The 144,179-nt window shown below is 42.1% G+C and overlaps 5 protein-coding genes and 1 long non-coding RNA gene across 6 annotated transcripts; 2 read left to right on the plus strand and 4 right to left on the minus strand.

Moving 5' to 3' along the window:
- Positions 1–16,420: 16,420 nt before the first annotated feature.
- dusp6 (dual specificity phosphatase 6) lies at positions 16,421–21,460 on the minus strand. Its single transcript, XM_041038169.1, has 3 exons — positions 20,419–21,460; positions 19,576–20,010; positions 16,421–18,182 (listed from the first exon to the last, which is right to left on the minus strand). The coding sequence occupies exons 1-3, from the start codon at positions 20,819–20,821 to the stop codon at positions 17,869–17,871; spliced, it is 1,152 nt and encodes a 383-aa protein (XP_040894103.1). The 5' UTR covers positions 20,822–21,460; the 3' UTR covers positions 16,421–17,868.
- A 23,625-nt stretch (positions 21,461–45,085) lies between these two features.
- Positions 45,086–46,590, minus strand: LOC121181938. Its single transcript, XR_005894086.1, has 3 exons — positions 46,534–46,590; positions 46,347–46,432; positions 45,086–45,174 (listed from the first exon to the last, which is right to left on the minus strand). It is a non-coding gene; the product is annotated as an uncharacterized LOC121181938 (long non-coding RNA).
- A 1,577-nt stretch (positions 46,591–48,167) lies between these two features.
- poc1b (POC1 centriolar protein B) lies at positions 48,168–88,886 on the minus strand. Its single transcript, XM_041038267.1, has 12 exons — positions 88,608–88,886; positions 87,883–87,967; positions 87,480–87,651; positions 87,068–87,247; positions 86,731–86,838; positions 86,052–86,167; positions 85,467–85,600; positions 85,244–85,312; positions 84,947–85,099; positions 84,532–84,609; positions 49,874–50,173; positions 48,168–48,926 (listed from the first exon to the last, which is right to left on the minus strand). Exons 1-12 carry the CDS (start codon positions 88,629–88,631, stop codon positions 48,768–48,770), a joined length of 1,578 nt encoding a protein of 525 aa, XP_040894201.1. The 5' UTR covers positions 88,632–88,886; the 3' UTR covers positions 48,168–48,767.
- Positions 88,887–89,298: 412 nt separating this feature from the next.
- Positions 89,299–96,209, plus strand: cep41 (centrosomal protein 41). Its single transcript, XM_041038269.1, has 11 exons — positions 89,299–89,371; positions 89,701–89,764; positions 89,895–89,942; positions 91,574–91,635; positions 91,986–92,055; positions 92,258–92,402; positions 93,262–93,425; positions 93,524–93,591; positions 93,712–93,826; positions 94,143–94,355; positions 94,651–96,209. Exons 1-11 carry the CDS (start codon positions 89,339–89,341, stop codon positions 94,776–94,778), a joined length of 1,110 nt encoding a protein of 369 aa, XP_040894203.1. The 5' UTR covers positions 89,299–89,338; the 3' UTR covers positions 94,779–96,209.
- Positions 96,210–96,753: 544 nt separating this feature from the next.
- On the minus strand, positions 96,754–101,257 carry cpa5 (carboxypeptidase A5). The gene is made up of 11 exons (XM_041038268.1): positions 100,947–101,257; positions 99,990–100,071; positions 99,645–99,779; positions 99,408–99,512; positions 99,056–99,157; positions 98,850–98,951; positions 98,640–98,750; positions 98,366–98,456; positions 97,807–98,006; positions 97,611–97,695; positions 96,754–97,106 (listed from the first exon to the last, which is right to left on the minus strand). The coding sequence occupies exons 1-11, from the start codon at positions 101,009–101,011 to the stop codon at positions 96,919–96,921; spliced, it is 1,266 nt and encodes a 421-aa protein (XP_040894202.1). The 5' UTR covers positions 101,012–101,257; the 3' UTR covers positions 96,754–96,918.
- A 4,178-nt stretch (positions 101,258–105,435) lies between these two features.
- On the plus strand, positions 105,436–120,355 carry tes (testis derived transcript (3 LIM domains)). Its single transcript, XM_041038782.1, has 7 exons — positions 105,436–105,628; positions 110,272–110,357; positions 112,078–112,570; positions 113,399–114,127; positions 115,555–115,770; positions 115,961–116,119; positions 116,880–120,355. Exons 1-7 carry the CDS (start codon positions 105,602–105,604, stop codon positions 117,069–117,071), a joined length of 1,902 nt encoding a protein of 633 aa, XP_040894716.1. The 5' UTR covers positions 105,436–105,601; the 3' UTR covers positions 117,072–120,355.
- Positions 120,356–144,179: the final 23,824 nt, after the last annotated feature.

Consider the following 144,179-nt stretch of genomic DNA (forward strand, 5'->3'; position numbering starts at 1 on the left):
ACGTAAAACTTGTGCCTGCAGTAGTTGATGGTTTGGGCCTAGAAAAAACAGTGAGAGTACTCACAAGTATAAATGTCCAAAAAACACTTTGCTCTGAGCTCCTGTCCATGTGGGTGTTCTGCTCATGTAAATGAAGATTTGAAGGTGTACTGCCGGTGTGCTCCTCGGTGCGTGCATGCCTGAGTATCTGTGATTATATGTCCGCAATTTGTGTATGTGTGTGTGTGTGTGTGTGTAATTTAGTCAGTAAATGTTAGTCATTAGTGTTGGCCTCCAGGAACAGACAAGGAAGGAAGTAATGCAGCAACCAGCCTTCTAGGGTTTCATGGTAATCACCAGCGCAATTATGAGCAAGTATGAACACGCACAGGCTCACACACATTTACACACCCAGCCAGCACCAAGCTGGATTATGGTTTACTTCATTGTCTGTTGTCATGACAGTGCCTTTCCTTCTGTGTTTGCAATTTTCCTCCCACAGTGTCACTAGAGGATATGTTTCATTGAGAAAACTATATACAGAACCTACCTGTGGGTGGAGGGGTGGGGGCCTGACTTTCACCAATAAGGAGACTCGATCAGCGGCGGTGAATGTTGCAGACAAACACATGATGTCTGAGCCTGTGCTCTTTCCTGGTGTAACAGATGGCTCAACCCACTTACTTCCCTTCTCCTGGATATTTATTATAGTGTCATATGGCTACTATGCGCCTGTTACGATGTCTGACTCCATATTCTCCGTTTGCTATTAACCAGATGTTTGTTAGATTGGATGGTTGGATGGACGAATAATCAGAGCGAGCTAAATGAGCACTGACCGGCTCTGTTATCGATCGTCGAATCCAACTCTAAGAAAGCAAATATTCCCCAAATTCCCCAAAATGTTGATCTAATTTAGTTAAAAAGACAAAGTTATGCTGAAAGAAAATAAACTGCAAAACATTTTACGGTGGATAGACTTCAAAACAGCTGCCTTGCTGCGCTAAGCCGGACAAATGAAAGCTAAAATAATTTGTTAAAAGTCCGCTCATGAGATATTGCACTTTAAAACTCGATGAGTTAAGTCTGTGAAAAAAAAAAGTTATTAACCTGAGACATACACTGACCAGCCATGATGGGTTTCTCTCTCTCTCTCTCTCTCTCTCTCTCTCTCTCTCTCTCTCTTTTTTTTTTTTACAAACTTTGATGAGTGAAGTCAGAGGAATTCATGATTGTAAGTTCTGAAATGGGTCTAAAAATGATCATTAGGAAGTTTAAGTTGATTTGCAATAAATAAAACTTTCTACTGACATTTGGTCAACAATTAAAAGTTTTGTAAATTTCACTAAATTGCAGTATGATGTTTTAGGCACCAGTGTAGGCCCAAATCATGTGATTATTAATAGCTTATTAATGACCCAAAAATCATTTGTGAAGGTTTAACATAAATAAAGAGATAAACGTAGTTAGTAATGCAAGCGTAGTTATCCCTCAGCACAGGGAAGCAGAAATTCAGTGCATTCATTTCCCTCAACATGTTTCTCCATGGTGGTTTTTTTTGCATAGTGTAGCAGTAGTTTTCTAAACCTGCTCAAATCCGTCTTTACTTGGAGGATTAATATGTCTGGATTCCGACAGAAGAGGTGAGCCATCGACACAAAGAGGATATTGATTTCAGGACGCTTCCTCTTCTTACCTTTCACCTAAGTGTCAATCTGACACACGGAGGCCCACAGGCTCAGCGTCAGACTTCACCCCAGTTACAAAGGAAGACGACAGGTCAGAGGTTGTAGAGTTTCTTTTCTGCTGAAACCTTGGAGCCGACGTGTCTGGCTGATGTAGATTCAGTACAGGAATTTCTTAAGTAAATGCAGGTCTGACAGGAGGAAATGTGCATGTGAAATTCTAGTAAGTGCTGAATTTCTTTATCTGATCTTGAGTTTGGAGTCACGTATCATATTTTTCCACAATACAATATGTGCATCCATCGTCTCTGACTGAAATTCATCATCCAGTATCAGCTCAAATATTTTCTCTGTGAAGGTGTTTTTTTCCCTCAACTAACAATTTGGACCTCAGTTACATTCCTGTCCCGTAAACACTGCCGGTTTTGGTTTTTTTAACAACAACAACACTGTTTTGGAGGCGTTGTGTTTCTGTGCAAATGTTCAACAGCCAATTTTGGTGAGAAATTAAACCACAATTTGTCTTGGAGAAGCTGATAAAGTATATGTTACTCATGAATATTCCACTTGTCCATAGTAAATCCCACTTTACATGTAGCCAGGTAGGTATTTCATTCAAGGTCCTTTGATGAGGTTTATCCACTAAATATGTGAATATATACTGAAAAAAAAATCTTCTTGTTTACTTTACATAAACTTTACTTTCTCAGTTCTATTGCTGATTTATATTTTCATTAACACATTTGTTTGTTTTATTTTCTTCTAAAGTCCTTTTTTCTCATATTGCAGATAAAGCATGAGGTCAAAGCCAAGGAGGAAACGGAGGTAGGAGGAAGCAGGCTGGAGAAATGAGTATGAAGATCATCCTTCAACTAAACAACTGGTGTTTAAAGTCTAGCTGCAATTAATATAAACTCTGTTCTCTAGTGAATTATTTGATCTAACGCCTTCATGTTCTGCCTCGTAACTTCATTCCACACTTCTAAAAAGTCATTTGTTTTTCTTCATCTCTAAACAGAATGAAAGCTAAATTTCTGAGGTCCTAAGTGCAGCAGTCATGTCTTCAAATATTTACACTGAGACTCACATGATAGAAGATACATTTGCTTTGTGAACAAAGCTGCTCATCAAATACATTTGAACAGTATTTAAATCAGTAAACACGTTCAGAAAAGCAAAAGTCGCTCCAGTGGAAAACCAGAAACCATGTTGAATGATCCTACAGTATTCATGGACCAGAAAAGAAAGTTATTAGGCAACATCTACCATTTGGTTTTGTGGACAGTCAGATTAATGCAAAAATTAAATATATTTAAAGATAAATTTGGTTCTGATTCACTGAGCAGCTACTTATCTGCTTTTTTTCTTGGTTACACAAATAATCCTAGTTCCAAGCTCTTTAGTGAAGCCTCACAGGTGATGCTTTAATTAGAATTTAATATTGGCCTCTCGGTCAATTAAATTATTTATTTACCACGTCATTTCAAGTGTGTTTGTTTATTTATTTATTAAATGAAGAAGACTACAAAGCAGTAAGTAATGGAGAAAGGATTAAAACAAAATAATCCAAAATGCTGTAATGAAACCTGTAGTTGAACACCTGCCAGGAAATGAAACTCTAATCAAAAAAAAGTTTGATGAGGCAGAATGTAAGACTTTCCTTTCCTTAACTTTCATTTAATGGGATTAACTAGGTGGACGTATCCTTTAAAGTCTCCTGTGATGATGAACATCCACCCCCCTGATGAGTCCCTGATCCAGACATTGAATGTCTGACCAGCTCCAGATGTTCTATTGTGCATCTGACCCTGACCTCTGACCTCTCTACCTCAGGAATCAATAATCAGACATTATGAAATGAGGCGACGAGTAAAGTCGAGTGTTGAGCTCCTCTGGAGGGGCACAGCCAGGGAAAACATTACATTAGACACACTAAAATATTTACAAGCCTCTGTCGGCTCCTGAGCCTCCAGCCTTCATCAAGTGCCAGGGCTCTGCCATCCGGTGTGGCCCCTGCTGTTTGTTAATGGACTTCCTCCTCTACTCCAACAGGAGGATGGCTGCTGTGTTTATGTGCCCAAGGCCTTTTTTCAAGAGTGAGTACAGGAGGGTTTGGGAGGAATAACACATTTAGAGGTGTTTTATTAAAGGCTGGATTAGGAAAACAAGGAAAGAAATGGCTCTTTGATTCATTAAATCACAATTTTCCAAACATTCTGTGGAAGTTGTGCAGAAAGACAAATTTGTGCAGTAAAGGAATGAATGGACATAAACAAGGAAATACGTGGATTACATAAATAAATGGGCATTTATTTATACAGTGTGAAGGCAGTATGTAAACTCAGTTAATGCCATGTAAGGGATTAATATCTTTGCCTTTTTTTATTTTTAGACATAGACAGAAGGAAGAAAACTCGGTGTGCTTCACTAGCTGCTAAAACTCTCAAGTTTTTCTTTAGGTGTGAAGATCTCAGAGGCAAACAGGGATTTGGTTGTTTCTCTAAACAATTTAACTTTTCCTAATGAGAAAGATATACTGTGTGTGTATGCAGTGGTCGTCAGACACATAACCAGATACACCTGATTATTACTGATGTCACTGATTACAGTTCAGTTTTAATTCACTTCAAAATCTTATGTTCTTGCAAGGGAATTTTGGTCTGCTGCAAGAACACGTGTAACAAATCATTTTAATAAACCACACTGAACAAAACGTGTTGGGGGAAAAAAAAGGACGATGGAATCACTGAGATGAAGGCGGTGTAGCCTGAGATATTTGGGGTAATAACCATTATCCATTTTCATGGAGAGGACTCTGTTTCTCATTTATTTTCAGGCCCTTACAGAGGAGCAGTAGCCAGCAGCTCTGTATAGAGCAATAAAAGCCTGCACATCAGTTATTTGGAATATAGCTGACCTATCTGCGGCTCAAAAAACTCTCTGAAAAATGGCAAGCCACTAACAGCTTCCATTCACCTCACTCCTTCTATTCACAGGCAGCAAGCGAGGGCCCATTCAGACCAAGGACAGGCTCTGTTTGTCTGTACCCTGGTGTCTTTTTTTCCATTTTAAGCCTCTGCTGGCTAATGGTTGATGTGTATGATGTGTATTTATTTATCTCGTCCGCCATTGGTCTGACAACAGAGACACAAAATGATTCAAAGGGGATGGACAAAGAGAGAACACAGAGGTGTCTATTTTTACCTTTTTCCTCTGAATGAGGATAATATTAAACATGAGAGATATTGATGGGGATGGAGAGAATGCGAATAGAAACAAGGTCAGTAGAAGTTCAAGAACAGGTCTGTCGTGTCATTTCACATGTGGAAAAACTGGGAAACTATTGCTGGATTTGTCTTCATCGCATAGGGACAAAAGTCAATGTGCTCTTTGGCAAGGCACCCAAGCTTCATGAACAGTTTGTTACATGTCATCAGTCTGTGGTATTCAGGAGTCATCACTGATCACATGACCAAATCTGCTTTTTGTTGTTGCCTCTGCTCTTCAACCAAGCGTAGTGGCGTTTTCTTCATCTGGTGATTTCCTACATTTACCTGAAATCTTTGTGACCATCCCTGAATAAACACATTCATTTCATACAGGATGTGTAACTGTGTGAGCAAAATGCAGTTGCTTTTGGATCCTGAAGATCAGATCTGATCTGACACCAAATCTTTTTACAGAGATGAAGCTTCCCAAAGGCCCCTCAAAACTCAAAGTCTGCACTTTTATCTGCATAAGCTTGATTAATAGCCTGACTTAGACAAATGAAAGCAAGAAAGACTGAAGAATAACCAATCTATCAAAATCTTAAGCAAACTTCATAGTACATAGCCAAACTACTGTGACTGCTTATGTTTCTTGCCCCCCACACACACACATTTTTAGCTATTGTAACTCGCCGCCAGATTTCAGCAGTTGCTTTGTTGACTTATTACAGATGGAAACAATGGCTACAACAACCACAATAAGACCAGAGTTGTGATGAACCAGAAATATCCGGTCCACCATATGATGATAGGGGCACATGTACAGTAGCATCATGTATGAGTTACATATCATGTCTATTTTTGGTAGATGTCAACAATCCTGTGAAGTATTCTGTTTATCACCCAATAGTTTGTGAAGTGTGCTGGGATCCCGAAGTGATGAAGTGCCATTTCCTCCCACTGCCTCCCTTATTAGCTCTCTTTCCCCTGCTCTGTCGCTGAAGTGGCACAGTTGTGTCAGCAGTATTACTCATACCTGAGCTGGATGCACTGGGCAAGCAGGACTGGATCTGCCTTAATCACCCACTTCCACTTCCTGTTCCTCGACTTGCCAACAACTTGCCGTGGGTGGACACTGATGACGGGAAACAACACAGCCGAACCAGTGAGAAACAGGAGGGAGTACTTCACCAGGATATTATTATAGTTTCACTAATAAAGGGGTAGAAGACTGGGAGGAAAAGTGCGGATGTCTGAAATCACTGTGCCTTAAGAACACACACGTTAAGAGGAAGGCAGATTTACCGATTCACATAAAAACATTTTTTTTGCCCTCTTCAATGAATATTTTCAGGGAAGGGAGATTCAAAAAGGACAAGTCAGGATCCTGCAAGCTGTCCAAAGCTCACAACTAGAAATTTCTGTTAAATAAAAGGCAACGTGTTGATTAGACAATGACGTTTCTGTCAATATACAAACAAGAAGTTTGGCACTGTAACTAAATTAATTAAGTCATGTGATGATGGTGAAATCTGTGCAAAAACCAATAGTAAAAAAACAACAACACATGCTTGTGAGGGTTATGTGCCGGATGATTTCTTATGTGTATTTGAAAAATACACTTAACACCGTGTGTTTTTAAGTGTAAAGCCCCTGAGTTTCTAATTAGATAAGAAGATCAATGCCACTCTCTTCACTAAGTATGAAACCAAACCCAAAAGGTGATTAGCCTAGCTTAGCATAACAACTATACGCAGGGGAAAAGGGCTGGTTTTTCAGAACAGAAATACAAACATGACAATATTTTAATTTCAATAAATGAATTGCTTTAACCATTTCTTGATGAGCAACAGTTTGTCCATCCAGCAAGCACTTCTGTCCAAGGTCTCTGGAAATAGTGCTGGTTGCCCAGCAACAAGACTGCACCCACCTATTGTTCATCAAGAAATACTGCTTCACGTAACTCAACATTAAACTATATATATATATATATATATATATATATATATATATATATATATATATATATATATATATATATATATATATATATTTTAAAACTAGGCAGTCTTGGAGACTCTGATTTGTGGAGGACATTATGAGCTATACAAAAGGTAAAACTTTCAGGGACAGCTGAAAATGGACTATGACCTTTAAAAAAATATTTATAGAGAGAAATATTTTAAAAATCTGAGTTTTGTTAATATTTTTCATCCCCCACGAGACCATGCAAGCTTTCATTTGGAGCCTAAACATTAAGAACATCCAAACTTCAAAAGAGGCCATGTGAAAGTGAAGAACAAAACATCTTAAATCTATTAAATACAAGTGGATTATTTGTTGACATATTCATGCATCACACTCAGACTGACACTAGACAGGTGTTGAACACAACTGACACTATGCTGAAAGTGTAAACGAGTAATGGAGGCCAACAGACAACACAGAGGGTAAAAAAAAAAAGAAAAATCAGCATCAGATAAGTGGGCCTGATGGCAGGTCTGTCTGTGTGGGCGGGATGTGATGTTTGTTCGTGTTGTTTCTCTCATTTTGTCATTTTTAAAACAGCTTTTAAATGATAATGACTATTTATACTCTTGAGCTGGCTGCGTGGGCTCGGTGGAGACAGCGCCGATGATTCACCGTGGTTAGAGATCACCTTTTGTCAACCGCCGCTCCTCTTTCCTGTGGCTCTCCCTCTATCTCTCTGTTTATCTCTCTCTCTTTATATCTCACTCTCTCCATGTCTTTTCTCCTGCAGAGCATTAATAGAAAGATCACTGTAGTCACTTCAGGTAGAGGCTGCGTGGGCAGAAGGACACGTTGACTCAAGGTGTATGAAGGAGCCAAAGATAGTTTTTGAAGGAAAGGTTTCATAAGTCTCCAGTCTGAGTCACGATGATTTCAAAAGGAAACAGGTTATGCTGCAGCGTTGGCGTTTTCAGCCAGATACAAGGTCCACGGCCTGGCCACTCAGATCACTGTGCTTCTTTAGTTTTTCCTCTGTGACAAAAAGCTTCACATACTCTGAAACACATTTTTAGACTCCAGAGTCTAATAAAGTGAGGCTGATCAAAGATTTAACACTGTTTTACATGAAAAATAAAGCATTTGTATCTTAGAGTTGTGTGTGTATTCACCTGATAAATCTCAGTTCATTATTCATTCCTCTTTCAAGTTTGTATCTGCACCGAGTCTTGAGAAAAAAAAATATGTGGCTCTTTTAGCCACTAAATCTTCCACTTTCTCCACCAGCTAGTTGCCAACTTTGCCTGCCTGTTGTGTGGAGCTGGGCAGGTCGTGTGCAGTGGCTTTATCAGTGCTGTTTGATGGAAACTTCATTATTTGATAAATGACCGTTTGGTCTTCTTGGTCCAAATGTGACAGTACATTCAGCACAGGAGGTTTGTTTGTTTCTGAATAAGAGCTTGTGTCTTCTGGATTCACAGAACTAAAACCAACAACCCGCTCCTCTAACCATCCAGGCTGGTTCTGCCCAGATGACTATGATGGTAAAAGCCTATTATGGTATAAAGCATGAAAATTGGATGTTTTCCTGATCGCTTTGCCTCAATCTGGGACAGCTCACAGTAGCACGTGCGGCACTTGACAGTCAGCTGTATCAGCACCCTGCAAATCCATCTGATTCGCATGTGGATGACAGTGGGCGATGGCTGATGAGGGGGCTGCAGGGACAGGAAGGTGGGTGTTATGAAGACACGGAAGTCTATCCGCCAACAAATTAAGAGGCAATTCCAGTAATCAAACAATTCGTCGCTGGCAGCAAAGCCAGTTTTATTGGGGAGCAGTGGGGATCTAAGAAAATTGAGGGCACATCTGCAATGCTGTTAGGAAAAGAAGACAAACCCAGCAATCTGAGCACCAGAACTATTTTTGTCACAAGCTTCACAGCTTGTCAGGAGATGGTTTTGATTCCTGCTGATTTTGGCGGCAGCTGCCGGTGCTTTGCACCTGGGAGAAATTGGTAATTTTTCACCTCAAGAACCATTTTTATGCGTTCAGTAACAGAAGCTTTAATACTGGCCCCAAAATAGGAACTTTTGTGGTAAAATTTGATTCTGCGTTCTCCACACCACATGCAGGCCAGGCAGCTGCTAAATATGGCTTTATTGTCTTCAGCTGGGTAGATACTGGCTGACATGTGCATCTTGGATGTCAGTGTTCCTGTTGATTGTTAGTTTTCATTGTCAAAGTACAAGATCTGCCTTTGTTCCAGTCTAATTCGAAGAGTAAAACAGCCTAAACTGCACAGCCACTCACAGAAACATGAAAACTGAAGTTGTAAGGTTCCATCTTATAGCTTCAAGAGATACAGCTTTACTTTGAGTGAACATGTTTCATAGAAAAACAAAAAACAAAAAAACAAACAAACCACAAATTAATTAAACTTTGTTAAATATTTTGCTGAAAACCAGCCAGAGCAAAGCCTTGGTAGATTTGTGATCACACTGGAAAACACAGCTTTTCTGTGGAAGATGTGTGGGCTGAATTGGCTATGATGGAGAATACTGTACTATACTGTATACATACACACACACACACACACACACAAAGAGAAAGAGAAAGACCAAAACAAGGCTCTTCATTCTAACTTTTCCCCCTACTCCAGACATTCTTTCCCAGCATTCCAGAGGGCGTTGGTGGGGTCAAAGGTCCCAACGACACAAGTGATGATTTTAACAGTGGGGAAGTCTGATAATGAAACCCACACACACGTTTGTGCTCCTGTACTTGTGAGGATCCTAAGTGATGTGAAGCTTTCAAAAGCACCTGAACCTGAACCAGGTTATGCATTATGCAGTATGCATCAGTTGTGTTGATGCCAAAAAAAAAACAAAAACAAGACATAGGCAAATTATTCATGTTGGTCTTTGGTGTCCTCCCATTCTATTCTTGGTGCAGAGAAATGAAAGCTGCGATGCATGTAAAGTCAATGCAAAGACACAAAAGGACATGGACAGTCGCACGTATGCCCCAGATAAATAGAAGTGAAAATGTGACAAAACAGTGCGACTTGAAAAGGTTTCAACTTGAGCAAAAAACAAAACAAAAGAAAAAAAAGAAGCAAAAACGTGGAGAAGACTTGGAAGTGTGAACATGGCAAGTGGACAAACTTTATCTGCTAAAGAAGAGGGAAAGAAACTGGTGACAAAACATGTTTCCAGCCTAAATAACTGGAAAAGAATGTAGCTTTTGTTTTTAAAATTCCTAATGTAGATGCACACAGGTTGAAACCAGTCATTTTTTTTTTACCATCTCATAAAATCAAAGTTTACCATTTAAACTTCTTCTCATGCGAGACATATAAAGAGTATGTCTTGAATACGTGTACAGTTTAGAGACACTGAGGAAGATACAGGAAGTGAGGACATCAGCTGTCAGTCATTGGAGTGCGTGGCTGTAGAGGATCTGTCCACGTAGGAGGCTTGGAGTATAGGAGAGGTGATGATAGCTGAGTGTGACAGCAGCCCTATCTGACAGGCCAGGATACTGCAACAGGCTCGACGTGCTGACGATACGAAGGGAAGTGTGCATTTGCATGAGTGTTGAGACTATAAAGACAACAAATGCGTCTCCTGCTATCTCATGGTTGACCTGTGGACCACCATCTGGTGTGAAGCATCATTGAACAAACAGGAAGCTCCACTGAGCACGCAGATATTTGCTCAGAGAAGCATGTTCAACTGATATACTGTATATGATTTAGCTGTATTTCAGTTTTTGTTTTAGTGTTTGTAACAGTTCTGAAGAAATGGCTACATGAGACTGGATCCAAACAACATGGCATGTGGAAGCGTGGTCAAAAACAAGCCTAAAATCTGCAGCGGTCACATAAGGCAATCTGGGCAAACATATGTGAAAGGAGGAAATAACAGGCAGACAATGTGTCGTACACAAGTTGGCAGCAGGTAAACAGGTCTTAATAAGGAAAACATCTGTCAGCCTGTTAGAGAGAGCAGAGAACAAGTTGAGCCTCTGAAGCACAAAAGCAACATGAACAAACTGACAGAGTGTGGACTGAGGTCTTATATGCTGCTCAGGGTGATTGGCAAATGAAGAACAGCTGAGGCAGGTTGCAGGGGAGATTAGGTCACCTACATGAGCGGAAAACTACTAGTGTTAATAATAATCAGGTTCATACATTTGTTCCTAATCTTTTTTCAGGCCACATCTATTCAGCCATATTTTAATCCTCAGTTTACAACAATCACAATCTGATTTTAAAACAAGGTGATTTTTTTTAATTCATTTCATGCAGGTGGTTTTGCATGTTTTAAGCCCATTTAATATTCTGTGTACTGTACATCACAGCTAATTATGCAAGTCATCGTGCTGTATTTTAGAAACACTTCTTTTTTCTACTGTTCCAATCAGCCATTGGTTTCCATGAATTTGTGAACATATGAAAATTTAGGGCACACCAGTATGGTTCATTTGTATTTTGCACAAGAACTTTGCGAAGAAGTATGAATGGTGAAACTGCACATATTTAATACGCAAATCAGTATCTCTACATGTAGTAATCTCTGTATTGTGAATTGAACTATTTTAGTATCAGCTGACTCTGTTGCTACACACCTACCTATGTTTGAGTGGTTGTCAAATCCCACTCGTGAACGGACCAGCTCCTCTCACACACATAAAGCCAAAAAAAGCACCATGTTTCTTAAAGGAAGTGGTTTCACACGCATACACTCTCTCTCTCTCTCTCTCTCTCTCTCTCTCTCTCTCTCACACACACACACACACACACACATTCAAATCTTAACTTTAGCCTTTACACCTTTGAACACACAAACAGGATCACTGTCAAGGTTAACAACATTTGGGCTGAGGCCAAACCTCATTATCATGACCATTCATGAGAAGCTGATAGGACTGTGTGTGTGGTGTGTTTCTGTGTGTTTCTGTGTGTGTGTCTGTGTGTGTGTCTGTGTCTGCGTGTGCACACATGTGCGTGTTCAAATCCGGCAACAGGAAGTGTTTTGGGGTTTTTGTTGTTTTTTTGTGAGCTGGTCCATGTGTTGCTTCCGACGAGATTTTGGTAACAGCCTGTGCCCTGAGCTGGATTAATAATCTGGTCAGACAGAGAGAGGGAGAGAAAGAGAGAGAGAGAGTAGAAAAGTGTGTGTGTGATGGTGTAAGTGATGAGATTGCGAGGATTGGCAGTGGAAATGATAGCACGGCTGGCATGCAAGAGGGAGTGTGTGTGCATTTGTGTGTGAGAGAGCGTTTGCTCCATTTTATGTCTATGTGTTTTCAGAATGAGCTCGTAGGCAGAGTGTGTGAGTGTGTGAGTGCGTGTCTGCCTTTGCAGTTTTGGAACTTGTAACACGATCTGTGAGGGCAACAGGAAATTACTGGAGTGGATGAGAGGGAAGCAGTGTGACATGAGACAGGTGGGTGGGGGGAGGTGCTGGGGGAGCTGATGGAGGGAACGATGGAGGAGGAGGGAGCGATGAAGGGGGTGGAGGCTGCTGTCAACACGCTGTCGCTTGAGGGTAAGAGGGACAGGAACCGTTAGCAGAGGATTAGCAAGCTCGCCAAGTTTAGCCCTGCAACCTCTTGCCTTTATTTTCATGGCCAAAAAGCCAGTGGGAACTGGGGCAGCGGTGCTCCACATCGAGCCCACAGCCGGATGTCATGTCCATATTCAATCACATAATGGATGTGGCATTCTCAACACTTCAGGATGTTACTTTACAATATGTGTGAGGAGAAACAAGCGCAAGTTTTGATGCTTCGTAACAAAAAGTGACAGAAGTTGATAGACTGGGTCTTTGATCTGAACCAGCACCTCAACAATTACTTGTCCAGGTGCTGATCTCAGACTTTTGAAAGTTACTTTTTGGCCTGTGCTTTGTTTTGGAAGAAAAACTCCCCACGCACTGGCAACCTAGCTGCTCCAGCTGGAGGATGGCGTTATTAGCTAGCACCTGGAGTCGTGAGCCACTACAAAAACTTAACAATCTCATTCTCCAGCCAAAAAACACAGTTGGGCTGTTATTGTTCCACTATTCCACGTGGTAATATCAAGGTCTCTCTTGTAATTGGTTGTTTTATTGTACTCCACCGTGGAAAAACTAGGTGTGTAGGCAGAGAAAAGTTCCATCAGTGTTGCCGCGTCTCCTACTGGTGACAATAGAGGTCAAAGTTAAATTTACACTGATGACGCAGCATGGCGTTATCAGCACAAGTCTTGTAACTCAGAGAAGTAATGCATCACTTATTAATCATTTCAGATGTACAGGATACATTTCACTTACCAGTTCACTGGAGCTGCGATTAACTGCTTTGCATGACTTTTCTATCTGCCATCTCTTCAGGTCAAGACCTCGCTGATATTCAGGGTCTCTGTGATTTCGTTTGTTAGATATAGTTATAATATTTAACTAGCTAAACGCATTTCATTCACTCATGCAGGTGACCTAGTCTCTCCAGCAGCCAGTCTCACCTGTTCTCCATTTGCCAATCAACCTCCCCTCAATCCACACTCTGTCAGGTCATCTGTGTTGCATTTGGGCATTCATCTTAATGAGCCCATGATTCCAATAAAAAATGAAGAATCATCCAGTAAAAACACTGAACCTAGTTTAACTCTTTCCACAGCACGATGCAAATAACATGTGCAAGTGCACATTCTTGGCAGATTATCTTGTGACCTGAATGAGGTATTTCTATTGTGTAACTCACTAAAATGACTGCTGAGTTTTGGCGTGTGATAAGTCTAAAACCGGACTTCCTGAATCATATCACCTGTACGTGTAGCAACACATCAAATCAGTGCGGACACTTGTGTTTTTTAACGCAGCGCTATTTCTAGTCTGAACGCCTGCTCGCCCTCCTCACTGCTGTACATTTAACTCCAGGACTATCAGTCATCTGACCACATGCCTGCATGCCGACCCCCCTGACAGCCCTCGCCGTGACCCAGCCATACGTGTTTCGAGGTCCCTGTATGGCCTGCCCTGTCACAGCAGCCGTGGCGTGGTGATGAAGGTGCTGATGGGGTCTGCCAAGCACATCTACATACCTGTCTAAAATTAGCGCTGGTAGTTTCCTGTGCCCTTTAATCCCTGGCTTTAAAGCCACGAAAGGCCAAGTGGTAGACAGGAAGAACAGCCATGAGAGCCCCCGGCACGCTCAGCATGCCACACATACCCCCGGCCCTATCTGTCAATCATAGTCCTTCAGTGACATCACAGCAGCCCCATACTAAGAATAAGAGCTTCCCAGGCTCGACTATAGTTGGGCTTAGGTTTGATGGATGATATCCGGGTGGCTGAAGAGACCTGTCCCTTCACCTGCAGGCTCACAGTTTTGATCCCCTGCAGCAGACAGAGAGTCCAAATCTGTCACAATGTCCTTGAGCAAGACATTGGATTTCACGCTACTCTGAGGGCTCCACTCCTGTCTGAACACTTGTGCTCTTACCTCTCAAATAGTCTTATCACACACAGTGAACATTCAGCCTTGACCTGATTACAGTAATGTTCTTATCTTAGGGTACGTAGAGACCTCAGGTATCACATTTTGGTCAACTCATGTCCTCACTCTCTAACTTTAACCCCATCGAAGTTACCAAACTTTGACTGTTCATTGATCTTGATCTGAATCTTAACCACAGCAGAACTATCAACCATTTTTAGCTACATAGCAACGTAGCTCTAGGAATTGCAGCGTTATATATAAACAACTATGGTGTGGATGGATTATTTGGAAATTAGTTAATTTGGTTGGTGAAACAGTGACTCTGTGATACAATGTTTGAATATTTCTTCTAAAACTCAGATGGACTGGATTTTGGATTCCCACATTCATTAGGGATGGGTAGGAATGTTATCACTCGCTGCCTGTACAGTATATCTGCATTAATCCGGTGATAAACTGGTGACTCTTCCTTCCGTTCAGTACGTCCAGTAGACCCCATGACCAAAAAAAAGTGTCTAACAGGAGGGGGGAAAAAAATGAATGATGACGCTACTGAATATCAGTATAACATCCCACAGAAATTTGCCTGCAGTACTACTGGGCTTGAATTAATACAATGAACACCACTGTATACAGCACAAATCACTGATACACAGCACTGTATACACTGAATACGTGTACACATAAACTCTGGTGGGTTCATTAAGAACCATCTAAGTTGGACTACAGGAGTCATATTGTTATGAAATGATTACCCAGGAAACGGGAAGGTATCACCTGAACTGGAAAGTGGGCACAGGGGAGAGTGCTGGCACCTACTGAAATGTAGGAGTCTTTTTATAAATCATTTACGTCAGGACATGAGTGTGCAGGTTTAGCCCTTTGTTACATAGCCAATGATTCACTCGTTTTGTTCATGCCAGATTGTATTTCCAGTCTAAACCTAAAAAAAAACATGTTGGTTTTTGGTTCCATTTTTTTTTTTACTAATTGTTTATCTACCACATCTTATTGATAATTAATAATATACGTAAATAATGTCAGACTTCAGCTTCCTGCCTCCACTGCATCTAATTTCCTTTCGAGATATGGACACACTGAGGTAAATATATAAACGTGATGAAAAGATAAAGAGAAAAGTGCTGTTCACTTATATTTAACTGTCTGTTTTTGATATCGTGAGGTATCACTCAACTTCCGTTTGAGGACTTTGCACCATGACAAGCACATTGCATGCTGCACACATCAAGAGTACAGCAGACAAAAGGAGCTGCATGTGATTCAGCCTTTGAAAATCCCTTATTATAACCAACTGACTCCCTGTGTCTACTTACTTGGATGTACAGAGATCAGAGCTTTGCTTGGTCCTTTCTCTACACTCCAGAGAATTAACACACTTCCGTTACACAAACTGTCTGCCTTTGCCGTTAATCAGCATGTGTGGGAATGCTGGTGCAGGGCAGCATATATCTCTGCTGAGCTGTGAAGCAGGTTGCCGCTTGCATGAGAACACAACGCTCCTCCTCCCTCACCTGCGCTGTGAGGATCATCTTCTCCCGAGCCTCCAGGTCTTAACAGGTACATGTTGTGATGCTATCAAGTAACACCAAATCTAGGTACTTTCTGCTCCCTTTGATGGGTTCATACAGAGGCCCCACCTTCAGGAAGTGCCCGGGGGGGAGTGTTTGTGTGAACCCAAAGCCCTCGCGGTGGAGCAGCACCTGGAAAAACCAGTCTGGCTGTTTACAGCGTCACTTTGTGCTTGTTGAGTAGCATGTTGAAGTTCGTGAATGATTGTCGCGGAGAACAGTGAGCACGATGCTTTGTTACACAAGCCTCATGTGACAGGACATGCTGATTCTGAACTGGAAAGTAAAGTGGGAGATGTGTCGAGTGCTGCGGTTAATGAATAGCGAGAGCTTTGTGAACTGCCTCATGATTCACGGCAACTGTTTTTGTTGTCGTGACTCGGCCTGCTGGTTAACTCTCAACTATAATGCGTGTGAGGAGACACTTACATAAACGTGTTACTGTGGACACAGACAAAACACCAGCAAGTGTGTTAATGGAAAAAAACGCATGAGAAGCAGAAAGTGTAGACAAAATAGCAATTTATTAATAACTTATCTTTTCTTTACATTCGTAAGAGAGGAGTGTGGAGAGGGGGTGGCAGAGGTCGCCAAGATGGCTTCCTCCGGAAAGAGGCCTTCTCTCTGGAGGGGGCAACACAACCCTCCGAAGCTCTGGATTCTTTTTTCTCTCATCTTGACAAATAAAAACTGCATTTCACAGAGTTTTCCCTGAAGAGGCGAGGCAAGCAAAAGCCTCCTGCTTTGTCCACACGTCAGAGACTTTTAACCCTTGTGCACAGATCAGGATTACTCACATTAACCTTCAGAGATCCAGACAACACAGCTCGCCATTCTGACTACTTCAGCTATCTTTCATGTGCTGCCAAATTAAAAACTGCTGCTATTTAAATTTGCCTAAGGTTTGGTTTCATTTTTGTGTGAAATTTAAAAAAAAATCTCTGGGATGCTGTGGAGTTGAGAAAATTGGTGAATTTCTCTGAAGGCTAATGCATTGAAAACCTTCTGAGTACAAAAGTAAGGCAAACAACCAAGGTGACTTTGATTTGTGAGAGGGTGGGTGCAAAAACAAGGCCGGTCGGCTGAATCCGCACGTAAAGCGATTATCAAATATATTACACATGTACACATTTTTCCACAATTCTTGGAAAGCCTACTTGATTTTTGGCATAATAAACTTAAACATACTGATCAATATGCAGTTTGTTTGCTTACATAAAAGTAGAATATGAAACAAAGAGAATCTTCAGTACCCACTTGTTGCAAAGGGTATATACTAGAGCAAGGCTTTTACTGTATTGTATTTATATTAAGATATATACACAATGTATAAATGTTTGAAAAGACTCCACAAATGTAAAATCGAGTCCAGTATATAGTGTGCCATCTAAAGCTGGGGTGCTTCAGCCCCACACAGGCAAGTCTTCACAGAAGACAAAGGAGACAACGCACCCGGGATCTTGGGGGAACCAGTGCTGGACCCCAAAACAAACGTAAAAAAAAAGACTTTCATTTTCAGATCTGTCCGGTTTGAACAATCATGTATCTTTGGCACACCAGCCTAGGAACTTTGAAGCATAACGTACAGCTGTCCGACAAATCACTTTAAGTTTCCTCAGACACGATGACAAAAGAGATAAAAGACCTCAGGAGTCCAACAGCGATATAGGATTGTAGAAAGTATCTGCACTCTTTAAATGACTCTCTTCCTCTTTTCTGTCTCTGTCTCTTTTACTGTCTCTCCTCATTTAGTCAACAGCAGCTGCGTCTTGGCCAGACAGCTTTGGCCCTCCAGTAACCACGCTCAGCAGCTGTCGCCTCAAACCAGCTGTATCAATAACGTCAAGAGCCCAGTCGCACAGCAGACGACAGAAAAAAGAGAAACTTTTTGCAGCTTTTCCAACAGGAGGCCCACATAACCTCCAGCAAGGAGAGGGGTGGTGACACCGGCCCTCACGTGGACTCCAGGGGGTCCAGCTGGAAGACGTTGTGGTTGGTCGGGGTGGTGAAGTAGAGCTGCTGGCTCGGTGCGGCCATGCGGTTGTCGCACGGGCTTTTCAGGCCCAGTGTGCGCTCAAAGTCCAGGAGCTGGCCCATGAAGTTGAAGTTGGGTGAGATGTTGGACTTTTTCATCTTGACAATGTCGTAGGCGTCGTTCATGGACAGGTTGAGCTTCTGCATCAGGTAAGCCACCGTCACTGTCACTGAGCGGCTGATGCCGGCCAGGCAGTGGACCAGGACGCCACACTTCTGGCCTCGAGCTTCATCTGGTAGAAAGAAGAAAGGGGTTGAGCGTTATTAACACGAGATGTAGAGCAACACATCGTTTAAAAAACACATGCCTTGGAGCAGCAACTAAGCCTTATTTATCGATTCTTTAAAGACTCGTTGATTTTATGAACTGCATGAGGGGCATTATTTGCACTTTCAGACGTGCAAGTGATGAAAAGTGCTGCCTGTTTTTACAGAGAGAACAAAACTTGTGATAAACATCTGTGACATTTAAGTCAAGCTGTGTTGGAAGTTGGAGCAGGTCCAGGGAGGGAGAGCAGCGGAAGTTATTATCCTGACTATCTCTCAGGCGTGTCAGTCAACAAACAGGGGCTGCAGCAGTAGTGCACATAAACAGAGCCGACATTCTTTCGTTTTTTTGGCCTAGAGTAACCGGCTGGGAAATTGACTATTACGGTCTATTAAACCATTCTTCCGCTCGCTAGGGTTACTCCGACAATGGTGCCATTTGGGCGTGTAAACGCAGGAGTCATGAGGGCACCCTGTCAAGGCGAACAGGATGTCAACAGGGCCTGTAAATGGCTCCTTTTGTACTGTGGAGGGAGGAAAGAGGGGGGGCAGTGCCATGTCCTAGATTACTTTCAATGCCACTTCCTTCCTGTTGCGCTCGAATTACCGCCCTCCCCTCGTTCACTCTCCCCATTCTCCTGTTTCAACATCGCCCTTTGTGCTGCAATTACACAAGCCCCAGGACAAGAGATAGGCCAGGATGTCTTCCATTGAAGTCAAATCATTTGTACACAGTGCATTTTAGCCTGTGCGCCATTAGAGGCAGACTTGTATTCCTCTGCCTCTACACAATGGCCTTAATCTGCCCGCTCTGTGTGTCCCTGCCTGATTGATTGATAAGACCACAGCCAGAGACACCTCATCTAATCTCAATTGCACAATAAGAACCTAAGAACTTCCTGGCATTGATAATACATATCATATTAATGAGATTATGTCCCCGACTATCTGGTCCCGCTCCTTCACTTTGTCTGAATATATTCAAAACAATCACAAAAATGTCTTCAAGTGAGGAATTAAAGTGAATAGTGCTGCAATGATTAGTCACATAATCAGCTGACAAGCTGGTTCCTTCTTCTGAAATGTGAGGGTTTGCTTCCTTTTACACTTTTTTAGGTCATAATAAACTAATATATTTGAGTTTTGGACTGTTTGACATCTGAAGAGTCACCTGAGTAGTGGTATTTTATAGATAAATACTATAATTAGCAGATCAATCATAAATGGAAATAATTATTTGCAGCTCTAAAACAGAATTAGTATGTAAAAAAAAACAAGGGTGTGGGGGGGGGGGGGGGGGGGGGGCAGTTTGCAGCCAGAGAAGCTGCAGGGTGTCTTCAGCTCTGCAGGATTACTTACCGATGAAGCTGATGGCCTCGGGGAAGAACTGGGAGAGATTCTGGCTCCAGTGATCCGAGATGGGGATCTGCTTGTACTTAAACTCCCCTGCGTTCTCAAAGAGGTTGGGCAGGTTGGGAGTAACGTTGAGGATGTACTTGATGCCGTACTCCTCCAGCACGTCCAGGTTGGTGGAGTCCTTGGCGCAACCCAGGTAGAGGTGCGGCAGGATCTCCACCGGGAAGGAGGGCTGCGGGTTGGACAGCGGGCTGCCATCGGAGTCCGTGGCGCTGCTTGGGTCCCGGTCTATGTCTGACTCAATGTCTGAGGAGTCGGAGCTGATCCGCAGCCCGCCGAGGCCCAGCACCTGGGCCGTAGGGGAGCTGCTGTTGGGGGAGCCGTCCAGGTTGGTTTCGCACAGAGCGGGGTGCTCCGCCTGAAATTTACTGAAGCCACCTGGAAAATACAACACAAATCCATTGAATACTAAGCCGCTACATGTGCACAGGTGTGTGTCTCACGGCAAAACTATTCATCTTAACTTGAAGTTTAGATTCATTTAGATGCATAATTCTTTTTTAATTCCTGAAAAATGTCTGCAAATAAAGCCAGTTTGCTTTGACTGCAGTTTCAAGTGGATGCGATTTTCGTAGGAACAAAATAAATTCCCAGGCAAACTGAAGCTACTATTTTTAGATCGTAAGCACTGAAGGCGCAGCTCAGATAATAACAAAATAAAGATTTCACATTAAACAGGCGACCAACCAAAGCGCCGCCTTCAGTCTCTGCGCAAAAAAAAAATGTGCTGGTGTGAATGAACAGCAGCGGCCGCGGGGCCCTTAAATGTGAATGAACCGCACTCACCCTCCAGATAATAGGCCTTGTAGCCTTCGTCCTTCATCCTCCTCAGCAGTAAACCCAACACCGAGCCCCCGTCCACATTCTCGTTCCACTCCCGGCTGTACTCGTCGTACAGCACGATGGTGTCCGTCTTGCACCGCCGCACGAACCTCTCGCGGTCCTCTCCGTCCGAGAGCAGCGACCGCACGGGCAGGTTGCCCTTCTTGAGCCGGCGGAGCATGAGGCTCGGTATGGCCACGTTGATGGCCGTCTCGACATGCGACGACTCGTAGAGCTCCTGGGCCCGGCAGTCCATCACAAGCAGCCCGTCCCTGCGCGTCTCCAGCTGCTCCCGGAGCCAGCCTACCGTCTTGCTAATCGCCATTACCGAGTCGAGCTGGACGACGGGCTTGAGCTTGTCAAGCATTTATAAGCAGGAGTAAAAATGTCTTTGAGAAAGCGGGGAGCTTCCTGGCTGCAGCGGCAAGGAGGCAAGCGAGCGAATAATCTGTACGGGATTTCTTTTTCAGTCCGCTCCGCTGCTCGGTGGGCCCTCGGCAACACAAGCAACTGAGGGCAAAGGTGTAAAAAAATAAAAAATAAAAGAGAAAAGAAGGAAAAAAAATACAAAATCAGACAAATAAATTCTCACTCCAAATGTCTTTCAGCGTCCGGATCACTAAACACACCGGTCCCCTTCACAGATTTCCCGACTGCGGGTTGCCTACACTGGCGTTCATTCATGCATCTGGTCGGAGAGAGTCTGTGTTATTTATCAATGAGTCACAACGGCCCTGCGACGAGGCTGACGCTTCCTCTGCTCTTATATAACTCCACGGCTCCAAGCGAGTGCTCTTCCACCTCTTATCTTCCTTTTGTAGATTCAGAGTGGAAAGGCAGGGTAACGGGAAAGGGGGGGTCTCTGGACGTGAACCATGCGGGATATGTCCGACTGTTTCTGCCAGTGGATGCCGCCTGTTCCCCCTCTGTCTGCGGTGTGAATCGACGCTCTGCAGGCTCTGGCTCAATGCGCTCTCTGCGGCGCCAGGCTGCTGAATGGCTACAAACAGGAGGCGTTTCATTGGATACATTATGTCTGCCGGCCAATCAGAGCAGCCCCAGCGGCGGTCGCCTTGGAAACGGGGGCCGGATGGAGCGGCCCGTGTTGATGAATTGTTAATGAGTTTGTCATTCACAAAAACGGAGAGGAATTTCCGCTCCGGATCAAGTGAGTGCAAACAAACAGAAGAACTGCAGGGAGAAGGAAGGAAGAGAGGGAGGGAGAGTGTAGAGGGGGGGGGGGGGGAGAGGGGGGGAAGAGTATCAAATAAGAGTGCTGGGGGAATAAGACCATAATAACACAAGCACATAATACTGATTTTGACACAAGCATGAAAATAAAATACCATACTTTATCAGTCACTGGAGAAGGATGCATAAAGGCCACCGTCATTTTTTGTGACATTTGTGTGCTTTTAATGACATAACTTTAGGATTTTTTTTTTCATCTGCCTGCAGACACCTTATGATGGAAAAAAAAAAACTATTGTTGGCCTCCATCCAGGGAGGGCAGAGGTCAGCAACAACAACTGGTGCAAGATCTACAAATCTTATGGTCAAACGATGACTGAAAATGTCCTTCTGTACAGTGCAGACTTTCAAGTGTTTCTGAGAACCTTTTCAGTCAAAAGCAGCTGAAATAAACGCAGCAGAATAATACTGCTCTGTGACATTGTGAGCACACAACAGAGCTGGAGCTATTTCTGTCTGTGCAGCCTTCACTAGACTGAGGAGGCTCGTTTGTGAGGGTGGTCGTGCATCAATATGTCTCCATCACTTTCCCTCTCTCTGGCTCTTTCTCACTAACTAGACTCACTGGGCCAACCAGGATTACTTTGATATCCCTATAGGATTAATACTGCTCTATAAAAAAATAAATCCAGAATTTTCACTTTAACAGTGTTTTCATTTCCCCAAGTGAAACACGCTGTTGCTGTAATATTCCTACGCACACGCACATTAACACATTCACTCTGGAGTCGAAGCGGTGGGATTGTTTTACATCATTCAGCCGGATCTCCAGCATCGCCACGTCCTTCACGCCCTTTTAACGCCGGCAGACACGGAGCTTCGGCCCATACTGGGTCATCAGAGGCGCTGATTGCTTCCCATCGGCCCGTTAATGACCTCCACACCCAAAAACCTAATGCGTTTGCGCAGTAAACAAAAGCCGCATTTCCACCGCTTGCGTTTTTATCGCCGCCTGCGCCTGGCAGCAGACTGTAAACGCACACAAAGGCTTTTTAATTGATGACCTGATGATTTAATATCGCTTGGCCAGACTCAGAAGCTCTAATTAACTTCACACTATAAGGACAACGGAACACCTTCATCAGGTCAGAGGAGATGGTGTCCTGTGGAGTTACAGCTAAATCACAGGTGTCACTAAGACATAAGTCCTGCAACAAACTGTGATCACAACGCATCCATACAAACGAGTTTTAAATGAGTTTACCAAATGAGTCTATTTGTTTTCTTAGCAAAATCTGTAATGTATAGAAATTACATCTGTGTGGAAAAAGAGAAAAGGTCAATGTTTAACCCTGAAACGTGCAAGAAAAGTAAGAACATTTGGAGGTTTGCTTCAGAGAGCATGTTGGAACCTTGTTTGTGAAGTGAATAAAAACATGCAATTTAAGATTAGTCAACTTTAAGATATTAGCTCTCCTGAGGACTCATGTGCCGTTTGTGTAGACATGACACAAAAGCTCATACTGTGCAGACCAAACAGTGAAACGTGGAGATTCTAATTTCATATAATCTTCCTGTAAACAACATTCATGCATCCTGTGTCACACATTAGACACCAACAGCTCTGTAACAAGATAGTATCTGTGTGCGAGAGGAGTTTATCACGATGACAACATCCTCTGAAACACGCCGTGCAGATTCATCATTGCAGGTTTTGACTCTTAGTCCACAGGAAAGTCTAGAGCAGTCCCTTGTGCTGTTAAAGGACATGTCCACAGTGTTGACTGTAACTGGGTGGGACATGGTTTAATCTCACTCCACATCAGTTGGATGATGGTTCTACGCCACTGTAACACTGTGTACATCAGGTTTTTGTGTTGTGGTGAATGACACAGAATCCATACAAACGTGTTCACAAAATCTCTTATCATTTGTTTTGCAAGTAAAACATGAATCTACAGAGTAACTGCTTCTGTCTTTTAAATGTATTTGGAACAAAAAGTAGATTTCTTCCACTGACATGTTCAGGAAAATTAGAAAGTACTTTGTTCAGGGTCTGAAAATGCAGCTTCTCCTCAATTTACACCAAATCCACAACACATCAAACCATCAGTCACATCCCAAATTACTATCACAAATTAATAGATTAATTTTCAATTAATTTCCAAGCCAGAAAACCATAAAACTATAAATACAGTTAAGGCAACGATGGGCTATAAAACTTTCTACTTAACCAGCAGATACGTGACAACCTTTAAACCAAACAAGTCATTTAACAGAACACAGTTAAAGGGTTGAACAGCAGTAGTAATTATAGTTTTTCAACAAATATGTGCTTGGATTTCTTTCTGTCTCTCTCAAACAAACACACACACACACACACACACGCGACAAGCAGACAACTCCCACATTCAGACTCACACCCCGCAGCAGTCTATTCACTCACTACCTGCATGTCTGTATGTGTGTGTCTTGTATCCCTGTCAGTGTCTCTGCACTGAGTTAGCATATGAAGTGTGGAGCGGCCCTGGCGTTAACATTGGCCCTTTGGCCCTTGCGGCAGATCCGCCACCCCCCCCCCCCCCCCCCCCCCACCACCACCACCACCTCCCCTCAGCGTGACAAAGGTCCCTCTGAAAGGAGCCAAGCTGTTTCTATTCACCTTCAAATGAATTCTGCTCTCTTTCACCAGCAAACGCCCCCCACCTCCCTCACCCCCACCACCACCACCTCCTCCTCCTCCCTGCTGCTCACCCCATTCTTCTGCTTCTGCCTCTTTTTTTTTTGCCCTTGGCCCCATCCTTCCCTTCCTCTCTCTCCCCTTTTCTGCTTCATTTTCACCTCTCTTTGTCCCTGTCATAAAATCTACAGTCAGTCTCTGTACATTCACCACATTAAATGTCAGAAACCCAGATTTTTACCAAACTTTTCAGACCTGCTCTGATCAGCCTGTCCAAGGGGTCAAGTGTGATGATGTCCAAATGTGACAAATCTTCATGCTGGAATGCCAAAATGGAAATCTCTCCTCACCTTTGGTTGCCAAACAACAAATTTGTGCATCACAGACAAAGGCTCAGTGAAATCTGACCATGGCTAACAAAGGTAAACAGCAGTTCCTGCACTCCTGCAATGACTTTATTTTATGTTGTGAACACATTTATTGTATTCTGCACCTGGAAAACCCCTGACTTCCTATCCCTCGTTGCTCCTCACCGTGCCTGTCCTTTCTCCCTGACTGTATTTCGTGTCCACTTTGTTGTGTTGCTGTTCTTTTCTGTGTTCCAGTGATTTCTTCTTTCTGGAAAGATTCACCTTTTCATTTTTCAGGCCCTGTCTCTCCCCCTCTCTCCCTCCATTTTACATTACAATCAGTTCACATTTCCACATTGACTGACTTAATGATTGAAGACGAGTGAGTAGAATGGGTGTCAATCACCAGATGACCAAAAACACAGAGTTTAAAGGTCAGTGACACTTCTCCATTAAGTCTGGATAATACCTGCTGATGAAGTCTGCAACTGTGGCTTCACTGAACCAAATAAATTGAGGGTTAAGTTTCAGTTCTTGTATGATTCTCTGTTCTCTATCTCTGCTCTATTTAAAACTACACAGAAAGTCTGTCAGATATGTTTAAATTGTCTCTAACATTACATTACCTGTCTGACTCTAACAGAAACACCTGTTCGCTATGGCAGTGTCCAACTTGAAGATCACAAAGCCAGGTCAGTGCAGTTTCATTGTCTCTACCTCCATCTTTTCCAATATGCCCCACCACCACCACCACCACCACCCCAACCCTGCCCCTCTGAACCTCCACCCTCTCTTCTCATTCAGCAGCTAATCTTGTCCTCCTCCTTGTTTCTCTGCCACCGGCTGCTCGTCTCAGACTGGGAAATCCTTTGTCCTCAAACAAAGACTCACCACATGTACTAATCAGGTCTGGAGCTGGAGCTGTCTGTGTGTGTGTGTGTGTGTGTATGTATGTGTGTGTGTGTAGATGTATGTCCATGACACATACTGAGGAAGTGAGTATAGCTTATCACGGAATTTATTGTGTGAGAACGGCAGAGAGACAGACAGACGCAGACAATGAGAGAGTGTCTGTTGCAATATACTAAAGTTAAGACATGATGCACAGGAAGTCTGTTTGTGCTTGAAAGAGGAACAGGGTATTTAACACGAGCAGTGAAGCACAAAATGACTACGCTCACAAAAGAAAACCAAAAGCAAACAATCACATCTTAAAACTTGGAATCAAGTTATGAGAACCTAACAACATCACAATGTTCTTTTGCGTTCCATTTACACCTGGTAATATAATAATAATGCATCCCTATGCTGTAAAATGTCTCACTCAGTATATACGTAGGTCACAAACCAATCAGAAATGTTCACATATGCTTTGTGTTTAGGTTGAACAATAAAAAAAAAAAACTTGGCTGACATGTTGTTGCTGATTCTCAAATATGAACATGTATCAGCCTCAAACGTCCAGTGTTAGTGACACTCCAATCCAGATACAAATCTCATTTTGGTCTGTTTGTGTCACAATCAAAATGGTGGCAAGATGAGAAGAAGCCGCCTCCAACAATTATTCAGCAACAAGTTGGTAGTTTTTCACTGTTTGCATGTAAACAAAGCCGTAAACTGTACTGAAACTTAAACTGTACTAAGTCCTCATGTTGAAAACTTTCTTTGCCAACACACTTTTTTGTTTTCAACGCGCAAAACAACAAAGTTGTTGCTTTTTTGCTTTGTGTTTTCAGTGAAGTGTGTGAGGGTGAAAGTGTGCATCAGCAATCAGGAGCTGAGCCTCTGCAAAGGCTGATCTCTAGAGGTGTTCACTGGTGTGTGACGCAGCGCAAAGCAAAAGTGACGCAAAACACAGACCAAAGGCAACGCAGTGAAAATGTGAAAGCCAAACAATATGAAGTCAAAAAAACAGAGAGGCTGTGCAGCAAGAAGACTCGGAGGGTGTTAGCGATGGAGAGGGATTCTTTCGAAGGCTCTCGGCTGAAGTTTGAGATTAGCAGAGACAACTCAGGTGGAGCTGCCGGGGCTCCTGCACACAGATAACAAGCACATGCTTCCTTCCCTTATCTCACTGATTGTATCTGTACGGGGGCAGGGATGCTCACCAGAGCAGCACATACACAGACACACAAACCCACAGGTGGACAGCACGCGATGACTACGACAGCTCATTCTGTACATGCTGTTCTCTTGGGAACAACTGTCCTCAGGTTTTTAGTGCTGCAGGATCAATGGCTGTGGGTTTTTTGAGCCTGACAGTTTCAGAAAGTTGTGGTTTGATGCTGCTTTTGTACACACTGTTTTTTATGCTAATGAACATCTGACCTCCATCTAATGCTAAGGTCTTTTACAGGATGGCTCCAGATGTTTCTCTTTTCATTTAAATCTGAATGAATTGTCTTAATAATAAACTCAGGATGAGGCTGGGTATGGACATGCATAACAAGTACTCTTCTACAGTTAATTGGTAAACTACTAATTATTCCTTAAGTTCCTTTTGCACGTTGTGTTTCATTTCCACCACATCTTAAGCACTATGACAGGACTGTCACACTTTCAACACGTAAACAACGTTTTCACCAGGAAGTGTTAGACACGGCGGAAGTTTCAGGAGCAGCTTTTTGCGCACATGAGACGTAAAAAAAGGTGGAGATTCAGAGTTTTTCAGCCCGCGTTCGAAATCTCGTCTGTGCTGCTTGGCCAGCTGCCGTCTCCAACACCCATTCACACACTATTCACATTCAAATCAGAGAGCGTTACATTTTCACCTGGGGGGCTGAGGAGCTCACAGGGTGACACACACACACATACAGACAGACACAAACACATAAGCAGAAGTGCAAAACAACAAGACAAGTAGGTGCACGTTTCCTGTGTTGTGCAAACTTGTCTAATTCTTACACACTCATATATGCACACACACTTTTTCCTCCGCTGCAGTCTGTTTTTGTGACCACACACAGCTGTCCTCTGAATGATTTGCACAACATGTTCTCAGTATTCAAATAACTTCAAGATATCATGATATTTATTATTGTGTTAAACTGCTGAGCGTGTTTTTATCCAAAATCAAGTTTCTTCTTTTAATATGTTGGTTATAACACAGGGACATTTTTGTGAACTGCTTTGACAGACATGTATACAAACTGAAAAGTACACACACACACACACACACACACACACATACACACACATTGATTTCCAGAGGAGTTCCCTCCAGCTATTCCGTGACAACCCCAGACACACACCCTGGTCTGAGCTCAGTGAAGACAATGGCGTCTCCAGTGTTATCAACACCTCCATCACTCTGTCTCTGCTCTGCATCGCCTCACTGCTGTCCTGCTTCAGTGTGTGTGTGTGTGTGTGTGTGTGTGTGTGTGTGTGTGTGTGTGTGTGTGTGTGTGTGTGAGACCCACAGAGAGGATTTCCCCTTCACTGGGTGTCCACTTCCCTCTGCCTTTGGCCCATTTCTGTCACTCATACAGATACAAAACAGGCAAACTGCTCCTGCCCTCCCTCACTCTGAAGCTTTCTACAGCACTTGTCATGTCATTTTCCATCTCATCTCACAGTGGGCTGATTTTCTGGTGTGGCCTCTGTGAGGAAGTGACAGCAGGCCTATCATATCACTAATCAGTATCTCAGCAGCTTTAAATGTTTTGCAGAGGATGCTGGTTTGCAACATCAGCAACAGCGGCATTACACTTTCTCATCAGCCTTTGACTATGTTCACTGCAGAAATAAACTCTTCAAACAGGTGTAACTGTTTGCTACACATCACACCGTCAGTGCTCTGGTTTTGTAGCATCTATCAGAAATGCGATTTAAAACACAATGAAAAAAGCATTCCTAAATACATTTTGACTTCATATCTGAGTTGTGGTATTTCTGGAGGTGAGGTAATATTTCTTTTTAATCTGTTCCACTGTGTTTACAACACAATACCGCACATACTCCAAGTTCATGTCAATTTCATCCCACTACATTGGCTGTTGTCCAGAAAAGCAAACAACTCCGTTGTTGCCCACATCCAGCTTATTTTGGTAACACAAGAGTATCCACTGTTGCGGTCAGTGAGTTTAATTGTAAAATAGCAAAGGAAAAATGATGTTTATAATGTGAATAATGATCATTCTGATTTACATAACATCATTAGTGCGTCTGTAACCTTTGAGGAGTGAAACTGCCAAAACATCTCCACTCTGTGTTGGTACAAACTGGTGGGTGTCAGGTGGGAGGGGTCCAAAAATGAATATTAAAATAAATGTAATAATCCATCCCAGAGGCTTCATCAGTGTTGGTGATATTTTTTTGTTTGTTTTTTACTGTTCACTATGATTTTGTTTATATATAATTTTGAGGGCTTCATTACCAAAATCAATCACCGTCACCTGGGCAAAAACTGAGGTGGTTAATATGGATCTGTTGGGACACCCCTTACCACTGCACCCAGTAATCATGATTTACATCAGCAGGACAGCTGGGTGCAGTTTTAAGCTATGGTGTCTTTGCCTTGCCACCACCACTCTGTGCAATGTTGTGTTTTCCATGAGCAAATGATGGAAAAGTCAGGGTGTTTTGTTGCTGGTTCAAGTGGACAGAAAGTCCTGTTTACCTGCACTTTTGACTTCTGTGGTCTAGTGAAAACAGGAAGCGTCCGACTGAAGGACGTCCTTCGAGAGCAGGTCCGCAAACAAACAGACCCGCTGGAAACAGACGAGTACACGCATGAGGAAAACAGGAAACAAAGCTGGGGGGTGGCGGGGTGGGGTGGAGAGAGTTTCACAATGTTGAGCTGTGAAAGTGTGTGTGTGTCGTACTGTATGTGTGTGGTAGTAGTGTGTGTGCTTTTGGTGGTGTTTTGGTCCATTCACTTTTGTGAATCAGAATGAGAGGGCACAGTCAGAGGAAGAGGGAAAAGTTCAGCAGAGAGCGACACTGTAAGACAATAAGAGAGACAGAGCGAGAGAGAAACTACTGAATGGAATTGAGTAACAGTTTGTCCAAAAAAGGTCATCTCTCCTGCATGGATCCACTTTGTTGCTCTTAGCAAAACATCACTGACATTCCTCTTCGGGCCACGAGTTAGAGCACGTGCTTCAATTTCTAAACAGCCGTAAAGACATATATAGACGTCAGCCAATGGTCTCAATGTACAGGCAACCATCAAAACAACTGGACATGTACACACTCTGGCTGAGTCTAGTTTCACACTCTCTCTCATACAGTACGTATGTATATATATATGCATCATATACATACAAAACAATGGCTCTAATACAGACTGGATTTCAGTGTCATTGAGGATTCAAACATTTAGGGAGAGCCAGGCCATTATTTGAAACAGGAACAGGAAGCCTCTGTGTTTTCTGATCTAGTCCCATTTTAATTTGAAGTTAATTCAAACTCAGCACACGTTCCAGCTGATAAATTCTGGATAATTTACATTCGCGCAACTGCATTCACATCGCTACAACATCATCATATCCTGCTCACCAATCTGTTGCTCTCGGTCTCTGTTCGTATTTGAAATACAATCCTCACTCACTAATTAATTGTTGCTGGTTCCACATTAAAAGCCTTCTAGCGGCTCAAAGAGAAGAGTTTCTCCCTTTCCTGGGAGGCTTTTAATGTGAAACATGTGCAGGAAGTGTTAGGTTTCATTGAGAGTATAGTCAACCAAATGTATTTGTTTTTGCCACTGTTATTTGCACTTGACTGCATTTTTTTTGACAATTTATGGTAAAGGCAGTTAGTATGAGCAATGGACACTGTATACACTGTACACAACTTGCTTCTGCTAATGTTTATCTAAAACTGCACAAGTCTTTTCACAATTGAACGCTTCCTAACCTAATCAAGACACATTGGCCAATAGCTGCCACTGAAACAACAACTGGAAATCTGCAGATTCTGACGCATTACAGCCAAACAACAGGGGTGTGTCCACTCTCAAGTCCTCAGCGAACACAAAGGGTCATTGTGTCACTGTGCGGCATAAACAAGGCGGACGGAGTAACACTCAGCATCATCCGACCTCAACCACAACGTGATGCAACTGAATCGGTCTCATCCCTTCCTGAGAAACATCCAGGAAAAAATTACACACAGGAACATAGCAGTTAAATGGCACGCTGGCAGCGGTAGGCAACAGGCACCGAGACATCCTCCAAGTGTTTTTCTCAATTATTGCACATCATTTTATGAACTTGTTTTTAAAAGTAGTCTCAGTAACATGACACTGAGCACATTTTAAAAGAGCTAACATTTAGGCCATTTCTAGACCAGCAACTCAGGTACTCTACCCACCTCTAGCTTAAACCAGTGATCTATAAGTAACTGTCCATTAGGACAAATAGGTGCCTGTATTGAGACAGAACAAAAGACAACAAACTGATAACGGCTGATGAGGTCTGAGCTTGCTGCATTCCGGCGCCGCACGGCCTCCCCTAAGCCTCCGCATAACATCCCAGTCATCTCCCCCTCCCACAAAAAAACAGCAACCACACGTCAGGAAATGAGTCGAGACGTACAAGTTCAGGCAAGACCCCTCGCTCCTCCACAGCTGTTTCAGTCACACACATTCACACACAGGTATCCTCGCATGGTCTGGAGCTTCCCATGCAATACGGCTCAAGTATGGGTGGAATGCGGTAAACACTGGGAAAGGAAGGAGGCCCTGAAGCAGCATGACCCCCCCTACCCCACCCCACCCCAAACAGAGCCGAAGATGATGGGATGGCGAACAGGATGAGGGCCATTATGTGGTTGTTTGTTGCTGATTTGCTGGATGTTGTGTGACCTTAAGTGAGGAGGACCCTTTAATTAGGCTGCTGTTGCAGTTATTACTATGAGCATCTGGTTGGTGGGACAAACCAGAGGAGGAAATACTGCATGAGGACTGAGTGCAAATATGAATCTGGAAGAAAGATTACATGTCCTCCAGCTGCATTCATGTCGTATTAACCTGTCCCAAAACATAAACAGTGACCGTTAATTAGCATGCAGAGAGCCATACCCTCAACCCCAACCAACACCTTCAGGATGAATTAGTACACAGACATTGAGCCAGACCTTATCACCCAACATTAGTCTTGACCTCACTAATGCTCTTATGGCTGAATGGCAGCAAATCCCTGAAGGCAGGTCCCAAAATCTGATAGACAGTCTGAAACCAGACTGAGTGATAGCTGAACATTAATGCAAAAGTTTTGGATCACGATCGGGGGGTTACATGTGGGTGTAATACTCAGCTGTCCACATACTTTTGGCCAAGTTTCAATTTGTGTGCCTGTCAGCCACGGGTGTGTGGTGTCAAATCAACACACGGAAGAGCAGTGTTTGTTGCAGTATGGCTTGTGCAGGATCACCACCATACGTACAGTCTTTGGATTTAGCATCCAAGGACAAAATAGGGGCATTGCATTTTGTACAGACTGTGGAAAAAATACAGCTCTAAGTTTATGTACGTATCTGTTGAAAACACATGCAGGTCACTGTTTTTATCTTGGGCTCATGCCACTGCTGCTCTTCCTGTATTGTGCTTGTGTTGATAATAAGACATTACTGAATAGTAAAATCAAAGTTTCTCCTCACGCAGTCTTTAATTAATCTTCTTGACAGACTCAGTTAACTAAACATCCCAATCAGAACCTTTGTGAGCGGGTCTAACAGGTGTGTGGTGATTACGGTCAGCACTTTAATAGCTGTTACTCCTTTCTAAGAAATGTGAATTTATCACACAGTGTAGCAGACGCAGGCTAATGAAGATACATAGCTATTTAGCTACATAATCTAACACATTCAGCAGGACTGCAGTCCTGTTATTGTCCCAACCAATTTATTTTCCTGACATTGCTGCTGTATATTTATCTCCTTTGATTCCTTCTTAAATGTCAGTGATAAATTGTGAAGAAGGAAAGGACTCGGAGGAGGGACTTCTGTGTTGGGGAAATCGTTTACTCTTGTCTTGTCAATTATTTTCCTGTCTGACACATTATTGTTTTTTTAACCAGGAAATTGTTTTAGCATAAACAACACATAAACTCCTTCAGCAAAAATCATTAACAAGTACATAGACAGACTTAAGATACGACAAACAGGGCATGTTTGAATGTTAGGCTGTGTTTATTGTTCAGAGAATGAGAACTCTAGTTATTGTCTGTTGTGCTGTTTCTGCAGACATACTGTAATTGTAAGCTATGAAAACACCCCTTCTTCTGAATATATTCAGCAACTGCCTCCTACATTACAGAAATCTTACCTGAAAAGTAGAGATTTAGCTTAAAAACAAAAAAATTTTGGCTCTAAAACTTCTAGCATAACCATTGTTACCTCCTATCGGTTACAGGGACTTATAACTTGACTCAGACTTTAAATCACAGCCAGTTTTGACTTCAAGAGAATCTCTGGTATGTACGCATGTCTGATGTATATTTGGCCTACTCAGAGTTCCTCTCCCAGCTCCAAGCCTTGCATGCCTTTCACATCTCATGTTCGGCAAACTCTAAGGCGCACTTACCCTCCAGTGTGCCCTTGACACAGCTCTCTGGAGGGTTTTAGGTGCTCTGCAAATGTTAGCAAAAGGTAGGGGGTCTGGTCTAAACAGCAAAACAAGAATGGACTCTGCTTGACTTGACCCCACTACCCTCCCCCCGTGGACCACCCAGTCTGTTACAAACACACACACACACACACACACACACACAGTATATTGTTCAGATGTCTGGAGTCGGTCCAGGAGAACAGGCCTCGATCCACTCCATCCCCTTTGGAACAATTAGCACAAGGGGTGACCTTTGACTGAGTGAGCAGCAGGGAAGAAATGAGCTTCGAGGAACTCCGGAGAACACAAAGCCAGGAGTCTTACACGCTTCTGAAGATAAACAATAACTAGTGTTTTGAAGTGAGTGGTTAATTTGCTTCAGCTAAGAGGATGTGGTCTCTGTTAAACTGCTCCAAAGCTGAGATCAAAGACAAAAGGTAATCCAACATTTTTAGTCCGAGCCACTGAACTTTGGAACAACCTACCTGAGGTCTCATTAGACATGATTTTGAGTCCTGTCAGTTGAATCATAACCTGATCTGCAGAGTCTGTTGGTTTAGAAATTGTTGTATTGTAACTTTGTTTGTTGGGAGTTTGTATATTGTCTTTAACTTTTATTGTGGTAATGTGCACATTAGTAGAACCAGCAGCAGGAATTTTCACTACACTTCAGCTGACTTCACTTCATCATGCATTATTTCTACACTGAGTTACAAAACCTTGAATATGAATATTATTGCATTGATTGGTGATAGTTTTTAAGGATTTGAGGAAATTTGAATATTATATTGGTCTCGATTCATTTTTGTCTACTGATACTGTGTGTCATGTAACATGACTCAGTATCCTGTAGGTATAATAAAGAGTAGATCATGCTCTTGTTGATATATTCAGCTTTTCAAAATCTTCAAATACAAGACTGAAAACAATGTTGATCTGACATTTGATTTGAGTTGAAATGATTAAGCATTTTTAACTTTGAACAACAAGATTAATAAATTGAATAAATTGTGTTTCTCTGAGCCACGTGTTGCTCTGACAGAAAATTCAAGACCATAGATTTAAAGTTACAGATTGGTTGGTCTGACTGCACCGTCCATTGCAATGAAAAGCCCATCGAGAAGGTTTAGACTTAATCCTTGGCTGTAAAACTGTCAGTTTCAACTGACGTTTTACAGCTAATGTTAACATGGTGGAATTGCCTAAAATGAAATTCCTGGGGTTATTTGTGCAGAAACAGGCCTGTTGGCTACAGACACAGTGTAGTAACCAGAGGGTCAGAATGGCCATTGCAATCCTAGGATATCCTGCTGTAAACTATTCTAAACTGCACTAAACTAACAAATAAAGTGCTCTCAAGTTCCAACGGTCTTAAGTCACCTGACCCACACATAACCCTTATTGGTTGCACTATTATCCCTTGAGGTCTGCAGTACATGGTGCCTGTTAACGATGTGTCGGGTTTAAATCCACTGACAGCAGATTTTATTTCAGTGCTTTGCCTGTGACACACAACGACGGTGAGCAGACGGCCACTCTACACTGGGTTGACAGCCGTTAGCCAAATGCCCGAAATGCAATGATTACCACTGTCACTGTTCTGCAACCTGGGCCACCAACTGTCACCACACTGAGCCACATCCCACACATAAGACTGGGTTGGCACGTGCGCACACATACACACATAAATATGTGCCCTCCCCCCCAATTATGTACATTTAGCTCATAGTGCACTCAGACATTCCTTCCACTCCATAAACAGCCCTCCTTATAGTCATTCATACGTCATATGCATCAATCCAAGGACACATGTGTAATCTCCTCCCTCCACACATCTTCCAACACACATATACTGCAGTTCCCACTGCGGCTGAAAAGCCAAACACCCCTAATCCTTGGCAGTAGCACACCATGCCCACCCCCTCCCCTGCACTGGTGATATCGGGGATTTGAACCTGGCCAGAGTTGGAAACACTGGAATACCAAGTCTTGCCAACCCCCAACCCCACCCCCCACTGTCTTGCCTCTCTATCCCCTTCCCACATCCCTGTCCGACCTCACTCCTGGCATAGCCAGCACTCCCTGGCTCCTTCAATCCCATCAGCCCTGCACAGGCCCAGGGCCAGCTGCCCGCAGGTCTCGTGCGTGGCTGCGGCGTCTTAAAGGATCTCCCTGCCGCTAATGCCACTTAGGCACAAAGCGCTTCACCCGAGGAAGGCTCAGTGCTGACGGTGCCTCCCTGAAGATCAAACGTCACCGTCCCACGGCCGGCTGCTTGCCGGCTGGCCCTTTGTCCGCTCAGCATACTACAGTAAGCTTCCATGACAGGAGGGGTGGGGGTTACTGTACCACAGCCAGAGATTACAGTATGGGGCATAGGAGGCTGCCAGAAGAAGAGAAAGCAAAGCAAAACTGAAGGTTGATGGGATGTGATGCTGAGGAGATCAGAAGTCCAGCTGTCCATGTTTTATTTACTGTTATATGTTGGCCAATGTAAAAATCTAAGTTAAAGTCAAAAGAAATGAAATGTTAACGGATTACGATTTCAACTTTATTTCTCTGAGGGGAAAAAGGAGGGCGTACAAAGGACTTCCCTGTTCAATTTAGAGCAGAGTAAACTGAATTTTGTCTCCAGAGATGTAATCTACTGTACCTTAACAATGTAGAGCAGAATTTTACCTTTTGGAGACACAATAGCTTGTTACAAGGTAATAGGGCTAAGCCAGGTGCAAGCTGTGGGTGTGTATGCATGTGTTTATATAAGTGACGTAACTTTCAAGATAAAGTTTCCGGATTGGCTGGGTACTCACAGTACCTACAGCTCATCCAAGCCGTTGTGTGGTCACTGCCATGTGCTTATCATTATTATTTTATCTGTATGGGTACTTGATGTGAACAAACAGTTCTGCAACTTGCTTCAAAAGCGCTGAATCTTTAGTGTTTATGTGAAAAATTCACTTCCTGCCTTCCTGGCGTCCGATCATGACTTAGCCACAACACAGGACTCTTTCCCATTTCCCTTCTCTGTTCAGGAAGACCGGCTGCGAGGTCAGGAGGTCACAGCCTGTTTAGCAAAGAGGGACAGTCCACAGTGAGACATAGCCAGGCACTGCTAGTATGACAGGACCAAAGGCTCCTGATAGTACAAGTGTTCATTAGATCAAACACGGGGAGGAAACTGGGTCTATACACTTGGTTCACCAAACTAATCTTTGATGTTTTACCTGCATACACAATAACTATCTTCAAGTTGTATGTTTTTGCTCAGCATGAGTCAGAGTGGATTGAAAATGTTTTGTATGACAATACTAAATGGAGAAAATCTCAATGAAAATTGTGCCTTCCTGCTCTCTCATTAACTATAGAGAAGACAGATGTTTGTGTTATGCAAAAAGTTACTAAGGACCAAGTTTGTTTCTAGAAAACCAGGATAATCTAGAAACATCAGTGAGTTAAGTACGGATAATACAGCCATAGGAAAATAAGATATCCTGGTGATAAAATCTCCATGTGGATGACCTGTAAAAGTTAAGGGAGAACACGGTTGTCCTGGGAATCACAGAGGAAGAGACCTAATCAAATCAATCACTTCACCAAAGAGGGATTCCCCTCCTTTAGTCACGGTATTGATGGCTTTCCAAACGAGTGGAATCCGCTTTCGCAGTATCAGTCGCTGATTGATCTCTGGTCCGGTGGGACCTCTTTGATGTAGAGAACAAAGGGTTCCTATTGGGTTGCACAGGTCAGGATTGATGATGCGTGAAATCAAGGCCTCAGAGGGAGAAAACAGGGGAAGACACTCATCTTCCCATGGGAAGATCACTACTTCTCCAAAACATGCCTTTACGTAAAAGATCCTTGAAAAACCATCAAATGAAAGTGAACTTCAAAGCAGTACTCAAGATCCAGGGTTTACTGCTGTTGGCAAAGCAAGGACCAGGGTGGATGGGTCCTTTCTCGCATTTAAGTTACCTGACATGGGCTGTTCACATCTCGAGCCAGTAAAAATTGACATTTATCTATACAGGAAGCAGATAGGAGCCATTTCTGACAGCTCAGGCTGTCTCATCTGAGGCCTTTGGCTGTTCCTCTCGCTTTCTCTTGTCTGTCATCTCCTTCCTCTCTTCCCTCCCCTCCTTTTCTCCAGTCGGGGGGATAGACGTGCTGACAGATGGACCTAGTACATCCGGACACAGGAGTGGGGAGGGTAGAAGGAGTACAGCGAGGAGGGTGGACCTAGAGGGCAGGAAGCCAGAGGAGAGGGAACAACAACAGTGGTTGCCAGATACAAAGTGTTTCTCCTCACGGGTGAAGAAGAGACTTCTGATTCCAGGAATGAAGGAATGATTAAGGGATGGAAGGAGGACAGGACTGAGGGAGTGGAGGAGGGCTTGAGTTCGCCAACACCTGGTGGGGATTATAGGGAGGAGGATGGGGTGGTAATTGGGGGAATCTGTTGTGTTCTGGAGGAAAGAAGGTTTTTTTCCCTCTCTCTTTCGTTGCTAGATCAGAGGCTTTGAGTGGATGATGAGGAAGTAGGGCTTTTCCAAAACAGTTGTGGTGAAACGTTATTGTTTTAAGGATTCAATTTTAAGCTGTCATTAAAGCGCAAGGCTGAAATTATTCCATATTTTCTCGTCAACAAAACAAGAAATGTGTCAGTCTGTCTCAATACTTTCTGACTTCCCTACCCTGTCTGTGGCACGCAGATCCAAGCCCACTGACTCCTACCACAGATGTAAATCTTTAAAAACAGCTCACAAATACATAGTTCCCTTAAAAAAAAAGAAAGACAGAAAAAGCTCAGTAATTTTCCAGAACAGCTGGTCACTGTAGTTTTTAACATGTTACACAAACAGGAGTAAATAGAGAAGATCTTTGAGGGTCGTAGGAGGGCTGCAGCCAATCCAAGTCGAGTGGAGTCGCCAATTAACTTGCATGTCTGTGGACTGGGTAAGGAAACCTAAATACCTGGAGGAAACCCACGCAGGCAAGGGGAGAACATGCAAACCCCACACAGAAAGGCCCCGGCCAGCTGGCAGGTTCAAAGCCAGAACCTTGTTGAAGTGAGGCCACAGGGCTTACCACTGGCATTAAAGGATCACGTCAGCCGGTGCAACTGTGCAGCTTATCAATGTGCTTTCTATAGCTTTTAGACAAAAATGCAGCTCTATTGCACAGAGGAATTAAATATATCAGGGGCTGAATAGAGAGACATTTTAATTTCCAATTTTAGACTAGTTAAAGGATCAGTTCAACCAAAATCCAAATTTAAGTATTTGGCTATCCTGACCTCAAAGTAGTTGCCTATTATCATTCAGCATAGTGGAGCATATCTATCTATTCGATTCTGATGTGATTCTGGTGATGCCTTCTTTAAAAATTAAGTTCTTCCTTTCAGATTTGGTTTAAACAGTCCAGTGTCCAGTTTGAGCAAAATCAGGGACTCTGACAGGAGCTTGATGTGGGGAGACGATGAGGTTACTTAGGTGGGAGAGACTTTTCAGGTTACAGCAGAAGACTGGGAGTGACTCTGCCGTCCTGACATTCAGTGGAAAGGTCAACAAACCATTAGGGAGACGGGAAGAGGAAGTTGTGTCTGTGACACCAAAGCCTCGCGTATTAAAATCTTTCCCTTGAGCATGAAACGCTGCCATTTTGCATCAAGCTAAAGCAGAAGGAAGGAAGATTTAAGTGAGCTGTGTCATTGTGTTTGTGACTTAAAGTTTGTGTCAGAAAAAGTGGTACTTCCCTCAAACAGACCAGTGTGTTTTTCCCTGTGTGTTTTGGGTGGAAGGCAGCGGCCTCACAAACATGAACGTCCGTGACTGAGCGATGATGAAATTACACCTCTGGTCGGCCGGCAGAGAGTTGGACTTTCCCTGCTGTCCATTGCTCTTTCAAAATGAATTGGCACAAACAGTTTCTAATACATCGTCAGGGATTGTTTACAGGCAGCGTTGCTAACTTAGCGACTTTGTCGCTAGAATTACTGACTTTGCAGATACCTTCAGGGACTTTTTATAAAAAAAGCCCCTAGCAACAAATCTAGCGACTTTTTAGACAGACCTTTTCATAGAAGACACTACCCGCGCGCACAAGGTCGGACTTTCTCTCTGCAGGCACACCTCTCTTTGTGTCTCATCCAACTGACTGCACGGCAGGTGACACAGCAGAGGGTATGCTGTAAATCCAATAAGTGAAGGTAAAGACGATGGAAGGAAAAGAGAGGGTGAAAGAAACAAGGGATCAGGACCAGGATCAGTCTGATGGCAAGAGACTCTGCCGTCAGGTACTGGGAAGTGGGCTAAGTCAAGTCAGGTGCATTCTGGGAACTGACCCAGAGGCCCAACAGTGCTGAATAGAAGACATAGTGTGGTGTGGAAAGTAAAAGAATGGAAGTGACATTGAGAAAAAAGTAATCAGTTCCTGTGTCCTATAAAAAACTATTATTTTGTATTCAAAGGACTATAAGTTTACTCACTTATATTCCTATTCTTAACTAGATTGGCACTCAGTGGAGCACATACCTCCGCCAAGGCCAAACAAACTAAAAGGATGAATTACTTATTTGTCATAAAACACAGAAAGTATAACGGTGTAGATTCAGTATTTTCTTACACCAGATCTGGATTACTATCAGGATCTGCACCAAAATAAACAAACTCATGGATTGCAACACCAGATATATGTTTGATTTTTGTACACAAAGATGCACAAATTATTTCCTTGGAAATCTTGGAAAATGTCCTGTCTCTTTCAATGTTAAGGAAATTGATAAAAAAAAAAAAAAAAATAAATCCTGGATTTGCCCCTTCAACCAGCTCCACACCCAATTTTATGGGTCCTTCCCTGACCCAGGCCCCACGCCCCCACCAAGTGTGGCACAAATCAGTCAAGTACTCTTTTGCTTAATCCTACTGACAAATAAACAAATAAACTAACAAACCTACAAAAAGTCAGGGATGACAGAGGTGCTCCCGTTAGATTTTGATTCCTCCGATTCACAATAAAACACATCAGTCACTGCATATTAATTAGCATTTTAAAATAATCTTATCTGATGGAAGGATTTACCTGCTTGTTAAAGTTGTTTTGAAAATAAACATTGTGCTTAAATTTTTACTGTAAATCATTTTGTAGTTATTTTTTATCACTTTTTCTAATTAGGATTTGCATCACATTTTAGGAGAATCCTGTTTCAAACTAATTAGACTTTACTTTCAAATAAGACGATTCTTTGAAACTAAAATATTTTAAAAGTCCTCATTTACTGGATAATTAATTTTGGAACACATAAAACATGAAACATTTATTAGGATGAATATGTTTTTCTTTTTTTTTTCATTCTCCTTGTGAGACCAACCTGGGTGAAACAGTGTTCGCCACAGACCCTGCAGCTCCTGCACTATGTATGAATGAAACATATCTGATTTTCTGCACATGTTGCACTTACTGATTGAAGTAACTCTGATTCCACATCATGTGGGTAATGCCAAGGAGTGTGCAGAGACAAACTTAACCTGCTGTGACCGGGATGTATGATCTCCTGCCATCCTCACCTCTGAGGAGGACCGCTCAGGGACAGGCTGTGAGAGCAGGCTTAGAGAAAAACTATTAACCAGAAGAGGATCCTTGAGACTGGAGCCAAACACATGACTGAACAGACACATGGAGGCCTGGAGAGAGAGGGAGGAAGGGACAGGAGAAAGCAAATAAGAGACAGAGGGACAGAGATGATCCAAGTGACACAGTTACTCACATGAGGAGGGAGTGTATCACGCTTTCAGGATCTGTCAGGCCGTCTGTCAATCACACAGCTGAAGACCGAGGTCTGTTGTTGAGCTCCAGATACAAGCTTCAACAGATTTTAGATTCGAGTTTTAGATCGGACTAGTTTATGGTATCATCAGCCAGTTTGAAATGTTGGCCTGTATAGTTCATTAAAACTATGGTCCATTTCAGACTAACAAAGAAATCTGCATTCTCTTCTGAGCCTGGCACAGCACTTACATGCACCAGCATGCATTGTGTTTCACATTAACAATGGGAAGCCAAAGAACACGTTTACCTGACTGGTTAAGCTTTTTATCACATCCACCAAATGAAAGACAGTGAATCATTAGTTTAGAGCTGCATTTAATGATTATTTCCATTATTAATTCACCTTCATTTTATTTATTTTTCATTAACTGATTAATCATTTAGTTTATAAAATGTCAGGAAATAGAGAAAAATGCTCATCACAATGTCCTAGAACCCAAGGTGACACCTTCATGTTTTTTTTTGTCTGACCAACCGTCCCAAACCCACAGACATTTAAATTACAATGATATGATGCTGCGAACAACATAAAATTATGTCAGTGTGATCATCTATATTTATACAGGCTGTGAGCAATGATGCGTATTGTATAATTTGAAAGTCAAAGTAACATTTAACAAACAAAAGATAAAATAATCATTTGCCTTGTAAGAGTGAGCTGTTTGAGTGTGTTTGTGAAAAGGGTGACTATCCGGTGATCATGCACCAGGACATTTTCCTTTTCCTCATACTTAACCAACTAAAACGACACAACACAGAGGCTGAAAATGCTGGCGAAAACAGAAAAAGGTGTGTTTTCAATGTCATTTTCATTCGTGTTAGTAGAGGACAGAAGAAGGAAAAATAGCAAATGAATCTCACCTCAGCCAGATTCTTCATGTAGTTCCTCTGCCATCCACGGATGTCAGAAGGAGACATCATGGTGGAAGTAAACTAGCTGGTACAGTTGGCTGCAGAAAACATTGGCAGAAAATATGGACATATCATCCCAAAGAGCAACACTGAGAAGCAACTCTGAAGATTGACAGCGTCTATTTATGGTAAAAAAAAAAAAAAAAAAAAAAAATGAGTAAAGACTTTGTTGCTTCTAGTTTTACATCAGATCTTGTTGCACTACATGAACAGTACTGGCAAAACTACTGTGAAAACAAATGTGTCAAAGCCAAATAATAGTAAGCTGGACAAACCGTAAACTAAAGGAAACCATTTCTAACAAAGTGGATAATACGATCAAGAAAGTAAAGAAAGGATTTAGTGCATGAAGCAGCCGTGATGAGTATTATGTTGATTGTATGTGTGTGTGTGTGTGTGTGTGTGTGTGTGTGTGTGTGTGTGTGTGTGTGTGTGTGTGTGTGTGTAGAGTCAATAGGATATGCCAGTCAGAGCTGCCACCCACAACCCAGATGGCACTTCCCCGTAAATCTGTGTTCCTCACAATCCACAGGGGCCAAAACACTTTTGACTTTACGGTCTTTGTTTAAGAAATAACTGAAGCAGTATAGACCATACAAAATGTTACCTTTACATCTTAAAGTATTATTTTATTTATTATGTATGTGAATGTACAGGTGGTAAAAATGGACTAGACTCTTGACAATAACAAGATCCTCTGACTTTCCATAAAATAAATACACACTGGAGGCCATGAGGAGGAGTCCCACTCACCGAACAGGTTGTGGACAGCCACGCAGGAAGGATGTCTGATCCACTAGAGTGATCTTTGACCTATATGGACCTGGACCAGTAACACACCAGGATGCCAGGAAGTCCACCGCTTCCTTATCTGAGGAAAGGAGACAGTCTGTTCCCACGTTTGGTTCCTTGTTCCAGAGAAAAAGGAACCAGATAAAACAACTGAAAATGGAGCCATATCGGAAGCCCGGCAGCATTTATGGGAAGGGAGTTGGAGGGATTTGGGTTTTTTTGTTCCGTTTTGTTTTAATTTTTGTGGGAGGAAGTAAAAAAAAAAAAAAAAAACTACAGTGAGACTCAGCCCAGTCTTAGCGAACCTGTAAGAAAAATGCAAGCGTTTCTGAATGCTGATCCTTAACATGACATGGCGTTGGAACATTTTTCTTCCAGAGCTGTGGTAATACTGTCTTTAATGTTACATAACCAAACCCTTAAAATGCATATGCCTGATAAATATTCAAGGTGTACAGCTGTTTATGTCCCTCCTGACTCTGATTTATTCTTTTTTTTTCCACTGTTGTATTATTTTTCAGGTCTTTGCTTCATGTTGTAGCACAAACTGTCGGCTGACAGGGCAGCAAAAAGCATACAGATACCGTCTCATGGTCCGTGGACATGTTACGTAAATGTCTTAACCAAAAGTATGCAAGTAGGAAAAGCAGGAAAAGACACCCAGTGCTTAACATAGTTACTTAGTTTTTCCTAGAAAAAGACCGTAGCAGCTGGACTTTGGTTATAAGTGCTCTTTTGTCGCCTTCTGTGGCTTATTGGATGGCAAGACAGTTATGAACATTAGCTGCTTATATGTCATAGAAGTGGAACTATTAATGGTACAGTACACTGTGTGTCCAGGATACAGGAAGTTTGATGAGAAACAAATAACATTTTATTGGCCCACAGAGGAAGGGAAAAGGGTGAACCTGTTGTCAGAGGCCTTGTGTACATGCATCCCTCTGTTTCCTGCGAGTGAAAGAGAGGAACAGGAAGGCCCAACGAGTGAGAGAGAGCGATAGAAAATCAACTCGGGGATCAAATGACAACAAACAGATCATGCAGGAGCGGAGGTCCCTTTGAACCTTCCCCCGTGCGGAAGTCAGCTTTTTTTTCCTGTGCTCGCTCTTTCTTTCTCCTCACTTTTTTTTCTTTTTATCCCCCTCCCACCGGAGATAAGCTTTCAACACACTAAGCCCTGTAAAAACAGGTCACGGGTTTTTAAGCCGAGACCAGTCTGCAAAGATGTCCCAGCATGCTACGTTGCATCAGAGTACTGCTGCTCAGGACTGTGTGTCCACAAATAATTGCTTCCTCTATTTGTTTGTCCTCTGTTTGTCCTCACTGTGCATTTTTGTTGCAGCAACTGCAGTGTGAGACATGAAGCTCAAAAAGTTGACCAATAAAGAGCCTGACATGATGCTTGCGAATCCAGAGGATCACAAGTAGCTGTGATTGTTTGAGGCAGCATACTTTCAGCAGGCCACTATCAGTCTTCAGAATAATAAGTGATATAAGACATTTAATTATTTACTCCTAAATAATTTACTAATCTTGTTTTCATAATATCCAATATGCAGATTTTACAGTGAGTTAGTTTTATATTTATAGGAGAGGCAGTCTGCTTAAACAACTGTAAGTTTCCAGGGTGCAGTTTACCAGTAACCGTGAAGGCAAAATTTAAATGATTTGTGGGAAATGTTAAATGTTAATCACACAATGGATGCAAGTTATAAAACATTGTTTTAATAGTTACACATATTTGTCTCCTGGTGGAAAAAAAGGGGGATTTACTAAAATCAGCGGTAAGAATTTTAACTGCCAATCATCTAAAAATGAAAACCTGTTTTTTTTTTTTTTTTTGTTTGTTTGTTTGTTTGTTGTTTTATGAGCGAGGGAGCGGAAGTAGGTTGTTAAAGCCCTCTGGCAAACAGGCGGCCAAGAAAAAGTCAAGCAGACATGAAAAACAAACAGAGGAGCCACTAGTTGAACAGTGTGCAGGTTTCACTGTTTACCTGTCCCCTTCTGCACCTATTTGAACAGGTGTCAATGTGCGTGTGTGTGTGTGAAAAGGTGAGCACATTAGATAAACTACAATCAATTACTGTTAAGGCCAGAGTGAGACTCACTGTAACTCAATAGGCGTGGGTGCAGAGTCCTCCTCCCCTGCTGCCTGTCTTCCTTCCCTCTCTTCTTCTTTCTCTTCACACTCTCTTCTCCTTTGTCCCTGGTCTCCGTTTATCGCTTCATCCCCTGAGGGGGGTTAAGGAGGAATTTCAGAAAAGATAATCCTCCTGTTTTTCAGAGATAGCCAAGAAATCTGTCTATTCAATTGGGAGCTAAAGATAATGTTTACCTTCCGCCTCGCGCCTGCTATGACTTCACTTTATCATGTGGGGTAAAATGATGGTATACGCAGAAAGGTCATGGCCTCTTATTAGCATCTGAAAGAGGAGAGAAAGATTTTTTATTTAGAAGTAGCCAGAAGCCAGAATTTTCTTCTTGTTAGGTGGAAAAACCTCAGAAAAAGCATCTGGACACCCAGGGGACACTGACACTTTCCACTGACATCCAGACTAGTAAAATTCTTGAAGAATTACCAACTCTTTAAGTGAACAGCGACTCATCTGACCTATTAAACTGCAGGGAAACTTTTAAAGCTGCCCTAAACATTACTAAACAGGCAGGTTCACCCTAATCACGGCTCAACATTTTTTCCTGTGGACAGTCTCATTTACTTTTCTTTGATAGAAAGAGATTCCACTTAAAACAGTTGATAGTGTGATCTGTAGACTATTCAGAGTAACAGGGAGATTGTTTCTCTGAGATTGTTAATGTCATATTTCAGTGCTGTGAGCACCATGAACAAAACTCCAAGCAGCTCTGTGGTGTTGACATGAAGGCTCGTATCTCAAATCCCGGACAAATAAAACCAACGGGAAAGTGATTTTTTGTAATTTGGGTGAACTGTCCTTTTAAATGAACAAATAAATCTAAATGAGATTAAAACTTTCCTGCTCATCTTTGTTTGTATTTTTCATGAACATACATCGTATCAGCAGCAAAGGCCGACAGATAACTGATATCTGATAAAAGCTAAAAATGGTACTTGGACAAATCGATATATATCTAACGCTAACAAACATCAGAACATTGCTTCCACAAATACGTCCACTGTCAATAAACCCAAGGACAAACACATAAATACAAACACACACACACACAGTTCAGCAGTAAACTGTGACCATGCGTTCGCCCGGTGGCAAGTCAACAACCCCGGCTGTAAGATCTCCTTCCTCAATATCAACAGGAAACCCCTCCTCCAGGAAGCTCTTAACAGGTTATGGGATCATGTTCACAACGCACTAAAGAGGCACACACACACACACACACACACACACACACACACACACACACACACACGCACAAAAGGGTTAACACCACACTCGTGTGTGCACTGTAAAACAAGGCCTGTGTGCACTTAACGAGATCGAATTGGAAGTGAAGGGGGAAATTGGTTGTTAACTGTTTGCATGTGACTCTCTCTCTCTCCTGCTTTGGTACACAAAAGGTTTTGCAACTGGGTTTGTTTGTGTGTTCTTGTGTTTCCACTCACATAGAAACAGTAATAAGAGTTGAGGCCATCAGGGGACATTTCTGCAAGGTGAAGTCATTCTGGCCGATCCTCACTTCTTCCAGTCGCTTTGGGATTAAGCATCAGGTTCAGAGTTACAAGACCAAACCAAATATAATCTTTATGGCGCAATGCACTTCAGGTCTCCTCTCGAGATCCCCTTACTTACTCGCTTGTTCAGGAACTCTCGATCGTATCACACTGTTCCTCAGCAGATGAAGTTTGCTCAGTTGTCCTGGAACAGTAGACCTTCAAACATTCCATTCTTCTGAGCACTCCGAGGACTTCTCAGCCGTTCAGTTCATTCTTGACCTTAAAAACAGCAGCTGGGAAAACAATCTCAGTAAGTGGACCTTGAGTTAAGTTCAGTTCCAACATTTATCTTCCCTTTGATTGACATGATTGACATTTTTGAGACTTCTGTCTTCAAATGTTTCCTAGACAGCATTAGGGAAAAACAGTGTTATCCAAATTAGTGAATCCAAGGATATTGTGAAAATTTACACAGAGACCAAAAAGTGACCCAAAAATGTAAAATAAATCACCAACAGCTGCCTTTAACTGTTTAAAGTCTGGGTGCTCTGATAGCTTCGGGGTGAAGGCACAAGCCACCATTACCTATTGTCTCTTCAATGGGTTTACATTTATAACTAAAGTTATCAAAAGATTATAAAACATAACAACAACAACACAACAATTTAGATTTCTTGTCTAGTGATAATCAGTGTGAGGATGAACCACCTTATGTAACTGGAAGAGAGGACAAGATGCAGGAGGAGGAAAACCAGTAAAACCAGAGAGGAAGCGAAGGATGTGGTGGGGAGAGCAAACAGCAGCCAGCGGAGAGCTCCCCCTTTGTGTGGCTTTTTTACTGCTTCCTCCCAACCCGGCCGCATCGCTCACCACACCTCCGCCGCTGGAAAAACATAAACAGCTAAGGTCTCCACGCTGGGCGAAACCGAGCCAAAACATCTCACAGTCACTGGTGGGGACAAGAGGCACTGTGACACGTATCATATGAACAAGCTTTACCCTAAGATGAGAGAGTCATGACTGTGTGGAAACCACCTGCCACAGTTGAAAAGTTAATAAAAATACTCAGCTTAAACTGAAAGTTAATGAATACAACAGTATATAAAAGAATTTACAAAAGCTTTAGATGGTAAATTACAGTGTGAGACAATGATAGTAAGAAAAATCTGACTTACTCAGATTTATGAGATACTAACTCCGGACAATGACTGTCTTTTAATTCTGACTGTTTCTGCAGTATATCTACCATAATACTATAATATCATAACAATAATGATAGTAGTAATAGTTTATGATACTCTCATAACTTCAAAGTATTGTCTCAATTGTTTCACTTAGAAAGTTTACATTTTGACTCATATTTTTCACTTATTAAATAAGAAAAATGCCAGTTTTTATGTTTATCATTCCAAACTTTTCACATTATTTTAGGTTTTCCTGGCTGCATTTGGATTCCATATTGTGACCAATCTAAATTTGATCTTTTTTAAGTGGTATGATCTCTCAGAGTAAAGGTCTGTGACAGCGATCATTTTTCCAGTGAAGTTCAGAAAACAAAAACTATTTGGAAGACCTATGAAAATAAGCTACAGGCGTAAAATGAAGGAATTAAAAGAGTGCAAATTCACTGAACACAAACTTTTAACCAGTCCAAGTTCAGATTGGAGACACCCTGGAGACACTCTAACTACCTTACTTTATGTCAAAATCGAAGCTGTTGTCTGGACGGAGATACAGACAATACTAACAACATTAGAGCAATATAGTGCATCATTTATTCATATAAATTATATTTATATGAGGAGGTGTATTTGAGGCAACATGTACCGCAGCTTGGTTTAAAAATCACCTGGCATTATGCAGAGATGCAAACAGAGCACAGTGAAAAATGTTACTGCAAAAGCAACCAACTGCTAAAATATGTGCTAATACGCAAATATATACTTGTAAACACACACACACACACACACACACACAGGGACAAGCACCGTCTGTTTTCATAGCTGCAGCTGTTCGGACTGGACGTAACATCCATATCAATACACACACATACACACAGGAATGGAATGTCTGCTTGGCTGTACAGCTGGATATTCTTAAGAGGTGAAGAAAGACAGAGAAAAAATATGTTGGTAACACACACACACACACAAACATACACACACGCTCTCTCTCTTTCTCTCTCTCTCTTCGGCCCTTGGCCAAATCCTGATGATTAACCTATTGACCCCTGAGAAAGACCACCAAGGTGGACATTTAGTATCTCACACACACACAGACACACACACACACCCATGTCCAGCAGTCTTAGTTAAGCAGTACTGTTCAGTCTGAGATTGTGCTGCAGTCTGAGAGAGGGTGAAGTCTTCCTCAAGTGAAATGGATAGGTGATCCATCTGTCCCCTCGCTCTCCGTCCTCCGCCTCTCCCCTGATGCTCGCACGTCCTTGAGAATCCTGGATTGGTGGAGGAGACACTCCTTCAGCTTGTCCTCAGTCAGGGTGAGACGCTCCTCTAGCACTGAAACAGTCTGTGTGAAGTGAGGATGTGAGGTGGGAGGGTATAATAATTATAAAGCGGTCATAGATTCATTATAGAAGTAGAAATTCAGGAGAGCAAAGATCAGTCTGGGAGCCTTGAAACCAAACCTGTCACCATTATGGAAAAAGAATGTAAGAGACAGAAGAGAAGAGGATTTTTAGTTTCTGTGACACGACATAGTGTTGATTTCACGACAGGAACACTTTTGCCGAGAGTAGCTCATTCTATCTATCACTCTTCTAATTATAGGATTATACAAAGGGGGTTAAATCTTTTTTTAAATAAAACATTTATAATGTCTAGATTGCAGTTTTGTCAAAGTCAGTGCCACAACAGCTGTTCTGCACTGTTACTCTGTGTAAACAAAATACTCAGGTATTTATTCATTCAAAGAACATTTTTAAAAAGTCTGAAAAAATAATTGTTAAATAAAGAAGAAGAAAGTAAAAACTGAAATAAATACAGAAATTATCATTTGTCGCGGTGCTTCATCCGCCTAAATCATTAGCCTAATATATCTCAGTAAAGCTACCTGTGACACCTGTTCAAACAGGTGCTGAAGGGGGCAGGTGAACCATAAAATCGGCTTCTAGTGGCTCCTGTGTTTGGTTTTTGTCTCTTTGTTTGATTTGGACCTTGGGAAATGCCACATGTTCACCAGAGGAGATTAGTAACCTGTTTCAAATGCCTTTCTCACCAAGAAAAATATATCAGATTCCCAACTGCATCTTATATCGACGGCACTCTGATTGGTGAAAGTGACCTGACACTGGGTTTCAGCCCTGTAGTGGAAGGATTATCAACTTTCAAGTCTAAACTGTTGGCCCACATCTCACACCTTCATATTAATTTCCCCATTTTTACAATTCTCTTTGGGGATTTCACAACCTGCCAGTGCCGTGAGTTGATTGTCTGAAGCTTTACTAAACAACTGACCTGCGTGAGAATGTCCAACTGTTGCACAATGTGCCCCAGGGTAGAGTCCAGACTTGATGGATGACCGGAGAGAACTTCAAGGGGGTGCGTCTCCCCTCTCTCCTCTTCCTCTCTCCTTCCTCTTCCTCCCCCGCCAGCCCCAGTCTGGCTCCCAGCAGACACACCTGCCCTGCCGGCACTTCCGTCCCCCTTCCTTCCTTCCACTCTTGAAGTGGCGACATGGCGCGCCGGCAAACCGTTGGAGTGTTGACTGTTGGCGGCGGCCTGCGTGGGCGTCAAGTGTGTCCGACCGTTTAAGAGCTGGAGATGAAAGCGAGAGAAAGAAAGACTGGTCTTCAGCTGACTGATCTTTGTGCGGGTGTTTTCTTTGACATAAATGCTGGGCTCAGGTCTGCCATGATTTTTTTTTTGCCCTCATCAATTGCATTGTGTCCCAGAAGAAACCTGCATTAAATCAAATCACCTTTGTGATACCCTGACAGTTAACTGAGGACATGCCACTGAAAACAATGGGCTCTCACAATAATACCCCATTAAAGGCGCCCCTAAGTGTCCAGGCTGCTTCAACAGGCTGCTGGAAATGTACAGGAAGCAAAGAGTGAGGGAGGAATAGAAAGGCAGAACTCATCTGAGGAAAATTTAGGCGAGCTCACTTCCACTGTAAAACTGCAGCTGAAACAGATATAATATCTTAAAATGTTGGTTCTTGGAGGGAACGTCAGTTGAAGTGTAAGCACTAAATGCGGTCAAAGTTTCAAATGGGAATAATAATACTAATTACACACCACAAACCTAAATCTACTCGGCTTCATCGCCCTGTTTGAAATGTACGGGAATCAAAGTGGGAGAGACAATAAAACAGTAAGTAACAGAGTAATAATTAGACTGACTAATATGCAATAGTGATACATAATGCTAGGCAGGGTTAGCCAACATCCTTCCTGTCTCATTGTTGTATCAGAGTAGGCCTTGAGCCTGTTGTAACTTGGCAGACAGAAGAGGTAGATGACTCACACTGCTGGATTACTGACTGAACGACAGACTCTGGGACTGACTGACTAACTTGCTGGCTAAAGGCAAGTTCACAAGGTCATCTGCACTCTAAAGCAGAGAGAGCTACAGCCAAAGAGCAAGACTGAGGAAATTTACTTCATTTTTATTTGACCTATATGTTTATTGAGAGTGTTCTTGACAAAATGTTCCCTTTCATGAGTAAAGAAAAACACATGGTGAGGGAGACTGGAAAAAAAAAAAAAAAGAGAGAGAGAGAACATTATGTTCAGTTTAACCAGGGACACATTTCCCTTGTTCATCATTTATCCAGGCAGAGACGACTGAGCATGACTTCACATTTAAATAGTTTCACACATGCACAACAGTAGCTTTACAGTACAGGTGCAGTACTCTAGCTGGGTCGGCCGAGAAGCTCTTCTAAAGCACAAAGTGTTGAGGTGTCTTTCTCAAGGACACCTATACCGACACCCGGGAGCCTGGTACTCAAACAAGCAACTTTCTACTCACAAGCTGTCCGCTTTGATTTTAATGAGAATTTTATACCAATATGACAAGCAAGTCAAGTCGAGACAAACTAATCTAAAAGTTTCCTAAACTGGCTTAAAGCGTATTGATCTATTGATAAAGTGACTGTCGGATAGGAGTCAGCTTTAGAAGGACTAGAGCAGATACATAGTTTATGCTTAAAAGATCCATCTAAGCTCTTCAGCTAACTCACTAACACTTTTTGTCCTTTCACTGTGAAAACAGACTATTGTACCTTTGACTGCAGAACAAAGCAATCACAGCCTTAGACTGCAAGTGATAATCATGTCTATGAATCCATTAATCAGCCCATAATTACTTCCCAAGGACAACAGCGATGTCTCCAGATTACTTGCTTTGTCTGACCAACAGTCCGAAGCCCAAGGAAGCTCAATTTAAAATTATGCAGAACAGAGTAAAGCAACAAATCGTCACGTTTATGAGGCTGGAGCCACAGAATGTTTGGTGTTTTTGTTTGATAGATGACGCAGTCGATCAATTTTAAAATTGTTACCGATTAAATTTTATGTGTAATGAAGTAACAATCATCTAATCCTTTCAGCACAATCTGAGCTACCTTCCTGTGCTTCTGATCAGCACGCCGACACTCTCTCAAAAACACCGCAAGTGACGACACTTTCAACAACTGTACTCAGATCAGTGTCCAGATTCTTCTAATAATCCGCAGCAAGTGAGGCAAAGTTGGGCTTTCAGCCAAAATAACAGCAGTGTCTTGTGTGAAAGGTGGAAGTGCATGAAGGGGAACAGAAGGGGGGGAAATAAATGAGGGATGTGTCAGGAGGATGGAGGAGGAAGGAAGAGAGGGGTGAAGAGGAGGAGGGTGTCACACATTCCTAGCCTAATGCATGGAGCAATCGATTCCAGCTCGCTTCCTGAGCACTGTCCTCACTTCAAAGAGAGCATAGAGGGAGGCAGGAGAGGAGGGAGGGCTGGAAGGAGGAGAGGAGGAGTGTATGAGTGTGTGTGTAAAGAAAGGAGGAGGGAGGGTTCCTCTTAACTCCTGAGTGGAGGTGAACAAAGCTGTCAGTGTGTTATCCGTGAGTCTCTCTTGATATCTGTGCTCATTTCTCTCTTTATTTTCTTCTCTCTTCATCCTGCAGCCCCCTCCTCCTTGGCCACATCTGGACAACATCTGCTCAGTTCATTTACGCTCAGCAGATCCAGACCTCCATCCCTCTGTACCACCCCCCCTCCGCCAGGAAGTTTGGGTGCAATCAAACGTTTAACAGGCAGGATACCCCCCCCACCCCCCTAAGTGTCAATCAGTCACACACACACATACATCAAAATACAGGCACATGCAAACACATGAAAGCAGAGAAGCTCTGTGAGCAAAAATCCAGTAGTGCAAAAATCAGTGTAACAAGAGATTAATTATAATACTACACAAAGCTAAAGCATAACATCTAAACAGAAGACCCTTATGATTATGATTCTCCACTAAGCTCTGTGGTATGTCAGGGGTCGTGGCTCGCTGTAACCGCGGTCAGTAGTGGCAGGAATGTGGTGATGGCTCGCTGCCTGCTGGGGGGTTTCTGTCCGATGGGAGATGAGTGGGTGGTTAGGCCGGGGTGGCAATGCGGAGCAGAGCAGAGCAGAAACTAGCCGCTCCGATAATAAGGGGCCAGCGGGAGCGACGTGACAGTGCCCCAGTACTCAGAGTGAGGCAACAATGTCCATGTTGTCTCCACATTGGAACTGGGGAATTGAGAGCTGTTGTACATCATTATATTCTGTGGGAGACAGAGGCTCAACGCAGAATGTTTGGCAAAAGGTTACCAGGTCAGAAGGGGCAGAAGAAAGATTGTAATATTCTTCATTCTTGATTATAATGTGCATGTTTTGTGTCGTGAGCCGAGTAAATGTTTCACAGTGTAGACGACATGCTATCTGTGGTATTTCAAACTGTTTCCACCTCTCACCGCAGCTTTTGTCTTTTTTTTTGAAGTGCTGATAATCAGATGTAAAGCGAGAGATGACGCTGACTTGAGTATCCACTGTCAAACCAGCACCGATGATTATTCACTACTAATATTTTTGATAGCATGTTACCTGTTTGCATGGCTGCAGAAGATTTACCTATTACGGAAATGTTATCAGAAGAGCAGCCCACGTTAAAATGTTAACAGAATCTTTGATGTTTACGATCAAAAGCGTCCTCATGGGAGAGATCAAAAATAGTCTCCCCTCCATTTCTGAATCAAATCACAGATGTCTGATCAAAAACATGATTACCATGAACACCCGAATTAGCTACGCTCTCTCTTTTGGCAGGAAACCTCAGACACTGTGACCCTTACATAAAAAAGCTGTTTGATCTTAATTGAAGGGCCTCTCTGATGTTGCGCCTCCCCTCACTACCTCCCTGTTCTACCTGAGGCCACATACTCGTCTTCAAAAAAACGGCCTGATGTTTATTACTTAACAGCGAAAAATCCTCCTCATGTTATGAGCAAAGGTGCTCCAAAGATAGTAACTCAGAGTACACTTCACTGTCTTCACTCTTCCTGCCAAAGGTCAGTCATTTAAAAATGATAATGGAATAATGAAAATGGTGCACATCTTAGTTTGAAAATAAAACACAGTCCTTTTCAAAAATACATCCAACACTCATATATTCTGTATACACACCCCTGGACTTTATCACACCCTAGCTAAATGTCTGAAATCTGAACTGTAAATGTAAATCAGCACGGCGAGCATGCCTCAAATGGTGGTCTGTCATGCTGATCACAGCATCCTTCCCACTGGAGAGGACACAGATGGGCTCTCGAGCCTCATGATGTTTAGCATTCACACTGAGCTGTCTGCCCTCATGATCCCAAGCACTGGCTGTGTTTACATGTCGACCATAGTGCAACAAATATTATAAGCGCGTGACAGCACAAATCCTATAAAATGATACTTAAAATAATCTGTGGGGCATTCAGGGGCACGTGCTAACAATGGTAACTACCAGTAACATGATTAGTTGTTTAGGTGCTGATACGTCTGGCGTTCCCCCTTCGGGCATGATTTTAGAACAAAACAGAAACAGTATTCTGGTCTTTACAGAATATGTCGATCCAACACAAACACACACAGGCAGAAATACACAAACACACATTTCTGCTCAGCACAGTCCAATTAGTAATATTTTGTGAGCTCTTTCAGCGGAGTGGCGTGAGTACTTCAAACAATCAGCCAATCAAACAGGTCTGCGGGTGGTTCACTTTGTCGCTGGCTGTGGCGCACACAGGAAACTGACTATTAGCAACTGTCAAGCTCCATCTGTTAAGAGTGTGGTAAATAAACCACTGCTTTACTTCCCCCTGTGCCTTTTATCCAGTATGTCATGATGGCACACGGCAGCGTGGATTTATCTGGGGGGATATGAGAGGAACGAGAATGAGATGAAATAAAAAGTAATCTTGTATTTGTGAGTGAATCAGTGAACTTCAATTCTAAAAGACAAACAAAATATGTGTTGTCAGTCACAGGAGTTCATGTTCGGACTGAATTTCCTATTCTCCATCTACAATATGTAAATCAAGCTCTAGCTATGTTTTGCCATGACCGAATTCTCTTGTGGCATACCATGCAAAAACACACACCTGGCTGTTTGTCATTCTCCCCCATTTTGTAAAGTAAAGCCCATCTCCATGTATTTTTGACTGTTTTATCGATCTCAGCAAAAGCACATCCATGCTATCTTGGTGTGGTACTGAAACTGGGCCTTTGATGGGAAGGGAGCGTTTCCTGGTCACAGGATGCCATGTAATTCCATTAATAAAGCACACTCCATGAAGGGAGGAAATCCTTGTTAAAAATCAAAGCAGGCATTAGACGGCTCTGACCCTCCACCCTGGTTTCACTTTCCTATTTTTTGGCAGACCAACGCACACAAGAAAATCACTGCCCTCTGGACACTAACACACATGCATGTCAAGCAAACATTAATGGTGGCACGTACACAAGCGTAGTGTTGGCTGCCATCTGTACCAAAAGACGAACACATACACACACACAAAAACAATTATTCACTCAACAACTACTGCCACAAACACTCACACAGCTGGAGTCACTCTCCGGAATTCTTCCCTTGATTATGAACAGAACTCAAGGCCCTGGTCTTCTCAGCACACAGTCGCACAGAGGCGACCCTCTTGAACTTGGTGAACCCCTAAGGCTACGTCCACATTACATGCTGAAGTGGCTCAGATCTGATTTCTTTACAGAAGATTGTACAAACCGAGTCTGTTTTTTTCGTATCAGATCTGTGTCGCTTGCATATGTGGTACTATATCTTTAGCTCATCGTCTCACTTCACTGCTCTGCTCACCCCACAGCCTGGTAAAAAGAAACACAGAGGAAAGCAGTTATGGTTTTTGCCTTCTGTCCCCTTCTCATTCTCACGCTCATCATCTGTGACATGTATGCTAGCACATGTCATCCATAGTCATGATTTGACTGTCGCACACTATCACCGGATACATGTCACTTACAAACATAAATCTAACTCGTCAACACAAAGAGACAAGATCTGACTAAAAAAAAAAAAAAAAAAGAGAATTAAGACCAAAAGTGTAACTGCATTAAAAAACATGCAAGGAGCTGTGCTGGGGTCAAAGTGTTGTTTTAGGTACCAGTGAGACAATGGAATATGATCCAGGGTGACTTAATCTGAGTGTAAAAGCTTATCAGACACCAAACTCAACTCTTAAACAGCTCTGTTGCAATCATTTTATCCTCTACCAGGTTCAACCTTTCTGCCAGAGGAGTTTGTTTTGTTGACCTCTGCACTGTTAAAAACAATTCCAGAGCAGACCCTGCACTCGCTCCAGCTCCTCATCCACAGAAGTGACACACAGTGACAAAATATCAACAGCACAATGTAGTGTCACATCTCTCTGCAACACCAGTTTGCTCCAAGTCACGCCTCTTTGTGTTCATTACATGTCTATGTATCATAAAAACAACCAAAAAACATGCTTTAGCGAAAACAAATGATTCCAGATGTGGAACAAATGTTAAAATGGAAAAACACCCTCCAATGATCCCTTCAGGCACCTCCGCTGCATGAAATTACAGAAACTGCAAGAGGGAACTGCAGTCAGGTTCTGGTTGCACAGGCAAGCAGCAGCATTCTTAGTTAGCCCAGTGTTCACGTTACAAAATGATCAAGGCATATGCGTTTGCATATATGTGACTGTCCAACACCACAGCTTATGCAGCACCACTGTGTTGTCGGTTTGGCTCCACTCAGCCAAATGAGAAGTCTGTGTTTTTTCATGTAGGGCTACTGTTGGTCCGAACGCTGCCTTAGGGCCTGGGTGAGCAACCAAGCCTCCTCATTTATTTGTACCAGGTCAGTCCCCGTATGCAGCCTCTTATAATATCATGGACTGCTCTGTTACTCAAACTGGACAACCTGGACTGTACTTCATCGTCTCACCAGCACCAGAAGCAACACACGCTCATAAACGCATGACCCTTTTTTTTTTTTTTTTTTTTTAACACAGGGTTGTTTTCAGTACGAATACCCTCTTATTTGTAGCAACAGCAGCAGTACTACTCGTATTCCTATTTGCAATAGTAGTAGCAGCAGCATAGGTATCCAATGTCAAATCAAACAGTAACCTGTTTCCTGTGTGGTAATGAGCATTAACACACACAACATCCTACCCCCCCAACCCTGACCTTTAACCTTTAACAGGAAGTCAGGTGGCAGCTAGAACTGGCAAGCGATCTGAAGCCTCTGTTTTCTGCCGGTATTGCCAAGACACCACATCAGAGGATTCATTTTCCATTCATCTCTCCCACACCTAATTGTCATGTACCCAGGTGCAGAATCCACACCCGCACCATGGCATTGTATCTCTTCAAACACAACACACACACACATATGCACACAGTTAAGGATGTTCACACCCACATGTGGACATAAACTGACACACCAAAACACATGCACACTGGGAAAAGCACACAGCCACATGAACACATACACACAGATACAAGTCACGTAGCTATAATTTAGCTGGCACCACTGATGCGATACAACAGGATCTCTGTCAGAGGTGTGGCGACGTTAACGTTTTTTTAAAAAAGCTGGAGCTGAAAGACGAGCAGGAAGCCGATAGGGGGTTCATGTGGCTTTGAGGAAGTGGATACATCCTCTTTATTTCTCACCCTTCCTCCTTCTCTCTCCTCTGTCTGTCTCTGACATCCGCACAGCAGCCACCCACACACTCAGACGAAAATATCCTGCTCGGCGGTGGATTGCCATTAAATACAGTGTGTTTTCTGACCGCATCACACACACATGAATGGGGCCAGTAAACACCTCGACCATGGCCAATAAAAGACAGCACCGTCCTGTCCTGGTTCAATGGCAGCTGCGCCAGATATCGCTCTGACATACACACATTCACAGACATACACACACACACACACACACAAACAAAAAAGCAATTTTAATATGAGCAAACATTAAGAGAACAAAATACACACTGAAGCACACACTGGAGCTTGCAAACACACACGCAGTACATGACACACATGTACATGGCATCAGATAATCATAGAAGAGCCTTTACTGAAGTTCACAACCGCACAAACTTAATGACACACACATGTACACACACACAAGCTCATACTGCATTTTCTCTCTCAGAATAAATCAGCTGCTCTCATAACCATACATTAAAATCACATTTACACACCTTTACAGAGACACAAAACACACACAAACAAATCCATCCAGGAATACTGTGTGTACCTGTTTTACATATAAGACAAATTCCATGTCCAAGTCAAAACAGACACACAATAAGTCCTCCATAAATACAAATTCTGCTGAATGAATGCAGTGTCACAGCCATTTATTCAGAACAAATGCTTCTCACTCGGAGGCTTTACGTAACAAGGGTCCTCACTGCACCACCGTGTCAGCATTTATTTGATAATTTATGCATAAATGCCACTGGATGGAAGGTGTGGATTCAATCCCGATGGCAGACAAGATGTATCACTGAAAATGTGTGAACATTGGCAGATGGAGACATAAAAATTGAGACCGAGGGAGGAAGACTGTATAATAGATGGTCAGTTATGTATAACTTGTATTCTAAAACAAATTAATGCACACTTTCAATATATATGAAATGTATTAAGTAGACTTTTGGTTCTGAAAATGCCCGACCTGCACAATGCCATGGTAATCAATCTGTTTATATACACACTCAAACACTTCTACTGTGAATAAAATTAAAGGTGCAATGGGTAATAATTTACTAATACAACTCTGTGTGAGAGAAAAAGGCCTTAATCCATTGCAATGATAATGTTAACATGCCACTGTGCTGCAGGCATAAAGTTTACCGTGTTCACTATATTAGCTCAATGTGCTGGCATGCTAATATTCATTAATTAGTATCAGGCTGGGCTCGGACCAGGGACTTAAATGCACAACTCAACGCAGACTCAGATGAGTAAAGGCAGGTATATTAACAGGCAGGGGTTGGTACACGGTAGTCAGTAGAATCAGGCAAAGGTATCCAAATCGATAGGCAAACTCGAGAAAAAACAAGGGAAAAGCTAGGTCAATAATCACAGGAAAAACACACGAGGAAAACTGATGGAACGCTTGACTCAAAGGACGAAGACGAACTGGCAGAGAACAAAGGGGAAGACGCAACTTAAAAACATGAAGGGATGGAGAGACAATATGAAACAGGTGCAGCACATTAGGGTGGAGCCAGGTAATCAAACAGGCGGGAAACACAGGAGGGCAGGAAGTAATTCTGAAAAGAGACAGAGAGTTAGAGCTACAAAATAAAACAGGAACACAACAAAAAGACATAACTGGAATCAAGTGCTAGACGTGACAATTAGCAGTTAACACAAAGTACAGCTGAGGCTATACTGAGGATGCATCGTCTGGGATCTATAAATACCTCAAAATTCAGAGACAATCCCTCCCTTCTCTCTTGTTGAGACATTTTGTAGCACATAATGTGTCTTAACAACTATGAGGCAAAGTAATTCTGTAGTGTTGCTTTGCCCAAAATAAATATAATGTATTAGGAGGGATTGATGAGTGCTGCTGATCAATGAGTGGGGTCCAATCACTGTGGTCTGTTCAAAAGCAGTGGAAATGTAGGACTAAACTCTAATCCCTCTCCAGTTTGGTTTTTTTTTTTGTTGCCTATTGGGATATAAGATCCTGGGTGAGTGATGCAGACAGAGACAGAAACAAAAATGATCTCAGTGAGACAGGGGACAGTGTGAGAGGATGGAGGAATAAAGCAACTGAAAGAGAAGGAGGAGGAATGTTGTATGTGAGTGTGAAGAAGAACTTGGCACTCTGACCCACTTCTGCAGGATGAATGTGTGAGCATCTGTCGCCGAATCCCACCAAGAATGAGGATGACTCATCGCCCGGCACTGCTTAGCTCACAGAGAGAGAAAGGAGTAGAGGGAGGTAAAAAAGAAACAGATAGAGGTGCAACACGATCGTTCCAATCAATCTCATCGCTCGTATCCAGGAGCAAGATATTCTTAATTTTATCTGAGGAGATGGTTGTGTGGACAGATGGGAACCTCTGAAAAATCTGAAAACACAAATCATCAAAGAAATGCACAGCAACTGAGACTGCACCTCTGTCTCAACAACACACATCTCATTCACAACTAAACACCCAAACACTGCAAACAATCCATTTAACCATTTAACCTTGAGGTAGCATGCCAAATGATTAAAATCTACATTCTAACATCCATCACAAACTTTAAAGATCCTGAAAACACTATTCAATATTTTTATCAGGGCAGCAATGAAAAGAATTGCTGTACCAAGCGAGATACTTGTCATGGTGTTGTGCAATCAGCTTCTCCACAAAAGCTAAACAGCAGAATGGGGAGATCATGAATAAGGGTTTATGCGGACACGTAAAGAGACCAGAGGGTCAAGGTTTTACTTTTGACTTGTATACGACATTTTCCACATAGCCAGTGGACTGTTGCATTTATAAGTTGCTAGATGATGTTTCAGAGGCTGTAAGTAATGTATTAATGTGAAATATGTAGGTGTTTTCAGTCCTGTGTAGCTTAATGAGTAGAGCACAGCACTTACACTGATAGGGTTACAGGTTCCCACTCGTGCTAAAAATGGATGCATTACTGACAATGGAGGGCTCTGGATGAAAGCATCCTTCAAAAAAAAGGTGGCCCAGTGTTCATCAAACGCTGCGAGTCAAGCACTCGCAGCGTTGGTGTGGAAACAGGCTTTATTGGCCATGAAGTGGATTATTTTGTGACCACGAGACAGCAACAGCTATTTCACCCTGTTCTTCGTTTCCAGCATGCAGCCTTAAGACGCCTTGAATGAATCCCCGCCCCTTTAAGAGGAACGAGCCACACTGGAGTGCAAGTCGTGACCTGGACCAGCGCCAGCTGAAAAGCCCTCATTATCACTAGTTGCTGGAAACAGCCAACTAATGTTGATGATGACTGGACTACAAACCCATGATTAGGTCGATCCAAGGCACAACCTAAAGGAAAGGAGAGTCTCTCAACGGCTGCAAATGTCCAAATAAGTAAAGGAGACTCATGAGTCTGTGTTTCAGTGGCAGTGGCTGGATGCAGTCATTTGATAACATAATATTTAAATAATAAACTCATGGAAGTCAAAGGCATGATGTAAAAATAACAGTTATTAAAACAATTGTAACCGTATGCAGCACAGATTGCAACTGAAATAAGATCCGAACCAACGGCCGTATGTGCAGGTGGTCGAGTGAATCTGTAATCAGATCTCACTTACAGACACCCAGGTGTAAATGCAATTAGTCCAACTCGCTTGCCTCTGTGAAAAAGTGTCTGCCCGTGATCTGGTGTCCCTGTGCCGTGTTTTAAGAGGACACTCCACCTGCTTCTATAATAACATCATGTCAAAGATGAGTCATTGGGATGGGACACCGAGGTTAAGCTTCCTGCCACTCCCATGAAAATTCCCAGTGCTGTCATGTTAGGGATGTAACCGAAGACACACACACACACACAAGGACACAGGACCACATACACAGACTGACCTGCACACACACGCACACACACAAAAGGCAAACCAACACACTCTTACACACAAGTCAGCGGAGAAGGAGCAGTGTTTTGTTTGTATCTCATGCTCTGACTGAATGCACATGAGGATGCGTGTGACGTGATACATGTTCCTGCCAAGGTCTGACTGATGTTAATCATGATAGTGTGTGGAATCGCACTATCAGTGTGGGCATTTCTGACTAAACTTCAACCACCTGCAAGGTGCAGAGATAAGAGAAATCCTTCCTTCTAAAAGGATCATATTATGTGAACAACCTACAAAGTAGATTTGCAGAATGCAGTAAGGAAAACTTTTCTTTTTCACAAACAATTGAGCAGTTTTCTTGACAGTGATTACAACAGAGTCATATAAATGCTGCGCTTGCCTGTGTGTGTGTGTGTGTGTGTGTTTGTTTGTGTGTACTTTTCACTGCTGAGAGTAGGTCATCCATGTAACAGTGAGGTTAGGCAGGCAGGCTGTCGCGGAAATAAACAAGCATGTGTGGCAGTGTGGCTATAATGCATGAGAGCAGGAAGCTATTAACATGGCATTACCAGACCAACAAGGGGCAGGAAATTAAATTTGGCTGCCTCTGAGAAGGTTATGTCCCAGCCCTCCCTCGTGGTGGGTAATTGATTATTATGGCTTTCCACAGCTCCCGTGCTCCTATATATATTTTCCACTTGGATATTTCACATTTCTGGCATATTTAAGGCAGGGCACTCTTATTATTCAGTTTTGAGCATGGGCCAGGTTTTGGTCGCTATTAATGGAGATAATCAACATTATGTTAAGGTTTTAGTGTACTTAACTAAAGAATAAGGACTTGAAAATGAGGGACGTGATATTAATGTGGAAGTTATGTTGTTTACTCTGGATATACCAGAGAAAACACTGATTTTAGTAGAGCCACTGAGGCTACCAGCAGTTAAGCAAGTAATATAGCAACTTCTAAAAGGCAAAATTGAAGCGATCCAGAAATTCATTAAGAATCAGAATTATGGTGATCAGTGTAATGATAGTGGTTACTGCACTGAAAATTCACAAAGCCACAATTATGTAGCTCCTGCAAAGGTCAGACGCACTTTACAGCCGTTCTCCCTAAGTGACAGTAAATATTACCTGACACAAACCTTGTTGATCGTTAACGTCAGACACCCCTTCAGTCCTGTCACGGCTTTCTTCACACCAAGATAAGAGGACAAAGCAAACTCACCTGCGTTGTGACAATGACAACAAAAGGGCACTGAAAGTTTACACCAAACAAGGTGTTGATTTTACATAAGATTAAATGTACTGAGTCAAGGTTATTACAACATAAATGCAACAGGTCGGTCATGGTTTTGTTAGGCCTTTGAAATCTGGAGCGAAAATAAAGAACTCTATATCTACCTCCAGTTTTTAATTTGATCTGTCATTCCGACAATAACCATACCTTCATCACAAGTTAGTTAGGGTCTCATCCTCATCAGAAAGAGATGAATAAAGAGACGGAGACAAAAAGCAAAGGCAGCGGGGGAGAGTGCAAAATAAGCATGCCATTAAACAAGAGTGTTGTTGAGGTGGCAGGAGCATGTTTTCCTGACTAGGCTGTAATTCACTCTGCAAACACCCACATAGCAAATAGACTCAGTCTGAAGTGAACATGTGCTTTGGAGGCATTAACCCCATCGGATGCACACATACACAATCACACACATTCACACCTGGGACATCAGTGTACACACTCAGACATGATCACACCCATGCAAATACACCCACACGCACATTTCTAGCCCTTGTCCTGATGTCGTTAATGGTGTTTACCATGAGGTACAGAGCCACTGTTTAATGTGTTTGACATAAGCCAGGTTTTTTTTTATTTGCATACCTTCCCTCACCTGTTACACTGGGCTGTTGTGGTGACCTAGACAAATTACCTTTGCCTTCAATATGTCTTTATTTAACAGTCTGGAGTCCTGCTTAGCCTCTGTTAGTCTGGATGCTCTGCCAGTTTGTTGGCTGTAAATGTAGTACCAGGCAGCCACCTCTACCCCAAATTATAACCCATATCCTCCCGTATTAGGGCCCTGTCACACCACACTGACCTCAAAGCCCGCAAAGGCTGACCAATCCAACATTTCTATCACATTCTGTCTTCATTTACAACGTGTACATGAACACACTGTAACAAGTACAGTCAGCATCTAGCTGACAAGCACCTGGCATTGTGAGGTTTTGCTTTGCTTTGCTTTGCTTTGCTTTGCTTTGCTTTGCTTTGCTTTGCTATGAATAAAGAAAAAGGACTGAAAATAAGGCAGATTAGACCTTTAACAGATTAAAAAACAATGGTATTGTTTGAAATGCTGATTACACTCACAGTGATTGGGAGTCCGAGCCCAACTTTCACAAACTGTAGCAGCCTGAGGTTTGTGCTTGGTCAGTTACCAATGTTCCACACAAAGCGCCAACCCAATAGTCCCTGGGCCAGGTACTACCCCCAGAGAAGAGACATTTTGGTCCTCAAAATGAAATAAAAATTGAAATTATTTAAAAGAACTGTAAGAGAGGAACTAAAGTTAGATGCCAAGTCCTCAAATGGAAACACAGGTAAGGTTTTGAATGTCTTAGAAAGGGGTCCTTAGTTCAAACATCCCTGTGGTGCAAATGGACAATAAGTGGGTTAAATCACTGATTTTCTACGCGGAGCAGCCACTCAGGCAACTACAAGTAGTTGCCTCCATCAGCAATTTAATATGCTCAGTTGAACATAAAGCCACCAATTAGGGCCGACTAGTGCCAACAAAAACTATACCAGGAGGTCAGCCACATCCGACACTGGCCTTAGTGTGTCAGGGCCTTACATCCTTCTCCCTTCTCTTAGAAAAGGACTTTAAGTAATAAAGAAATAATTTCTACTTCTACTTAGTTCTTACTTACTCTTGTAAAATGCTGTCCATATGTACTGATTTTAAAAGGGGAAATTTTCTGCTCCCCAGAGAGATCAGAGATCAGGGTCAGCAGCAGAGTAATACCCCTGGAATAATCAGTGTTTTGCTCAAGGACACTTCTGCAGGATGTTTATTGTCATGGTGACTTGAACATGAAACACGGCTCTCCAAGTTAACTTGTTAGCGGATAGATTTAATCAATGTTGCGCATGTGGACAACATTTAGGAGTGTCCTTTCTGCCAAAATGTGAACTAACAATCTCACACTGAGCAAAATGGGAGGTAGACACATTTAACAAAGCTAAATGAAGACCAACAATTTAGTTCATCAACCCAGGCACCGGAGAACATTTCATTTTCTTTTTCCCTCACTTTGCTGTAACTTTTGGTTCCTTTCTTTCTTTGGCTCTGGTACATCCATAAATCAGCAACTTTGGTTCTTCTTGTTTCGTCGCTCCCTCATTTTTCCTCCCTCTCTCTTCTACTATACTTCCTCTTTATACTTCCTCTTTTCTCTCTGTTACGTGCCAAGTGGCAGTGCCTCTTTATGTTATCTAATTCCCAGTGTCTATGGGTACGCCCTATAATAACCATCTGCTAATCCATGTATGACGCATCGGACTGAACAACATGGACACAAAAACGGAAGACAGTGGTTGTGACAAATGTTTGGCTGTTGCCATCGCAGCAAAGTGAAACAAATATTTAGAAAGTTTAAAAATTTCTGTCTTATGATTCATTACATTACAAACTATGTGCTGAGTTTCACGGTAAGCTTCTCAACATCGTGATGGTACTGCTAACTTTTCGCAGCTTGTTACCTCAAACATACATTGACAGATGAGTTTAGTGGGGAATGTCTTGATCTTTTCAAAGGTACCACTTACTTTCAACCACTCAAACATAATCTGAGCGGTTTAAGTATCTTATGAAAGGAAACCAGGATTACTCTAATGCTACATGAGGCATTAGTGAAAAGTAAAGGACAAACATAGGCAAACTACGTTGTATTAAACCAATCTGAACAGTGCCAGTGTTGATGATTTGTGCCTATAGCTTTAGTGTGGCATTCTTCTGTGGCAAGCTTTGAATGGACTGACATCACACAGCTGAGGTCCCCAAGAAAACTCTCTTGTTAGAAAGGAAATGAGGCTTTCGCTGAGAAGTTCAGCAACTCATATCCCAACCAGAGGTTTTTCTTCAGTTTCTTTCCCACCAAAGTCTCAAGTGTAGGCGAATCCTTTCACAGCTAGGAAGTGAATGAGCGTCATTGTGGCTTTGCATGGGATTAGCCCATTTTAAAGCCCCTTAGTAAGATTTACCCACATTATTCACATTTTAATGGACATTCCCACCCACACATACGCATGCTGACTAAAATCAAAATCTGTGGCAATGAAATAAGGCGGCAGGAGGCTTAACGCACGGGAAGAAATTTCTTGGTTCATTGACCTCACTCAAGTGAAAGCATTGTGTGGATAGAATGAGAGTATTGAAATTATTGTAATGGGGAAAACACATATAGGCATTGTACCTGTTTGGATGAGTGAGCTTGAACTTACAAGATGTATATAACAACTAAACAACAACTTTTACCAAAGCCAGCACAGTTTTAACTCGGAAAACTAGATGTCTTTTGACCAGGAAATTAACCAACAGAGTGTCAGCTTGCTGGTTATGGATATGAATATTATAATGTCCTGGAAAGTGAAGCTCAAAAACATGTTGCTGAGAAAAACTGTATTCTCCAAATAAGCCGGTCCAGGCTCTCCTCGCAAAGGGGACAAGTTGCCACACAAGTATTTGTTAGCAACTGCTCTCACACAGCCATGACTTACGAATTCCCCAAAGCAAGAAGTTTACATGCATCTATACTAAGAGCAAAGTACAGTAGTATAGTGAACAGAAAATGTCCGGTCCACAACCAGTCACACAACAGTGGTGACCAATTACAGGTGATGAAACAGGTCAGAAGTGAACTAGGCTCTGCAATCATTTTGACAAATTTGGTTTGTCACCATGCCCACACAAGCATTTGTGTAAACACTATGCTGAGGAAGTATCCTATTTTAATTAGCATTCTGTTCCACTTCACTAAAGCAGAAGCAGCCCTAGATGAGAGTGTAACAGTTAATGTTGCAGTGGCAATTAAGTGAAAGGTATCTTCATCTATCATGGCTGAAATATGACATATTGGGCTTGCTAACTGAAATGTCAACAACGATCCACAGACAACTCTAACATTCTCCAGCTCCCCTCCAAAATGCCAATACTGATAGCAGGTGGCTAAATGAATGACAAGACAGGCCAGCTGATTGGGCTAGAGAGGCCCTCAAAGAGGAAGCAGACAGCAGAGCCACCACTGAGCAGTATCACAGGGAGGGAGAACTGGAAGGGTTGGGGCTGCTGAGCTGCTTGATTGGCAGCTGGAGCAGTGGGGGGTTAGAGGTCATGCTGTGCCTCTGCCCTTCACAGTACAGGCAGGAGGGAGCAGAGAGAGCTGCCCCAGGCCCTGGCAGCCACAGGTGGGCTTTGTGGTCTGTCATTATGGGCCCTGTAGCACCAAGATCAACCTCTATCAGGGACACAAGCAACAAACAGGCTTTCCTGTCTATGTGTGTCCATGTATTTCTATGAGAAAACCTATAAGTGCCAGTGTGCATCCTCACAGCTGTGCTCCTGCTAATAATATGCAGCTTTTGTTTTTCGTGCATCAGAGCGGTGGCAAATTGTGAGAGCAAACCTGCATTTGGACATGTGGAGAATGTGCCTTCAGGTGAACACAATATGAGAAAAATATATGTATAGCAAACATTTGAGTCTCCCTTCACTTTCTCCTATGACTTAAGGCCTATTCAGACATGCAATCTGTATCATTGTGTTCATCTATCTGTTGTGCCATTAGGAAGAAGAATGGAGAGAAGACGGCTTCACAAAATAAAGAAATGACTTAATAGAAAATTAACATGTTCATTACCACAAGTGATACAGATAACAAACAATCACAAATGGAGGATATCTTTACCATGTCTTAGATAGGTGGATTACCAGAGCAACTCTGGAAATGTAACTTCGGGGTCCATCCTTCAAACATGATGGCATCATAAAAAATTGGCTTACATTTGCAATTACAGTGTCTGAAAGAAAATTTTTGATATTTTGCTTGCTCTTCTGAGTCTCATTCTCTCAAACTTACCTACTCTGGTAGCAGCTCTGAGGGGTCAGGTGAGCTAAATTAGGCTGACATCTGCTGCTAAGACCTTACACATCAAACGATGGGAAGCACGAGGACCATGATAGATTTTTTGAGAGCAGAAAGTACCACGTTGAGAGTCTGTGTGTGTATGTTCCTGTGTGTGCAAACCAGGATTCATGGAAACAGTACTATACAAGTGAGACACCGAAAACATAAACATAAGCACAAGACCAACGTAAACATTGTGGGGTTTTTAAATAGTTTTTAAAGGCACTATGTTAATATATGTAATGCAAGGGGCACTATGTTTGTGACAAATCAGACACACAGAGTGCTGAGTGCAATGACCCACAATCAGTTCCTGCATCAATTAAGCAGCAATTCAGTTCTGCTGAAACAAAGCTCCTCCTCTGAGATGTTTAACAACATTTAAACATTTGTTCTGATTAATTCGTCTGTAGCTTTAAATGAAGTCCTGTCTGCAAACTGGTAAGCCTGCATACTATGTGCTTTAAAGGCTGCCAGAAACAAAGAGATTAGCAATTTAGTGTTGTGCCCAAAGCTGATTAATCCAAATGGCAAAAGCCATGTTCCGCCCATTTCTCTAAGCAGAGCATTGCCACCGCCCAGACTGAGACTCAGGGATAGACTATTCCCTGAAATATCACTGAAAACTTCCCACGAAGGAGCTGTGTATTAATCAGTCAAGGGTAGAGGAAACGTCAGGGTTCTGTAGACGACTGTATACGTGAGCTCAGAACCGAGCAGAGCTGGAAGTGGGTGGTGGAGGCGGGTGCTTCACAGGAACAAGAATCTACTTTTTGAATTCCTGGAGATGTGACGAGATAAGCTGGCAGAGGGAGTGCTTATTTGGTAACCCCAGTGACATTCCTGTGCTTGCCCGCCTCCTCTAAAATCAAAGCCAGGTTTTTATGTAGGCGTTACGTCTAAATAGCACAAGGGATAGTTACATCAGATTCTGCGTGTTACAGCTAAAATATCTGGTCCACTTGTGCTTTCAAGGGCCAGAACAAAAGCGTGTCCAGGTTCTCAGGGTATGCCTCATTTTGTGCAAACTTCAAATTTGACACTTTCAAAATGACATTACATAGTAGTCAGATTTGTTCCTTTGAGGTGTGTTAATGGAGCATTTTAATCAATCACAAAGTAAATGAACATTAAAGATCTGTTTCAAATAAATTGAACTATTAAAAACGTATATATAACTGGATTAGTACCTCAGAAAGGTCAAGTAAAGTCAGAACGAGAAAAGTTCACAAAGTGAGAACACATAAGGAGATAGTGTGCACCAGAACACAGGCTGAAAAAACAATTTCACACACCAAGAGGGGGGCGGGGGGGGGGGGGGGTGCTCACACACAAAAACAAGCATGGAGTAATCTATGGTATATTGTATTCATTTGTTATTTTAAGGCGGGAGAAATGCATACTACAGCTCTAAAGAAGACTTTGCAGAGGAGGGAGAAGACTACAAAGGTAGGAAAGGTCCTATTGGACAAACTTCTAAGACCCAGAGGAAACATTTGAGAGACAAGGAAAACATTTCAAACTGTTGAGCCATTCTTGTCATTTTCTTTGTACCACCTCCACAAGGGCCAGGGGTTAAAGTCAAACAAGCCAAACCTTCAAGCCCACTATGTCCTGAAGAGGGTGGATCAACACACTGTGCAAGTGTTTCCTCCTGGGGACTTCCAAACTCCAAGGCTATTGTGCTCTACAGAAAAAACAGGGTCTATTATGAAGGCAGCTAAGTCCTACTGCTTCTGAGCACAGACAGTAATAAATACCGTGTTTACTGTTGGAGTGGCAGCAGTAATCTTACTGGTTTGGGAAGCCATACTGTCACCAGGAGATCACTGGCTTCAGCATTGAGGTACTTCTGTCAAAGTAAACTTCAGCAAAACCCCTGAATCCCTACCTGCTGATTTCCCTCTGGGTGCAAATTCTGGATAAAAAGACCTACAATTAAAATGCTCAAGAAAAATTTGTGGAAAAGATTCACATATCTCTGTTCCTGACCCAACCCAAGCTCTCAAATGGTGCATTTAGACTGAAAGCAAAGTGAATCTTAACTTTGCTTCATGCACTGTTGCACTGTCTTTGTGTGAGAGTGTGAAACAAAGAACAAAGATGAAGGGAGGAGAGACATGTTAACCTTCATGATGCAAAGTCACACAGCTTCGCAATGAGCCTGCACGTTTTTCTCCAGCTGAGCATTTTTCAAATTGCATGGGCACATTGGCACCGCCTGGAGCCAACTCACGTCTGTTGCAATTTCACCATCTGTAGAATCTGCATCTTCCTTCAGTCTGAACACTCACACAAGACAACAACTACTGCCAAAAAACTTAATAATAATCTAATAATTTAACACAACTACGTTAAAGTGTAAAAGCTTGAATCACCGTGCCACTGTCGCCATCTGCTAAACTGAATAGGAACTAAATATCGACCAGATGCTGCTCTTCACAGACAATCTGCTAAAGTAGTCGACATACTATGACAATTTCGGTAAGAACATACAGTATGATAATTGAAAGTAATTCGATTCCTGACACCTAATCCAATTGGGGCATGCAAAATTTGGGTACATCACTGTGTCACTTGTTGACCAGGGTTCTTGGCAATTTCCTTCACATGAGCCATTACAAACATAGCTCCGGTTGTGTGTCACAAGATTACTGGATGTTTCTTGACAAGGGCCATGGCTGTCAATTCAGACCAATGCCTTTGAAGTGGTGCAACTGATTCATCAGGGCAGCAAAGGGACCTTCTAAGAATAACTAACTGTAGAGAGAGAAATAAATGGGTGACTTCCTTTCATTATGCTCACTTAAGCGTTCAAATATAGCTGGTCACAAGGGGACTTGCGGCACTAAGGTGGCATGTGGACATATTCTCGAACAGAAATGTAGTAGGTCAGAGTGAGGACATTTATGCTGATTTTGTTCCATTTCATACAGCTTATTACTATATAATAGGCTCTTTCTATCTCTTTATTTTGTCACAGTTTATTCATAGTCTAATGTTAATGATGCAAAACTGAAGAATTCATCACAGAGGCACTTTGAGAAACATAATAATCTTTAGTTTTATAACATTGCTATAAAGATGATGTAAGTGATTGTGTAAGAAATTACAACTCTTTTGTAAAATGATTTCTGTGATAGGCCTTAACTACTTAGTCTGCTTTAATCCTGGTACAGATTCTTGAATGCAAAGTGAATTTTTATAAGAGAAACTTATAACTTATATCTAGTTTTAAAACTAGAAAGCCATCTTTATTTTCAGCAGACTTAAGCTGCCACAAACAGCTGGCCCAAACCAAAAGCACATTTCTTAACGAGTCCTGTTTCTTACAAATTTCTAACTCATATCAATTCACATCTAGCTCTCAACTGCCAAGAACAGCAATGAGACTTCTGTATCCGGTGAGTTAAATTCAACGCGAATGGGGCAAAACAAAAGTGTAATCAATCTACAATTTCTGCGAATGGAAAATTGAAGCATCTTTCATTAATGTATCACAGTTTTCCCAGTAACATCACATTCAGGTGTGAACTGGCAAGCTGTAACACTGATCATTCACAAGTTGTACTGTTCTTCTGAATGGCAGTTACATAATGCTGCACAGCTAAGCAGAGAGTTAATACTTAGACAGCTGTGTGTGATCAAGAACATTAAAGATAGGTGAGAGAATGGGTGGCAGGATACAGAGAAATACCTGAGAAGAAACTCAGGTAACGTGACACAGAGAAGATTCATTTTTAGGACATTTTTTTTTCTATATGCTTTGTGTGTTTTTAAATTAGACGTTTTTACGAGTGGTACTTTTGATGCATCCTCAAAGCTTATGTTTGTTTACCTTCACTCCTGTAATTAATTTACATGACTGTGTATAGGATAAAACTCAACCAAAAGGCTATCTAAAAGAATTTTGTAGTATTCAAGAAAGGTGTAGACATATGGAGGACTTAGATGTATGTAGGGCAACAGGAGGTTAATCTTTCCATGTAATCTTGACACATATTCAAGCATAAGCATGACTCATATCCGTTTACCTCTGAGAAAGCCAACCTGGGGATTACTGGACAGATAAACAGCTCAGAGGAAGAGAAACAGGAAAGAGCGTCAGAGAGGATGGACTACAGACACTCTGATTGAAAGTGTCACAGAAAATCCACCACACTGAAATTCAACTGTGCAAATAACCACATGAAAAGTAAAGTGTATGAAAACAAACACACCTCAGTGGCTCTGAATATGAAACTATAGAGCACTAAATGCAATAAAGCCAGCAACATCATCAATACACAAATATTAAACCTGCCATTTCAAAGGCAGTGGCTCTCACAGAAAACTACCAAAACAGGCGGGTGTCCATAAGAGAGATTGGATTGAGCTGCATTGCCACACAAATGCCTGCTAATCAGCTTTAGCACTTAAGCTAATACCAAAAGGACTGCAAAGCACCTGTGGGAAACTCATTTGCCATTCAGAATAACTCCACTGCTAATTGCCAATTGTCTCGTTGTAAGACAATGCAAGCTCTAGACCAGCACTGATCCCCCTTCTTAGACTACAGTTTTTCCCACAGGTTTGAGAATTTGCTTGTAGTGGTGGGTGGCACGGCGTGACCGCTGTGCATGGAGAGACTCAAGCGCTTTAGAAAGGGAGAGTATAACCTGGGTTATTTTTTTTAACTACAATTTACAGATGTCCCATAAACACCTCACATGCATACAATTGGTAGACACTACGATTTACTAATGTTCTGCAGCACACGCAACTCAGACAGATGTGTGGCCAAAAATGAGTTAGTTTGAAAAGAGTGAAATAATAAGCCCTAATGTAAAATATTCATGATTTTAAACCAAATGATTTTATCTACCTGGATGGCTCTTAATCTACCTGAGGGGCTGCTCAAGTAAAGCATGTGTATGGGAAACACTGGACTATGCTAATGACCCAGCCTTTCCCATGTTCCCACACATACCGGGCTCACGGCCACCACAAAACACTTAAGCGTCTTTAACCAAGAACCTTACATCTGAACCTTGACAAACAATCAAACAAAAAACAAAAATAATGCAAAAAAGCTTTAGTACTCATTTTGTATGGACACCATAATCACAAGTTTTGGCATAAAAACTGCATTTCTTGGCTGACTCATAGTCTACATCTGATTAACACAAGACCTTCTCAAAAGATCAAAAAGGTATCACCAAAGTCCGGAAACAAAGAGCCAAACAATCTTAAGCTGTGTGCACAGTGGCTACTGTATTATAATCCTCAACAATTTCATAAAGGAAAAACAACAACTAAGCTGACCTACATGCTGTGAAAGGTTTAGAAGGTCAATTAGATTTAAATGGGGAGCTGGTTAATTGGAAAGTTGTGCCGAATGCTGTGCAGCCAGATGTTGTGGGACTGCACTTCAGTAAAAGTTAAGCTAGGAACATGTTCATCATTAGACAACCATCCAAGAACATGTAGCAGAAGAACACTATAGTGCCAATACAGTGGTCTCACTGTAATGAACGAGGATTTAGCATGTTTTTAATTTTACAGTAACACTGTAAGTACATCCCAGATCCTGGAGGACGCTTGGAAAAGGAGTGGGGAGTTCTGGAGGTTTCACGACGCAACTGCAGTCTGTTCCTTCAAATAATACCTTAATTTAAATCATTCCACTAAAACAAACCACTTGTGTGATTCAAAAGTTTATTTATATCAGAAAAATGGAAATATTTTTATGCAGAGTACTTAATGCTGTAGGAAAGGCTGCTTATTAGCCTCTAGTCCAGAGACCATCCTTTAACCAAAGTCCCATTAACTGCTCAAACAGAATCACATCCCATTGTAATGCTGAATATGTGAAATGGACGTGGCACGTAAACACAAAAGACAAAATGAGGTAAAAAGGTACCTCAGGCACAGATAGAGTAAAGAGATATAAAAAGAGCAGATTAGATTTAGAAAAGAAAGAGGGAGAGAGTGGATACATCAAACAATAAAAGCCCATTAAAGCCATCCATCTGTGAGGCTGTGGTCAGAGGTGGGGGATCCAGTTATTCCTCTCTGGGGAACAGAGAGATGAATGACTTCCTAACAGGTGGACTATGAGCTTAACGAGAGGGGGGGGGGTGGGCAGCAGTGAGGGGAGGTGAGCTTTAACCTGGGACTGAGGCGGTGTTGGGTTACAGCTGCACCTCCGGAAAGAAGCCGTGACCCTGTGGCTTTCTCAACTCATAGGAAATGGATTTGTTTTCCTTGCTTGTTCCCAGTAATCCTCCCTTCACAGATATACGTACGGGTGTGCAGACGGGATTCACACATACAGACTGACGCACATTCACATCTGTGCAAAGAAGACAGATGTGAAGATACTTTTAGAGGCACGCAGAGACTAAAATGCTCAAGCACATGGTTCTTGAGCATAAAATATGGATTTGGGGGTAGAACTAGCCCTGGCAGTATAATCTATATAAGAACTGTTCCATAAACAGCTTGAAGACAGATTAAGAGAAAATGAGTCAGTGCTGCTACCTATAGCCAATGACTATGCTCAACCCACCATCCAGCTAAAAATGGCATTTAAAAAAATCCATTCCTAAACATACGGAAAGTCCATGGAAAGTAAAGTCCTGTCTTCCTGTCCTTCACCCCAGTCACTCAAGGTCTGCAGGTAGATGCCCCTCAATGGGAGGAAAAAAAAGAAACCCATAAAAAAAAATGTTCAGAAAAATCAATAATTTGTTTTTCAGCCAAGCCAGATGAGCTGTACAGAAATAAGCCAGGCCAGCAGCAGAGCCATGAGGCGTCTGATCTTCCTACGCAGTTCATCGGGCCACATCCTCTCTGCCTCCACTCAGGAAGAAAATAGCATCAGCGAGCAACATTGCCAGATATTAAGGTAGCCTGTTATTTCCACACAAACACACACTAGTGGATCCCTTATACTGGTTTAGCTGCTGTTGTCCACCACTGTAAGACAAACTTGAACACTGTGAATACAATTATTTGGGCTTACTATGTAACCCAGTCCACCTTTAAAACAATATCAACTACATTTTCAGTTGCAGACGATCTATAATTGTCTATTAGTCTTAGTATAACTACCCAAATAAACACATTTCTAAATAGAGCACCTACTGGAACTGAAATTCTCAAACAAACATACAGCGGAAAACGGTTATAAATGACAACTTGGATTTTGATGCTGGGGTATGTGAGGTGGGTCAACAGAACAGGAAGGAAAAAATGACATTACAACATCTTTTAGTTTGAAGCTGACCTTCTTCAGGACAAATATAGAAATCCCAGAATATGAAGACAGATGTTTTTTTTTTTGTTTTTTTTCTTTGACTTAATTAGAAACAACAGAATGGAAAAGGCAAATAGAGAAGAAAAATCCACAGACTCAAAGACTGAATTCTTGCACAAGAACAGCACAGATGAAACACATGAGCTGCGAATCATGAAACATGATTGCAAGAGATAGGCAGAGTACCACAAATGGTTTTGGATGTCTTTTTCTCACCCTCTTCTTTCCAGGATCCTAAAGGCAAGATGACGATAACATAATCAAATCTCGTGTCTGCTTGTTTTTTTATCTCATCCAAGTTCTATTTTCATCTGTCACCCCCCCACCACCACCACCCCCACCCCCATTTCTCCTGGCAGGGATAACGGCAAGCAGGGAAGAAAACACAACACATTTGCCTTTCAGGTGTCCCTGGTACCTGTAATAGACCTGGCTGGCTATTTTTAGCCCCCACATGGACTGAATGTCAGCACATTCCTGGTAGAAGCCCCTGAGGATGCAAGATGTACCCTTGAGACAGCACATTGAGAGAGTTGAGGGTAGGTCAAATGTGGAAGGATGGCCTTCCTAAGGGAAGCCCTCAGAGGGGCAGGAATGGAAGTAAACAGCAAAGGAAAAAGTCATGACGTGTTGGGGAGAGAAGGACTGAAGTAAAGATTAAATTATTTGACAGTCGGCATCACGTTTGATATCATATGATTGTGCATATCACATTAAAATAACACCAAAATCACTACACCTGACAAGGACTGGATATAAACCAAAAACATAGAGATCAGAAGTCACTGAACTAAATTTGTTCCTTATTTCATTTTCAAAAACTGCACAACAGTCACATGCACCCAAGTATGTCAGCTTCCATATAAATGGCTCACATAATTAAAGGACTGACAGTTAAATAGTCAAAGGACTAATCAACCAATCATTTCAGCACTTTCCACACTAACCACAGTGGTGGTTTTGCATATATTTAACCTGCAAAATAGAGGACAAGTGGAGTTTTTATACCCCAACAATCCAAGAACAAAAAAAAAATGATTCTCCTGATGAGCAGAGAAGCACAAAGTGCAATGGCATGACCCTCAAGTTACTATCCGCTTCCTATGAGTGTTGTGTAATGTCGACAAGAGAGACAAGAGGAGAGAGGGGGGCAGACAGGAAGGGTGAGAGAGGTGGGGGGAGGATGGGAATCCGAAGAGAGAATCTTTCTGAATTAGTGATAAGGTTTATAAGGCTTGCCCTCCTCTTGTATTTTTGATGAGGAAGATCAAGTTTTTGGACACTTGCATACCAGCGCCAGGGAGACTGGAGCCACCGCCGGGAGCCTGGCAGCAAAACACAGCATTACAGGACATGTGCGGTGTCTGGAAACTGGTTTCCGCTTTGACTCTGTTGTCACTGTGGCCATCGGAGAGTCAGGCGGCGTCATGTAATATTCCCATTACACAAGGTCCTATCAAATACTTACAGTTGCATTAAGCGCTTTCTGCCGTCTAAAAGGAGGAACTCACACGCCTGACTTACTTCATGCTTTTACTGTGGTTGCTTAACAGACAGGAAACAACGGACTATTTACACATCCAGCAGACACATGGCAACATGACCATACCAACAGCGTTTACCTTTCTAACTAGCTGTTTTGTGCTGGGCAGGTAATGAACACTTGGCTAATCTTGCATCCTGCCACAGAGGGCTCCAATAAGGAACACAGGGTCATTTGGCAATAAGTATTTGTCACACCTTTTTTCAATGGCTCATCTTTCACCACAGAGCAACGCAATATCATCTGGCAACACGCTGCGCTGGCCAGTCAAATACTTGCAAGTGCACATTGCTGGTGGATTATGCTGGTAGAATATTCTATCATTTACCTCTGTCAACCATCTGCCAAGGCAAAGGATGAAATGACCGCAGGCGTGATAACTTTACACAGTTTTTAAATCCTGCCATGTAATTAAATCATTGTCTAATGTTTACATATATGACACGTTTTGGATATATTACTCAAGCTGGACATGTTAGGTTGTTTTCCATCTTCTTACCAATACCAGTAGCAACACACCCAAACTAACAACACAGCCATTCACTTTTTTTTTTAATTTACAGTTTTCAAAATAATCACTTATATCAATTATTATTGTCATATCAGGTACATACGTGTTCTGTGTCCCTACATATTCATGCCATTCATCAGATCAGACAATCCATGAGAGAATATAGTCTGAATGAAAGTGCCTGTGTGTGAATGTGTGTGAGGGTGTGAGGGTGTTATGAAGCCTCTGGGAGCCGTGTCCTGATGGACCCCCCCCCCCCACCCCGGGGGCTGTTACTATCTTTAGCTCGTTTCCGTCGTGTCTTGTCACTCATATTCTCCTCTACAGCACTTAAATCTGGTATCTAAACCTCCAGGCCATTCAATATCCTGTACTTCCCCTGCACAGGAAGCTAGAGAGGGGTGGCGGCTGGGCCATCCGCATAAATGCAGACACGTACACACCATGCAACTACAAAAACACACATGGCCTTACATATTCACAGCTGGTAGATCCGCCCAGTTGGAGAAATTAAAAATAATGGCAGAGCACAAGAGATTTGCTACACAAACCTACATATGATCAGGATTATACAATCACTCACACAGGATGGAAGGACTCACAAAAAACACACACACATACACACACACACGCACAGAGGCCTAGGACAGGAGGCTTGTAGGTGGAGGACACCTTGTCTGGTCAAACTGGCGTCACAGCTAACGTCCACTGGGGACACAAGAGATGGGGCAAGTAACCAAATCTAACCTTCTGCTATCTAATTACCAACACACACACACACACACACACACACTGCTGAAACTTTAGGACTGTTTACATAACATTTTAATAACACTGCTAGTATTATTAAAAATGTTGCTTTAACCTTTACATTTCACACTTTATAACTAATCTTAATTAACTAGATGTTTAACCTCAACCTGACAAGAACGTTGCCTCTAAGCTTGTGTTTAAGAACTAAACTAAACTAACCAAAACAAACTTAACTTCACCCAGCCCGGCCATGGACAGGAGGGTCCCATGGTTTCTTTAAGGAGCTATAGAAATAAAATTGAATTGAATTGAATTGAACTGCGAACTTGCCCCTTATAGAAGTTACAACTGGAAACCTGCGCTCCTTTGGAGGATTTTTATGAACTATGTGGACAATTCAGTCCATATAAAGACAGGTCCACCATACACACACATTCTGTCTCTGCTCTGTCTTCCTTGGCCTCATTTCAAGCTTGCCATTCTTCATGTGTTTCACAGCTGACTTGATATCTGTTCAGTGCAATGGGTTTGACACTCTGTGTTGTTGCCTACTCTCTGCTGCCACTCAACTGGAGCAGAGGCTCAAACAGACAACAGACTGTACAACACTTTGAGAGGCAACCAGTCATGTAATTTACACTACTGTCATCAAATAAATTTTAGTTGTAGTTGTAAAATAAATGCATAACAAAATGATTTTTGTAAGGACACATTTTCAGCTCTGTCCAACTTCATCCCAAATAGTAAACTGAGACAAATGTGTGTTTATGAAAACAACCTAGCGAAAAGAGGAAGAACTATTATTATTAAAGGCATAACACTGAAACTCATGTGTAAACAGAGAAGTATTACGACTCCACAACATGTGGACTGTGCATATTTAAAAAGGACAATTTAAAGTTTCTCATTTAAAGTAAATAAATGACAAGAATTTCACATCAGCTTAATTACATTTTATGTTTCTCATTCTTATGTTACCTCCATAAATATAGTGACATGTAGATGACAAAGAAACCAGCCAGAGGCAATTAGGAAACTATTTAGGTGGCAGCTGGTGACTGGGGAGCCCTCTGATAAAACAAATTTCATTTTGCCCCGATACAATCTAGAAGCCCCTCAGTGAACTCTTGGCCTTTGTGAAACCTAAGTCTGGTCCAGTGTCACTAAGACCAGAATGAAATGCAGCTTGTGTCACACTGCTGGAATTAAGAATTAAAACAAAATACATATTTATGCTTGTAGACTGTTCTGTTACACAGAGCGGAAGGACAGAGCATGAAAGGGTTCAATGCTCAAGGACACACAGAGAGCAGCTGACAGACATGGTGGCTGTTGGCGTGGATGCAATACGTCACTTCGTGGCTACTGGTGTGTCTATCAAAGCCCTGTAATGTCAATGGAGAGTGAGGGCACCACCCTGGGCCTCTCTCTGCTCTAGAATGACGTAGTGTTTGCTGATAATGCTCCATTCAGACGCACTGAGCCCTGCTTGTGCCGCTAGCTCTCTGCAGAGCTTAATGGCAAATGCAGAAAGAGACACAGAAGAGGAGGATGGGGGACAAAGTCACAGCTGATGCCACATCAGTGCCATCATGTCATCACTGACATCACCTCCCTGTCCATGCAAACGTCCTGAACGCAGGGTGAAGAATTCTATTGTTACACACACACTTTTATATGACTACAGAAAACTCTGCCAGTGAAATAACATGAGAGCATCCTACTGAGTTAATGTGTAGTATTTGCTTTTACAGTTCCCTCATGCACTGTAGGCCCACGTGTGCACTCATGCGTAAAAAAGAAAGAATATTTCTTTGTTTGTTTCATTGTTGATATTGTTATTACAATGATTTCTTTTGGGAGAAAAAAAACTGAAATTAAGATGAAAAAAAGCTTTCTTTTCTATTGGCAAACAAGCAACACCCCATGGCCAAAAAATATATGTAAACAATGCACCGATGTGATTCTTAAAGACATCATTCCAAAACCACAGGCATTAATAAGCTGCTGTAACAGCCTCCACCAGATTTTAGAGCCTGGCTGCAGATCTGTCAATCAATGTGTATTAGCATTAGCATTAACATTTCATTACATTGGGACTAAGAGGCCAAGCTCACACCAGGAAAAATAGCCCCCCAAAAAATACACAGAAGTATGTGGACAGGGTTGCCTTTTAAATCCACGCCTCAGCGGTATGAGGATATTTAAACTCATTAAAACACACGCACAATATGTGAGCAGAACTTAGTTTAGTGCCACTGAACTCAAGAGAATAACAATAATGTATAAGTGATAAGAGAAGATGGCCCGAAAATAAGGACATGAAGGTCACCAACGGCAGCAGAAACTCTGAGTGCAGGAACCTCCCCATCTCACCACCCACGTACTCACCTCAGGCTATTTGCATCTCCCGTCCCTTCCCCTTCTTTCTCCATTTCCGCCTACGTTTGGACCGATTAGGGCAATGGAGGGGAAACACAGGCGCGGGGCGGAAGGGAAAGCACTATGAAGACATCAACGACGGTGAAGGGAGAAGGAAATGACCAGAAGGGAAGAGAACAGTGGAGGAGAGGAGAGTTTCCCTGTGATGGAAATCAGGTGATGAGAGCTGACAGGAGGAGTAGCACTGGGGGCTCCCTGCATTGAACCAATCTAAACAGGAATGACCCTCACACACACACACACACACACACGCGTGCACACATTCACACTCCAATATCCAGTGACTCATGTACGCACACAAGCAGACCCAAAGCACACACACGCACACACACACACTGATTTCATTTGGCAAATTCGCATATCCGCTGACACATGTACACTCTACATAAACACACATGCAGGCTCATTCACCCACTCACATGCCCACTGAAGCTGGAACGCTACCTCTCTGTGCTGCACATCAGCAAACATGGACGGGAAATGATCAGAGACATTCACTTGTATGTTGCTTGTATACTTGTACAATTAACCTCGTCCACTAGCTGCTCCACTTCTTTTACGAACCCGCCTCCCGACAGGAACCTGGATCAACCAATCAGCTCGGTTGAACACACAGGTCCACACAACGTGCTGTTGAGATCTGGGAGGCGTGCACATCAGCTCCTCTGTGATGGTTACCCATAAGACCCTTTTCTGCACAGGTCTGGGGAGACATTCAAGTGTATGTTCACAGAAGCATAACTCTGGCTTTACTCAGCTGCACTCACATACATACACACATATACATTCACACAGAGAGACTACAACAAGCTGCAGGAGGCGTAGAGAAGGGAAGGATATGTGTGAACCAGTGAGCAGCTGTGTCTGTGTGCTTTAAATTTTCACTTCTCATTTTAACACATTAGCAGATGCACTAACAGTGAGTAAGCATGTAAAGGAGCAGCATTCATCTTGCTATTTATGGCAAGGATAAAACTAATGTGCATGTATTAACTGTGTGTGACACCAGAGCGCAGTCAGTTAAAAAAGGAGGCAGAACTCCAGCTAGTCTATTATTAGAGCTGCGGCTGCTGCTGCTCCCTGGTCGGGGGCCCCCAGGGGGCCTGGGCACCGGCACGTGGATTCCTGCTTTCTCCCCATCTCTCTCCCTCTCTCTCTCTCTGATCTCTCACGGCCTTTCCATTCAGGCACGCTCGTGCGATACATACAGGGAGCTAAGACAAGCTCCTTCAGCAACGCAGAGAAGGAAGAGGAGAAAAAGAGGAGGAGGAATAGGAGGACGAAGCAGAGAGGACAAGAGAGAGAAAGAGACAAATCTGACCCTGCAGTTGACTACGCAGCAGTCTTAGGCCAAAAAGTGCCAACAAAAAAAACAGACTTAAGAGAGATTTTTGCACACATAAGGCAGAAGGATGAGAGCCAGAAAGTTTATGCACTTAAAAATTTTGTGGTCATCTGCAAATGTCTCTCAGTTTCTAATATGTCTCCATCTTTGCTACCAACTACTTCATACTGCAGTGTTTCTGCACTGTTTCCCTCTGATTTCACTTGTCAGTAAAGCAAAGAGCTGCGTTACACCTCTCGTTGGATGCTCTGTTAAGGAAGTTTTGGGGTCTGTGGGTGGTGCTGTTTTCTGAATCTGTTGAGCCATGGAGTGTATCTCTGCTCATGACAAGTAACTACATATTCTCCTTTATATTAAGCTCAGACTGCTACACATGTAAAATGTGTCACTCGGGAGAGCTATCAGACTCTTTTACATTTGCTATTTGGACTGGCATTCAAATGTAAAAGTTCTCATGAGCTGTGTATAAGCTGAATTACTAATGTGGTATCAATCAATCACAACTAAAATGTAGGGAAACGTACATCAAAATATATGTTTTGTACTTTAAACAGTCCTTTTTATGACCCATAATGACCCATAATAGTAAACCCACCCACCAGAGACTCCAAGCAGGTTGACACTGGAGCCATCACAACATGAATGGCTGTTCTGTAGTTGTGTGTTCGCTGGACTCCTGAACCAAAACCACTTATCTGACTTGGCCATCCTCACTCTAAATGACTTCCACTTGGCTTGGTCCATTCATGGCTTTCCTCCCACACAGCAGCCAACGGCAAGAAAGGAGACACTAAGAGAAGTCGGGTGCCATGCTACAGAAAAAATGACTACAGCTCCAATAGGAGCTATGCTAAAATTTATATAGACATTTTTCAACATGTTGCTTAATCACGGATAAAGAAAACATTAAAGGTAAAGTATGAAGTCACTTATTTAAGCGTATAACCACGCCTATACAACAACAGAAACATTCCACATTACGCCGCGCAGTGAACTCAGAAGACCTCCATGCAACTTGACTTTGAGTTAAGATAAGACTTAAGATGAGACTTAATAAAAGCCAAAGCCCCAAAGGAAAATGATGTGCACCATTTCACTTTAGAAATGATATCTATAACTGATCACTGAACATATCTGAACACTGATCACCTTGCCCACGTTTGACCAAATTTCCTTTTTTATCATTTGCTAAGCTATGACTTTATGATTTAACGTCAGGGTTTTTTTTTTTTAATGGTGCACTGTATGGGATCGAGGTTTAAAACCTTTTCTGTGAGTGATGGCTGGCTAAGTAATGCACAGTGAGAGCCACATTACCACTGTTTCAGACAGCAGAGGGCAGTAATTACCTGTAACCTCTGTGGGATGCTGTGGAAAAAGGAGGACCACACTAGGGGACAACAAGGCAACAACGATGTTGTAATAAAAGCATTTTTAGAATCTAGGCAATGGAGTCAGGGAATTCAGGAAGAGACATTTTCTTGGAGGCCAGAGTAGAAACAAAATGTCATGCCACTCCACTATTCTAGTATAGTTTACAGCAACCATGAGCAAACTAACATGACAGTGGATAAGATGTTTCACTGCCCAACCTTGCATCTAAACCAGTCATCCTCACTTCTGTTTAAGCATGTTGTTTTCCTGACACACATTAAATCTGTGCATTAAGACCCTCCTACATCAGTCTCATGTTTCAGCCTCTTTATCCACAATCAGCATTTGTGGAGTAAGCGGATAGCACTAATTCACATCCAGGATTTTACCTTGCAACATAAAGCAAAGTTGCTACTCAAGTCCAAGACCAGGTCACTGCCATGCCACCGCAGATGGGCTCTCGGCATCAATAAACAACAACAAATAACAGAAAAGAACAATCTGGAAAACATAAAGCGGCTTTCACAAGGTTGAAAAAAAAAAATTCAAGAAGGCAACTTAAAAAGTTGAGTATTAAGCTCACAATGGGAAAGGTAAGCAAGAAGAATATTCCCCTGCTGCTCTAACAGAGAGGCTCAGTGGCCAGCTGTGCTTGTATTTGGCAGTATTGATAAAATCAAACCTCACAGAGGTCAAGAAGAGCTCCACCATTTCAATTCAACATCAAACTAATTGTATTATTTATATATCTGAATGAGAAAATAATTTGAAAATAGATATGTAAGGCTTACTCATGGACAATTTTTGAATTGGGATTTTTCATCTTGACCCAGGAATTTTACACTTACTGAACTGCAATGCAGCTATAGGATAAACCCTGAACCACATTCACAGGTAACTAAATCCAAAACTGTATCACTGTAATCACAAGATGCTACAGAACTGTATTATCAGAGTAGTGGTGTGTTTTTAAACAATATAATGCTGAACCAAACTAGTTTAAGGATAACATTAAAGAGGAAAGACAGGTCTGTGGACACTGTTGCTTTCTACTTGTATCACAGCATCTGACAACTGAATGGTTTGCTGTCGTGTGAGGCTGGTTTCAGTGCTGCAGCAGGATGGCAGAATTTAAGACTGGTCTGCACTGCCACCTGGTGGTTATATGACCCACAGCCCCCCTTAACAGACACTATGTTGAATCTGCTGATGTGTTGGTGATAAGTATTCGCAATGAGCTATTTTGCCGGCACTATGGTATCTATGGTAGGATGGGAAATAATGTCCACTGTCCTCTCAGCCCCTCAGGAGCAGTGTTACTTACAGGAAAGCTGCTTCTGAGCAACATCCAAACACAGGTAGGAGCTGACATGGACTGAACAGACTTGACATTTCAGAAGGCACTTATTCACTTGCTCACTGATGTTTTGTACAATCTCTGAGTTACCTGTCCTTTTAATATCCTGTTTTATGTAATCCACAAAATGTGCACAATTTATTTTTCCAAACAACAGAGATAAATATCCTAAGTGCGAATAGGGATTTGGCTCGCTTTCCTGTTTTAGTATGCCATCTTACCATGGTGCTGTGAGAAGCTCGGCCCAACTCTATGACATGCGGGTCAGTTGACTGAGTGTCTGCCACTGTTGGACTGATCTGCAGAGATGAAGAGAAGTCATAGTGTCTCCCCTTTTAAACCTTTACAACACATTTCTTTATTTCATGTCTGCATAATTTACTAAAGGAGGACACAGCTTTTTGCAATAATGATTTCTTGATTTTATTCCCGGTCTTGTCAAGTTGTACCTTCATCATGTTCATTTTTATGGTAAATGATGTTGTGGTTTGTAAGAAATACGTCACTTAAGCTTGTATATTAGTGTGATTTTAGAAAAGCTTAACCAGTATCTAATTATTCCACACAGTACTCACAGGCTTTAATAAAAATAATTTGCATATGCTTGATTGTGAAGTTAAGTAAAGATGAACTGACCTGAATGGCAGTGGACCGTGGGTGATGAAGGTGGGGTCCTTTGGGGTGGATGTCAGACAGGTGGGGTGGGGGATCAGGGGTGGACCTCCGGCCGTGCTGTTCCAGGACATCATGGTAGGATTTGGTGTCAAAGTTTGTCCTCCACATCAGCACCTGGGAAACCAAAGGACCAGCACAACATCTATGATGCAAGTCCCTCACATTTTCTACTTCAGAAAGTAAAAGGATAACCTTGAAGTTACAAGCGACTGAGAGTTTGGGGAACACAGGGACATCATTGAGTCATGAAACACCGACCTGAGCATCAGCTCCCCCTGAGGCAAAGAGATCTCCAGCCCTGGAAAAGGCTACTGTGATTACAGCTCCCTGAAAAACACAGTAAACACTACAAGTGAATAACAAATCTTCCCATGACAAACACCACCAAAGACTAATCCAAGGAAACATTGGAATTGGGATAATGCTGCTCAGGCTGCCTATAGTCTGTCTGTGGGTGAACTAAGCTGTGCTGTAGCATCACCTTGTGTCCATGGAGGGTGTAGATGAGGCGTCCCTCCAGCAGGTCCAGGATCTTAACAGTGCTGTCACTTGAACCACTGATCAGGTAGTTGTTGGATGGGTGGAAGGAAAAACTATTGATTCCTGCACTGTGGACTGATCCAAACAGGTGCAGAAATCAGCCACACACACACATTAAAGGTGATTTATTCCAAAACAAGACATAATAAAAAATCTAAGCAAGCCTTAATACCATAAAGCAGGGGTGGGCAAACTGTTCCACAAAGGGCCGTGTGGCTGCAGGTTTTTGTTCCAACCAAGCAGCAGCACACCAGACTTGACTCATTTAATCAACTGATCTCAGTCTTCAGACAGTTGATTGGTCAAACCGTGTGCTCTTCATTGGTTGGAACAAAAACCTGCAGCCACACGGCCCTTTGTGGAACAGTTTGCTCACCCGTGCCATAAAGGATAATGGCTAAACTAATTCCTTGGCTGACAAACTGGAAAAACAATTACAGTCAGGATCTTCTTCATATAGAGAAATATTAGTTAATTTTCCAGACTGGATATTTATCATCATTACAGCTCTGACATTTTGACATACCCTGATAATGCTGAATCAGCTTGTTGGTCCGTAGATCCCAGATTTTCAGTGAACTCTCAGCTCCCGAAGATGCAATGCAGGTACCACTGGAGTTGAAATCAACAAACGTCGCTGATCTGTAATAATAAAAACACTCAGTGGAGTCAGTGACCTGCAGCAGGTGAGCAATCTACTGCAGAGGTGTCCAAACTGTTCCACAAAGGGCCGTGTGGCTGCAGGTTTTTGTTCCAACCAATGAAGAGCATGCACTTTGACCAATCAGCTGTCTGACGACTGAGATCAGTTGATTAAATGAGTCAAGTCTGGTGTGCTGCTGCTTGGTTGGAACAAAAACCTGCAGCCACACGGCCCTTTGTGGAACAGTTTGGACACCTCTGATCTACTGTGTAAATAATACACAACAATGCCATCTATAGGAGGAACAGAGCAATGACTACTCTAAAACAATAGCTTTTACATCAATACTTTTTTAAACTATTAAATTCTGTTCTGTGTTTTGTAAGAAATCAGAATTCATTTGCCTGATTCTACTGTTTGAAAACATACAAAAAGGGAAAACATATAATGATCAGACACTGCGCAAGTACAATTATACAAAAAGGAAAATTTGATTTTTAATGCCAAAGTTAAAGCTAAGAAGAACAACAAGACATTCAAGCAGGTTGTTTTTGGGACTTACCCTCCATAGTCAGTGAAACAGTTGATGCACTGTTTGGTGGATGTGTCCCAAAGCCGGACTGAACGGTCGTCCCCACAGGAAGCAATGAGGCGCCCATCCGGAGAAAACCTGCAGGAAGAAAAAGACAAAAAAAGGCAAGTTGGACCAACTGACGGCAAATACATACAGTTACACATGCTTACACACTGACAACTGACTTACTTACTGTATATGTGCTCATCATAGATGTCTGATATAGATTGTGCACATGTGACAGCACCCAAAGTGGAGTGCCACATGCATAGGAAAACTGCATGCTGCAACTAGAGAGAGTGCTGACAGTCGTGCTGTACAGTACCTGGCACAGCGCACCCAGTTCGTGTGCTGGTTGAGGGAATAGACGAAGCACTGTCGGTGAACACTCCACACTTTGACCGACTTGTCATCGGACGCTGTCACCAGTCTCTGGCCGTCATGGGAGAAAGCAACGCTGCGCACTGAGGCGGTGTGAGCTTTGAACACTGTTGACTCTCCTTTCCTATGACACACACACGCACACACACAAAATATACAACTAATTTAAGACCTAGCCTATGTCAGTCTGCACTGTGTGACCCTCTTGCCATTTTACTGAGTAACTACGTTCCCAGTATATTTGCACACCCATCTGAGCATCAGACCACTTGTTTTATAATTTATATTACTGCACATTTATTGTACTTAGTGGACAGAAAAGTCCTGATTAAACTGGTAAAAGTGACATGGCCTACATGGAAGGTGTCCACAGTCGGACTGTTCTATCCTTGGAGGATGTTGCAACCAGGTTACCCAATGGGGAGAACTGCACCCCAGTGATGACATCTTGGTGGCCAACAAAGCGGAAGGCCCTGGCCTTGGGAGCCAGATTCCAGATCATCAGGCTCCTATCCACTGACCCCGAGGCTGGAGAAAGACAAAAAAAAGATGAATGGAGAAAATTCAGCCAAGAATTACAAAATAAACTTCACTAGGTCACTAGATTCAGTACAGCTCCCATTCTGGAGAACACTGATGTTAAGCCAATATTAGATAATTGTTGTGAACCAAAAGTATGACATGATTAGAGGTAACTATCCACCTACTGCCAAATAACATCTGTAAATTTGTGAAGCATATAGCCACAGTAGGTATTACCCAGTTGTTTGCTGTTTGGACTGAAGTCTGCACAGGTGACAGCATCTTTATGCCCCTTGAAGTGTCTCTCTAAGGTGGGATCCTCCTAAAACGACAGTCAGTCAGCAAAAACTCCTCTGCAGTTTTAATGGCCGAAGAAGAGGGTTGTAAAGTATGTGCTGAAGAGGACAGATTTTCCATGGATAGCACAGTCATTAAAAAAAAAAACACAAACATTCAGCCAACGCATTTCACTTTTTCAGACAGGAGAATGCTCTTGAGATTTCAGCACTAGTGAGTGAACACTGAAAAACAAAGCAAGGTTTGACCTTATAGTTAAATCATGTTCATGAAAGAGCTCCATAGACTAAAACCTTCTCTATGGGCTGAGGAAACGCGGTGTGTTGTTACAGTGCAAGGCTGGGCAGGTAGCCCCTCTGGGACACTGCCCACCTGACCGAGACGAAGCATGGTAATGTTTACAGATAGCATAAAGGAGACATTACACTGAGCAAAAACCTCCAGAACTGAAGGACGCCATTTAAACAGCTATCAGCAAACAAGTCTACTATACTGTAACGACTTAACAGAGAGGACCCAAGGTGTTTCTGACAGCCCCAATCCTCTTAGCCGAGACGCAGCTAGCAAACTCGCCGACTCAGCCACCATTAGCACCAGTGTACGTTATCAGAGCACATACGCTTTCCCCGTTAGCCTTATTTAAGTATTAAAACAAATATACTTACCAGAACAGACGCCATTGCGGGCATTTGCTGTCTTTACAGAGCTAATAATGGCTGGGGGAAAGTTGTACTTCCTTCCATTACTGTCAAACAGTGCGCCTTCAACAACTGCCTCAGACCTGACCTGTCGAACGCAGATACTGCGGTGCTCTCTGCAGTCTTTCAGCAATCTTAGCTGACTTAGAATTTTATCAGTCCTAAAAGGAAAAGTAGCTTTTTTTTGTGGAAGCAGTCAAATAAAACACCTGCTATTCTACAGCTAAATAACTGGCCACCTGTGGCTTGATCTTGTGGCAGCGAAGAGTGGTGCTGCATTCACGTAACATAATAAAGCAGAGGTCCGTGGCCAAATCTGGTGAACATCACCAAAATTCCATTCAAATGAAAACAAAAAAAAAGAAAAGAAGTAATTAAATATTAAATAATTTCGGTTGATAACTTAGCGCGATCAAATGCAGAATGTGTGAACATCTCCAATGCGGTGCCGACGAGCCAAAAACCTCAGCATTATCACCCCAAAAGTTGCGGTTATTTCTATGTAACATGAACGCCGCATGTCACGAAGGTGGAGCGTCCTCCGCTGCTTAGCAACTATCCGGTCATGTTGTATAGAACTGCTCTGAAGGGAAGGGCGCAGTATCGACTTCTCCGATTGGTTCACCCAAATACACTGACGAATCAGCAACAAGATTGTTAAACTTGGAAATTGATGTTTGGTATTTCGGTTTGAAAAGATGTCGTTGAAGCGGGGCATCGGCAGTGTGGAGGTAACGTTTGTTAAATGACAGCTTTACTTGTTTTATTTACCTGCTTACTGCCAGTGCTGAATTAACGGTCATATAATGTGCTTGTACTGAAAGCTTAGGCCAACAAAACCAAATGTAGCTGACCTGGCTAGCTAGCTATTTAGCTGTCATCAATGTTAAGTTACCATATGAACAGTGCACCTGTAAGAATGACAATACCAGTTAGCTAGTTTAGTTAGTCTCTCTAAAATCTGTGGGCAGGCTGACTTAAATAATGTTAACCTTTGTTACCAAACCATTGCTCCCGTTTATGCAGCTAACGAGAATCCACATTGTCCTCTTCTTTCTAGTACATGAAAAAAAGAATACCGAAAAACGCAAAGTATCAGCATGTGAAAACACGATTGGACACAGGTACCTTGTCTATGTACACATGCGCTATCCTTATTTACAAAAACATATTAGGCAGTGCTATCTCAAACTATTTAGCTATAAATGCTTTTTTTGGCCCTTAATTGTGTTGCTGTTCTGTTTCATTTGATAGGATGCAGCCTTACAAAGTATATGGAAAGACTGGAGGAGATTAAAAAAAGTGAGTAACTTGTCTGAGGAGGAACCAGAAGTGGCAAGGAATAAAAATATGTTGAAAAGCATGTCCATATGATAATAATGGTGAAAGGTTCAGAACACTTTTACAGTTTCTTTTATTGAAATTTACATAGTTTCGCATCCCAAAATACTCTGAACATAAAGCTGCTGCAGAAGTTCCCACAAAGTGTTGCACTTGATTTGCTTTCACCTTCTGCCCACTTCATCCCAAACCAGTTCCATAGGGTTTGGAGACTGTTCTGGTCTTCCATCATGTGAAAGGCATAATCTGGTTCTTTTCTTCTAATGTTTTGGGTCATTATCTTGCTGTAAGAAGAGCCCCTGCCCAGCCAGTCAGTCTTCCTTTATTACTTGCCTTTTTCTTTCTATTATGATTCAATATACTGTTCATTGTCAGAATAATGCTTCAGAGAGTATAGTAACACGTTCTGTTCCAACACTGCCTTTGTACAGACAGAGGTTTTTTAAGTAGTTGACACGTTAGGGCACCTGTACGAATTGTTTGCAGCAACCCACAAGACTTAAATTATTTCCTTTGCTGCAGAAAAGCTGTAAGTTGTTCACCCATTACTTGGTTCCTAAAAATGAGGGTGTTCTAAAACTTTTGACCTGTAGTCAACATATCTTGGTTTGTCTTTGGTTCACAGTTTTGACCTCGTAAGCACAGAATAGTGCTTCTTGCCACTTGGCTATTAGACTATTGGAACCATGACATTAGTTTAGTGCACTGGCATCTTATAAACAGTCACCACTCTGTGCAAAGGTTAACAGATGGATCGGGTAGCCAAGTTTGGCAGGACTCACACATGATCCAATCCCAGCAAAATAATCCCTCCCAAGGGTCTTTCTGAGAGTGAAGAGGATGAGAACTATATGCTGTACTCTTAAAGTGAGATTTGCCAACTTGTCACCTAATTTTCCCAAGGATCTTTGGGTTTCTCCATGCTGTCTGCTGCGCGTGTACTTAAACCAACCAAAGAAGTTCTAACCTACTGATATTTCCCAGTTAAATAAGTTCTTTGTGGACGGTGGTCATTGGTGTTGACCTGTCCTTTGATTTCTCAGGGATAAGTGACACTGACTCCTTCTCTTTTCAATGGAGGATTGTACTGCTGTCCACAATTATTCCTTTGTGGGACTGGATGCAGACTGTGGGGCTGTGCTGGTCAGGTGCCAGCAAGGGTCTTTGAGAAAGTGTGAGATAGTGAGGTCACACTGTGGATAATACCATTATCAATAGCGCTGATAAAACTGACTCTGAGCAGCTTGATTTAGGTGAAGTAGTTGCAGCTTTAGCTGAAAGGTAGCATGGGAACAGACAGGGTGGAGCTGAGGTTTACTGAAGCATTAGAGGGGGATGAGGAGAAGGACGATCTGCAAGACCCAGGTGAGTTGTGTGTAATACGGTTGCATGCGATGGCTGAGGTAATAATTACAGTTATTTTACTAGATCATTGAGACCTTCAGACTCAAGGTGCAAATTTATCAGCTTCAGCTTCAGCACGCATTCTAAATGAAATATTTCAAGACTTTCATCATGTCTGTGAGGCTCCTTCTTCCAATAACTTTTCTCTGATTTGTTTTTTGTTCAGTTTTTTTTTTCCTTTTTCTCAGATTACAGGTATCGTAAAGATGAAATCTTCAAGCGGTTAAAGGTGACAACATTTGCACAATTGGTAAGCATCAATGTTTATTTCCTTGCAATACTGTGACATCATGCCAGATTTAGGTTGTAGTTAATGGGGAGTCTGGCCTTTTGTGGTCTACATTTTGGAGGTGACTGAATGAATGACTGAATGAATGAATGTAGAGAGGAAACCCGATCCGTTTACAGTCCTCAATAATTGATAGACTACTTGTGTGAATAGGCCTGGACACAGCTCTGTCAAACCATTTGGCTTGGTTTGTTACCTTCATTCACAGACTGCAGGATACTATTCTGTTTGCACTTCTACTTCCAATTTCTTAGCAGTTTTTGTTCCTAGTACAAGTATTGTTGATTTCCAGACTTCTTTTTTCTCACCAGATACTTCAGGTAGCCTCTGTGTCAGACCTGAATGAAAGCGAGAATGACGGTGAATCACATGGTCTAGAAGGTAACACAGCACGCACAATTCACTTCACATAATGAAACATTACTCACCTCCAGCTTCATACCACATGGATCGTTAACATTTTAATACAGATTAAATTTGGGTCACTAACATTAACTTGTGGTGGAGAAACTGTAATGCATGTTAAATGGACTTAAGTCTCTAACAGTAGGTGACAGTCTCTTAATTTCCCACTCATTTGCAGATGGTCTGTCAGTGGTGTCTGATGCAGACCTTGAGAGTCTGTCTGAACACACCAACGGCTCCCCACAGGCGTTGCCTCTTTCCAATCGCCAGGATGCAGGCGACACCAGGGAAATCTGCTACTCTGCCAGGTCAACGCTGCTAAGGTACTGTACAACTCAGAAACCCTGGAAACCCTCACTGAATAACCCGCATGTACCGTGTACCACGTGTACCATGTACACGGTACATGTGTTAAAGGGGTCTGTTCACCCATATTACATGACCTCTACTAATATCTAGCGGAGCAGATGGGCAGGTTTTGGTTTTATGTTCCCATGTTTTGAGATAGCTATCTCAGAAATATGCAGCCAATACCTAACATAGCTAAAAACTTGAGTGAACTGATCCTTCCTCTGACTTTTTGGTGGTTTCACCATCATTCTATACATATTAGCTATAAAGCCATTAACACCTGTGCAGCCTGTTACCTATACTCCCATACACAAAGGCTCACACAATCATCCTCTGTCACACACAGCATCCAACAAGCACGATCCCTAATCACAAGAACAGAGGTAATCCTACACCCACTATACCTGTGTCTGCACCCAACATACTGTGCATCCCCTTATTTGTCCCTCAAGACATCTGCCCGTCCTACACCCCTGCCCTCTTGTAAACCGCAAAATAACCTCCCTCAATCTGTTATTAGCGTCTCCTCCTCTCACCTGCATCCTCTCCCCCCACCAGCTTGAACAGGAACCCCAGGAGTGTAACTCTATCTGTGACCTCTCAGGGGGCCGCAGACTTGGCAGAGCTTTTAGGTCACCTTCACCCTGTGGGGAGGGCAGATAGAGAGAGAAAGTAGGGCAGCACCGGTAAACCTACCCACACAGGGGGAAAGTGGTGTGCTTCCACAGTGTTTTTCCTTCAAGGAGCTGTCCACAGCAAAATTTAAACAAATGAGGAATGGAAAGAAATCAGGCTAAATAACATAAGCCCATAACCTTTGACCCCTCACAGCGTTATCAGCGGCGTGGGAGAGCTGAACCTGGACAGAAACACTCCAAAGATGCAGAATGAGGTGTGTAGCCCCGAGCTGGCTGACGGGCCCTACCCCGACTGCCCCTACTTACTGCTGGATGTGCGAGACCGCGACCAATACGACCGCTGTCACATTATCAGCGGTGGGTGTCATGAAAATGAAGCTTCAAAGAAGTCATTAAGTTGTTCTTGCTAAATAGAATATTTTTATCATCCTTGTTATCATTTGTCTTTCTTACAGCGCACAGTTTCCCCATTGCCACACTGTCTCGGACAATGAACCCCTATACCAGAGAAGTGCTGGAATATGTATCCTTCAACACTGATTACCATTCACCTCTGCTTTAGACATGTTTTCATGTATAAAATCAGTCATGGATTTTTCAAATGTAGTTACTGTCTCGTCTGAGCTTAACTCACACTGTGTAGAAAAATGCAGCAGGGAAGATCATCATTGTGTATGATGAGGATGAGAGAATCGCCAGCCAGGCAGCCACCACCATGTGTGAACGAGGATTTGAAAATCTGTTTATGCTGTCTGGAGGTAAGATCTTATTTCTGTCTAAAAGTAATCTAAGCCATAGTGAAGGTTAATCACCGCTGCATGGTTGTAGTCATGAGTGGGGCTTGAGGTAGCATTTGTGCATTTGAATGAGTATGGAGTACTCCAGGAAAGGATTATTATTATTAAGGGATTGTTAATGACCACAATGCTGCTTAACACAGGGGGAAAAAAAAGTCTGGTGAAACGGAGGGCAATTTTATTTCCATATAATTTAAAATCAGTCAACTGATGCAACATGCATTTTACCTTTAAAAAAGATTACAAGCTATCATCCCACTCTGCTGTCCTCTCCCAGGTCTAAAAGTGATCGCTCAGAAATTTCCAGAGGGGATGACGACGGGTTCCATCCCGACCTCGTGCCTGTCCTCTCCCACGTCGTCGAAGGGGAAGAAGAGCTCTGTGCAGCAGCAGCTGCAAGCAGCAGAGAAGAGGTGGCGGTTCACATCCGACGAGCTGGCCAAGATCCAGGAGCAGCTGGAGGAGATCCTCATCCCATGTAACTCCAACAGTAAGACCACTCTGTCTTTTCCTAATGATTTATGTGATTTATGTATTGTTGGAGACTTTATTCCACATGTGATGGTTTGTATGTTTGGCTGTAGACACATTTCACATTGTTTCTTTTTCACCTGCTCCACAAAATTCTAATATCAGGCAGATTGAAATCATGAATCAGAACCAAAGAGCATAAACCTAACTTACTGCCACCTCGAGGAAGTTACAGTGACAAATGTGATTTTTTTCCCTGTCTCATCATTTCATTTCACATTTGTCACTGTTGTTTGCGTGTGTTTTTACTGCAGGCCGTATGTCCAGCCGCATGTCAACCATCAGCTCTCAGTCTAAAGCGTCCAGCGCTCGGAGTCAACAGGGTTCCTCCACCGCTGGGAGGGACAGCGCTAGGGTTCAAAGCAGTAGACCCTGGAAATAACCCCATCCACCCTCAGCCACACAGATGTACACAAACAAACATACCTCCAACACAAAGTCCATTTATTTCAGGTTACACCCCCACCCCCCCATTCCATTGCTGTAAAGAAACACACCTTTGGTCCCGTCTGCACAATAAGTTTCCACAATACTGCTGTACAGTCAGAGGTGAACAGGAAACACCTCAATCACTTTATTACAGCAGCTTGTACACACAGAGAGATGTTGTGTTTCCAATGTGTCTCTGGTGCCCTGCACCGTGTTTCACTCCAGAATTTCTTCTGACACAGATGCTGAATGTGAACTCTTCTCAAGTTTTGTGTTTTTAAGTTTTGGAAGTTACAGTGCGCACAGCTCGGAAAAGTAATCAACACTACACGACAACAGTGAGTGTCCATTAAATCCATGAAATTTACAAATGAAATATGTGTAGATATTTCATTTCGGTGTCATCATTAAACAGTGTAACACCCCCCACTCGTCTTCCTCTGACAGCAGTTTTGGTTTTTTTTTTTTAAAGATATTTAATAATTTGTGTATATTTGAATGTTTGCACAGTGCCTCATCTGTGAACGTGAAAACCTTATTGCACTCAAATTAACATTTCATGTAACCCTGTGCTTCATTTTTCACCAGGACATGAATCTATTTAAATAATCACTCATTTCTGTGGGTAAATTGCTGAAATTTGCTTTTTTTTTTTTTCCTTTCATTTTAACTTTATTATTATTAAAGGGTGTGTTTAGCTCCGTCGGCACGACAGCCACCAAATAAACGGCCTTCTTTAAGGACTGAGGGTGGAATTGCTGCAGACAGAATAATTGAATGTTGACATGACATGAAGGATATGCTGGGAATTGCTGTTTCATGTGAGGTGTAATGTTTGTATAAATAATGTCACAGAGCCTGATCCATTTTGTAAAAACAAAAAAGTTGTGCTGTATTTTTCTAATATGCTTCATGCTGTCATGATGTCTTATTCTAATTCCTTAACTGACACACCAACAGTCTTTATGTGCAACTGATGTTACTGTGACTTTTTTTTTTTTTTTTGCCTGTGTGTGTGTGTGAGAGAGGATCGATGTACACTGTGATCACACTGATTCATTGTTCACTCGCAGTGTCACTGAAGGAAGGAAATGGGCATTATGTCATGGCTGTAACAACGTTTCCAGCAGCACTTCAGTTCCTACAGAGGTATTTGACAAACAGTATTTCTAATTTGTGGCCTTTTGTTTTGTCGGCATGTCAGTGGCTTGTTCCGTTGTGCTTGGAGCCCTTGGTACACTCACATAGTCTCGTATGAAGTGCATTTAATGAAAATACGGACTTCTCTACTTTAGTGATTAATATTGTGTTTTCATCATCAGTCTTAACTGACTTTAACCAGCTGATCTCATGACTTTGTTGGTGAATTAATGTGTACGAATAAAGTGTATGATTGCTGTATAGGAGTCATGAAATGATGAATATTAAAATGAATGAATATCACCTGGATAATGAAAACCTGTTCTTCTAATTCAGCGGTTTACTGTGGGATCACTGTAACCACTCCCTGCGATTAAAAAAAGAGTTTCTATAAAATCACTTTTAGACAGATAGCTCACACTTGTATCCGCAATGACTAATCCTAAAGTGAGGTCAAGTTTGTAATATAATTTATTTTCTTCCACCCAGTGTGGGATAAATTTACTTTAAGATTAAAATGAATTTGAAAAGTGGTGGGATCAGGGTGAAACAAGAAGAAATAAACTGAGGTCAAAAAAGACAAATTTTCACTCTGTGCCACGCCTACTTTTATTCAATGTAGTGATTTAATTTTGGTTTAAGATATTTCTAATAAAAGAAACACAGGCAAATACTGGTTAATGATGTAATGAGATTTGGAGGGTGTGGGAGTGATCTTAGAAAAATGTGTGTGCGTGCGTGTGTGTGTGTGTGTGTGTGTGTTCACGTCATAAAGACAGAAACTGCTGTTTTCCAGTGTGTTCATTTATTTATCTGTTTGTGGTTTTCATACTATCCAACGAGTCATGGTGTATGATGAGGATGACGATGGTGATAATATTAGTCTTGAAGGTGACATTTTTAAAAGTGACATTTGCCAGCAAGGGCTTCTCCACTTACACACACACATGTCTTTAGTATGGGTTTTTGAAGGTGTGATCCATGATGGCCATCAGAGCCAGCCAAGTCTCCTTGGCGGTGGGGATGATCTGGTTGGCTGGCAGGAGGAAGCCGTACCGACCGGTATCCCTCAGCTCAAAGGTGTAAGAGTACTTGATGCCCTGGTTGTAGGTCCAGTCAATGGTGCCGCCACTGGCTTGGTCTGCAATTGAAACAGACATTGTTCAGAGGATCATTCTTCAGGTGTAAGATACAGGTTTTCAGGTGGCAGCCACAAGGAGACCCTCTGCTCTTTCAGAGTATCTCAGAGAGTCTTTTATAGTTAAAGCCAGAGTGAAAACAGACAATGTGGCAGACACCAATGCACACTTTGCTTTGCTAAATTACCCAGTTTAGTCTGAGTACTGTCAAATCAAGAATCCAGCCTTTTGTTTAGACTGAGTAGGTGAAACAAAGTGGCTAAAAAAAACAAAGCAGCTTCCTGTGTCACAGTTTCTTAAATACAGAGAAACATTCACTCTGCTAAAGTGTATTCTGTCATTTCTATAGTCACATTTTAAAAGAAAAAAAAAATTATTAATCTGCTGTTTCCCAGTTAAACAATGGTTAATATCACCACAACTGCAATTAGAGCTGAAAATAAAAATAATGAGAATAGAAAACTATAATTCCATTCTATATTGTAAGCAGTGCTGCTGAAACTCACAGATAGTGCTGATGATGCTGCCGTATCTGTACGAAGTACCATACAGGGAAGCCAGGTCAGTGATAGCCTTCTTGGCCAGAGCGTGCTGTGGAAAGAGATGACCATATCATATGAATATTTGTTCATAGTTTCTCATGTTGCTTTTGCATTTTCTTCAATCAGCTTCCCCAGTTTGATCTTGAAAAGTGGTTTTTACCAGCTCAGGCTGGTCCTTGACTGGAGTCCTGGTGTAGCCATAAGGATACAGGAGCATCTGGGAGTAGGAATGGATGGAGATGAAGGCCTTGAAGTTGCCATGGGACTTCACAAAGTCCACAATGGACTTGACCTCAGACTCAGAGTGAGCCCTGGGCCCATGGTAGGTCTCTGAGCAGGGCCTGTTGCTGGCACCAGGTCCTACACGATGACAACAGAGTCAGAGACACTGCAAAGAAACGTCATCATGAACAGCTGCTGACTTAACATTACTGTGATGACTAGGCAAAACAAAAGCATCAGAACAGGCCCGGGGCACTAAAACATGCTAAAACTCACAATGCAAGGGTCTCCACACAGTGCAAAGGGTCAACACGTCCTGTTCTGACCCTCTGACCATAGCTGGACTCAAGAATCATTGTGTTTAAGGCCATTTTGGGCAGGATTTAAAACTCTGGTATTATGGTGCCACTTAGTGGTAGCATTGAAAATGATATGTGCAGATATCAATGTGTGCTGCACAGAAACAATATATTTCAGTGACAAGGAGAAGACATTACCTCCAAAACCAGCATCCCAGTTCCTGTTAGGATCGACTCCAACACAGCTGGAGCCGGGGTTGGGCTTCCTGGTCTTACGCCACATTCTATTCTAGAAACATCAGAATGAGTCATCCATTTTTTTTCTTGTCTGTGTGAGACTAGTCACTTATATTATTGTTGACTTCCATGTAACTGATGTTAATCTTCTATTTTTACATATTTAATCTGTCTGAACATACATCATCAAAAAGTTTGAATGTGGCCGGAAATTATAGTAAAATCAGAGACTTACGCTGTTATGGGTGTAGAAGAAGCCATCAGGGTTGGTCACAATCTCCAGGTAGATGTCCATCTCATTGAGGATGGCGGTCAAAGCAGGGTCAGTTCCATAATCAGTCACAATCTGATGGCAGGAACATAAAGGACATAATGTTCAGTGCAGCAGATTAACGTTAGGAAGCTGGAGAGACAGAGAAGAACAGTCTGATAATGATCAAAGCACCTTTTTGGCAAACCAGGTGCCGCTGGCCTGAGTGACCCACTCTCTGGAGTGGATTCCAGTGTCGATCCAGATGGCGGGACGGTTGGTTCCACCAGTGCTGAACTAAGACAAAGCAAAGGAAAGGAACAGTAAAACAAAACATCAAGGAAAGAAAAAATAAGTAAACATGTTTCTGAAAGAGTTTTTACTGGACCTGTTTTATTTACCTTGAGCACATTCAGGGGACGGCCCTCGTAGCTCTGACCAATCACCATCTTGCTGACCAGGGTGGGATTCTCAGCCACCAGCATGTCCTGGAAGCTGTAGATCTAAACCAGAGACAATACATCTTGCTTTCAGTGAATGAGCATTAGTTCAATGTGTCATAATTCTGTATTGAGTGAGTTGTTTTTGAAGTGATATTATTTTGGGCTGTAACATAATACATTTTAAATTTCATGTGTACTATATGTCAGTTTTGGTGAAAACATGCTTTAATTTTCAGACTCTAGTGCAGCATAGCGCTTTAATAAATCATGCTTTTGCTGTTCAGTAGTCAGAATGAGTGCATGTACTAACCTCGGAGAGGGTGTGGTACGTGGAGAAGTCAAAGTTGTCGGTGTTCCTGGCCTCAGCGACACGAGCAGCAGAGTCCATCTCCTCCTGCTCCTCATCCAGCATCATCTGAAGACCAGCGATGCCATTAATGTTTGAGTTTGACATCAGAAAAACCAAAGTCAGACTGAACTGCGTCTGATTGCAGTGAATTTAGGGAATCACTACTGTTCCCATTCAAGCTGTTTGCAGGTCTCGTACCTGCAGGTCTTCAATCATGATGGAGTACTCGATGTCCTGAGTCTCCAGGTAAATTTTGATGGACTGCAGGCTGTGGAAGGGAACTCTCACGTCCACAGGAGCGGCCACTGTAGTCACACCCATCCAGAAGTCCAGCTGAAAGGAAACACAGACATCATACCGCAAATTAAGTCCAATTACATTTGAATTTTATTCACTTGGTTCTTGGAGCAAAGAGGTTTGTATAAAGAAGAGATAAAGATGCTAAAGAAAAGGGTGTTGATTATCTGAAGCTTCGCTCTTTTCATTTTACTTCCCATTTAATTGAATTTTTTTTTAAATTTTTGATGGCAGATGAAAGCTGACCTCGAACTCGATCCTGTCTTCCAGGTCCTTGATGAGAGACAGCTGGACATCATCCCTTGGAATAATGCGCAGCACTTGATGCCTGGAAGCAGACAAGCAGAACGTTGTACAACATTTTACTCAACTCAGGCTGGTCCTCAGACCAAGGGAGAGGTTGGTACACACATACACTGAAGTAAGATTTCTCTCTGGTTCTGTTTATGCAGAGGTTGTACACTGAGAGCACTGAGTGATGATGGTAGAGCAAGGCATTTCCCAGGGTTGATTCCCCAGAGTGGCTTTAATCTACTGTTTAAATGGAACTAAATACCTTTACTCTTTGGTGGCCCCAGAGGGCAACAACGGATGACTTAAAAATGTCTGAAGGACTTTAAAGCCCAGTAATAAAATAATTCTATGTGAAAATTTATTCTCCAGATAAATCCAGATAAATTTCATCAACATGAACCAAATTTCCTAATATCTGATAGGGTGTAGATTATTAGAATTGTGCAGCAGGTTTAACCACAAGGAGTGAACTCTCTCAACTGGCGGCACGCGGATCTGTCTTTTTGGGTCAAATTTACAAGCCAAAATCCCTTACACAAGATGTTAAATGGTTTTAACACCCCTCATTTTTTGCACACTTTAAATAAACATAAGCAGCAATAAAAGAGGAGCTTGGGATGTGAGTGAGAGGGAAAGATTTTAGTATGTGTGTGTATGTGATGTGATTTTATTATTATTATTATTATTATTATTATTATTATTATTATTATTACTTTTTAAATTCTTGTGGGGATCCAAAGTGTCTAAAGATACAAAAATTGTTGGACTGAGTTTTGGGACTTTGGGTAAAAACAATGCACAAGACATCTGGAGTCTTGGGTGAGAATATTTCACAGAATAGCTTCAGCAAATAGTTGCAGGAGGCTGATGCAGAATTTGTCATCCTGAAGCCACTGAAGAGTCACTTACCCCTCAAACGTTTCCTTGCCGAGAACGGCCACAAACAGCGCGGCGAATGCGAGCAGCCCCCTCATCCTGACCAGCAGTGTGAAAGTGGCAGGGCCAAAAACAGGCTTTTATGGCTTAATGTGCCAGGTCATGTGTCCAAACCACGACCTTGCTTAAGGTGATGTGAGTGTTTCAACAGCTTGCGTCTTTCCCACACAGGTCTGGAGACATCAAACCAAAGGTTGCAGCATGCACTCACATGTTTTTGACATTCTTTGTTCACTTTATGAAGAAAAGGCAAAGTTGCTCAAGGCCTGATGTAATTTGTCTCAGTCCATTTGGAGAACCCAGTCGCCTCTCCAGTTCTATGACATACACAGAACATATAGTTTATATATGTACCTTTAAAAGGACTTGTTACTGCACTATTAAGTGTCTGTGTAGAATTTTCATTAAATCATATTTGCATCATTGATTAACCTCTTAGTTTATAAAATGCTGGAAGTGAAAAAAAAAAGTCTTCAAAGATGTTTTAATTTTACAGTAAAATAAAATGGAGTAAAACAGCTAAACTTCACTTCTGAGAGGCTAGAACCAGAGAACACTTGATAAACAAAAACTGATTATTAAAATTCTTATAGTTGTTTCCTGCTCAGCAGCTCCATTCATCTATTAATTAACTAATCATGCTAGCACCCATAAAAACCACATGATTATGGAAGAAATTTATGGGACCAAAAGGTTGACAAGTTGTAGGCAGCTACAACTTGTCATTGTAGTATTTGCTTTTAAAAATACATGTCCTTCCCAGTGAATGTGACTCTTATGTGCAACACCAGTATTTAAACATATTTACCTCAATTTTAGCCTACATGGTGTGGTTTCATTGTTCATTTGTTGTTTGCTGTGGGTCAGCAAAATCTCACCAGGAAAACAAAAGAATTAATGAGTTGGTCTGAAGTACTGATCTATGTTCTGTTTACAGCTCAACGAGAAGACATGGCCGTCCACTGTGTGTTTTAACTTCCTTTTTGCTCCTGTTGGGGCAACACTGCAATAAGTCAGCGGACAGCTCCAACGAGCTAAATTTAAACCAGCTGCTGAGATGTGATGAGATGTACTGTGAACGCTACATGTTAGCAGAGAAACATGTCCTGCCTCGAGACAACTTGAGATGTCAGGGTGCAAAAATTCACATCTGGTGCTTTAGCAGGGTTTCATTTCAAAATGAGATATCCAAAACTGTGATGCCGGCGCTAACAAACCGAAAACATCCATCGAAGCAGAAATCACTGTTAACATTAATAGGCAGGTTTTACTTTCTGCCTCTAAAGCAGTCCCATTTCAGTGGGTACAGTCATGAAGAATGTTTGAATGTCGAACAATGGACATCAGATAACATTTTAAAATGAAATACTTTCCTCATACAGACGCATTCTTATGTGTATGTATTGACCGCATATTTGAGCATGTAATCATTTAAAGTCAGTTCACATTATAGTAAAGTAAAGATCCTTAACATTACTCACTAACACGGCCCCTCTCCAATGTACATGTTCCAGAATCTGCGAGTCTGTCTTATGCAACACAGCTGATAAGGACATTGCAGAGGAAAAGTAAAGAGACAGAAGCCGAGGCAGAGTCAGGAGTGGAAAACACCTGCTGGAGGGTTTCTGATTCACAGAGACTTACAGTGAAGCAGAGAGTGTATTCGGTCCACGTCCATCCTGCTGAAGCGTCCTAGATGCTTGGTTCAGGCATCTCTAAAGACATCAACTAAAAGCCTACATGTTTGTCACTGTGAAACAGCATTTTGAGAATGTGCTACTTCCTTATTATGATGTGTTCTTATCTGATGAAACAATGAATCATATTAGTTGCATGGGAGACTCAGATCAGTTCTAAATATACCCTGTGATACACACTGAGGCAATGAGATACTGATTCTCAGGAGCAAAATTAAATATGATTTTGACAGAAATACAAGAAAACATACATTTGATTGTCTGTTTAGTAGTTATAAGATGTAAATGGAGGCAGAAGGTACATTTTGGTTGCCAATAGATCAGCAACTATGCTAACTGCCACTGATCTTGGCTGATGTCTTTGCTGCTGCTGAACTGTTACTATTCATTTGGATGAACAATGGTATGAAATATAGTTGATGGCTTGAAAGTGACCGCAGCTTAAAGCTGCAATTCATGTTTTACACATTAAAAGTTACTGCAGAAATGATGGAGAACACATTTGGGAGAGTCTGTGTTTGTGTTGTTGTTGCTACACAGTGAAAACATGGGAAAAACTCTAATATATTATCCAATAAAGTGACAATACAAAACATACAAAACAAATACTTAATGCCAAGGTACCATACAATGACCAGCTGGTAAATTAGAGCACAAACACCGGCTTGAACCTGAACAGATCAGACATGAAGCCCCACTGATGCTTTGAGCATCCAACATTTAACTTTAAGCCCTTTGAATAAATGACCACTGCTGTGTTTCTTCTGGTGTGGACACCTTCTGGCGTGTTGAGTAAAATGTCTGGGGAAGGTGAATTTTCAGTTTTGGCTGAGGGTGCCACCTACAGTCTAAACTCTGACACTGCCAACTGACGTGTGAGCAGAAAAAATAATTCCTTGTTTCACCCTCCACCCCACAGGTAGATGAAATAATGAAATGATGGATTTTAGCTTTAAAGGAAAGGTTCACCATTTTTTTCCCCATTTTTTTTCTGAATTAAAACTGTAGTTATTCTTGTTGTAATCATTCCTCCTGTTCACAATGACCATTAAAAAAAACTTTCTAATTATTTTTCAATTTGTCATAAGTGATGGGCGACGTTGTCTAACTCACACTGCGGACGCCTGCATGGAAAGTGCATTAGGAAAGGCCCCTTTGAACAGGAGGAGTGATTACACTAATAAAGAGCAGGCTCAGCATTCACATGATGGTCCCACTGCTGAGCTGAAACAGATTTTCAGTGCACTCATACTGTTGCAGCCACACTTTAAGGTTTAAGCTGATAAGGTGAGTTTATTTTGGGGCATCACTGTTGTTAATTATAGCACTATCTAATTTAAAAAGCCTTTTGATTCATTCAGGTTCTGTTTGCAGGTGACTGTGAAGCCCATCTTTCTGAGTCAGACACTGCCTGAAGATGAAAGGCTGCCGATCACAGAACTTCACAGCTTCATTACACATGATGAGATCGCTTTAAGTTTTGGATACTCCGCAGACGAAATGACGACATCTCTGGAAATGTAGAGAAACAGCTGTCTGGGAGTTTATTGACACTAAAACACTGAAGGCCACTTTGTGTTACAGATGTTCATACCAGACAGAACAGATCAGACATTACAGCGGTGAAGCAGCGTTGCAGAGAAACCCCAGTCATTCATCACACCCCGTTCTTTGACAGATAACACCATCTGACCTGTCAGGGTGTGACAGTGTCGTTTCCTTTGAAAAGGCCAGCAGTGGGTCACACAGGAAGCTGCTAACAACCACTGTTTCCTGTCACTGAGGCAACACAACTGTTTGACAGGCAATCCACAAACCATGAAACAGAAGATCACGCAGCAAACCACCACATTTATTGACGCATTTGTAAAAGTTTTAGCAACACGTCTTTAAACAATAATCAGAATATGATGATTAAGACAGTAAAAAGTGAGTTCTTTGGAAAATAAAAGCAAACGCAGAATCAGCACCACAGCAGGTTGAATCTGTCAAAATACTATCATATCCTTTGTTACGAGTAGTACACGCCCCTGCTGTTCTCTGATTGGTCGTCCTGCACTAAACACTCTGCGGTCTCTATTCCTATTGGCTGAGTTGCAGTTCTATCAAAGCCCCTTGCAACATCAATGAAAAGGAAACTGGTTCCGCAGAGTGGAAAGCCGCGTCAAGTTGCAGAGGGGACGTAAATATTAATAGGAAGTACGGAAACCTTGATTTCCAAATAAAAGGCACAAAAAAACCCAATATGATGGTAACTATATTCTACTGTGGTGGTATTAAAAAAGTAATTTAACGTTTTACTGTTGTTTAATAGGTAATTTTGTTTTGTTTTGTTTTGTTTTACTTATTTATTTATTTTTTTTGCTTGTATTCAACCACGCTGAATACTGCTCATGGCTGTTTTGCAGTGTGATCATGTGTTTTATTATGTGTGTTTTTGTTTTTTCGTTTTTGTTTTTGTTTTTAACAAACCAAGGTGTAACCATCAAAGTAGCCTTAATGACACTGGCTACAGTGACTTGAATTTTAGTCCGTGGCAACTTTCATAATTGTAGATATGAGTCTGTAGGTGCACATTTTTAAAAACTCTACATCTACAAATCTCTTAAGTTTCTCATTTTGTAAAACCTGATTTTTATAATAATGATTTTTGTTTTTGTGCATTTTAGTTTGTCGGTTGTCACGTCGACTTACGAACAGGGGTTTTATTTTCAAGCTCTGACCGGAAGTCGTTCTGTTGACTCTGTTGAACTTGACACCTGTGCGGTGCTGGACCTCCGGAGAAAGCGGAGAGTGAGCCGGGTTATTATATTACCTTCTGATCCGTTTCCTGTCAGTTTTCTCAGTTTTTGTTTTTGACAGTTGTTTCAGGAGAAACTCTGCTGTTCGCTTCGTCTAGACCAAGAAAACTTTGCGCTGACAGACATAAAAATGGAGATAGAGAAGGAAGTGAAGAAGGTAAGCTTTCCGCCCCCTCAGTATTCTCCGTCGTTATCTCGTGCTGACCCGGGGAACGCCCTGGAAAGGTGTGCCGACGGGCAGGTGGCGACCAAAGTTACACTGGCACAGACGGACTTTTTAAATTGCTTTTGGGCTTTTATTTCGAAAGCGTTTCAGAGTCATGTTTTTTTTTTTTCGTTATCATTGATAGAATGGGATTTAAACTACATAAGAAATTCTAATAGCAAATTTAACAGCCGTAGCTGGTTGACTGATATGAACGAACGATTGTCTGTTGATTGGTTTTCAGAACTGCCTTGAGAAGTTACTTCTCTTTTAGAAAATGTTTTCATCTGAAAGAACAATGACAAACCTCGTTTGAAATTTTGACAACATAGTGTCACCCTGTTCATCAACACAACTCACTAGTTCCCTGATATATTAGCGGTTATTTAGTAAAACAGTATAAGTCTTTACAAAATTCGGCATAGACATTGTGCACGAATCAGCTCTTGTTTTTACAATTTGGATGTTTTAGTATTAGTGCGCATTGCTCTGTCCCGACAGCAACTCCGCTTTTGAGGGCGAAAATCATCGTGACCGTAAAATGCAAACCAGATGTAAAAGTTAATTAGCTCAAGAGTAGCAATGTTGCTATTTGAATTAGACAGTTGCCGAGTTGTAAATCTACTCTCGACTGTGCTTCTAAGATATTAAAAAAATATATTACTTGTTATGTAATTCACCTTTAAAGCAAAAGGATTCAAAATTAATAGAGTTATCAATGGAGTTTGGCAGTACATGGCATGAAGGAAAGTTTTCTAGTCTGCCGTGTGACTTAAAATGTTAACATGGTTGTTTGAAAGTGTGGGTTTTACCTCCTCAAGACAAGGATCGCATTAAGACAGAATTTGTCCAATGGATTTTTATTCATTTCAGTTCAGAATTGTGGATGCACATCTTTGCAGGGCACATCTGATTCGTCCAGCTTAGTCTCCCTATGAACCATGAACAGTCACAGTACAACTAATGTAGTTTGGAAATTTACTTTCAAATGAACAGTAACAGAGGTCACCATCAGACCATTTACATTTTGCATTTGCCTGTTTAGCATCCAAACATCCTAGTCTGCTGAGAATAAGAACTAATAGTGTAGGAATTGTTCATTATGCGCTTCAATCCTTAGAAACGTACAGCTCAGCTAAGGAACCAAAAAGTGTAGTGTGAAAACCCAAATTATTACTTTAAAAATGTTTAAAACATTTCTTTTGGTGGCCCAGAAATTCTTTTAAGGTGCCATTTTCCCTACAGTTGTTAACACACCTGATCCGTATCACTTCAGTTTGCCTGAGCCACAGGATTCTTGTGTAGACCTGCAGACAACTGACAGCAGTGGAGGGGCAGTACAGATCGCTGCAGGGGTCAGAAGTGGTTAGTGTGATGTGTGCAGCAGTGAAGCTGCAGCATCAACCAGTCAACAAGCTGCAACTTTAATTTGTCCTCACTTTGTCTTCAGCATAATTCATGTAAAACACTGCTTCTTGCTTTACGTGCAAGGACAAACTGTTGGTTACAATTAGGCAAAGCATGTGTGCATGGCATGAGACTAATGTGTAGTTTGTGGACAACAAACTACACATGCGAGTGAGCTATTCCAGGATTCACCTAGCCATTGCGTCTTTTTAAAAGGTCTTATTTGGTTCTTTTTTTGGCAGGTGGTTGGATGTTTTTGAATGGAGCAGGATCTCCAACAGATAGCCTGTTGTCTGCCAGAGTGAAGGAATTTACCAGCCTGTAAGAGCCTAGATTTGTGGCTGGTGCCATTTTCCTGCTCTGTTTGCAGGTCCATTTGCTAGCTGCTGGTCAGTGAGAGCTGTTGGTGGAAAGATAACGTATCATCTCCATTAAAGTACATACAGTAAGCTGCTGCTGGAAAGTGGGTCTGTGCAGCTGGATGACCCAGACAGCCCCTGTCTGACATCTGCTTTTAATCCCTGGAGGAGATAAGTCTGGCTGCTGGAGGCTGCAGGTCACTGAGGGCGCCTCAGTCAGCGAGAGGCTCCTGTAATTACAGTCAAACTGTAACTGCCCTTTTCAAGACAAGCTGCCTGTGTGTTTGGGTAATATTGTGCTCAATTAAGCTCAAGCAACCATCGAAAAAGACATCTGAGGTAATAAGTGGTAACTATGAGCACACTGTGAACGGGCTGGGAAATCATCATCACTGCCAATCTGTTAAATTGAAGTTGTGTCTGTTGGCCTTTCTCAGAGGCTCTGACCTCACCGGGAGTCATTTCCCTGAACACCTATGTGGGTGTTGAAGCTGCCATACGCGGGATTTTGTGGAAATATATTTGCAGCAGAGAATGAATGACCTAATCTGCTCAACATCTCGCTGCTGGCTCAAACACATTTGAGATTTCTGTGCAGCTGCCTGGAAAACAGTCAAGCCAGTGATACATGAGACAAATCAAATATCAAACCAGCAGCAATGAGGCTGAACAGTATACTACTGTGCAATGAACTGAAACAGCTTTTTCAACTAATTTTGGAGCCACCCTGATTAAACTATACTCTGTGTCAGTGAATCTGCCTGATACTCTTCATACACACAGCTCACCCAATAAGCACATTTATTTTTAAAAGGTTAAAACCTGCGTTCTGGCTTCTCATTGACGTTGCAGAAACAAGATGTCGTGGTCTGAGAGCAGGTGGCCAGCTGACATGAAAATGGCTCCAGAGCCAGTGACTCCTTCCTTTACAGCTGCGTCTGGCCTGCAGCTCAGCCCCGCTGCAGCAAAGTGACTCACGAATATGACTCATCTGACCTGAACTGTATACTTTGTGTCTGAGCTTCCTCTTTGCACACTGTTGTCAGCAGAATTAATCACCCTGCAGGGTTAGTCACAATACGGAGTCACTGATCAACATCAACTTCTAATGCAGATGGTGGAACCGTTTTCCGTTTGCCTGAGATAAATATTTAGATTTCCTCAAGCAGTGACCACTTAGTTTGGGTCACCTTGAATCCCTTACTTTAACATTTAAGGTATTTGGCTGATGTTCTCATCCAGCAGAAGTTTGGCTCTTTTAGTTACAGTTTAGTATTGTTTTGGTGACAGTACTGAAAACTGCTGGGTATTTGTTCGGACCCGCGTTGAAAAAAAAAATCAATTCACAATCTGCCCTACATAAGATGATAATCAGATAATAGTGAAAGAAACTATAAATTACCAGGAGAAACATTGGCCAGGACTTATGAACTAAACGATTGAATAACTTTTTATGTTTCAGTAGTTCAATTTCTTTTATAAGCACACTTTTTAAAGCATGCATAAATTTCAGAAAAGTATTGTGTTTAACAGCTTTCACTCTGCTTTTAGTAACTTACAGTAAGACAAGGAATGTTTGTTTATATAGCAAGTTTATTTCAAACATAAATTTAAAGGATGAAATTTTTTTTTTTAATTATTATAATTATAAAACTGAAAAAAAAATAGTTCACAATGTAAGTGCAAAGTAGAGAATTCTACTTTACTGTTCTGGTCTGATTTTTGTTTGGACCAGTTTCACAGTCTTTTACTGCACAAGTAAAATAAACTGAGATGAGCATCCATTCCCTACAGTTCTGTTTATACTGCCTGCAGAAGTGAAAGTAGGAGTGTGCATGTGCGGCCTCACTGAGATTCACTTATGTGTTTGTCGTTTTAATTATCACCACAAATCATGTTGCTCAACTCCGTTCGTGTGCTCCTGTACGACTCCCAGGAGACGGACGTCTCACGCTGGTCTGGAGGTTGGGATCAAAGCTAAAATATTGGCATCAAGCTTCCTGCTATTAAAAACGGGACTCACTGTCTGCATTCCTCAGTCTTGAGTTTCTTTTGGGTCAGAAACGTCTCTCTGACAACAGGGGTGCCGGCTGGATCCCACAAGGCTTTCAGCATCATTGAATAGTTGACCATATATGGTCATGAACAGCGTTAATGGCTTAAGGTGGACATGAGCATTAAATGGCACAGAAGACAGGGAAAAGGGTGTAGTTAAGGAGGCAAAAGCAACTGAGTTTCTGAAAGTCTTTATGGTGTTTAATTTAGGCAGCTGGAAATTTTCTGTGGAAGAAGAGGTGTGGCTGAAATGATCCTAAAGGCAAGAAGAAAACAATTTTGAGTGAGTCACAAATCATTTGAACCCAAATAAGAGGGTTTGTATTGACTTAAAATATAGTATATGGTCTATGGTCTAAGGCTGCTTGTTACTTTCAACAGTCTTACTCAGTTTATTTAATCTGAATATTAAAAAAAAAAATCAAAAAGAATATGTGACCTTCTAGAAATTCCCTGCTAGTCCAGACGCCTCCAGTGTCACATCTGTACCACTTTCACTTCAGAGAGCATAACTGAGAGTAGCTGTTTCCCATATTGAGCATCACTCTTATCAAAGAGTCTGGTACCTTGAGTCCTACTTTGTTCCAATTCCTCCAAGAGCATCTAACCCTCGAGACTGGGCTGGAATTTAATTAGCAGTTTTCAGTATCATCATTTAAACTGTTACTTGTCCCCAGTTATGTGGTGCATCTCAGGGAACTCTGACTTTCCTTTCAGTTTACAAGCAGTCCAAACAAAAATGTGAAATCATGTAATCATGTGCTCTGTTTACAGATGACCCTGGGCCACGAGTTTGGTGCTGGAGCAGCCTGTTTGAAATGCAAGGACAAGTGTGAAGGCTTTGAGCTGCATTTCTGGAGGTTTGTACTGTTCTTCTCTACAACATGGCACCGACACAGACACACACTCGCTGTGTCTACATCAGGGGCATATGGGTAATTTCTGATTAAATCAGTAGCAGTTTGAAGCACTCTCTTGAGCAAAGCAGTGAGCCTCAGGTGAAGGTACTTACTGGGCCACAGCAAAAAACACAGTGGTTTTATTGGGCGTTTGCCAGGTGTATTAGGATTATGAACCAGCATAGTCGTGAAAAAAGCATGCTTATTCAGCACATTGTTCTTGGAATAATAGTAAGGGATAACAAGAAAACTTCCACTGGTGGACCCAGACTGGTCAATAACATTGCTTTCCTCTTTGCTTAACTGAAAATACTGTGATAGCAGCAGGGGTCACCAACCTAATAGGAACATGCTGTTTCTGAGAACAGCTGCACTTCATGTCCGTCTTTGAACTCGGAGTTCCACGTCCCGTCGGCTTATTGTTAACAAATGTGATGGCAATGGTGGAAATATCAGAACAGTGTGAGTCTAAAGGAGATAACTTGAGGTCTGATTAGTGCTAGAGCCTTTGGGGGTGGGCTTCTGGTCCTAATTCAGCAAAATACCTGGAATTGGAGGCTGAGAACAACACATTCAGTCCACACCTCTGCACAGATGCTAGTGCAGACACTGTGGGGGTTTTTTTTGTTTGTTTTTGTTTGTTTTTTCTGGGGACAGTCCTGTGTTAGTCTTGACCACCCAGGGTCCCCTGTCTTCCTTGCCCTGTCTGTCACAGTATGCACATTTATTTGGACCAGTGACTCATGAAATAGTCTTCTGCCTGGACAATTATCCACACTTGGCTAGTTTTCCTGAAGACAGCACCAGGTGCCCTGATGCCCACCACAGCATCAGCACAAAAGGCTGACCACAGCCAGGAGAGATTGGACTGTTACAGACAGACAGTGGCCTTACTTGCTGTGCCATGTTGGATCATTATTTGTCTTTATACAGTACATACATAAATATCTTGTATGAATGGTGTGCACAGCTAAAGGTTTAAGGCTTTCCTTAACTCCAAAACCTAGAAAATGAACAGCGGAAGCTATGCTGCATATTATTCATGATTTAAATATCTGTCATTGCCATTAATGTCACCAGAATGAAAGGGAAGGATTTAAATGTAAGAGTTAGTCGTTATCAGTTAATAAGTAATCCTCAGTTTGAAAATGTCTGTTGCTGTTCAGCAAAATCTCAGAGGCACTTTATGCAGCCAGGTGTATTTTCTCAGCTTTTACCATAGACAAAGTCATGCACCATTTCAGAGTGATCGTATCGCACAGTTTACCAGACACTTCTGGAATCTGAATGCTGTCATCGTTGTTTGTTCTCACCTGTAAAATGAAACAGGGTTTACGTAGCTTGACACAGCTGAGGGCACTGCTCCCCATCATGTTTGAAATCTGTGGGCCTGGTCATGCTGAAGCATGCCCAGCAGTCATAAATTGTGTCATAGTTACTCTGCAAATATGAAGCAGGTTGTGTTGAGGCCTGTGAAAAGAGCAGATATTTGAATCTAACACTAAGTTTATTGTGTTGATTGTATTGTAGGAAAGCTGTAGACGATGCGGAATGTAATTGTTGTAATAAGAAAAATTCCAAAACAAAAGCATGTAAAGAGCATACAGAATAACAAAGAGCATACAGAATAATAGTAGAAAAATCCAAGCCCTAAATGTTTTCTTGTTCTTCGCCTATCCAGAAAAATCTGCCGAAACTGCAAATGTGGCCTCACAGAGCACGATGTGGCGATGAACTCGGAGGAGAACAAGAAGGTGGGCAAGTTGTTCGAGGACACCAAATACACCGGCCTCATCGCCAAGCTGAAGACAGACGGCATCCCCAGCTACCAGGGCAACATGGTCACCATCACTCTGCCCACCCCTGCTACTGCCTGCATCGTACCACCAAGTGCTTCTGCCACTATTGTGCCCCCCTCTGCCACAGCTGGTTCTGTACAGCCTGCTGGAGCCTCTACAGGTACAGCACCCAGCAGTGCTCCAGCCCAGGCCCGTGCTCAGACCCAGGCTCAGCCTCAGCTTCAGCCCGTTCCAGCAGGTGTTACACCAGTGAAGGCCAACAAAGTGCCGTACGCTGTCAGCGCCACATCAGCCAGTGTGACACCAGTTCCCAAAGATGTGCCAATGAAGTCTGTCACCTATGAATGGGCACCACCAGTAACCAATAAGTATCTGGTAAGAGACAAACTGGTGCTAAAATGATTGTAACCATCTGTTAAAATCAGTAACATTATGATAATCAGTTGATAATTCAAGTGATTTATCAAGCAAAAATGAAAAACATACACTTTTTAAGCCTCTCAGATGTGGTAATTTGCTGCTTTTGATTTTTTTTATATCACTGGAAATGGAATATCTGTGAGTTTTGGACTGCTGGTCAGAAAAACAAGAAATTGTCTGCCCTGGAGTCCAAAACTGAAATTGAAGCATAGCACCTCAGGCACTGAGATACAGGATGATATGATACAGGATCTGATACAGGAAATTAATAACAAAGATGCATTTAATTGCTGTCTCTGAAGCAACTGCCTTTTTGATCTGAAGTTTTCATGGTCTGTTTGCCCTGAGCAGCACCATGAAAAAGTTATGGAACATTTTTAAGGAACTCTGGGCTTTCTCATGAAAGCCTTTGGCCACTAGAGGTCCCACTAATATTCATTCTAGTTCATATATCTAGCTTAAAGTTGTTAACATCTCTCAGCAGGTGAAACACTGATGTAATTCTTAACAGCAGCAGCTCTCACCATCTCACTCATCTTCTGCTTGGAATTAACGTACCCAGTCTCTAAAAGTCCTGGATTTGTCTTTGTTTAGTCTAGTACTGTATCTGTTGGACCCATGTTTTGCATGTCTTCTCACCACAAGACAGGACAGTTTCCTCTTACTTTCTTTCTGATTGGTCCTTAACCTCCCTCTCTCTGTACTCCTCTCATCTCTGTCCTTCATACATCTTTTTTTATGCCATTTGAAACAGTTTCTTTTCATTTTCCCACCGACTTCCAGGCAGTGCGTTACATTGAGCTGCTCCCGCCAGAGAAACGTCCGGTGGCCGGTACAGAGGGAGCTGTTTACCGTCGGCAGCAGATGGCCCGCCAGCTGCCTGAGCACGACCAGGACCCGTCCAAGTGCCACGAGCTTAGTCCTGCCGAGGTCAAGCAAATGCAGCAATTCGTCCGCAAGTACAAGGATGAGGCCCTGGGGGTTGGAGACGTTATGCTGCCTGAAGAGATGGCTCTGGTTCAGGCAGGAGGGAAGGGTGGAGTTGGGGGTGTTGGGGTTGAAGGTGCACCTGGTGCTGGAGGGGCAGGGTTTGGCCCCGGCAGTGGTACACCTGGAGCTGCGGCTGGCACTGGTGGTGGAGGGGCTGGGTTTAAACCGGGAGTCGCTGGCGCTGGCGCTGGTGCTGGTGCTGGGGCTGGGACTGGCGCTGGCGCTGGGGCTGGGTTTAGACCTGGAGTTGGAGTTGCCAGTGCTGGAGCTGGCTCTGGGCCGGGGGCTGCAGGCTCTGGTGTTGGGCCTGTGGGTGGGGTTGGAGTGGGCACTGGCTTTGGACCTGGAGCAGGCGGTAGCGGTGCAGGAGTTGGAGCTGGTGGTGCTGGACCATTTTCAGGGCCTGGTACTGGACCATCTGCTGGCTTTGAGCCAGCTGGAGGAGCCATGGGCACTGCTGCCACTGCTGGAGCCATGGGCATCCCTGGAGCTCAGCAAGCTGGACTACCACAACAGAACTTTGTAAGATGTTCTAATAACATTTTGTTTGATTCATTTTAATTATTACTTATTCAGAGCAGCATAAATTTGTTAAATGATAAAATGATATGACTGTATCATCTCAGTTTAATTCCCCTGTAAGTTTGGTCAGATCACACAACCTCTCAGATTTCTCTGGTGAACGTTTGGGGAGGTTCTTACCTCCAGACTACTCTTGTCATTGCACCAGTGACGCCACAGTTTAGGTCAAATTCATGTTTATGATGCACAGTATGTACAACTTGACTAAATTACAGTAATTAGAGAAAGACTGTGATTTTTCACAGTGAATTACTGTTAGTAATAATTACACAAAACTGTTACGGCTTGACAGGACACTAGATGGAGCCATAAGACCAACCCTGGCTCAGCCTTCCCCATTCATGACCCATGGATAGTGATTTAATTATGATTTAAACTGGGTCATGAGTCACAACTGAAGGTTTTTTCTTTTAATATTCTGTTATCACCATGTGCAGTTAGTTAATTCTTGCTGTCTGGAGTCTTATGATTTATTCCTCTTTTTAGTTCTACTGTGAATCATATTAAGAAGAAGGGTTGGGTATGGAAACAAGAAGCAGCAGTGCTTAAGCAAGAGTAGCAGTGTTGAAGTGAGATCACATGTCAGCATTAGCATCAAATTTTGTTTGTTTTTTCCTGTTTTTCTCCATCTTGCTTGCTTCTCTCTCTTTTATTCCTTTTCTCACTCTGTCAGCTTTAACTTCCCTCTTTATTCCTTTCAGTGTTCACAATGTCAAGAACACACTCTTCTCTCTTGGCATAAGTGACTTAAACAACTTTGTATTTACTTCTCTCTGCCTTCACACCCAAACTGCAGCAGCAGTCATCCCATCATAATTAAAAAACGCCAGGGTCAGGTCACCGAGGCTGTGCTCTCTGTGTTATAAAGGGGCATTCCACCCAGCTATTTTCAGCACTAGAATGTGTCATTCTCTACCATTCAGGGTGTAATGAGATCTAATACAAACCGTTTCAAATGTTTTCTTAAAATAAAATGGCCTTTTTTGTCAGATCAAAGGAGGCCCCACTTAACTGCAAAATGGACTCAAAGAGGGGGATATTGCCTTTTGTTTAAACGGAGTGAAAAGTTTTAGAAGTGCATAATAATTCTTTGTTATTGCTGAAGGGGATGAAAGAAATCTTTTTGGGACAGGATGCAGCTGACTTTTCTAACACAAGTCAGATGAGCTGTGACCGAGGTCACTTTACGTGTACACATCCATGTATGAGTACACATCATCAGCTTGTGCTCTAGCAACTTGTGATGAGCACTTTTTTGACATTTTATAGTCTAAATGGTCAATTCAAAAATCCTTAGATTATTAGATAATGAAAATGATCACGAGAAGCCCAGTAATACCAACCGTCTCTTCTTTTCTTTTTCCAAGTCGTGCCATCAGTGCCAGCAGCCGATGCGTCTGGGTGAGCCAGCTGTCTATGCTGAGCGGGCCGGCTACGACAAGCTGTGGCACCCAGCATGCTTTGTGTGTTGTACCTGCAATGAACTACTGGTGGACATGATCTACTTCTGGAAGAAAGGCAAGCTGTACTGCGGACGCCACTATGGAGACAGTGAGAAGCCACGCTGTGCAGGATGTGATGAGGTGAGAGGGGATCATTTAGATTATTTGAAAAGTATTTTTGAATTTATCAGTAGCTTTGTTTAATTTTCTTTACAATACTATTATTGTCTGATTTGGAAGCAAAATTTTAAACGTGCATGCAACACTTTCTCTGCAGTTTTGAGGTTGGTAACACTATTTAATCAGGAATTTGATGCATGGCTGTCCACAGCTGATCTTCAGTAATGAGTACACTCAGGCTGAGGGCCAGAACTGGCATCTGAAGCACTTCTGCTGTTTCGACTGTGACTGCATCCTTGCCGGAGAGACGTATGTCATGGAGAATGAAAAGCCTGTCTGCAAACCCTGCTACATGAAGAACTACGCTGTGGTGAGACAGACTTTCTTTCTCTGGGGTTCTGTTGGTTTAAATAGTTGGAATTGTTTTATTTGTTTGCTGCACACTGTTATCCAAATCACAGTTAAGCTCACCGGGTGCAAAAACATAATAAATATTAGTCTTTGTGTATAACAACTTAGGTTGATATCTCATTATTTTTTTATTAAATGATAAAATACAAAATAATGTTAATGCTGCATTGTTCAGAAACTTAGACACAGGATATAACAGACCTCAGTGTAAAGACTGAAATAGGAAAACGATTGTAAATGAACGCTGGCCACCCAAAACCAAGAATGTGAAGCACTGGGCGTGTGTTTACATGATTTATCCAACATAATCTCCTGTGAAGCCGCTGTTTTTATGTAGCGTCATACCTGCCTTCACGTCTGACTGTGTGATTGTAAACTTTAAGAACTAGGGATTCCACTGCCCTGCCAAGCAGTTTTCTTTTAAAGTTTGTCTTTTAAAGACATATTTCCCACTAGGCTTTAAAGTAAAATTGAACTCCAAAAACTTTTAACACCAATATTTATTACATTTCTGAGCACACTGCAGTGTGCTGAGCATTTTTTATGTGTGCATGCTTGTCTCGTGTTCATACTTACAGTTTGGTTACAGTTTGATTGAATTTGTTTTGTTAATATACTGAGAAACGGCAAAATGACTAAAACCTAAAGGGAAAGTTTGAATAACATGAAAAAGAAGACGGCTATGCAACTTGACATCATTATATCCTCGTTCATCCCAGAACTGCTCGGCCTGCCAGAATGCGGTGGAGCCCGAGGCCCAGAGGGTTTCCTACGGCGAGCACCACTGGCACGCAGAGCCGCAGTGCTTCAAGTGCTCCGGCTGCTCCAAGTGTCTGATCGGCCAGCGCTTCATGGCAGTGCAGGGCTTCCTCTTCTGCTCCGTGGAGTGCAAGAAGAAAACCATGGCTTAGAGGGCCAAAACAACTCTCCCACATCTTCTCCACAACCACTTGTGAAACCAGGACAGGTTCAGCTAAAACCAGAACCAGAGCAGGGAAAACAAACATTGGTGCAGCTGAGCAGGGTCAGAGATGGATCGTGGTTGAGTGAAAATAAAATAGTGCCTGGTACATCTAATATAGAAATGTACAATAATAGTGAGTCCATTTGCATTTGGGTGCTCTTTCCTTTCTGTCCACCAAAGGCCACAGTATTGATAAATCTGTCTCAACTGGGACACCTAAACTTCTACTGTGTAGTTTGTCCACTGCCTTAAAATCAGTCGTCTTCCTTCCAGGTAGAATTTTTTTGTTCTCTTTCACTCTTCTTGCACTGTGTTTTTGTACGGATGACATTCATTTTGTATTGGTCAGAGGTGGCAGTCCAGTTTTGTCATGTTAAACCTGTGTCTGTTTAATTAGCGCTGTTCTAATGTTGATTTTATGTGCCACCGTTTACTGCTTCCTTCATACAACAGACTACTGATTCTCACCTTCCTCTGTGCAGCAATACGACGAGCAATAATAAGCCAGGTCTGGGGTTGATTAGCTTCCAGTGCTCTGTTTTCCAGATCAAAGTGAAATATAATAATAATAATAATAATGAAAAACCTTTATTTTCAATCCAGTTATTATGCAGCATATTTCAAGTGCTTTGACCCCCACACACTCATGCACACACTCTCTCTGTGATAGCAGTATATTTGGCTGAAAGCAGCCAATGTCAAAACCTACCAGTATACACCACCAATTACCAGTTTACGATGTACACCTGTGCAAACTATTGCCACACAAACAACAGCCCTGCAGTGATGTGATGGTATATAGACAGGTGTTCCTAATATCATTCCCTTTGTGTTCGTTAATGTGGGTAAACAAAGTGCACAAAGATTTGGAATACTGCAAGAATGTCAGATAGTACTAGATTTTATCTAATGAACTGGTAACACTGTGTAATGCAGTTCAATACACAACAAAAACACCACGAACTATGTCCTCAGAAAATGCTGTTTAATAGATTTAACACCTGTCTGATGCAGTTCAGCATGATCACAACTATTCAGTTACTGTATCATCTTGCATTTGATTGTACAGATGTTTCTTTGGCTATTTATTCTTTATTTGGATCCCCATCAGCTTCCACAAAGTGGTCTATAGTCTTGGATTAATTAAACAAATGAATAATGATTATGTGCAAAATAAAAAATATATCAGTAAGTTAGTCAGTAAATCAAACAAAAAAGGATGTACAAATCAATCACAGACTGCAGAAAATATGTGTCCTCCCTCTGCAAGGACTTGATTTGGATTTGCCAGAAAAGTACAGTTTTTATCCAAGTCTGCTTGTATCACCCACTGGTCCCATGATAGATATAAACACTGTAAAAATGTCCTGTAGGAGAAATGGAAGGTTTTCCATGGGTACCCATAGGATTGATGGACTGAAGAAAAACACTGTAAACTGTCACACCTAATTTTTTTTGTCACTTTAGTTTTGTTATTTTTGTACCATGTAATTTCCTTTTCATGCCATGAACTGCACTTTAAATTTTTTTTTTCCCCCCAATGATTTGGGTAATAACTAAATCCCTGAAATATGTCTCAGAAATATGAACATGGCTTCACTAATTAAAGCCCCTTCACAGTCATTGTCCAACCACACAGCTGTTTTCACTTATACTTGTTTGGACTTTTTCTCAGGACAGTGTATGTGCAGACGACTCGACTGACACACCTGTATCTCCTGTTATATTTAGCTGCACCTGTTGCAGCAGCAGCAGAACCTACTTACTGGTCTAATGGGCAGGACCCTGAGACTTAATGTACCCAGTGAATGTTCTTTTAGCTACTGAATTGATGTGGCAGCACAGCTGATCACCTGCTCAGCAACAACCAGTCATGCAACAAACCATGAAAGCAAAATTACCCTCTTTTTAGAGGCCTTTTTTTTTTTTTTTTTTGTAAGACATCTTGACTTGCCATAGCTGGAAAACCACAGAGCAAACTAATAACATTAATTGTACTTGTGTTCATTGAAATATCTCAGTGAACCAGGTCTCTGAACCAGGACTCGAGCACAGGCTCACTTAAATGGAATGCAGCATTCATTAATGTTATTAATTACACCTGTGCTGTGACAGGTCTTCCATGAAAAGGGTCTCTTGGTGCATTTAGTGCAGTGACCTCATGTATGGCTCCAACCTGAGCAGAGGTCTGATCAGTATAACTGAAAACACCTGTGTGGATGTGCAGGGCCTTTGAAACTGCTAATTAAGATACAAACGATGTCACGTCCAGACTACATGCACATCCAGAGTGTACAGACTATGACCAGTGTGCATTACTGTTTTGTACTGGAACAAGAAATGATTAAACTGCATCTCTAATGCCACTGCTGATGAAATGTTTTAGCATGTATCTTTCTGCTTTCCTGAAGAGTTTTGCCTCTGTTCATTACCAGCCTTATAGCCGACACCTCCCTGTGTTTCATGGTCTGTAGGTGAAGCACTTTAATGACCAGTAAAGCTCACTTTAACTCCCGCAGGACCCATGTTGACCCATGTGACCTATGTTCTGACGTATCAGTTGTTACACTCTGATGGGAACTCTGTGATAGGCCGGCCATGATGGAAAAACCACCTCTTGGGGTCTCGTGTTTTCATTCACTAAGTGGAAACTGTGGACAATTCAAGGAAGCTCCATCTCTGAGGAGCCCCATTGTCTTAAATGGCCGTCTGCCCAAAGCCGTGCTGCTATTTCCCCTCTTTCAACCATAGCTCTACCAGACCTGATGTGACCGAATCACCTGGCCAGCTCCAGGATCACCCAGTTGTAACCCCTCTCCAGCATCCTCCTCTATCCTTTCTCTGATTTCCTCATTTCAGAAAATCCTTTCTTTTCCCTGCTCTTCTGTCACAGGAAGTCATGGCATTTTTGGCTGTAGGCTTGCTGCATCAGTCTAAGAATGAAAGCTTTTGTTTTCTGAAGATATATATGTGAGTGTTCCCCTGTTACCTTACCAGTGAAGGAATTACAGTACACTGCAAACAGCGTAGGGGTAGGGGTGGGGTCTTCTTCCTGTAATATTGTGTGCCTGCTGGAATTTGCATGTGATTTGTTTCATACCTGAATTTGCATTGTGCTGCAGTTTAACACAGGGATTTGCATTGTAATTCATTTCTCAATGGAATTTGCATTGTGTTGAAAATTTACTGGAATCCTCCCTTGACTCCATCAAATATACCAAATTTCCCTTGCTTTTTTTTGTCCTTGGGAAGTGGAACCCGTTTTGCTCTCCAGCTCCGTGTTTTCTCATGGAGAAATGGAGCTGCGACGCTGAAGTGTTGATTAGCTTGTGGTTTACCTCACCAACACCAAATGATGATAGATGTCTCTGGTTCTCCTGAGGGAGCTGGATGATGCTGATATGGAGCAGAACATTGAGAGGCATGGATGACAGACAAGAGCAACGTCTTATGCTTTCCATGTATCCTCCTCTGAGTCTAAAGAGCCACTATGTTGATTGTATTAGACCTGGGTAACTCACAGACTCTTTGGCTCAGATCCTGAACAGTGAGCTGTAGTAGCATACCATGGTTAATATCACCAGATATGATATATAACTTAGCTTTTTTTGCACATTAAAATCCAGATGATTCAGATGGGATAAACCTAATAAAAATCAAATTTCATTGGTGGGAGCGACTCGCTCCGAGGTTAGTATATGGAGGACCTGATCTTCGTAAATCATGTTCAGAGCCTGCACTCAGACAATCCTTGTCATAAATCCCAGTCATAAATGTTGTGCAGCAGCATCTATGTGAAATCAATGTAAAAGCAGTGAGTCTGAGTCACACCAAGACACAGGACAGATTAAATCAAGATGACTTTTCTAAGTTATTTGGAATTTGAATTTTACAATTTCCATTGGCTTCAACAAGGACAGTGTGGAGACGCCACATGAAGCACAGACCAAGCTGTAAGTCTGTTTCATGGTTTTATGCTTGGATTACAACACAGTATAATCAGCAGCAGCAACACATACTGCAGTTAGGGCACAAACAGACTTCTTCAAAATCTGAATTATCTATATTTTGCTCAGACGTAGTTTGCTCAATTGTAGAATATTGTCTTTGTAACACAGACCACTGACAAACCACTCAAGTTGTATTTAAACACATTCTTACAGTAAGAGAGGCTGCAAGGCGTGGATTTCATGGAATCATATCTGAATCATCTACAGCTGGCCTCAGAGTGGAGATACAGATGTGGGTTAGCAGAGACAAAGCATACTCACTCTGCTTTTTACTGAACAGATTGGGAATTCTCAGTAAAACGTGATTCTGTGGATCTCTTGATTACTTGATTACTGCTGCTGTAAACCTGCTATCCTTAGGAGTTGGTGCAGACCAAAACAGAGCGAAAATCTGCAGTTGAAGTGGCCACAGGGGCAATAATCAGCTCATTCCACACTCGAAAACAAGTTGGTTGATATGGTACATCTGTATAACTACCCCAACTCCAATGAAGACCAGCACACAGCCACTTCTCTAAGCTTTTCTTTGGGGACCTTCCAGGACTGCCTCCCAATGCAGTTGATGAATCAGTCCCAAACAAGGCCAGGTGCAGACACCTGAGGATCATCTCAACCCGCATTCTTGAGTGAATTCGTTCTTATCCCAGCTGAAAAATCAAAACCAGTCATTATACTTAAGAATATGCTTCAGCTATGAGAGGGAACAGTGCAGAGACAGAGCCAGAGCACTCAGATAACATTCCTGTAACAGAAGAAACATAATGTAAGAGAGCAGTTCAGGCACGCAAAGCGGAAAGTGGAAAGTATTGTTATATAATCACTGTGATAAGAGCAGATCAGAGGAGCTGAGGAAGATATGGAAGGATGCAGGAATGAGGGCTTCATACTCTCTCCATCATCCCAGGTTAAACACAGATGTACTGTACAATGGAAACGTTTCCCTGGCTGAAGACAAACAGAAACATCAGCCACTGCAGGCATCTGAACACGGTGGGCAAAAAAGCCAGCTCTCTGGAACTGCGACAACTCACCACCCACATTCTTCCAGAGAGGGAGGAGACAGTGAGCAAGGGAGATTCATTCAGGCTGTGATCCAGGCAACAGGAGCAATCATGTTCAGTGATACAGTCAGGCAGGCTGTGTGTGTGTGTGTGTGTGTGTGTGTGTGTGTGTGTGTGTGTGTGTGTGTGTGTGTGTGTGTGTGTGTGTGTGTGTGTGTGTGTGTGTGTGTGTCACACACTGAGTCTCACTCTTCATCTTACTCAATATAACCTGTACTTTTCCAGAACAACAGTGAACGATTGCCAGGACTCTGTGCAGGTTAAAGAGTCAGGTCAGCCAGAGACTCCAAATTTCAAATAGTTTGTTACCTATAGGGCCATGTAGTAATGCATAAGGTTTTGGTTTTATTTATACAGAGTTTGAGAAATGTGTTAATCTGGATAGCCGACAGACTTCACTGTGAACAGGTTTCCTTGCTACTTTCACGGATCAGGTGGACAAATATCACGACATGTAAATAACCTACTGTTAACATGGATGCACAGTTGTGATGTTGATGATAAAATCTGTCCACAGACAGACAGACAGACAGACAGACAGACATCTGAATGAAATAACACATAATTAGACATATAATTATGAAATATAAGCACAATTACTCAAATCTGCCTCTGTGGTAGTTCCCGCTACAGTGGGTGTCACCCACACACCCACACACACACTCACAGACTCACAAGGTGAAAATAACAGTTGCGGCTTGTAATAACTGCCAATCAGGGCAATTCACCATCTTACTGAGGAGGCAACCCTCCTGTCTCTTTCACAGGTAAGTGCAGCTGCTTTCAAGAGCTGCTACACAATAATTACCCAAATTCTGCGTTGGCTTTTTCCCCAGAGGTTTTCAGAGAGAAGTCAGCTCAGGTAACAGTGGAGGACATTGAGCCTGGATCATTTGATGGTTTATTTTAATTTAGTGTAAAAGCATTTGGCAGTAAGCAGTCTCTTAGTTTCTCTTCCTCCTCTTCCTTTTCATAATCCTCTAATTCCTCCCAGTTCCCTCTGTGGTGTAGTTTATTCCCTGTTTTTACAACCATCAGTCCTACCCCATGTTAGCGATGCTCTCCTTAATCCTTTATCTGCTCTTCTCTCTCCCCATTATCCCCTTTGAGATCCTTCATCATCCTCCCCTACACCTTTTTGTCATCCTCCCTCTACTGCAGCCTTTTTTTTTTTCAGAACACAGGAGAATGATCTTCACAGGAGAGTTTTGATGTGAATTATTTCTTCTCCCCCCTCCCTCTTTTCTGAAATGATTTACTTTCTCTACTTTCCTTTCTGCCTCCCTGATCTCTCTTTCTCTCTCTGTCAGTACCCAAAGGGTTGAGATGCCAGATGCCTGTTGATGTGTGGAGCAGCCCTGATATTTATATTCTTCTTCATCCCAAGCAGAGGCCGACAGAACATAGTTTTCATAGAACATAGTCATCGTGTCTGTTTATCAGGCTGGAAAAATTCTGATTTATATTTTATAAAGGCAATGCAGAGATGAGGAGAGGAGGAAAAGGTCTCCAAATTTGAATGAGGAACTTATGTCAAAAGCAGTGATCGAAAACTTATTGGTTATTTTTTTATTATTTATGTCTTTAATTACTTGTGGGATATATTTTCTTGTTGAATTTTTAATGATTTTATTCTATAGGTATTTATATCTTACGTTCTGTAATCAGATTTGGTTGGGCACTGTAATTCCATGATTTTATGTATGAAGAAATTGGACTTAAAACCTTGAACTTACTAAAATTTGTAGAAAGTGTGAACAGTAATACTACAATGTAAAAATCATCTATGGCAAGTTCAACATTCACTTGAAAGGAAAGGAAGGAGAGAAAGAACAAAACACATCTCAGACCTAATACTAATGCCTAAAAATAATTACCTCCTCCCATGGAACTTGAAAAAGTCCTTCTAAATGAGGGATTTCTTTGAGGTCTGTCTCATAAGAACATTGGGGAATTTTTGATGTATCCACTAGGAGTCACTCTTCCCTATGGACACGTGATACATAAAATTAGGGCTTTGGTGTTGGACTAAATGGGGTTTTAATGTATATAGGACGGGTCTGAGGATTTACAAACCTTTGCCCATGTTAAGGCACCTGTTGAGCAAACGTCTAACAGAGCTCCATCTTTACATGTCTGACCATAATCCTGCCTGCTCAGCCAAAGTGTTTTACTCTGCTGACTGAGGGATTTAAAAAACATGTTCATAGCTCACATTTCCAAAAAATCACCTGGCTGCAATATTTAAAAACTTACAAATTAAGCAGTTTGGATGACTGGCAGCCTCAGCTGTACCTGGTTTTCATTTCATACAATGATGTCTCACCTCATAACAACGTATTCACTCCACCAAAAATCAGACAGTCTCTGGAAAAAGTGGTCAGTATTTGTTAGCATTCATCAATTAGTCAGCAGCCCTGATCGAGGAATCCAAACTGTGACCGTTGCCAGGAAGCCGATGTTGCTATAGCAGCTAAAACAGGCCCAGACATCTTGATTGTGTTTACTTGTGGAAGGGCAGATCTGTGGTTAGAGAACGTTCAGTAACTGAAGGATCTTATTTTTGATCCCTGCAGCATCTAATGTCAAGTCACATTCATTTGTATATAACCCAGAATCAAATACAATCTTCTATTTGGGCTCTGCATCCCTCATCAACAGTGGTTCCCAACTCAGCTCAGGCTCTCTGCAGAGGACAGAAGAAAAAACTTCAATTCATGGCAACAAACATGGTAAGATACTGCTGAAACTACTTACTGAGCTCCCGTCAGCCTCAGCTATATTAGCCTGTTAAATTTATAAACATGCAAACATGCCTTAGATTACCATCTTAATGTGTTAAACATTTCAGGCTAAGTATTAACAAGCTAAAGAGTACAGTTTACAAAGGTGAGTAAAGTCTGACAAGAACTGAACTTTACAAGCTGAGTCTGAGCTGTCAGTCATTAACTCACTGTGGTGATGTACTTTGTGAAGTGAAACCATCTTGCTTGCATGGTTTGTCCTCTGGCACCTTCAGCCAAACTTTTTAAGATTTAAGAAAAGCAAAGCTGTCTGTCCATTTTTCATCCATCCAGCAATTTGGTTGCTGGTGTACTGGGCACTGTAATTAGTATTCTCTGGGACACCAGCTTGGCAGTAGACTGTCTGTCTTTAAGTCTAGTGCCACCCATGAATGAACTTTGAGAAAGAAGTGATGACTTACTGATCTAGAAATATTGACCAGTGAGCTTTATGTTAACAATGGAAAGATCCTCACCTGTTTTAGTAGTCTTTTATTGACCTACTAAAATGGGTGAGGCTTCATATTGACTTTGGGTTTCCTGGTTACTGTTTGCATTTCATGATAAGTTCAGCACTTAATGACTTCGTCTCACCGCTGGCAATTTTTCTTTCTATCAGACATGTTAGCGATGCTGCAGACTGTCTTTAGACTCAACTGAAATATGGCCTCTTTGCTCTGAAATGCTTTTTTTGGCCGTGTTTAAGTGAGTTTATTTTTCAGTATTCAAGAGTCAAACCCTTAAACATGACTATAATTGCTTTTGGAGTTTGGTGTTCCCTGATGCCGAGATAAGCTCAGTCATCTGTCAAGCCAAGTGACCATAACATGTTGTAAAGTAGGGTGTAACTGCTAATGGAGACAAAGCAGTCATCCAAGCTGCTGTGAAAATGGTTTAGACCAACTGAGGATGTAGTCGATGCAGTGCATGTACTGAGAGAGTCCTACTGAACAAGTGCATGACGCACAGCATATTGAAGGCTGCATTTCAGAAAACACTGTATTATTGTGTTCTCACTTTTTCAATAGAATAATCTACATCTAAAACTACAAACTGACCAAATTAGATTCAGTTAGATTTAATAAGACCTGAACTGGATATATAAGACATTTATCAGATTGTAGATATGTACATCTGATTATGTGCACGTTTGCATAGCATAAATAAAAAAGGCTACATTTACAGTAAATTTTTTATGGTGTCTAAACATTTTATGTTGTCAAGAATAAGAGTGTACTGTCTATTTGTTCGAATACACTGTTCTGACCATTAACATTGTGGCTGCAGCCAAACTTCTCATTACAAGTTTCCCTTTCCTGCCATTGTCAACCACACTCTTCCGCTTCATTGCTGGAAGCTGGAAAAAGCTACAGATGAATTCTCACAGAGGTAATCAGTGCTCCACTCAAGGTTACAGCACAAATGATGACATGATGATGGTTATACTCCATCTAGATTAGAGGGCACTCGACAAAACGGCGATTTAAAAATGTTTATTAGCAGAGCATTATATGTATCATTATACATAAATATAATATAAATGTGGGTTTGACTTTTATGTGTACACCCATTTTGTCAGAGTAAATACTAAATGTCACTGTGGAATTTTTCATTTGCTGTTGGATAACAACAGCAGCATTCTGAGAACAAAGGGTTAGTATCCTGAATGCATCCTTGCTTTATGTGCATGACTCATTCCAACCATTTACACATCCTTTTTTCCCCTGAATTTTGTCCCACTTCGGAGTAGGAGTTTGCTCAAAACGAACAGCGATTAAAACTCTGTAACCGTTGCTTTTTGTGTGTCTGCAAAATAGCTGTTTAGAATCTTTCTTGAGTATTTACAATTTCACACTTACAGGTGCATATTCATTGTGGAACGTAGGTACCGTAGGTAAACTGAAATAAAAATTACATCACATGCACATCCAAGAATGACTTTTTGTGAGCGAGAAATTTTACTTGTGCTCTGACTGGAGTAATTTAAGTGCAGTATTTTTCCAACTCTGCTTAGCAGACTCATAATGAACTAAGTCACATATGCTGGGTACATCAGAGTCAGACAGTTATGTTCCTTCTGTTAATGCTTCAGGTATGCCATGTGCTTAGAATTCTGACTGTGTGAGAGAAAAAACTACTAATGCCATCAAAATATATGCCTTTCATTTTTACTTGATCATCCACTCGAGCCCTGATGTCACCACAAGTTCATTTGTTTCCTGTAGAGTTAACTACCATGGAAAAAACCACAAGCTTGGTCAACAAGCTTGTCGGCTGAGAAAATCTGGCCATTCTGTGGCCATCAGTCCTCTAACATCCAATCACATTTCTGTGCTTCCTTACTTCCCCTGGTATGGGATTTTCTTTTTTGTGAACAATAGTTTTATTTCAGTCACGACTCTCACATCAAGGTTTAAACTATTTACTGTCACAATAAAAACATGAGAGTCAGGCTTTGTGGCTCTGCCTGATACAATGTTCCAGAAAAATCAAGAGGAAAGTCAAGACCCACAGTGGGAACGATCATTCATTCATTCATTCATTCATTCATTCATACATTTATTTACTGGCCACTTGGGGGCAGCACATCTCCACAAAAATCTGAAAAACATGCTCCTTTAGCACATTATAACCATATAAATATTCTACAGCTTAGATTTTATGATCACAGTTGCCTATTCACAAAACCATCAGACACAGAACATCACTGACAATTATTTAGAGATGTGTGTCTGCCCATTTGAACAATGTAACTGAAAAGTGTACTTTCCTTTTTTCTCCATTTTGGTCTCCACCAATTCCTAAGAAAAACACGCACTAATACTAATGCTAATGCTTTTTAGCTGCTAAATCCTCCACTATGGTCACCAGCTTTTCTCTGTTGTCTGTCTGCCATTTGGTGCTGGCCACATGGTGTACTGTGGGTTTGCAGCTGGGAACTGTGCTGATGAAGACTGCGCTGTACCATAAATGTGCTTTATAATTAAAACAATGAGCTAAAAGAGGTTAAAAGGCTCCACAGTAGAATTTGTGCTGTTTCTCTGTGGTTTTGTCACTTAGTTACTACTTTTGCTGCATGTAGTCAGTTCATCCATTGTTATTCTAAACAATATTGATTAGTAAATGCTTGCACCAGAAAGGTGTGGAGGGAAGCAGTTAAATTGCTGCAGGTAGTGGTGTAGCAGCAGGGGATACCAAGCACTGATGATATGCTCTGATTCTGAACTGAAGACTCTGCGTACTCACACAGGTGGTTTCAATTATTCTGGCTAATTAGACCTGTGCTCAAATTCTCTCACCTTAACAGGTGCAACAGGATAGTGAAATAGATGTTAATCAAACCCAGTCTGCGCACACCCACACAGACCTGAGAAGAGGTCTGATTAGCCAACGTGAGTGAAAACATCTGTGAGGGTGCACCGTGGGTGGGGGAAGCCTTCTTAAGAAAACACTGCTGTCAATTAGCACATTTCTCATTACACATCCACGATTAAAGAAGCAGAAACACATGATCTCTCAGCTGAAATGTAGTTTATGAAAACAGAGATCCATCAACTAAGCTCTGTGTCAAACACATTTACAAGATTTTAAACATTATCATGGCATTGTGGGAAGAATGTTCGTGACTCTCTGTGCATGCATACCAGATCCATACCCGTGTGTGTGTTTCATCACACATACTGTAGGTGCATACTTGCATGCCTACATTCACATGGATTGGCAAATTCAAGGAAAACATTACATTATTCAAGCATAACATTAAGCATCTTAGTAAGGTGGGGGCCTCCATGAGCCTTCAGAACATCTTCACTCCACCTTTACTTTGATTCTACAAGTCTCTGAAACTCTACTGAAGAGATAAAAACAATTCTTCCAAAAGATAATCCCTCATTTGGTGTTTTGATGATGATGATGGTGGAGAGCGCTGTCCCATAGGCATTCAGTTGGGTTGAGATCTGGCGGTTGTGAAGGCCATAGCACAAGATTCACATCACTTTCTCATCAAACTCATCAAACCATTCAGTGACCCCTGCCACCCTATGGGTTGTTGCTGTTTCTCCACTAATTTTCCCGATTTTTCCTTTGATTTGTCATCACTGTATATACAAACACACATAAATGCTTTCATGTGTTTGTGTCTGTATAAAAGCCTTTTGAGTTTGTTCCTTTTTTTTTTTTACGTCTGACTTTAATGGGGGGATTCCACTGTTGTGCCAGTCAGAGCAGAACAGAGCAGTGGAAAAATTCATCACACACACACACACACACACACACACACACACAGAGAGAGAGAGAGAGAGAGAGAGAGAGAGAGAGAGAGAGAGAGAGAGAAGAGACTCTTAACCCAATGACATGGAACACCACTCTGATACTGCAAAGGCTCTATGTGTGGAGGAGGTGTGTGGGAGTTTGAGCTGACATACCAATGTCTCTCTCTAAACTAACATGGACTAACCTACTGACCTGCATGTATGAAATCACATCCATATCTGTATTAGAGTGTGTGATGGTTCTGGATGTGGATCCAGCTCTAGATTCAATTCCTCAGTAACCGTCTTCTCCAAACCTAAACTCCCATAGCGCTTTAATCATTTCTATAGATACATAACATCAGTCGGCCGGCCTTTAACAAGAGGAAACTTCTCCGTCCAGACTTACACTCCCATGCATCTTTGACCTGATTTTCTCTCCACCCTTATTTATTCCCATTAACCTTTTACGTACACTCATCCTTCCTTCCACTACTCACTCTCCCACAACTCCCTCCATACAGTAAAAAACAAAACAACTGTCTCCTGTACTGTAGCTAGATAAGAATTCCTCCCCAGAGTTTTGGCAAGCACCAGGAACAGAGTTTAAGAGCCTGTAAATGTCTGAGGCAGGAAGGCGAGGTTGCCTTGTATGGTCATAAAAATTGACTGCTGTTTCTTTTTTTATACTCACTCGTGTCTTTTTTCCCTGCAAGGATCAAGGCTGCTTTTGATACACTTTCACAGAAGGGAACACAAGGAGGGTAGAGGCAGGGAAGAGGAGGTGAGGATAAAGGGGTTGTTCCCTGACCACTCCCTTCAGGGCTTAGAGGTGGGGTTGGTGGAAACGGGCTATGGAGGATACATTAGTTCATATCATTCTTCTAACCATTTTCATGTGAAAGCTCTGATTTGGTGCTTAACTCGAGCTGAAGGACCACATTCCTTTTTCTTGATGCAGTTCAGCAAACCTTCAGCTGATGAATTTCTTCCAGAACACATATTTGATAAACTCAAAATATATCTGCCAAATACATAACAAGCCAAAAACAAGGCTGTTTCTCCAAAAGAGCTTTCACACTGGAGGCTAGGTCTAAATTCATGAGTGGTTTACCTAAAACAGCCAGCCTAAAGGGCTTTTGGCAGTGGCATTAACGTCACAACCTTTTAAACAATAATCTGTAATTCCTTATTGATGCACATATGACCACTGCTGAGATGGATAGCCATCAGAACCAGTTCCATAGGGATAAAAATCATCCTGTGTTCATGTCAGGACTATACCATTACTGACATTCTGGTACCATTAAAAAGAAAGCAAATGAAAGCCACAGATGTATGAGTAGAAAGTAGCTTTTAACTAGATTCCACAATCGTTTTTCCAGTGAGGGTCGCGGAAGAGAATCACTTGTTGTGCACATCTTCGCAGCCAGTACTTCTTTCAGTCTTGCTCACATGGCTCCTCCTGCCTGTGCGTTGGTTGTTCTACCTGCATATGAAAGACCAGGCGCCACAATGGTGCCCCTGCAGAGTAGAAAACACCTGCATTTTGATGAAGGAGCAAACGCACCACAAATGGAAACAGAAATAAACATCTGTGAAAACAGACAAGAGGGATTAGAGGGATAGATGAGAGTCAATCTCTGGTTTGGGCTCAAACCAACACAGTGTGAAAATAAACTGAGATATACACTACATATAGACAAATGTAGGCACGCACATATACACACACACTCTCTGTCTGTCTGTCTCTCTGTAAAATACACACTCACATGCCTCATCAGCCCTCCCACAGATCAGTGAGTAGCTGCTTCTGGTCTAAGGCCAAACCTTTTAACCTGAGGTATGTGTAGTGTTGTGTGTGTGTGTGTGTGTGTGTGTGTGTGTGTGTGTGTGTGTGTGTGCAGCAGGCCAGATAGTAAGCAGGGTGTGATGTTTACAGATCTGTCCAAGATCATTGCTCCATAACTGTCCTCCTCCTTTGCTTTCTCTCCCTCTTTCCTTTGTCTCTGCCATGCACCATCCACACACACACACACACACACACACACACACACACACACACACACACACACACACACACACACACACACACACACACACACACACACACACACTATCCTTGTGGGATAGTGAGGGGGCATGTGGAAGCATTCATTTCACCCTCCTTGCTTTCATTACTCAGAGATACATTCATCACAGTATTTGATGAAGTCATCTTCTGACAACAGAAACGGAGCAAAAACAGAAGACAGAAACATGAAAGACAAACTGTCTTTCATCCTTCATCTCTCTCTCACAAATTCCATGAGTGAACAGCAAGGTCTGGTGTCCACCCCAGCCTGGCGCTCACCCCGTGACCTTTGGCCCTTGACCACACCCACTCTCCGAGCCACCGGTCAGTGCCAAAATCCACACGTCTCTTGTTTGAGTGAGGGAACATTTCCATGGAGAACCCTATGCTACTGCCTTTGATGGATAGCTGCAGGAAACTCACATACACAAGCACTGAGTCAAAGAAAACAAAGGCACAATAATTCATCCATTCATCAATGATTTGTTGGCAGATGGAGAGAAATGTAGACACAGATAAGGGTGTGCAAATTAAACTCTATCTTACTCAACTCTTGAAGGAGACGCTTAGAGCCATAATTACTTCATAGATCCCTGTGGGCCGGCTCGTTTCCTGACATGGGTACACGGTCTAAATTAATGTCTGTGTGTGAGATTCATTTTTCATAATTACACGACCGCTCGCTGAACATCTCATGGATGTAATCCCGAGACATTATCCCATCAAAATGATTGACTTGCTTCAACAGTGCTCATCATCATGACCTGCGAACAACAGTGTCTGAGTCTGACTTGTTCTTGTTGTGTTTTGTGATTCACCTGTCTGTACTCGTTGAAAAAGTGTGTTCCCAAAACAAGAGAAATGACTGAGGATTCTTGAACGTTGACCCTCACTAAGTACTGTAGAAGTGGATGTCACTGCTCATGTTTTCCTGACTGTAGGAAATTTCTTTGTGGCTTTTTGTGGGTGGATGACATGACTGAGAAGAGAAACAAAGAAAACTGAATCAGCCAAATTATGCACAACTTGGACCTTTGATTTGATGCAAATCATTTCACTAAGGACGTCCCTGAAAAACATTTTTTCCTCTGTTTAATTTGTTTGTTGTTTTTAATATCTACATAAAAGCCAGATGCTTTTTAATACATTGTCTGTACGCCTTTTTTCTGGTGTTTTTAGTTAGACAGAGGACAAAACATAATTTCAGTGTTATATTGGTGTCCCTTTCCTTCAGACCCATAAATGCATGTGGCTGCAATATGTCTCAAATAAGCAGCTTTCAGTCCATCTCGGATGCATTTATACTTAGCTTTTTTGATATCCAATAGCTATTTGACATTCACAAGACACATGAACTGTAAATGAGGCCAGTGAGTCTTAAAGGTAATTGACCCTCTGTGGAAATCTCTTTTTCACATACATTCAAAGAATATTTCATTTCATCTTTCAGCCCAGAGTGCGGTGCTAACCTGCCATTCTTAGCATGCCTCTCATGTTTACAAGGTGTCTTATATGCCCAGCTCTGGCAGTCTGTAGATGTGGACCAACCTGCTCTACATCATCTGTCAGCGCTGTGATGCCAAACGCTGACTTCCACTTGCATAGCTTTCATACTCCAAAGGTGAAGAAAGTGTGTTAAAGCTCACTGGGGTGAAAACAGGGTTTGGCAGAGTGTAAGGGTGCTGATGTAAGCTCAGTTTGACCTTTGACCTTTCTGCAGAGGAAAAAACAAACTATTTTATACTTTTAGTACATCAGACCTAAAAAAAACCCACTGAAGTCAGAGAACGAATGTTTTGACCAAATCTCAGAGAAAATAGGGTTAATGCTTAAAGCCTTGCCAACACTCTTCCAGCTTTGATCTTCCCGACAGTGTCTTGAGAGCTTTTTATTTCTCTGTTAAAGGTGAGACGTATCAAAAGTTTTCTCTTGGCAGTGATTTTTACCCTGCCTCTCGTTCTTTGTGCGTTAGGTAATCGTCGAGACACATTCAGGCTTGATGCGCAGAGCTGAGCTTGTCTCCTCTTTTCAGTTTTCTCTGGTGCATAACTTCAAGGCATTGAGAGTATTACACACACACACAACAGTTTCAACCATTCATTTAGTAACAGTGCTGCTATAAAAACAAGGGAAACAGATCGTACTTAAGTACATTCAGAGTCCTGGTGTAGTGTAATCTTCTCCTGTGAAATCCCTCAATACAAAATTAGCAAAAAAAAAAAGTAGATGCTGCCTTTTGCATTATATATCTTATATCTTAGGCTCCCAGTTTATTGTATTACTATTGATTTTATTTTTAAAGCCTTTAAAATTGCAACCAGTCATGATAAAACATTACTAGTAAGTGTAATTTAAAGGTTAATAGTGGAGACACTGGGGGACTCAACTCTTTAATATTATGCTTGAAGGAGGCAACACAGGCAGTCAGACAGGCTTTAAACAAATCCTGCAGTTTCAGTGTTTCATATAAAGCACTAATGTGGTGCTGAAAACATTGTGGTCATTAAAATTATTACTAAATCTATCTCATATGAAGAATTTTTTTTTTTTTTTTTTTTTTTTAAGAGCAACTTGGAGTAGTTGGGCGTGCATGCAGTTTTACTGTGGATAAACTGTGGATTATAATGGACGATGTTGTTTTCACTTCCAAATAACTTTTTAAGATAATTGGGTTCAAGTGGAAATTTGTTTAAAAGGGTAAGGACTGGGGTTTGAATTAGATGAAATAAAAATAAATCCAGCACTGCACAAATAAGATCAAAGTTCTAAGAAACTGAAATTTCCTTAATGTGTTTGCTCTCCTTTGAGTTTATGTCCTTGATTGCGCAAGTACTTTGCAAAAATATATATTTCCTCTGTCTAAACAGATCTCACTCAACTTGACAAATTGCTTCACGTGTTGATCTGGAGCTCAGATCGGCACTAAGGCAACCCTAGCACATGACTGGGTCATGTGTTTCCCAACCAGCAGTCCAGACAGACAGACAGCAGTCCGAGGCTTGTTATAACCCCCCGGTGTCCCTGAAAACAGGCGTCTATTGAGCCAGCCAACACACTTTCCACAATGTCATGGACTAATTCATGTCAAAGTGGGGCTCTCCCTCCATGATTGGACTCAATTAAAGTCACTGAGACGTGAAAGCACAGCCGCAAGCACATGGAAATCACGTATACCTATAGTAATGTGTGTATTAGCCATAAGGATAAACACAGACAAATGCAGTCATTGTAGAGTTTTCACCTTTTGCAGTGTGCTTGGTGAATTACGGCTGAACTTTGGCTCCATCCTCATGAGAAATTGTTTGGAAAAATATGTTTCTCTCCTCTTGTGATTGTATAATCCACACATTGGCCTGGCAACTGGTGATTTGGAGATAACCAGTGTTCTGTGCTGGAACATGCTGAAGTAGTTCAACACATAGGTCACAGGAAAATTCCTCTGTAATCTCTCTGACTTTTTATAAAAGGTATTGCCCCAGATGTACTCATGCATTCAAAACCACACAACGTAGTCCAGACACATACAGAACATCATCAGTACCAAGGAATTCAACAACCCCCCCCACCCTGCCACCCTTTTGCCCCCTCCCTCCTCCTCCTGTCTCCAGGTGGTACTGTATTTTCCACATCCTGGCTCATGGATGGTCTGGGCAAATCAGGAATGTAGCACATATCACTGTCAGTAGGTGGACAGCTGTGGTGATGACAAGTTGCAGCTGTTGTATGACAGTGTGGACTAATGAGTGGATTGTTCCTGTGCTTTTGGTGTGGGTATTTCTTGTGTAGGATGGATTTTCAATGAACTAAGTTGCAAAAGATGAGCTTTTGATATAAAACTGTAAGCACATTACATTTATTGTTGTAAACAGTATAGTGTCTTCAGCAGCTCGTCTTTCTTACGAGAACTGATAAGATTTACAACATCTGAACGGTACAAGATGTACCGTTCAGATGTATTGATGCCGAAGTATTGATGCTACCATACTGGTAACTGGTTACTATGGTGATTAATGCTGCAGCGGCAGAGAACTAAGGAGGGAAGACGTCTTTCAGAAAAGCAAAAACTCTCCAAAAAGGCTGCTGTCCTCAAAGAATGGTCTCACTCTTAGTCTGAACACACCTTTAGACAATCAAGCCAACATGCCGCTGACATAATCTTATTTCAAAGCCCTGAAAATAGCAGAATAACTGCAAACATGCACACAGCTGTTTTCATTTATTCTGCTTCGCTAGACTTCAAGGTGAAGATTGACAAAAGTGGAAGCAAAAGAGGTCTTTAAACTTCACCAGCTAAAAAGATGAAGTTTTTCCACTCGGATGCAACAAAGCCACAACAACAGGAGAATCAAGGACATTTTCATCAAGCACAGTCTGCACACGTCCACACACACCTGAGAAGAAGATAATCAGGGAGAATAGGTGACACCTGTGTGGCTGCTCCATGGCTGTGTAGGTCCTGAAACCTGAACGATCACCTTCAAAGTCACCACATTTAACACATTAGAAGTGAAATTAAACATTCAGATGTTATCTTCTTGTGGTAAAAAAAAACATTAGCTTTGTGTTTTTCCAGAGGGATGTTGGAGGTTTTATCATTCACCTCAGAACAGTCTGATCCAGTGTCGAGTCTCCAGCCGTCATAAGAGATTTTGGTCTCTTTGTAGAAGCAGTTCAACAGTAGACCAAAGGTAATGTTTGACTGATTACCTTACATACTATGGTAACTTCAACACTATGTTAGATAATAAGATAAATTTGGCTAGTGGCAGATGCGACACCAGCAACACCTCAGGATCTTTGATACAAAAACCTAGAATACTAGCTGCCACTCATTTGATGGTCCCCCACCCTGTGTTTTTCCCACGACATGTGTGTGTGTGTGTGTGTCTCTCAGAGAGAGATGGGATTGTTGTTAGCTCAACTGTAAAGTCCCGCCATTTGTCTTCTCACAGGACACATGAACAGGAGCCTCAGTGTTTCTGTGTGGCTCTTGGAGAATACACTTGGCCCCTCTCGCCGTCATAAATCGTATGTGCTCACAGTGTGCGGCACCATGGAGCCGTGGAGGGAATTAACACACATACTTCTTCCTGTGGTCGCTTAGGCCACGCATGTCTCTGTATGAGGTGACTGTGAACAATCTGTGTGCAAAGCTGGAGAATAGTGTGTTTGTGTCTTTGTTCCAGTTTCTGCCTCCTGAATATGTGTATGTGTTTGTGTAAATGCTTCACACCTATTGTCTCGCTGTGCATGTGCATGTTTGTGTTTGTGCCACACCCAGCACACCAACCTTTCCAGATGAACCCAGTGGACTGAAGCTGGTAAACGTGTCTTCCATCATATTATCTCCACTCTATTGTGTCAGCTTTTCACTTTGGCCTGTCGAGGTCATTCCCCACATTCCACCACGTTCGGTCTGTGTCAGGTTCGTTTGCTCATCCGACGTGGAAAGTTCACACTGCCTGAAAGCTGCCCCACCAATTAACCTAGAAGAGCCTCCTCACGTGTGTGTAACAGTGCCAATATTTTCTCATATATGGTTTTCAGTTTTTATTTTAGTATGATTTTTGTTGTTTGATTTTTGACTTTAGTTAGATTCCTGTTTGGGTTTGGTGGTTTTAGTTTTAGTTTCAGTTCTTGTGTCACTCTTTTCTCCACACAAAAGAAATAAACATCATTCCTTCAGATTGTGTAAAAATACTTTTAAAATCACATTTTCTAAAACAAGTACAGTATCACTCACATGCCAGATGATTCATGTTCTGTGTGGTTGTTTACTTCAGGTTCACCAAATTAGTTTCAGTAGGAGTTCAGTCATAAGTGTCCCTTACATCCTAACCCTAACTTATGGTTTAACTTATGGTTTAACTTATGGTAGGGCAATGCTTTTCATTTCCTATACCCTGCACTTACACAAAAGAAAGAGAGGACATTGCCCAGCAATGGAAACCTTCAAATTAACTCCATAAGTTTGATCATTATCTGTGGAGGAACATGTGGAGAGTGAGCAGGTCAGCTGGGGACAGTAGGCCACACTTTGATCATAAGCAGAACACGATTCACCCAGTAAGTGAATTAATTAGAAACCGAGCCCGATCTGGGCCTGAAGCCAGCTACCTCACTAACAGGGGAGAGAGCGAAGACCTGGACCACATGTGTGTGCACCCACATCTAATGCTGCCATATCACAGAGCGCCTCACAACTCCTGTTTCTCCTCTTTGTTTTTCCACATCCTAACAGTTATACAGGTATCACAGGCTCTCAGCTGCAAGCTGCTCAGTGCAACACAGGCCATATTCACTGTAGCTGCTGCACGTAGAAACTCCACCATGTTTTCCTTTATTCAAGAATTCAAACCAGCAACCATCTGCTCCCAGTCTAGTTCTTTAACTCTTATTTGATTTGTGATGATTTTTATTTTTGGTTAAAATCTGCAAAATCAGAAAAATGGTGGATGAATGAAGCGGAGCTGCAGATATGAAACCCAAACCAAAAGATTTTTTTTAAGCACCACATCTACAGAGCCCTTCAGAGGAAACCCTGCAGGGCTCCAGCTGTGTCACGAGGACACAAATTGCTCTGCGATGACTGTTTTCATGCACGAGAAAAGCCTGTCCAATCACATCAAACTTTTTTTTCTTAGTAATCCATGACACAGCTTCCCCTGTCAGCTCAAAGGAAAAAATACAAAGTGTAGTTTACGCCCTCGGGGATAATTTCCCTCACCATGTTGTGATATTTTCCCTCCTGATTAAGTCGTTGCACAGAATCCATCGGGGGAGTCCTTGCCAAGCCCCTCTAATGTAACCTCCCCCCCTCCAGTCCTCCCGCTGTGGTGACAATACACGGAAGCAGCCAGCTGAGGCCTATTTAGGTAACAAGAGAACGGCCTCTGGGGTATCGTTTTCGCATCCAGAGTTCCAAAACATGCCGTCATATCCTCAAAGCTACCAGGAGACATACAATACTCTGAGATTGGGACAATGTGAGCCAGAGGATGAGGGCGTGTGCCTGCACGACCGGGCTCATGGACAGATTTACACACATTAGCCTAAGCCCCATTAGCAGAGCAGCGTTCCACTAACAGGCTGAGGAAATCCCTGCTCCGAATCCATATGTGTCCAAGCACACAAAATATATTCCATCGCGCAGCGCACTTACCCATCTGGACTGCACCACGTGGCCATAGGGGTGTCCTCAGACATGCAGGGATCCTGACGCTCCCATTCACAAAGCGGCTGCCTTTATCTGGTCTTTTTTTTTCAACGGGTTTTCCCTCCTTACATCTGCTGTCGAGCATGTGGTCCAGATGAATTCTATTGTGTGTATGTGTAAGTGTGAGAGTATGTGTGAGGTCTCATGAATGCATAATGTTTGTACATTTCAGCGTGTGTGTGATTCAGTACGCCTGTGTGTGTCTGTGGGTATGTGTGTGTGTGGTGAGAGGCTTTGGAAGGAATTTCGTGGGATGATAGGGTTTCCCTGTCAGGCTTTTGACAAACTCTCCTACATCCTACGGAATTCCCTCCTATGTGGCAGACGACATAGCGGGTCTTTCCCTCCTCTTTCCTTTTTCCTGTTGGACTCCCAACATAAAATCTGAATTCTGAATTCTTTCCTCTAGTTTCCCTCAGAGGATCTAATTGATTACTTATGACAAAAATGTGATAATCCTTATCAGTCTGAGACAAAGACGTCTCAAGCAGGTTTATCTGTCAGGTTTTCTCTCTATTATCTCTATCATTCTGTTGCAGTAAAGCAGCTTTCCTTCTTCTGCAAATGTCCTGTGATGTCCCTTACTTACCTCTCTTACTCATTTACAAGGAATAAATATAAATGCTTAATCCTACAATACATATAGTCCACTGTTTTATTTGCATCTGGAATTGAATGTAGTCCCACAAATGAAAGTGAAGTATAGATAGTGATGGAGCCTGTCACATTTATTGGTGGTGATTTCATCTATTTGTGGCAGTTTTCCTCTCCAGCTAGCCTCATTTAGATAGTTTAGATTTAGTCTAAATATTTTTTTTGCTTTGCTTACTGTGGTCTGGTATTGCCCATTAGGAACAAAGCAAAATAACTGAACAACAAACAGAAGTACTTTGCTGCTGGATCCATCTTAAACCAACTGACTGATGACCGATGAAAAGCTTTGCTAAAATATCGACACAAAACTTTCTTGTGACAAACCTCTTGATTTGAAAAACACGCTTCTCACTGGGCTGTGCTTTGGTTTTGCTTGTGGTTTTCAAGTTGGAGTAGTTGCTAATTTGTACTTGATTCTTGGTTTAGTACCTCAAGTAGTTGCCAGAGTTTTAGAGTTATGAGCCAGTGAATTCAGTTGAAATTTAAAATTCATTATCGTCATTATGCAAATCGCACCTCACGGTTCACTGAGTGGTGCAGCTTCCAGCTTCTGATCCTCAGTGGAAGTTTTCCAGGATACTATCGCACTGTAAGTCGTGCGAGATTTAGGACTTCCCTGCATGGAAAACTAGTACTTCTATAAACTTTAATCATCAGTTATGCAGAGATGCTCTAAAATCCACTCTAGATCCCCTGGAAATCTCTACACCACAGTTTGCAAACTGCTGCTTTGGTACTCGTCGTGCTTGGGTTTACAACTGTCGTGCCTTTTTTCCGACAAACATATTTCTCATTCTGGAATCACGCTTACTTAAAAATACCACTCGAGCCAGTTTGACTCCAGTCTGTAATCTATAAAACAGTGCCGAGCTTGTCATTTACTCTCTGTCTCTCTGTGGAACCTGTTTTTCCTCTGATGCCTTTTTGGACTGAAACTCATCCCGTCTGGCCTGAGTCAGCCATGTTGTCCCAGAGCCCAGTACAGTATACCAAAGCCATCCTGCCTCCAAACCCACAGGACCAGCAGGGGCGGGAAAGAGCCAGTCATCCCTCGCTTATGTAACCTCCTTACCACGGCTGTCATGGCAACCTAATGTTGTCATAGCAACCCACTACCAACAAGTTACAACTAGAGGAAAAAGGGGAGACACCAGTGTTGACGGGAAAGGAGCTCGGTGTGGGTATTCGTGGCAGGGCAGGACATACGTCATCTGCAGAGTATTCTGGCTTGCTGCATTGTGGTTTTACAGTGATTGTGTCAGTATGTGTGTACGTGAGCTTGTGTGTGTGTGTGTGTGTGTGTGTAGGTGTGTGTGTGTGTGGGTATGGAAGTTTCTCAATGAGTGGCTCTGTTTTTTTTTTTTGAGGGGTTGGCAGTCTTGCTGTTTGTGTTAGGATACATGTTTTTATCCGTATCACGGAGAATGTAAATATAAATGCACACACATGCAGACTTGCTGCACGGTGTTTGTCCTTGCATGTGCATGTTTGTGAGTTTCTCAGAAACCCAGTGTGGACCAAAGCCTTGTGGTTTCCTGCATTGCGTGGGGGGTGAGGAAGCCTAGTTGGCATCAAAGAGGCAAGAGCTGGGAAGCAGGAGCCAAAGATGGTCGACCACAGTCCTCGCTGTTCATAGTAAATTAACTCTGTGTTTCAAACTCATGTAGTATCAGCTCAGGTTTTAATTAGACACATGTGTAGTATTTGAACAAAAGAAGAATCCCTGTAACTCATGTCTATTCAGCTGTTCCTGTGTCTGGTTACCTTCAGCCAGAAACAGCCTCATGATGCAGATTTTCCTTTAACCTTTCCCACCTACCACCAGGACTGAGACATCGTCAGGTTCTGTGCGCTTCCAAAGGTTGGATTAGCATGAAACAACTCTGCTTCAATCATCAGTACAAAAGATGAGCACTCATAAAAATCAAGGTTATTTGATAAAATGTCCCAGATACAAGCCTGTGTACCTAAGAACATAAGAAAACATCATTCTTGAGCTTGAAAAAAACAACAACTCATGGGTATATTAGTATTTCGAGCCCTTCCTACACCCAAACATAGCTTCTCATGAAATATGTATAACTTTCAGATATGAGTTTACTGCTACATGTGTAAAAATATAAGTTGTAGTCCTGACAGTAGTGTTGCTGTGTTTACTATGAAACACTGCACTCTTTACAGAGAAATCTCTGTCACACTGCCCTTTCTTCAGGAGGATCTGCTGTTAGCAAATGCGCGCACACACACACACACACACACTGTGAAAACAAATGCACCGCATTGGCCGGCCATGCAGAGAGGGGAGAAGGGGAACTCTGTTATTCAAAGGCAAGACTGAGTCACCAGAACTGAGGAACACCAGAGAGGACAGACGTAATCCTTCACCACTGAGGACCACAGGATCAGGAGAAAGAAAGTTTAGGGAAAGAGTGAGAGAGAGGAGAAACACATAAACGTGAGAAAAGAGATGTGAGAGACAGGCAACAAAAGTTATCAAAAGAAAAGAGGAAGAGCGAAGCATCATGTCACGTAAACGTGACTCCAGTTTTGCATGTCCGTCTCATTTCTGGAGGACAGCCGTCCTGCTCCATCACACCTACAGATCAGTTTGTAAAAATGTTTTTTCATTGCTTGTTGTCCTCTTGCAGATTGCTTACTGCTTACAATAGAAACATCCCGCACACACAGTATGTTGCCTACAGTATGAGAAGACATGGTAGTTGACTGACACACAACATACAACTAAACATTTAGTCATTTTAAACTTTTTTTTTTAAAGTATGGACAGTGTAAGTTATTATAGTAATGAACAGAGACATTGATAGTATAATTTAATAGGGAATCTCGGTTGTTTAATCAAATGAGAAGCAGGCACCACCTTCCATCATGGTCACAATAGTCATTAACCTTTTGAACAGTGAGGGAACATTTTTTCTTTCTTCCTCACTGCTGTACATCTCGTGCACCTGGTACCAAATCTGATAATAATACAGAACATTTCAGGGCTAGGAGAGTGATAAAGGGAAGAAGAGGAAGAATAAGGCGACACGATGAAGCGAGAAAAAGAGTGGTACACCGCCCAACATGTTGCCTGGCCTTCACCTCGTTCATTTGAGCATCTCGATTTTCCCACACTGTCCTGATAACAGAGACATCCAGACATTTTGCCTGATTATGGCAAAGGCAGGCAATGTGTGCATCCTCTCTCTTTTACTCTGTGTGTGTGTATGTGTGTGTGTGTTTTATTATTGTATCCAAGGCAAAGCAGCCGTCTCTAATTTTCCATCCTCCTCCTTCTCCTCCTCCTTCTTTGGAGCGGCAATTTCCTGAACTGAAGCCAGGAAACTCTGCGTCGGCCGTTTGAGCTGAGAGGCAGAGAGGATTGTGGGAAGGAGGGGAACGGGGGGGTGAGGGATAGGTGGGGGTGAGAGAGGCTTTATATAGACACTTCTATGCAGTTACACCTCGGTCTGCTGATGTTAGTGGTTAAGCACTAACAGGGCATGTAAAGACAGAAAGAGAGATTTTAAAAGGGATGAAAAACAGAAAGGGGGGAAGAAGGGAGAGAAATGAAGAATGAGAGTGCAAGACACTGGGACAAGAGTGAGTGAGAAATGGTGTGAAAGGGTGATGGAGATGACAGGGTGAGCAATGAGGCTTAAAAATGACAGAGGAAAACAAAACGACTGTAGAGACCGATTGACAAGTAATGAGGCACAGACTGACAAGCTGCACGAAGAAAAACACCAAGGGTCATTAGTGTCCATCAGCCGCCCGTGGGTGACTGAGACCATCTGACCCCCCAACACCCACGGGACTCAGCCGAGTGAGGAGGGGCGCTTGCTTTTACCACCCACATCACTGTACAACCACAAGGATTCAAGTGATTGTTTGCACTGATTTTGTCTGCGCTGCCCTTCCCGGGTTCAGTGCACTTCACGAAGAGCGCTACCAGCTCCACAGCTGTTGTTCCACAGCCTGACCTCTGATTTGAGTTTTCCCACAAGGATCAATTAAGAACTTGCATTACATCTTGTCAGACCTGGCGACAGGGGGCCTGAAAGACCCGTGACAACGCCTCTAATTTCATGTTCAGCGACACAAAGAAAACAAATCCCTCACTTCCTGGTTGTTATTAATTAGCCTTAGCTTGCAGTTGCTTATCCAAGATTTTATGGCTGATGTGCACACAGATACACATACATGCACGCTCAACCACACACTGCTCCCCCTTCCCATTCGCTCGTTATCTGCCTTACACCACTTCCTGAGTGGAAGGCTTGTCTCGCTCTGGCATGATGTTGACATCCCTGGCACAGCAAGATGCTGTGTGTGTGTGTTTCTGTTTGAGAGCAAGACAGACTGAAAGAGAAGAGGTGAGATTCCTGAAGGTTGAGCTCATCCGAGCCTCAGAGTGTTTTAAAGCGAACCACCTAAATGTAGTGTAGCAAATGAACTTTGTGCTTTTCACTATGCAGAGTGGTGACGTTGATTTGCAGCTGGTACTGAGGCACAAACTGGCATCGGCTCGACACAGTGAGAGTCACAGTGACTCAATCAGTGGTTTCTTACTTACTGATATTTTCAAATTAGTGCTTCTTCAGTGCTATCACTTCCATATCAGGGGGTAGCACTGATGTAGTAACAAATATCTCAGTTTGACATTGATTCACATTCTTTGCCAAATGATTTGTAGAGTGTTTGATTGAGCTGAAGGGAGCAGGAGGGCAAGCCTGTGTTAAAAGAACCAGTTTGCCCTCAATCACAAATGGTTTTGCATGTGATTTCATGTGTTAAGCGGTTTGCCTTTATAATCTGTCTGTTAGGAGTGATTAAGATAAAAATATAACAAGATCGTTGGTGACAGGCCCAGACTATTTTCCAAAAGAGTTTAAAATTACATCGTGAGAACCAAACACGTTCAGGCAAAATGGTCGGATGTGTAATGTTACAAAACAGATAAAAAGCTCCCAAAAGTGGTTATTCTATATTTGGGCCAAAGTGCCT

Source organism: Toxotes jaculatrix, chromosome 5 (assembly GCF_017976425.1).
Source record: "Toxotes jaculatrix isolate fToxJac2 chromosome 5, fToxJac2.pri, whole genome shotgun sequence".
Taxonomy (NCBI): domain Eukaryota; kingdom Metazoa; phylum Chordata; class Actinopteri; family Toxotidae; genus Toxotes; species Toxotes jaculatrix.

Bases quoted from the DNA above. Each gene is read 5' to 3' on its own strand.
- poc1b (XM_041038267.1), bottom strand. From the start codon at position 88,631: ATGCCCGCAATGGCGTCTGTTCTG. The intron at 87,968-88,607 runs GTAAGTATATTT...CTGTCGTTTTAG, and splicing joins CCGCAATGGCGTCTGTTCTG to GAGGATCCCACCTTAGAGAG. The intron at 86,839-87,067 runs GTACTGTACAGC...TTCTTCCTGCAG, and splicing joins AACTGGGTGCGCTGTGCCAG to GTTTTCTCCGGATGGGCGCC.
- cep41 (XM_041038269.1), top strand. From the start codon at position 89,339: ATGTCGTTGAAGCGGGGCATCGGCAGTGTGGAG. The intron at 89,943-91,573 runs GTGAGTAACTTG...CCTTTTTCTCAG, and splicing joins ACTGGAGGAGATTAAAAAAA to ATTACAGGTATCGTAAAGAT. The intron at 93,426-93,523 runs GTGGGTGTCATG...TCTTTCTTACAG, and splicing joins CCGCTGTCACATTATCAGCG to CGCACAGTTTCCCCATTGCC.
- dusp6 (XM_041038169.1), bottom strand. From the start codon at position 20,821: ATGCTTGACAAGCTCAAGCCCGTCGTCCAGCTCGACTCGGTAATGGCG. The intron at 20,011-20,418 runs GTGAGTGCGGTT...TGTATTTTCCAG, and splicing joins CAAGGCCTATTATCTGGAGG to GTGGCTTCAGTAAATTTCAG. The intron at 18,183-19,575 runs GTAAGTAATCCT...TCTTTCTACCAG, and splicing joins CGAGGCCATCAGCTTCATCG to ATGAAGCTCGAGGCCAGAAG.
- tes (XM_041038782.1), top strand. From the start codon at position 105,602: ATGGAGATAGAGAAGGAAGTGAAGAAG. The intron at 112,571-113,398 runs GTAAGAGACAAA...ACCGACTTCCAG, and splicing joins CAGTAACCAATAAGTATCTG to GCAGTGCGTTACATTGAGCT. The intron at 116,120-116,879 runs GTGAGACAGACT...CGTTCATCCCAG, and splicing joins ACATGAAGAACTACGCTGTG to AACTGCTCGGCCTGCCAGAA.
- cpa5 (XM_041038268.1), bottom strand. From the start codon at position 101,011: ATGAGGGGGCTGCTCGCATTCGCCGCGCTGTTTGTGGCCGTTCTCGGC. The intron at 99,158-99,407 runs GTTAGTACATGC...TCTCTGGTTTAG, and splicing joins CGTACCACACCCTCTCCGAG to ATCTACAGCTTCCAGGACAT. The intron at 98,952-99,055 runs GTAAATAAAACA...GCTTTGTCTTAG, and splicing joins GTCCCCTGAATGTGCTCAAG to TTCAGCACTGGTGGAACCAA.